This window comes from Chiloscyllium plagiosum, unplaced genomic scaffold, assembly GCF_037043375.1.
Source record: "Chiloscyllium plagiosum isolate Xiang-an unplaced genomic scaffold, Cpla_swu_hap1 HiC_scaffold_28, whole genome shotgun sequence".
In the NCBI taxonomy this organism is placed as follows: Eukaryota; Metazoa; Chordata; class Chondrichthyes; order Orectolobiformes; family Hemiscylliidae; genus Chiloscyllium; species Chiloscyllium plagiosum.
This window is the reverse complement of record NW_028270166.1, coordinates 1,612,236-1,756,414: the sequence shown is the minus strand read 5'-3', so window position 1 is coordinate 1,756,414 and position 144,179 is coordinate 1,612,236. Positions and strand designations below refer to the sequence as shown.

Below are 144,179 nucleotides of genomic sequence, written 5' to 3'. Positions count from 1 at the left end.
CTCCTCCCTACCTTTTATCTTCTCCTGCTGAACACTCTCTGCTCATTCCTGAAGAAGGGCCTGTGCCCGAAACGTCGAATCTCCTGTTCCCTGGATGCTGCCTGACCTGCTGTGCTGTTCCAGCAATAAAGTTTCAACATAGAGCCCGATGTCCCTGAGATACTGCCCGATGTCCCTGAGTCACTGCCTGATGACCCTGAGACACTGCCCGATGACGCTGAGACACTGCCTGATGCCCCAGTGACACAGTCCGATACCCCAGAGGCACTTCCTGATCACCTGAGATACAGCCCGATGACCCTGAGACACCGCCCGATGACCCTGTGATACTGCCCGATGCCCCAGAAATACTGCCCGATGTCCCTGAGTCACTGCCCGATTCCCATGAGACACTGCCCGATGCCCCTGCGACACTGCCCGATTCCCCTGAGACACTGCCTGATGTCCCTGTGATACTGCCCGATGCCCCTGAGTCACTGCCTGATGTCCCTGAGTCACTGCCCGATTCCCCTGAGACACTGCTCGATGTCCCTGACACACTGCCCAATGTCCCTGAGACACTGCCCGATGCCCCATAAATACTGCACGATGTCGCTGAGTCACTGCCCGATGCTCCTGAGACACTGCCCGATGTTCCTGAGACACTGCCCGATGTCCCTGAGTCACTGCCCGATGCCCCTGAGACACTACCCGATGTCCCTGAGACACTGCCCGATGACCCTGCGACACTGCCTGATGCCCCTGAGACACTGCCCAATGTCCCTGAGACACTGCCCAATGTCCCTGAGACACTGCCTGATGTCCGAGTCACTGCCTGATGACCCTGAGATACTGCCCGATGTTCCTGAGACACTGCCCGATGTCCTTCAGATACTGCCCGGTGTCCTGGAGACACTGCCTGTTATCCCTGAGACACTGCCCGATGACGCTGAGACACTGCCTGATGCCCCAGTGACACAGTCCGATACCCCAGAGACACTTCCTGATCACCTGAGATACAGCCCGATGACCCTGAGACACCGCCCGATGTCCCTGTGATACTGCCCGATGCTCCAGAAATACTGCCCGATGTCCCTAAGTCACTGCCCGATTCCCATGAGACACTGCCCGATGCCCCTGCGACACTGCCCGATTCCCCTGAGACACTGCCTGATGTCCCTGTGATACTGCCCGATGCCCCTGAGATACTGCCTGATGTCCCTGAGTCACTGCCCGATTCCCCTGAGACACTGCTCGATGTCCCTGACACACTGCCCAATGTCCCTGAGACACTGCCCGATGCCCCATAAATACTGCACGATGTCCCTGAGTCACTGCCCGATGCTCCTGAGACACTGCCCGATTCCCCTGAGACACTGCCCGATGTCCCTGAGACACTGTCTGGTGACCCTGAGACACTGCCCGATGTCCCAGAGTCACTGCCCGATGTCCCTGAGACACTGCCTGATGACCCTGAGACACTGCCCGATGTCCCAGAGTCACTGCCCGATGTCCCTGAGACACTGCCTGATGTCCCTGAGACACTGCCCAATGTCCCTGAGTTACTGCCCGATGTCCCTGAGATACTGCCCAATGTCCGAGAGACACTGCCTGATGTCCCTGAGACACTGCCTGATGTCCGAGTCACTGCCTGTTGACCTTGAGATACTGCCTGATGACCCTGAGACACTGCCCGATGTCCCTGAGTCACTGCACGATATCCCTGAGTCACTGCCTGATGACCCTGAGACACTGCCCGATGACGCTGAGACACTGCCCGATGCCCCAGTGACACAGTCTGATACCCCAGAGACACTTCCTGATGCACCTGAGATACAGCCCGATGACCCTGAGACACCGCCCGATGTCCCTTTGATACTGCCCGATGCCCCAGAAATACTGCCCGATGTCCCTGAGTCACTGCCTGATTCCCCTGAGACACCGCCCGATGTCCCTGTGATACTGCCCGATGCCCCTGAAACACAGCCCGATGTCCCTGAGTCACTGCCTGATTCCCCTGAGACACTGCCCGATTCCCCTGAGACACCGCCTGATGCCCCTCAGACACTGCCTGATTCCCCTGAGACACTGCCCGATGCCCCTGAGACACTGCCCGGTATGCCTGAGTCACTGCCCGATTCCCCTGAGACACTGCCCGATGACCCTGAGATACAGCCCAATGACCCTGAGACACCGCCCGATGTCCCAGAGACACTCCCCGTGTCCCTGTGATACTGCCCGATGCCCCAGAAATACTGCCCGATGTCCCAAAGTCACTGCACGATATCCCTGAGTCACTGCCCCATAACCCTGTGATACTGCCTGATGACCCTGCGATACTGCCCGATGCTCCAGAGGCATTGCCCGATGTCCCTGAGGCACTGCCCAATGTCTCAGAGTCACTGCACGATGTCATTGAGACACAGCCTGATGACCATGAGATAGAGCCCGATGTCCCTGAGATACTGCCCGATGTCCCTGAGTCACTGCCTGATGACCCTGAGACACTGCCCGATGACGCTGAGACACTGCCTGATGCCCCAGTGACACAGTCCGATACCCCAGAGACACTTCCTGATCACCTGAGATACAGCCCGATGACCCTGAGACACCACCCGATGTCCCTGTGATACTGCCCGATGCCCCAGAAATACTGTCCGATGTCCCTGAGTCACTGCCCGATTCCCATGAGACACTGCCCGATGCCCCTGCGACACTGCCCGATTCCCCTGAGACACTGCCTGATGTCCCTGTGATGCTGCCCGATGCCCCTGAGATACTGCCTGATGTCCCTGAGTCACTGCCCGATTCCCCTGAGACACTGCTCGATGTCCCTGACACACTGCCCAATGTCCCTGAGACACTGCCCGATGTTCCTGAGACACTGCCCGATGTTCCTGAGACACTGCCCGATGCCCCTGAGACACTACCCGATGTCCCTGAGACACTGCCCGATGACCCTGCGACACTGCCTGATGCCCCTGAGACACTGCCCAATGTCCCTGAGACACTGCCCGATGTCCCTGAGGCACTGCCCAATGTCTCAGAGTCACTGCCCGATGTCATTGAGACACAGCCCGATGACCATGAGATAGAGCCCGATGTCCCTGAGATACTGCCCGATGTCCCTGAGTCACTGCCCGATGCCCCTGAGACACTACCCGATGTCCCTGAGACACTGCCCGATGACCCTGCGACACTGCCTGATGCCCCTGAGACACTGCCCAATGTCCCTGAGACACTGCCCGATGTCCCTGAGGCACTGCCCAATGTCTCAGAGTCACTGCCCGATGTCATTGAGACACAGCCCGATGACCATGAGATAGAGCCCGATGTGAAAAGGAGAAAGTGAGGTCTGCAGATGCTGGAGATCAAAGTTGAAACTTTATTGCTGGAACAGCACAGCAGGTCAGGCAGCATCCAGGGAACAGGAGATTCGACGTTTCGGGCACAGGCCCTTCTTCAGGAATGAGCAGAGAGTGTTCAGCAGGAGAAGATAAAAGGTAGGGAGGAGGGACTTGGAGGAGGGGCGTTGGAAATGTGATAGGTGGAAAGAGGTCAAGGTGAGGGTGATAGGTCGGAGTAGGGTGGAGGCGGAGAGGTCAAGAAGAAGACTGCAGGTCAGGAAGGCGGTGCCGGGCTGGAAGGATCCGGCTGAGACAAGGTGGGGGGAGGGGGGATGAAGAAACTGGTGAAGTCCAAGTTCATCCCCTGCGGTTGGAGGGTTCCCAGTCGGAAGATAAGACGCTCCTCCTCCGACCGTCGGGCTCCTCCTCCTCCTCCACCCACATCATCTACTGCATCCGCTGCAGCCGGTGTGGCCTCCTCTATATTGGGGAGACAGGCCGCCTACTTGCGGAGCGACTCAGAGAGCACCTCTGGGCCAGCGGGACGAACCAACCCAACCAACCTGTAGCACAGCATTTCAACTCCCCCTCCCACTCCACCGAGGATATGCAGGTCATTGGACTCATCCACCGCCAAACCACAACAACCCGACGGTCGGAGGAGGAGCGTCTTATCTTCCGACTGGGAACCCTCCAACCGCAGGGGATGAACTTGGACTTCACCAGTTTCTTCATCCCCCCTCCCCCCACCTTGTCTCAGCCGGATCCTTCCAGCCCGGCACCGCCTTCCTGACCTGCAGTCTTCTTCTTGACCTCTCCGCCTCCATCCTACTCCGACCTATCACCCTCACCTTGACCTCTTTCCACCTATCACATTTCCAACGCCCCTCCTCCAAGTCCCTCCTCCCTACCTTTTATCTTCTCCTGCTGAACACTCTCTGCTCATTCCTGAAGAAGGGCCTGTGCCCGAAACGTCGAATCTCCTGTTCCCTGGATGCTGCCTGACCTGCTGTGCTGTTCCAGCAATAAAGTTTCAACATAGAGCCCGATGTCCCTGAGATACTGCCCGATGTCCCTGAGTCACTGCCTGATGACCCTGAGACACTGCCCGATGACGCTGAGACACTGCCTGATGCCCCAGTGACACAGTCCGATACCCCAGAGGCACTTCCTGATCACCTGTGATACAGCCCGATGACCCTGAGACACCGCCCGATGACCCTGTGATACTGCCCGATGCCCCAGAAATACTGCCCGATGTCCCTGAGTCACTGCCCGATTCCCATGAGACACTGCCCGATGCCCCTGCGACACTGCCCGATTCCCCTGAGACACTGCCTGATGTCCCTGTGATACTGCCCGATGCCCCTGAGTCACTGCCTGATGTCCCTGAGTCACTGCCCGATTCCCCTGAGACACTGCTCGATGTCCCTGACACACTGCCCAATGTCCCTGAGACACTGCCCGATGCCCCATAAATACTGCACGATGTCGCTGAGTCACTGCCCGATGCTCCTGAGACACTGCCCGATGTTCCTGAGACACTGCCCGATGTCCCTGAGTCACTGCCCGATGACCCTGCGACACTGCCTGATGCCCCTGAGACACTGCCCAATGTCCCTGAGACACTGCCTGATGTCCGAGTCACTGCCTGATGACCCTGAGATACTGCCCGATGTTCCTGAGACACTGCCCGATGTCCTTCAGATACTGCCCGGTGTCCTGGAGACACTGCCTGTTATCCCTGAGACACTGCCCGATGACGCTGAGACACTGCCTGATGCCCCAGTGACACAGTCCGATACCCCAGAGACACTTCCTGATCACCTGAGATACAGCCCGATGACCCTGAGACACCGCCCGATGTCCCTGTGATACTGCCCGATGCTCCAGAAATACTGCCCGATGTCCCTAAGTCACTGCCCGATTCCCATGAGACACTGCCCGATGCCCCTGCGACACTGCCCGATTCCCCTGAGACACTGCCTGATGTCCCTGTGATACTGCCCGATGCCCCTGAGATACTGCCTGATGTCCCTGAGTCACTGCCCGATTCCCCTGAGACACTGCTCGATGTCCCTGACACACTGCCCAATGTCCCTGAGACACTGCCCGATGCCCCATAAATACTGCACGATGTCCCTGAGTCACTGCCCGATGCTCCTGAGACACTGCCCGATTCCCCTGAGACACTGCCCGATGTCCCTGAGACACTGTCTGGTGACCCTGAGACACTGCCCGATGTCCCAGAGTCACTGCCCGATGTCCCTGAGACACTGCCTGATGACCCTGAGACACTGCCCGATGTCCCAGAGTCACTGCCCGATGTCCCTGAGACACTGCCTGATGTCCCTGAGACACTGCCCAATGTCCCTGAGTTACTGCCCGATGTCCCTGAGATACTGCCCAATGTCCGAGAGACACTGCCTGATGTCCCTGAGACACTGCCTGATGTCCGAGTCACTGCCTGTTGACCTTGAGATACTGCCTGATGACCCTGAGACACTGCCCGATGTCCCTGAGTCACTGCACGATATCCCTGAGTCACTGCCTGATGACCCTGAGACACTGCCCGATGACGCTGAGACACTGCCTGATGCCCCAGTGACACAGTCTGATACCCCAGAGACACTTCCTGATGCACCTGAGATACAGCCCGATGACCCTGAGACACTGCCCGATGTCCCTGAGACACTGCCCGATGTCCCTGAGTCACTGCCTGATGACCCTGAGACACCGCCCGATGTCCCTGAGTCACTGCCCGATGACCCTGAGACACTGCCTGATTCCCCTGAGACACTGCCCGATGTCCCTGAGATACTGCCCGATGTTCCTGTGTCACTGCCCGATGTCCCTGAGACACTGCCTGATGTCCCTGAGACACTTCCCAATGTCCCTGAGTCAAAGCCCGATGTCCCTGAGACACTTCCCGATGACCCTGAGATACAGCCCAATGATCCTGAGACACCGCCCGATTCCCCTGAGACACTGCCTGATGCCCCTGAGATACTGCCCAATGTCCCTGAGACACTGCCCAATGTTCCTGAGACACTGCCTGATGACCCTGAGTTACTGCCCGATGTCCCTGCGATACTGCCCGATGCTCCAGAGGCATTGCCCGATGTCCCAGAGTCACTGCACGATGCCCATGATTCACTGCCCAATGTCCCTGAGACGCTGCCCGATGACCCTGAGATACAGCCCGATGATGCTGAGACACTGCCCGATGCCCCAGAGACACGGCCCGATACCCCAGAGACACTGCCTGATGCACCTGAGATACACCCCGATGACCCTGAGACACTGCCCGATGAACCAGAAACACTGCCCGATGTCCCTGTGATACTGCCCGATGCCCCAGAAATACTGCCCGATGTCCCTGAGTCACTGCCCGATTCCCCTGAGACACTGCCCGATGCCCCTGAGACACTGCCTGATTCCCCTGAGACACTGCCCGATGCCCCTGAGACACTGCCCGGTATGCCTGAGTCACTGCCCGATTCCCCTGAGACACTGCACGATGTTCCTGAGTCACTGCCCGATGTCCCTGAGACACTGCCCGATGACCCTGAGACACTGCCCGATATCCCTGAGATACTGCCCGATGTTCCTGAGTCACTGGCGGATGTCCCTGAGACACTGCCTGATGTCCCTGAGACACTGCCCAATGTTCCTGAGTCACTGCCCGATGACCCTGAGTCACTGCCCGATGTCCCTGTGATACTGCCCGATGCCCCAGAAATACTGCCCGATGTCCCTGAGTCACTGCCCGATTCCCCTGAGACACTGCCCGATGCCCCTGCGACACTGCCCGATTCCCCTGAGACACTGCCTGATGTCCCTGAGACACTGCCCGATTCCCCTGAGATACTGCCTGATGTCCCTGAGTCACTGCCCGATTCCCCTGAGACACTGCCCGATGTCCCTGAGACACTGCTCAATGTCCCTGAGACACTGCCCGATTCCCCTGAGTCACTGCCCGATTCCCCTGAGACACTGCCCGATGTCCCTGAGACACTGCCCAATGTCCCTGAGACACTGCCCGATGTCCCTGAGACACTGCCCGATGACCCTGAGACACTGCCTGATGCCCCTGAGACACTGCCCGATGTTCCTGAGACACTGCCAGATGTCCTTCAGATACTGCCCGGTGTCCTGGAGACACTGCCCGATGTCCTTGAGACACTGCCCGATGTCCTTCAGATACTGCCCGGTGTCCTGGAGACACTGACGGATGTCCCTGAGACACTGCCCGATGTCCCTGAGACACTGCCTGATGACCCTGCGATACTGCCCGATGTCCCTGCGATACTACCCGTTGCTCCAGGGGCTTTGCCCGATATCCCAGAGTCACTGCACGATGTCCCTGAGTCACTGCCCGATGTCGCTGAGACACTGTCCAATGACCCTGAGATACAGCCCAATGTCCCTGAGATACTGCCCGATGTCCCTGAGACACTGCCCGATGACGATGAGACACTGCTTAATGCCCCAGAGACACGGCCCGATACCCCAGAGACACTGCCTGATGCACCTGAGATACTGCACGATGACCCTGAGACACTGCCCGATGTCCCTGAGTCACTGCACGATATCCCTAGTCACTGCCTGATGACCCTGAGACACTGCCCGATGACGCTGAGACACTGCCTGATGCCCCAGTGACACAGTCCGATACCCCAGAGACACTTCCTGATGCACCTGAGACACCGCGCGATGTCCCTGAGACACTGCCCGATGTCCCTGAGTCACTGCCTGATGACCCTGAGACACCGCCCGATGTCCCTGAGTCACTGCCCGATGACCCTGAGACACTGCCTGATTCCCCTGAGACACTGCCCGATGTCCCTGAGATACTGCCCGATGTTCCTGTGTCACAGCCCGATGTCCCTGAGACACTGCCTGATGTCCCTGAGACACTGCCCAATGTCCCTGAGTCACTGCCCGATGTCCCTGAGACACTTCCCGATGACCCTGAGATACAGCCCAATGACCCTGAGACACCGACTGATTCCCCTGAGACACTGCCTGATGCCCCAGAGACACGGCTCGATACCCCAGAGACACTGCCTGATGCACCTGAGATACTGCACGATGACCCTGAGACACTGCCCGATGTCCCTGTGATACTGTCCGATGCCCCAGAAATACTGCCCGACGTCCCTGCGATACTGCCCGATGTCCCTGCGATACTGCCCGATGTTCCTGTGTCACTGCCCGATGTCCCTGAGACACTGCCTGATGTCCCTGAGACACTGCCCAATGTCCCTGAGTCACTGCCCGATGTCCCTGAGACACTTCCCGATGACCCTGAGATACAGCCCAATGACCCTGAGACACCGACTGATTCCCCTGAGACACTGCCTGATGCTCCTGAGATACTGCCCAATGTCCCTGAGACACTGCCCAATGTTCCTGAGACACTGCCTGATGACCCTGAGTTACTGCCCGATGTCCCTGCGATACTGCCCGATGCTCCAGAGGCATTGCCCGATGTCCCAGAGTCACTGCACGATGCCCATGATTCACTGCCCGATGTCGCTGAGACACTGCCCGATGACCCTGAGATACAGCCCGATGATGCTGAGACACTGCCTGATGCCCCAGAGACACGGCCCGATACCCCAGAGACACTGCCTGATGCACCTGAGATACACCCCGATGACCCTGAGACACTGCCCGATGTCCCAGAAACACTGCCCGATGTCCCTGTGATACTGCCCGATGCCCCAGAAATACTGCCCGATGTCCCTGAGTCACTGCCCGATTCCCCTGAGACACTGCCCGATGCCCCTGAGACACTGCCTGATTCCCCTGAGTCACTGCCCGATGCCCCTGAGACACTGCACGATGTTCCTGAGTCACTGCCCAATGTCCCTGAGACACTGCCCGATGACCCTGAGACACTGCCCGATATCCCTGAGATACTGCCCGATGTTCCTGAGTCACTGGCGGATGTCCCTGAGACACTGCTTGATGTTCCTGAGTCACTGCCCGATGACCCTGAGACACTGCCCGATGTCCCTGTGATACTGCCCGATGCCCCAGAAATACTGCCCGATGTCCCTGAGTCACTGCCCGATTCCCCTGAGACACTGCCCGATGCCCCTGCGACACTGCCCGATTCCCCTGAGACACTGCCCGATGTCCCTGAGACACTGCCCGATTCCCCTGAGATACTGCCTGATGTCCCTGAGTCACTGCCCGATTCCCCTGAGACACTGCCCGATGTCCCTGAGACACTGCTCAATGTCCCTGAGACACTGCCCGATTCCCCTGAGACACTGCCCGATGTCCCTGAGACACTGCCCAATGTCCCTGAGACACTGCCCGAAGACCCTGAGACACTGCCTGATGCCCCTGAGATACTGCCCGATGTTCCTGAGACACTGCCAGATGTCCTTCAGATACTGCCCGGTGTCCTGGAGACACTGCCCGATGTCCTTCAGATACTGCCCGGTGTCCTGGAGACACTGACGGATGTCCCTGAGACACTGCCCGATGACCCTGAGACACTGCCTGATGCCCCTGAGATACTGCCCGATGTTCCTGAGACACTGCCAGATGTCCTTCAGATACTGCCCGGTGTCCTGGAGACACTGCCCGATGTCCCTGAGACACTGCCCGATGTCCCTGAGACACTGCCTGATGACCCTGCGATACTGCCCGATGTCCCTGCGATACTACCCGTTGCTCCAGGGGCATTGCCCGATATCCCAGAGTCACTGCACGATGTCCCTGAGTCACTGCCCGATGTCGCTGAGACACTGTCCAATGACCCTGAGATACAGCCCAATGTCCCTGAGATACTGCCCGATGTCCCTGAGACACTGCCCGATGACGATGAGACACTGCCTGATGCCCCAGAGACACGGCCCGATACCCCAGAGACACTGCCCGATGTCCCTGTGATACTGTCCGATGCCCCAGAAATACTGCCCGATGTCCCTGCGATACTGCCCGATGTCCCTGCGATACTGCCCGATGTCCCAGAGTCACTGCACGATGCCCGTGATTCACTGCCCGATGCCCCTGAGACACTGCCCGGTATGCCTGAGTCACTGCCCGATGTCCCTGAGACACTTCCCGATGACCCTGAGATACAGCCCGATGACCCTGAGACACTGCCCAATGTCCCTGAGACACTGCCCGATGACCCTGAGACACTGCCTGATGCTCCTGAGATACTGCCCAATGTCCCAGAGACACTGCCCAATGTTCCTGAGACACTGCCTGATGACCCTGAGTTACTGCCCGATGTCCCTGCGATACTGCCCGATGCTCCAGAGGCATTGCCCGATGTCCCAGAGTCACTGCACGATGCCCATGATTCACTGCCCGATGTCGCTGAGACACTGCCCGATGACCCTGAGATACAGCCCGATGATGCTGAGACACTGCCTGATGCCCCAGAGACACGGCCCGATACCCCAGGGACACTGCCTGATGCACCTGAGATACACCCCGATGACCCTGAGACACTGCCCGATGTCCCAGAAATACTGCCCGATGTCCCTGAGTCACTGCCCGATTCCCCTGAGACACTGCCCGATGCCCCTGAGACACTGCCTGATTCCCCTGAGACACTGCCCGATGCCCCTGAGACACTGCCCGGTATGCCTGAGTCACTGCCCGATTCCCCTGAGACACTGCACGATGTTCCTGAGTCACTGCCCGATGTCCCTGAGACACTGCCCGATGACCCTGAGACACTGCCCGATATCCCTGAGATACTGCCCGATGTTCCTGAGTCACTGGCGGATGTCCCTGAGACACTGCTTGATGTTCCTGAGTCACTGCCCGATGACCCTGAGACACTGCCCGATGTCCCTGTGATACTGCCCGATGCCCCAGAAATACTGCCCGATGTCCCTGAGTCACTGCCCGATTCCCCTGAGACACTGCCCGATGCCCCTGCGACACTGCCCGATTCCCCTGAGACACTGCCCGATGTCCCTGAGACACTGCCCGATTCCCCTGAGATACTGCCTGATGTCCCTGAGTCACTGCCCGATTCCCCTGAGACACTGCCCGATGTCCCTGAGACACTGCTCAATGTCCCTGAGACACTGCCCGATTCCCCTGAGACACTGCCTGATGTCCCTGTGATACTGCCCGATGCCCCAGAGATACTGCCTGATGTCCCTGTGATACTGCCCGATGCCCCAGAGATACTGCCTGATGTCCCTGAGTCACTGCCCGATTCCCCTGAGACACTGCCCGATGTCCCTGAGACACTGCCCGATGTCCCTGAGACACTGCCCGATGACCCTGAGACACTGCCTGATGCCCCTGAGATACTGCCCGATGTTCCTGAGACACTGCCAGATGTCCTTCAGATACTGCCCGGTGTCCTGGAGACACTGCCCGATGTCCTTCAGATACTGCCCGGTGTCCTGGAGACACTGACGGATTTCCCTGAGACACTGCCCGATGACCCTGAGACACTGCCTGATGCCCCTGAGATACTGCCCGATGTTCCTGAGACACTGCCAGATGTCCTTCAGATACTGCCCGGTGTCCTGGAGACACTGCCCGATGTCCCTGAGACACTGCCCGATGTCCCTGAGACACTGCCTGATGACCCTGCGATACTGCCCGATGTCCCTGCGATACTACCCGTTGCTCCAGGGGCATTGCCCGATATCCCAGAGTCACTGCACGATGTCCCTGAGTCACTGCCCGATGTCGCTGAGACACTGTCCAATGACCCTGAGATACAGCCCAATGTCCCTGAGATACTGCCCGATGTCCCTGAGACACTGCCCGATGACGATGAGACACTGCCTGATGCCCCAGAGACACGGCCCGATACCCCAGAGACACTGCCTGATGCACCTGAGATACTGCACGATGACCCTGAGACACTGCCCGATGTCCCTGTGATACTGTCCGATGCCCCAGAAATACTGCCCGATGTCCCTGCGATACTGCCCGATGTCCCTGCGATACTGCCCGATGTCCCAGAGTCACTGTACGATGCCCGTGATTCACTGCCCGATGCCCCTGAGACACTGCCCGGTATGCCTGAGTCACTGCCCGATGTCCCTGAGACACTTCCCGATGACCCTGAGATACAGCCCGATGACCCTAAGACACTGCCCAATGTCCCTGAGACACTGCCCGATGACCCTGAGACACTGCCTGATGACCCTGAGATACTGCCCAATGTCCCAGAGACACTGCCCGATTACCCTGAGACACTGCCTGATGCCCCTGAGATACTGCCCAATGTCCCTGAGACACCGCGCGATGTCCCTGAGACACTGCCCGATGTCCCTGAGTCACTGCCTGATGACCCTGAGACACCGCCCGATATCCCTGAGTCACTGCCCGATGACCCTGAGACACTGCCTGATTCCCCTGAGACACTGCCCGATGTCCCTGAGATACTGCCTGATTCCCCTGAGACACTGCCTGATGCCCCAGAGACACGGCCCGATACCCCAGAGACACTGCCTGATGCACCTGAGATACTGCACGATGACCCTGAGACACTGCCCGATGTCCCTGTGATACTGTCCGATGCCCCAGAAATACTGCCCGATGTACCTGCGATACTGCCCGATGTCCCTGCGATACTGCCCGATGTTCCTGTGTCACTTCCGATGTCCCTGAGACACTGCCTGATGTCCCTGAGACACTGCCCAATGTCCCTGAGTCACTGCCCGATGTCCCTGAGACACTTCCCGATGACCCTGAGATACAGCCCAATGACCCTGAGACACCGACTGATTCCCCTGAGACACTGCCTGATGCTCCTGAGATACAGCCCAATGTTCCTGAGACACTGCCTGATGACCCTGAGTTACTGCCCGATGTCCCTGCGATACTGCCCGATGCTCCAGAGGCATTGCCCGATGTCCCAGAGTCACTGCACGATGCCCATGATTCACTGCCCGATGTCGCTGAGACACTGCCCGATGACCCTGAGATACAGCCCAATGTCCCTGAGACGCTGCCCGATGACCCTGAGATACAGCCCGATGATGCTGAGACACTGCCTGATGCCCCAGAGACACGGCCCGATACCCCAGAGACACTGCCTGATGCACCTGAGATACACCCCGATGACCCTGAGACACTGCCCGATGTCCCAGAAACACTGCCCGATGTCCCTGTGATATTGCCCGATGCCCCAGAAATACTGCCCGATGTCCCTGAGTCACTGCCCGATTCCCCTGAGACACTGCCCGATGCCCCTGAGACACTGCCTGATTCCCCTGAGACACTGCCCGATGCCCCTGAGACACTGCCCGGTATGCCTGAGTCACTGCCCGATTCCCCTGAGACACTGCACGATGTTCCTGAGTCACTGCCCAATGTCCCTGAGACACTGCCCGATGACCCTGAGACACTGCCCGATATCCCTGAGATACTGCCCGATGTTCCTGAGTCACTGGCGGATGTCCCTGAGACACTGCTTGATGTTCCTGAGTCACTGCCCGATGACCCTGAGACACTGCCCGATGTCCCTGTGATACTGCCCGATGCACCAGAAATACTGCCCGATGTCCCTGAGTCACTGCCCGATTCCCCTGAGACACTGCCCGATGCCCCTGCGACACTGCCCGATTCCCCTGAGACACTGCCCGATGTCCCTGAGACACTGCCCGATTCCCCTGAGATACTGCCTGATGTCCCTGAGTCACTGCCCGATTCCCCTGAGACACTGCCCGATTCCCCTGAGACACTGCCTGATGTCCCTGTGATACTGCCCGATGCCCCAGAGATACTGCCTGATGTCCCTGTGATACTGCCCGATGCCCCAGAGATACTGCCAGATGTCCCTGAGTCACTGCCCGATTCCCCTGAGACACTGCCAGATGTCCCTGAGACACTGCCCAATGTCCCTGAGACACTGCCCGATGTCCCTGAGACACTGCCCGATGACCCTGAGACACTGCCAGATGCCCCTGAGATACTGCCTGATGTTCCTGAGACACTGCCAGATGTCCTTCAGATACTGCCCGGTGTCCTGGAGACACTGCCCGATGTCCCTGAGACACTGCCCGATGTCCCTGAGACACTGCCTGATGACCCTGAGATACTGCCCGATGTTCCTCAGACACTGCCAGATGTCCTTCAGATACTGCCCGGTGTCCTGGAGTCACTGACGGATGTCCCTGAGACACTGCCCGATGACCCTGAGACACTGCCTGATGCCCCTGAGATACTGCCCGATGTTCCTGAGACACTGCCAGATGTCCTTCAGATACTGCCCGGTGTCCTGGAGACACTGCCCGATGTCCCTGAGACACTGCCCGATTACCCTGAGACACTGCCTGATGACCCTGCGATACTGCCCGATGTCCCTGCGATACTACCCGTTGCTCCAGGGGCATTGCCCGATATCCCAGAGTCACTGCACGATGTCCCTGAGTCACTGCCCGATGTCGCTGAGACACTGTCCAATGACCCTGAGATACAGCCCAATGTCCCTGAGATACTGCCCGATGTCCCTGAGACACTGCCCGATGACGATGAGACACTGCCTGATGCCCCAGAGACACGGCCCGATACCCCAGAGTCACTGCCTGATGCACCTGTGATACTGTCCGATGCCCCAGAAATACTGCCCGATGTCCCTGAGACACTGCCCGATGACCCTGAGACACTGCCTGATGCCCCTGAGATACTGCCCGATGTTCCTGAGACACTGCCAGATGTCCTTCAGATACTGCCCGGTGTCCTGGAGACACTGCCCGATGTCCTTCAGATACTGCCCGGTGTCCTGGAGACACTGCCCGATGTCCCTGAGACACTGCCCGATGTCCCTGAGACACTGCCTGATGACCCTGCGATACTGCCCGATGTCCCTGCGATACTACCCGTTGCTCCAGGGGCATTGCCCGATATCCCAGAGTCACTGCACGATGTCCCTGAGTCACTGCCCGATGTCGCTGAGACACTGTCCAATGACCCTGAGATACAGCCGAATGTCCCTGAGATACTACCCGATGTCCCTGAGACACTGCCCGATGACGATGAGACACTGCCTGATGCCCCAGAGACACGGCCCGATACCCCAGAGACACTGCCTGATGCACCTGAGATACTGCACGATGACCCTGAGACACTGCCCGATGTCCCTGTGATACTGTCCGATGCCCCAGAAATACTGCCCGATGTCCCTGCGATACTGCCCGATGTCCCTGCGACACTGCCCGATGTCCCAGAGTCACTGCACGATGCCCGTGATTCACTGCCCGATGCCCCTGAGACACTGCCCGGTATGCCTGAGTCACTGCCTGATGTCCCTGAGACACTTCCCGATGACCCTGAGATACAGCCCGATGACCCTGAGACACTGCCCAATGTCCCTGAGACACTGCCCGATGACCCTGAGACACTGCCTGATGACCCTGAGATACTGCCCAATGTCCCAGAGACACTGCCCGATTACCCTGAGACACTGCCTGATGCCCCTGAGATACTGCCCAATGTCCCTGAGACACTGCCCGATGTCCCTGAGACACTGCCCGATGTCCCTGAGACACTGCCTGATGACCCTGCGATACTGCCCGATGTCCCAGAGTCACTGCCCGATGTCCCTGAGACACTGCCTGATGTCCCAGAGTCACTGCCCGATGTCCCTGAGATACTGCCCAATGTCCGAGAGACACTGCCTGATGTCCCTGAGACACTGCCTGATGACCGAGTCACTGCCTGTTGACCTTGAGATACTGCCTGATGACCCTGAGACACTGCCCGATGTCCCAGAGTCACTGCACGATATCCCTAAGTCACTGCCTGATGACCCTGAGACACTGCCCGATGACGCTGAGACACTGCCTGATGCCCCAGTGACACAGTCCGATACCCCAGAGACACTTCCTGATGCACCTGAGATACAGCCCGATGACCCTGAGACACCGCCCGATGTCCCTGAGACACTGCCCGATGACCCTGAGACACTGCCTGATGCCCCTGAGATACTGCCCAATGTCCCTGAGACACTGCCCGATGTTCCTGAGACACTGCCTGATTACCCTGAGATACTGCCTGATGACCCTGAGACACTGCCCGATGTCCCTGTGATACTGCCCGATGCCCCAGAAATACTGCCCGATGTCCCTGCGATACTGCCCGATGCTCCAGAGGCATTGCCCGATGTCCAGAGTCACTGCACGATGCCCGTGATTCACTGCCCGATGTCGCTGAGACACTGCCCGATGACCCTGAGATACAGCCCGATGATGCTGAGACACTGCCCGATGCCCCAGAGACACGGCCCGATACCCCAGAGACACTGCCTGGAGCACCTGAGATACAGCCCGATGCCCCTGAGACACCGCCCGATGTCCCAGAGACACTGCCCGATGTCCCTGACATACTGCCCGATGCCCCAGAAATACTGCCCGATGTCCCTGAGTCACTGCCCGATTCCCCTGAGACACTGCCCGATGCCCCTGAGACACTGCCTGATTCCCCTGAAATACTGCCCGATGTCCCTGAGACACTGCCCGGTATGCCAGAGTCACTGCCAGATTCCCCTGAGACACTGCCCGATGTCCCTGAGACACTGCCCGATTCACCTGAGACACTGCCCGATTCCCCTGAGACACTGCCCGATGTCCCTGAGACACTGCCAGATGTCCCTGTGATACTGCCCGATGCCCCAGAAATACTGCCCGATGCCCCTGAGACACTGCCCGGTATGCCTAAGTCACTGCCCGATACCCCAGAGATACTGCCCGATGACCCTGAGATACAGCCCGATGACCCTGAGACACTGCCCGATATCCCTGAGACACTGCCCAATGTCCCTGTGATACTGCCCGAAGCCCCAGAAATACTGCCCGATGTCCCTGAGACACTGCCTGATGACCCTGAGACACTGCCCGATGTCCCAGAGTTACTGCCCGATGTCCCTGAGACACTGCCTGATGTCCCTGAGACACTGCCCAATGTCCCTGAGTTACTGCCCGAGGTCCCTGAGATACTGTCCAATGTCCGAGAGACACTGCCTGATGTCCCTGAGACACTGCCTGATGTCCGAGTCACTGCCTGTTGACCTTGAGATACTGCCTGATGACCCTGAGACACTGCCCGATGTCCCAGAGTCACTGCACGATATCCCTGAGTCACTGCCTGATGACCTTGAGACACTGCCCGATGACGCTGAGACACTGCCTGATGCCCCAGTGACACAGTCCGATACCCCAGAGACACTTCCTGATGCACCTGTGATACAGCCCGATGACCCTGAGACACCGCTCGATGTCCCTGAGACACTGCCCGATGTCCCTGAGTCACTGCCTGATGACCCTGAGACACCGCCTGATGTCCCTGAGTCACTGCCCGATGACCCTGAGACATTGCCTGATTCCCCTGAGACACTGCCCGATGTCCCTGAGATACTGCCCGATGTTCCTGTGTCACTGCCCGATGTCTCTGAGACACTGCCTGATGTCCCTGAGACACTGCCCAATGTCCCTGAGTCACTGCCCGATGTCCCTGAGACACTTTCCGATGACCCTGAGATACAGCCCAATGACCCTGAGACACCGCCCGATTCCCCTGAGACACTGCCTGATGCCCCTGAGATACTGCCCAATGTCCCTGAGACACTGCCCAATGTTCCTGAGACACTGCCTGATGACCCTGAGTTACTGCCCGATGTACCTGCGATACTGCCCGATGCTCCAGAGGCATTGCCCGATGTCCCAGAGTCACTGCACGATGCCCATGATTCACTGCCCGATGTCGCTGAGACACTGCCCGATGACCCTGAGATACAGCCCAATGTCCCTGAGACGCTGCCCGATGACCCTGAGATACAGCCCGATGATGCTGAGACACTGCCCGATGCCCCAGAGACACGGCCCGATACCCCAGAGACACTGCCTGATGCACCTGAGATACACCCCGATGACCCTGAGACACTGCCCGATGTCCCAGAAACACTGCCCGATGTCCCTGTGATACTGCCCGATGCCCCAGAAATACTGCCCGATGTTCCTGAGTCACTGCCCGATTCCCCTGAGACACTGCCCGATGCCCCTGAGACACTGCCTGATTCCCCTGAGACACTGCCCGATGCCCCTGAGACACTGTCCGGTATGCCTGAGTCACTGCCCGATTCCCCTGAGACACTGCCCGATGTCCCTGAGTCACTGCCCGATTCCCGTGAGACACTGCCCGATTCCCCTGAGACACTGCCCGATGTCCCTGAGACACTGCCCGATGTCCCAGAAATACTGCCCGATGCCCCAGAAATACTGCCCGGTGTCCCTGAGTCACTGCCCAATGCCCCTGAGATACAGCCCGATTCCCCTGAGACACTGCCCGATAACCCTGTGATACTGCCTGATGCCCCGAGGTACTGCCTGATGTCCCTCAGACACTGCCCGATGCCCCTGACTCACTGCCCGATGACCCTGAGACACTGCTCGGTGTCCCTGAGTCACTGCCTGATGTCCCTGAGACACTGAGCGATGTTCCTGAGACACTGCCCGATGACCCTGAGACACTGCTCGGTGACCCTGAGTCACTGCCTGATGTCCCTGAGACACTGCCCGATGCCCCTGACTCACTGCCCGATGACCCTGAGACACTGCTCGGTGTCCCTGAGTCACTGCCTGATGTCCCTGAGACACTGAGCGATGTTCCTGAGACACCGCCCGATGTCCCTGCGACACCGCCCGATATCCCTGTGATACTGCCCGATGCCCCAGAAATACTGCCCGGTGTCCCTGAGTCACTGCCCAATGCCCCTGAGACACTGCCCGATTCCCCTGAGACACTGCCCGATAACCCTGTGATACTGCCTGATGCCCCGAGGTACTGCCTGATGTCCCTCAGACACTGCCCGATGCCCCTGACTCACTGCCCGATGACCCTGAGACACTGCTCGGTGACCCTGAGTCACTGCCTGATGTCCCTGAGACACTGCCCGATGCCCCTGACTCACTGCCCGATGACCCTGAGACACTGCTCGGTGTCCCTGAGTCACTGCCTGATGTCCCTGAGTCACTGCCTGATGACCCTGAGACACTGCCCAATGTCGCTGAATTACAGCCCGATGTCTTTGAGACACTGCCCCATGTCCTGAGATACTGCCTGATGTCCCTGAGTCACTGTCCGATGACCCTGAGACACTGCCCGATGCCCCTGACTCACTGCCCGATGACCCTGATACACTGCTCGGAGTCCCTGAGTCACTGCCCGATATCCCTGAGACACTGCCCCACGTCCCTGAGATACTGTCTGATGTCCCTGAGTCACTGCCCGATGACCCTGATATACTACCCGATGTCCCTGAGTCACTGCCCGATTCCCCTGAGACGCTGCCCGATGCCCCTGAAACACTGCCCGATTCCCCTGAGACACTGCCCGATGCCCCTGAGGCACTGCCCTATTCCCCAGAGACACTGCCCAATGACCCTGAGACACCGCCCGATGTCCCTGAGTCACTGCCCGATTCTTCAGAGACACTGCCCGATTCCCCTGAGACACTGCCCGATTCCCATGAGACACTGCCCGATGTCCCTGTGATACTGCCCGATGCCCCAGAGATACTGCATGATGTCCCTGAGTTACTGCCCGATTGCCCTGAGACACTGCCCAATGTCCCTGAGACACTGCCCGATGCCCCTGAGACACTGCCTGATGTCCGAGTCACTGCCTGATGACCCTGAGATACTGCCCGATGTTCCTAAGACACTGCCTGATGTCCGAGTCACTGCCTGATGACCCTGAGATACTGCCCGATGTTCCTGAGACACTGCCCGATGTCCTGGAGACACTGCCCGATATCCCTGTGACACTGCCTGATGACCCTGCGATACTGCCCGATGCTCCAGAGGCATTGCCCGATGTCCCTGAGGCACTGCCCGATGTCCCAGAGTCACTGCACAATGCCCGTGAGTAACTGCACGATGTCGCTGAGACACTGCCTGATGACCCTGAGATACAGCCCAATGTCCCTGAGATACTGCCTGATGTCCCTCAGTCACTGTCGGATGACCCTGAGACACTGCCCGATGTCCCTGAGTCACTGTCCGATGACCCTGAGACACTGCCCGATGTCCCTGAGACACTGCCCGATGCCCCTGACTCACTGCCCGATGACCCTGATACACTGCTTGGTGTCCCTGAGTCACTGCCCGATGTCCTTGAGACACTGCCCCACGTCCCTGAGATACTGCCTGATGTCCCTGAGTCACTGCCCAATGACCCTGATATACTGCCCGATGTCCCTGAGACACTGCTCGGTGTCCCTGAGTCACTGCCTGATGTCCCTGAGTCACTGCCTGATGACCCTGAGACACTGCCCAATGTCGCTGAATTACAGCCCGATGTTCTTGAGACACTGCCCCATGTCCTGAGATACTGCCTGATGTCCCTGTGTCACTGTCCGATGACCCTGAGACACTGCCCGATGCCCCTGACTCACTGCCCGATGACCCTGATACACTGCTCGGTGTCCCTGAGTCACTGCCCGATATCCCTGAGACACTGCCCCACGTCCCTGAGATACTGTCTGATGTCCCTGAGTCACTGCCCGATGACCCTGATATACTGCCCGATGTCCCTGAGTCACTGCCCGATTCCCCTGAGACGCTGCCCGATGCCCCTGAAACACTGCCCGATTCCCCTGAGACACTGCCCGATGCCCCTGAGGCACTGCCCTATTCCCCAGAGACACTGCCCAATGACCCTGAGACACCGCCCGATGTCCCTGAGTCACTGCCCGATTCTTCTGAGACACTGCCCGATGCCCCTGAGACACTGCCCGATTCCCATGAGACACTGCCCGATGTCCCTGTGATACTGCCCGATGCCCCAGAGATACTGCCTGATGTCCCTGAGTTACTGCCCGATTCCCCTGAGACACTGCCCAATGTCCCTGAGACACTGCCCGATGCCCCTGAGACACTGCCTGATGTCCGAGTCACTGCCTGATGACCCTGAGATACGGCCCGATGTTCCTGAGACACTGCCCGATGTCCTGGAGACACTGCCCGATATCCCTGTGACACTGCCTGATGACCCTGCGATACTGCCCGATGTCCCTGAGACACTGCTCGGTGTCCCTGAGATACTGCCCGATGTCCCTGAGTCGCTGCCCGATGACCTAGAATCACAGCCCGATGACCCTGAGACACTGCCTAATGTCCCTGAGTCACTGCCCGATGACCCTGAGACACTGCCCGATGTCCCTGAGTCACTGCCCGATGTCCCTGATATACTGCCCAATGCCCGAGTCACTGCTTGCTCTCCTTGCGACACTGCCCGATGACCCTGAGACACTGCCCGATGTCCCTGAGACACTGCTCGGTGTCCATGAGATACTGCCCAATGTCCCTGAAACACTGCCTGATGTCCCTGAGACACTGCCCCATGTCCTGAGATACTGCCTGATGTCGCTGAGTCACTGTCCGATGTCCCTGAGACACTGCCCCATGACCCTGAAACACTGCCCAATGTCCCTGATATATTGCCCGATGCCCGAGTCCCTGCCTGATGTCCTTGAGTCACTGCCCCATGTCCCTGAGACACTGCCCCATGTCCTGGAGTCACTGCCCGGTGCACCTGAGACACTGCCCAATGTCCCTGAGACACTGCCCGATGCCCCTGAGACACTGCCTGATGTCCGAGTCACTGCCTGATGACCCTGAGATACTGCCCGATGTTCCTGAGACACTGCCCGATGTCCTGGAGACACTGCCCGATATCCCTGTGACACTGCCTGATGACCCTGCGATACTGCCCGATGCTCCAGAGGCATTGCCCGATGTCCCTGAGGCACTGCCCGATGTCCCAGAGTCACTGCACAATGCCCGTGAGTAACTGCACGATGTCGCTGAGACACTGCCTGATGACCCTGAGATACAGCCCAATGTCCCTGAGATACTGCCTGATGTCCCTCAGTCACTGTCGGATGACCCTGAGACACTGCCCGATGTCCCTGAGTCACTGTCCGATGACCCTGAGACACTGCCCGATGTCCCTGAGACACTGCCCGATGTCCCTGAGACACTGCTCGGTGTCCATGAGATACTGCCCAATGTCCCTGAAACACTGCCTGATGTCCCTGAGACACTGCCCCATGGCCTGAGATACTGCCTGATGTCGCTGAGTCACTGTCCGATGTCCCTGAGACACTGCCCCATGACCCTGAAACACTGCCCAATGTCCCTGATATATTGCCCGATGCCCGAGTCCCTGCCTGATGTCCTTGAGTCACTGCCCCATGTCCCTGAGACACTGCCCCATGTCCTGGAGTCACTGCCCGGTGCACCTGAGACACTGCCCCATGTCCCTTAGTCACTGCCCGATGTCCCTGAGTCGCTGCCCGATGTCCCTGAGACACTGCCCGATGACCCTGAGACACTGCCCGATGTCACTGAGTCACTGCCCAATGGCCCGGAGATACTGCCTGATGTCGATGAAACAATGCCCGATGACCCTGAGATACTGCCTGATGCCGATGAGACAATGCCCGATGACCCTGAGGCACTGCCCAATGTCCCTGATATACTGCCCGATGACCCTGAGATACTGCCCGATGACCCTGAGACACTGCTCGATATCGCTGAATTACTGCCCAATGTCCCTGAGACACTGCCTCATGTCCCTGAGACACTGCCCGATCACCCAGAGACATTGCCCGATGACCCTGAATTACTGCCCGATGTCCCTGAGACACTGCCCGATGCCCGAGTCACTGCCTGATGTCCTTGAGACACTGCCCGATGCCCGAGTCACTGCCTGATGTCCTTGAGACACTGTCCGATGACCCTGAAACACTGCCCGATGTCCCTGAGTCACTGCCCGATGTCCCTGAGACACTTCCCGATGACCCTGAGATACAGCCCAATGACCCTGAGACACCGCCCGATTCCCCTGAGACACTGCCTGATGCCCCTGAAATACTGCCCAATGTCCCTGAGACACTGCCCGATTCCCCTGAGACACTGCCCGATTTCCCTGTGATACTGCCCGATGTCCCTGTGATACTGCCCGATGCTCCAGAGGCATTGCCCGATGTCCCAGAGTCACTGCCCGATACCCCAGAGACACTGCCCGATGACCCTGAGATACAGCCCGATGACCATGAGACACCGCCCGATGTCCCTGAGACACTGCCCGATATCCCTGTGATACTGCCCGATGCCCCAGAAATACTGCCCGGTGTCCCTGAGTCACTGCCCAATGCCCCTGAGACACAGCCCGATTCCCCTGAGACACTGCCCGATAACCTTGTGATACTGCCTGATGCCCCGAGGTACTGCCTGATGTCCCTCAGACACTGCCCGATGCCCCTGACTCACTGCCCGATGACCCTGAGACACTGCTCGGTGACCCTGAGTCACTGCCTGATGTCCCTGAGTCACTGCCCGATGCCCCTGACTCACTGCCCGATGACCCTGAGACACTGCTCGGTGTCCCTGAGTCACTGCCTGATGTCCCTGAGACACTGCCCGATGCCCCTGACTCACTGCCCGATGACCCTGAGACACTGCTCGGTGTCCCTGAGTCACCGCCCCATGTCCTGAGATACTGCCCGATGCCCCTGACTCACTGCCCGATGACCCTGATACACTGCTCGGTGTCCCTGAGTCACTGCCGATATCCCTGAGACACTGCCCCACGTCCCTGAGATACTGCCTGATGTCCCTGAGTCACTGCCCGATTCCCCTGAGACGCTGCCCGATGCCCCTGAAACACTGCCCGATTCCCCTGAGATACTGCCCGATGCCCCTGAGGCACTGCCCTATTCCCCAGAGACACTGCCCAATGACCCTGAGACACCGCCCGATGTCCCTGAGTCACTGCCCGATTCTTCTGAGACACTGCCCGATGCCCCTGAGACACTGCCCGATTCCCATGAGACACTGCCCGATGTCCCTGTGATACTGCCCGATGCCCCTGAGACACTGCCTGATGCCCCTGAAATACTGCCCAATGTCCCTGAGACACTGCCCGATGTTCCTGAGACATTGCCTGATGACCCTGAGATACTGCCCGATGTCCCTGTGATACTGCCCGATGCTCCAGAGGCATTGCCCGAAGTCCCAGAGTCACTGCACGATGCCCGTGATTCACTGCCCGATGTCGCTGAGACACTGCCCGATGACCCTGAGATACAGCCCAATGTCCCTGAGACACTGCCCGATGACCCTGAGATACAGCCCGATGATGCTGAGACACTGCCCGATGCCCAAGAGACACGGCCCGATACCCCAGAGACACTGCCTGATGCACCTGAGATACACCCCGATGACCCTGAGACACTGCCCGATGTCCCTGTGATACTGCCCGATGCCCCAGAAATACTGCCCGATGTCCCTGAGTCACTGCCCGATTGCCCTGAGACACTGCCCGATGCCCCTGAGACACTGCCCGATATCCCTGTGATACTGCCCGATGCCCCAGAAATACTGCCCGGTGTCCCTGAGTCACTGCCCAATGCCCCTGAGACACAGCCCGATTCCCCTGAGACACTGCCCGATAACCTTGTGATACTGCCTGATGCCCCGAGGTACTGCCTGATGTCCCTCAGACACTGCCCGATGCCCCTGACTCACTGCCCGATGACCCTGAGACACTGCTCGGTGACCCTGAGTCACTGCCTGATGTGCCTGAGTCACTGCCCGATGACCCTGAGATACAGCCCGATGCCCCTGAGACACCGCCCGATGTCCCAGAGACACTGCCCGATGTCCCTGTAATACTCCCCGATGCCCCAGAAATACTGCCCGATGTCCCTGAGTCACTGCCCGATTCCCCTGAGACACTGCCCGATGCCCCTGAGACACTGCCTGATTCCCCTGAAATACTGCCCGATGCCCCTGAGACACTGCCCGGTATGCCAGAGTCACTGCCAGATTCCCCTGAGACACTGCCCGATGTCCCTGAGACACTGCCCGATTCACCTGAGACACTGCCCGATTCCCCTGAGACACTGCCCGATGTCCCTGAGACACTGCCAGATGTCCCTGTGATACTGCCCGATGCCCCAGAAATACTGCCCGATGCCCCTGAGACACTGCCCGGTATGCCTAAGTCACTGCCCGATACCCCAGAGATACTGCCCGATGACCCTGAGATACAGCCCGATGACCCTGAGACACTGCCCGATGTCCCTGAGACACTGCCCAATGTCCCTGTGATACTGCCCGAAGCCCCAGAAATACTGCCCGATGTCCCTGAGTCACTGCCCAATGCCCCTGAGACACTGCCCGATTCCCCTGAGACACTGCCCGATGTCCCTGAGACACTGTCTGATGACCCTGAGACACTGCCCGATGTCCCAGAGTCACTGCCCGATGTCCCTGAGACACTGCCTGATGACCCTGAGACACTGCCCGATGTCCCAGAGTTACTGCCCGATGTCCCTGAGACACTGCCTGATGTCCCTGAGACACTGCCCAATGTCCCTGAGTTACTGCCCGAGGTCCCTGAGATACTGTCCAATGTCCGAGAGACACTGCCTGATGTCCCTGAGACACTGCCTGATGTCCGAGTCACTGCCTGTTGACCTTGAGATACTGCCTGATGACCCTGAGACACTGCCCGATGTCCCAGAGTCACTGCACGATATCCCCGAGTCACTGCCTGATGACCTTGAGACACTGCCCGATGACGCTGAGACACTGCCTGATGCCCCAGTGACACAGTCCGATACCCCAGAGACACTTCCTGATGCACCTGAGATACAGCCCGATGACCCTGAGACACCGCTCGATGTCCCTGAGACACTGCCCGATGTCCCTGAGTCACTGCCTGATGACCCTGAGACACTGCCCGATGTCCCAGAAACACTGCCCGATGTCCCTGTGATACTGCCCGATGCCCCAGAAATACTGCCCGATGTCCCTGAGTCACTGCCCGATTCCCCTGAGACACTGCCCGATGCCCCTGAGACACTGCCTGATTCCCCTGAGACACTGCCCAATGTCCCTGAGTCACTGCCCGATTCCCCTGAGACACTGCCCGATTCCCCTGAGACACTGCCCGATTTCCCTGTGATACTGCCCGATGCCCCAGAAATACTGCCCGATGCCCCTGAGACACTGCCCGATATGCCTGAGTCACTGCCCGATACCCCAGAGACACTGCCCGATGACCCTGAGATACAGCCCGATGACCCTGAGACACTGCCCAATGCCCCTGAGACACTGCCCGATTCCCCTGAGACACTGCCCGATAACCCTGTGATACTGCCTGATGCCCCGAGGTACTGCCTGATGTCCCTCAGACACTGCCCGATGCCCCTGACTCACTGCCCGATGACCCTGAGACACTGCTCGGTGACCCTGAGTCACTGCCTGATGTCCCTGAGTCACTGCCCGATGCCCCTGACTCACTGCCCGATGACCCTGAGACACTGCTCGGTGTCCCTGAGTCACTGCCTGATGTCCCTGAGTCACTGCCTGATGACCCTGAGACACTGCCCAATGTCGCTGAATTACAGCCCGATGTCCTTGAGACACTGCCCCATGTCCTGAGATACTGCCTGATGTCCATGAGTCACTGTCCGATGACCCTGAGACACTGCCCGATGACCCTGATACACTGCTCGGTGTCCCTGAGTCACTGCCCGATATCCCTGAGACACTGCCCCATGTCCCTGAGATACTGTCTGATGTCCCTGAGTCACTGCCCGATGACCCTGATATACTACCCGATGTCCCTGAGTCACTGCCCGATTCCCCTGAGACGCTGCCCGATGCCCCTGAAACACTGCCCGATTCCCCTGAGACACTGCCCGATGCCCCTGAGGCACTGCCCTATTCCCCAGAGACACTGCCCAATGACCCTGAGACACCGCCCAATGTCCCTGAGTCACTGCCCGATTCTTCTGAGACACTGCCCGATGCCCCTGAGACACTGCCCGATTCCCATGAGACACTGCCCGATGTCCCTGTGATACTGCCCGATGCCCCAGAGATACTGCCTGATGTCCCTAAGTTACTGCCCGATTCCCCTGAGACACTGCCCAATGTCCCTGAGACACTGCCCGATGCCCCTGAGACACTGCCTGATGTCCGAGTCACTGCCTGATGACCCTGAGATACTGCCCGATGTTCCTGAGACACTGCCCGATGTCCTGGAGGCACTGCCCGATATCCCTGTGACACTGCCTGATGACCCTGCGATACTGCCCGATGCTCCAGAGGCATTGCCCGATGTCCCTGAGGCACTGCCCGATGTCCCAGAGTCACTGCACAATGCCCGTGAGTGACTGCACGATGTCGCTGAGACACAGCCTGATGACCCTGAGATACAGACCAATGTCCCTGAGATACTGCCTGATGTCCCTCAGTCACTGTCGGATGACCCTGAGACACTGCCCGATGTCCCTGAGTCACTGTCCGATGACCCTGAGACACTGCCCGATGTCCCTGAGACACTGCCCGATGCCCCTGACTCACTGTCCGATGACCCTGATACACTGCCGATGTCCCAGAGTCACTGCACAATGCCCGTGAGTAACTGCACGATGTCGCTGAGAAACTGCCTGATGACCCTGAGATACCGCCCAATGTCCCTGAGATACTGCCTGATGTCCTTGAGACACTGCCCCACGTCCCTGAGATACTGCCTGATGTCCCTGAGTCACTGCCCAATGACCCTGATATACTGCCCGATGTCCCTGAGACACTGTCGGATGACCCTGAGACACTGCCCGATGTCCCTGAGTCACTGTCCGATGACCCTGAGACACTGCCTAATGTCCCTGAGTCACTGCCCGATGACCCTGAGACACTGCTCGATGACCCAGAGACATTGCCCAATGACCCTGAATTACTGCCCGATGTCCCTGAGACACTGCCCGATGCCCGAGTCACTGCCTGATGTCCTTGAGACACTGACCGATGACCCTGAAACACTGCCCGATGTCCCTGAGATACTGCGCGATGCCCGAGTCACTGCCTGATGTCCCTGAGACACTGCCCCATGTCCCTGAGACATTGCCCGATGTCCCTGAGTCACTGCCCGATGCACCTGAGACACTCCCCCATGTCCCTAAGTCACTGCCCGATGTCCCTGAGTCGTTGCCCGATGACCCTAAGACACTGCCTGATGACCCTGAGACACTGCCCGATGTCCCTGAGTCACTGCCCGATGTCCCTGAGATACTGCCCGATGTCCCTGAGACACTGCCTGATGTCCTTGAGACACTGCCCGATGACCCTGAGTTGATGCCCGATGTCCCTGAGTCACTGCCCGATGTCCCTGAGACACTGCTCGGTGTCCCTGAGATATTGCCTGATGTCCATGTGACACTGCCTGATGACCCTGCGATACTGCCCGATGCTCCAGAGGCATTGCCCGATGTCCCTGAGGCACTGCCCGATGTCCCAGAGTCACTGCACAATGCCCGTGAGTAACTGCACGATGTCGCTGAGACACTGCCTGATGACCCTGAGATACAGCCCAATGTCCCTGAGATACTGCCTGATGTCCCTCAGTCACTGTCGGATGACCCTGAGACACTGCCCGATGTCCCTGAGTCACTGTCCGATGACCCTGAGACACTGCCCGATGTCCCTGAGACACTGCCCGATGTCCCTGAGACACTGCTCGGTGTCCATGAGATACTGCCCAATGTCCCTGAAACACTGCCTGATGTCCCTGAGACACTGCCCCATGGCCTGAGATACTGCCTGATGTCGCTGAGTCACTGTCCGATGTCCCTGAGACACTGCCCCATGACCCTGAAACACTGCCCAATGTCCCTGATATATTGCCCGATGCCCGAGTCCCTGCCTGATGTCCTTGAGTCACTGCCCCATGTCCCTGAGACACTGCCCCATGTCCTGGAGTCACTGCCCGGTGCACCTGAGACACTGCCCCATGTCCCTTAGTCACTGCCCGATGTCCCTGAGTCGCTGCCCGATGTCCCTGAGACACTGCCCGATGACCCTGAGACACTGCCCGATGTCACTGAGTCACTGCCCAATGGCCCGGAGATACTGCCTGATGTCGATGAAACAATGCCCGATGACCCTGAGATACTGCCTGATGCCGATGAGACAATGCCCGATGACCCTGAGGCACTGCCCAATGTCCCTGATATACTGCCCGATGACCCTGAGATACTGCCCGATGACCCTGAGACACTGCTCGATATCGCTGAATTACTGCCCAATGTCCCTGAGACACTGCCTCATGTCCCTGAGACACTGCCCGATCACCCAGAGACATTGCCCGATGACCCTGAATTACTGCCCGATGTCCCTGAGACACTGCCCGATGCCCGAGTCACTGCCTGATGTCCTTGAGACACTGCCCGATGCCCGAGTCACTGCCTGATGTCCTTGAGACACTGTCCGATGACCCTGAAACACTGCCCGATGTCCCTGAGTCACTGTCCGATGACCCTGAGACACTGCCTAATGTCCCTGAGTCACTGCCCGATGACCCTGAGACACTGCTCGATGACCCAGAGACATTGCCCAATGACCCTGAATTACTGCCCGATGTCCCTGAGACACTGCCCGATGCCCGAGTCACTGCCTGATGTCCTTGAGACACTGACCGATGACCCTGAAACACTGCCCGATGTCCCTGAGATACTGCGCGATGCCCGAGTCACTGCCTGATGTCCCTGAGACACTGCCCCATGTCCCTGAGACATTGCCCGATGTCCCTGAGTCACTGCCCGATGCACCTGAGACACTCCCCCATGTCCCTAAGTCACTGCCCGATGTCCCTGAGTCGTTGCCCGATGACCCTAAGACACTGCCTGATGACCCTGAGACACTGCCCGATGTCCCTGAGTCACTGCCCGATGTCCCTGAGATACTGCCCGATGTCCCTGAGACACTGCCTGATGTCCTTGAGACACTGCCCGATGACCCTGAGTTGATGCCCGATGTCCCTGAGTCACTGCCCGATGTCCCTGAGACACTGCTCGGTGTCCCTGAGATATTGCCTGATGTCCATGTGACACTGCCTGATGACCCTGCGATACTGCCCGATGCTCCAGAGGCATTGCCCGATGTCCCTGAGGCACTGCCCGATGTCCCAGAGTCACTGCACAATGCCTGTGAGTAACTGCACGATGTCGCTGAGACACTGCCCGATGACCCTGAGATACAGCCCAATGTCCCTGAGATACTGCCTGATGTCCCTCAGTCACTGTCCGATGACCCTGAGACACTGCCCGATGTCCCTGAGTCACTGTCCGATGTCCCTGAGACACTGCCCCATTTCTCTGAGACACTGCCCGATGACCCAGAGACATTGCCCGATGACCCTGAATTACTGCCCGATGTCCCTGAGACACTGCCCGATGCCCGAGTCACTGCCTGATGTCCTTGAGACACTGCCCGATGACCCTGAAACACTGCCCAATGTTCCTGAGATACTGCCCGATGCCCAAGTCACTGCCTGATGTCCCTGAGACACTGCCCCATATCCCTGAGACACTGCCCGATGTCCCTGAGTCACTGTCCGATGTCCCTGAGACACTGCCCCATTTCTCTGAGACACTGCCCGATGACCCAGAGACATTGCCCGATGACCCTGAATTACTGCCCGATGTCCCTGAGACACTGCCCGATGCCCGAGTCACTGCCTGATGTCCTTGAGACACTGCCCGATGACCCTGAAACACTGCCCAATGTTCCTGAGATACTGCCCGATGCCCGAGTCACTGCCTGATGTCCCTGAGACACTGCCCCATATCCCTGAGACATTGCCCAATGTCCCTGAGTCACTGCCCGATGCACCTGAGACACTTCCCCATGTCCCTGAGTCATTGCCCGATGTCCCTGAGTCACTGCCCGATGTCCCTGATTCACTGCCCGATGTCCCTGAGGCACTGCCCGATGTCCCAGAGTCACTGCACAATGCCTGTGAGTAACTGCACGATGTTGCTGAGACACTGCCCGATGACCCTGAGATACAGCCCAATGTCCCTGAGATACTGCCTGATGTCCCTGAATCACTGTCCGATGACCCTGAGACACTGCCCGATGTCCCTGAGTCACTGTCCGATGTCCCTGAGACACTGCCCCATTTCTCTGAGACACTGCCCGATGACCCAGAGACATTGCCCGATGACCCTGAATTACTGCCCGATGTCCCTGAGACACTGTCCGATGCCCGAGTCACTGCCTGATGTCCTTGAGACACTGCCCGATGACCCTGAAACACTGCCCAATGTTCCTGAGATACTGCCCGATGCCCGAGTCACTGCCTGATGTCCCTGAGACACTGCCCCATGTCCCTGAGACATTGCCCAATGTCCCTGAGTCACTGCCCGATGCACCTGAGACACTTCCCCATGTCCCTGAGTCACTGCCCGATGTCCCTGAGTCGCTGCCCGATGACCCTAAGACAATGCCTGATGTCCCTGAGACACTGCCCGATGTCCCTGAGATACTGACTGATGTCCCTGAGTCACTGCCCGATGACCCTGAGTCACTGCCCGATGTCTCTGAGACACTGCTCGGTGTCCCTGAGATACTGCCTGATGTCCCTGAGACACTGGGAGGAGAAAGTGAGGTCTGCAGATGCTGGAGATCAAAGTTGAAACTTTATTGCTGGAACAGCACAGCAGGTCAGGCAGCATCCAGGGAACAGGAGATTCGACGTTTCGGGCACAGGCCCTTCTTCAGGAATGAGCAGAGAGTGTTCAGCAGGAGAAGATAAAAGGTAGGGAGGAGGGACTTGGAGGAGGGGCGTTGGAAATGTGATAGGTGGAAAGAGGTCAAGGTGAGGGTGATAGGTCGGAGTAGGATGGAGGCGGAGAGGTCAAGAAGAAGACTGCAGGTCAGGAAGGCGGTGCCGGGCTGGAAGGATCCGGCTGAGACAAGGTGGGGGGAGGGGGGATGAAGAAACTGGTGAAGTCCAAGTTCATCCCCTGCGGTTGGAGGGTTCCCAGTCGGAAGATAAGACGCTCCTCCTCCGACCGTCGCGTTGTTGTGGTTTGGCGGTGGATGAGTCCAATGACCTGCATATCCTCGGTGGAGTGGGAGGGGGAGTTGAAATGCTGTGCCACAGGTTGGTTGGGTTGGTTCGTCCGGGTGGCCCAGAGGTGCTCTCTGAATCGCTCCGCAAGTAGGCGGCCTGTCTCCCCAATATAGAGGAGGCCACACTGGCTGCAGCGGATGCAGTAGATGATGTGGGTGGAGGTGCAGGTGAATCTGTGGCGGATATGGAAGTTTCCTTTGGGGCCTTGGAGGGAGGTGAGGGGGGAGGTGTGGGCGCAAGTGTTGCACCTCCTGCGGTTGCAAGGGAAGGTGCCGGGAGTGGAGGTTGGGTCGGTGGGGGGTATGGATCTGACAAGGGAGTCGCGGAGGGAGTGGTCTCTACGGAAAGCTGATAGGGGAGGGGAGGGAAATATATCCTTGGTGGTGGGGTCCGTTTGGAGGTGGCGGAAGTGACGGCGGATGATGCGCTGTACATGGAGATTGGTGGGGTGGTAGGTGAGGACCAGTGGGGTTCTGTCCTGGTGGCGGTTGGAGGGGCGGGGCTCAAGGGCGGAGGAGCGGGAAGTGGAGGAGATGCGGTGGAGGGCACCGTCGACTACGTCGGGGGGGAAATTGCGGTCCTTGAAGAAGGAGGCCATCTGTGTTGTACGTATTTTGAACTGGTCCTCCTGGGAGCAGATGCGGCGGAGACGAAGGAATTGGGAGAATGGGATGGCGTTTTTACAGGGGGCAGGATGGGAGGAGGTGTAGTCCAGGTAGCTGTGGGAGTCGGTTGGTTTGTAGTAGATGTCCGTGTTGATTCGGTCGCCTGAGATAGAAACAGAAAGGTCTAGGAAGGGGAGGGAGGAGTCCGAGACTGTCCAGGTGAATTTGAGGTCGGGGTGGAAGGTGTTAGTGTAGTGGATGAACTGTTCAACCTCCTCGTGGGAGCACGAGGTAATGCCGATACAGTCATCAATGTAGTGGAGGAAAAGATGGGGGATGGGGCCAGTGTAGTTGCGGAAGATGGATTGTTCCACATACCCTACGAAGAGGCAGGCATAGCTGGGGCCCATGCGGGTGCCCATGGCTACTCCTTTTGTTTGGAGAAAGTGGGAGGATTGGAAAGAAAAGTTGTTCAGGGTGAGGACCAGTTCGGTCAGTCGAAGGAGGGTGTCGGTGGAAGGGTACTGGGTGGTACGGCGGGAAAGGAAGAAGCGGAGTGCTTTGAGTCCTTCGTGATGGGGGATGGAGGTGTACAGGGACTGGATGTCCATGGTGAAGATGAGGCATTGGGGACCGGGGAAGCGGAAATCCTGGAGGAGGTGGAGGGCGTGGGTGGTGTCACGAACGTAGGTGGGGAGTTCTTGGACTAATGGGGACAGGACCGTGTCGAGGTATGCCTGATGTCCCTGCGACACCGCCCGATATCCCTGTGATACTGCCCGATGCCCCAGAAATACTGCCCGGTGTCCCTGAGTCACTGCCCAATGCCCCTGAGACACTGCCCGATGTCCCTGAGACACTGAGCGATGTTCCTGAGACACCGCCCGATGTCCCTGCGACACTGCCCGATATCCCTGAGACACTGCCCGATTCCGCTGAGACACTGCCCGATTTCCCTGTGATACTGCCCGATGCCCCAGAAATACTGCCTGATGTCCCTGAGTTACTGCCCGATTCCCCTGAGACACTGCCCAATGTCCCTGAGACACTGCCCGATGCCCCTGAGACACTGCCTGATGTCCGAGTCACTGCCTGATGACCCTGAGATACTGCCCGATGTTCCTGAGACACTGCCCGATATCCTGGAGGCACTGCCCGATATCCCTGTGACACTGCCTGATGACCCTGCGATACTGCCCGATGCTCCAGAGGCATTGCCCGATGTCCCTGAGGCACTGCCCGATGTCCCAGAGTCACTGCACAATGCCCGTGAGTAACTGCACGATGTCGCTGAGACACTGCCTGATGACCCTGAGATACAGCCCAATGTCCCTGAGATACTGCCTGATGTCCCTCAGTCACTGTCGGATGACCCTGAGACACTGCCCGATGTCCCTGAGTCACTGTCCGATGACCCTGAGACACTGCCCGATGTCCCTGAGACACTGCCCGATGCCCCTGACTCACTGTCCGATGACCCTGATACACTGCCCGATGTCCCAGAGTCACTGCACAATGCCCGTGAGTAACTGCACGATGTCGCTGAGAAACTGCCTGATGACCCTGAGATACCGCCCAATGTCCCTGAGATACTGCCTGATGTCCTTGAGACACTGCCCCACGTCCCTGAGATACTGCCTGATGTCCCTGAGTCACTGCCCAATGACCCTGATATACTGCCCGATGTCCCTGAGACACTGTCGGATGACCCTGAGACACTGCCCGATGTCCCTGAGTCACTGTCCGATGACCCTGAGACACTGCCTAATGTCCCTGAGTCACTGCCCGATGACCCTGAGACACTGCTCGATGACCCAGAGACATTGCCCAATGACCCTGAATTACTGCCCGATGTCCCTGAGACACTGCCCGATGCCCGAGTCACTGCCTGATGTCCTTGAGACACTGACCGATGACCCTGAAACACTGCCCGATGTCCCTGAGATACTGCCCGATGCCCGAGTCACTGCCTGATGTCCCTGAGACACTGCCCCATGTCCCTGAGACATTGCCCGATGTCCCTGAGTCACTGCCCGATGCACCTGAGACACTCCCCCATGTCCCTGAGTCACTGCCCGATGTCCCTGAGTCGTTGCCCGATGACCCTAAGACACTGCCTGATGACCCTGAGACACTGCCCGATGTCCCTGAGTCACTGCCCGATGTCCCTGAGATACTGCCCGATGTCCCTGAGACACTGCCCGATGTCCCTGAGACACTGCCCGATGTCCCTGAAACACTGCCCGATGTCCCTGAGACACTGCTCGGTGTCCCTGAGATACTGCCTGATGTCCCTGTGACACTGCCTGATGACCCTGCGATACTGCCCGATGCTCCAGAGGCATTGCCCGATATCCCTGAGGCACTGCCCGATGTCCCAGAGTCACTGCACAATGCCTGTGAGTAACTGCACGATGTCGCTGAGACACTGCCCGATGACCCTGAGATACAGCCAATGTCCCTGAGATACTGCCTGATGTCCCTCAGTCACTGTCCGATGACCCTGAGACACTGCCCGATGTCCCTGAGTCACTGTCCGATGTCCCTGAGACACTGCCCCATTTCTCTGAGACACTGCCCGATGACCCAGAGACATTGCCCGATGACCCTGAATTACTGCCCGATGTCCCTGAGACACTGCCCGATGCCCGAGTCACTGCCTGATGTCCTTGGGACACTGCCCGATGACCCTGAAACACTGCCCAATGTTCCTGAGATACTGCCCGATGCCCGAGTCACTGCCTGATGTCCCTGAGACACTGCCCCATGTCCCTGAGACATTGCCCAACGTCCCTGAGTCACTGCCCGATGCACCTGAGACACTTCCCCATGTCCCTGAGTCACTGCCCGATGTCCCTGAGTCGCTGCCCGATGACCCTAAGACAATGCCTGATGTCCCTGATTCACTGCCCGATGTCCCTGAGACACTGACTGATGTCCCTGAGTCACTGCCCGATGTCTCTGAGACACTGCTCGGTGTCCCTGAGATACTGCCTGATGTCCCTGAGACACTGGGAGGAGAAAGTGAGGTCTGCAGATGCTGGAGATCAAAGTTGAAACTTTATTGCTGGAACAGCACAGCAGGTCAGGCAGCATCCAGGGAACAGGAGATTCGACGTTTCGGGCACAGGCCCTTCTTCAGGAATGAGCAGAGAGTGTTCAGCAGGAGAAGATAAAAGGTAGGGAGGAGGGACTTGGAGGAGGGGCGTTGGAAATGTGATAGGTGGAAAGAGGTCAAGGTGAGGGTGATAGGTCGGAGTAGGATGGAGGCGGAGAGGTCAAGAAGAAGACTGCAGGTCAGGAAGGCGGTGCCGGGCTGGAGGGATCCGGCTGAGACAAGGTGGGGGGAGGGGGGATGAAGAAACTGGTGAAGTCCAAGTTCATCCCCTGCGGTTGGAGGGTTCCCAGTCGGAAGATAAGACGCTCCTCCTCCGACCGTCGCGTTGTTGTGGTTTGGCGGTGGATGAGTCCAATGACCTGCATATCCTCGGTGGAGTGGGAGGGGGAGTTGAAATGCTGTGCTACAGGTTGGTTGGGTTGGTTCGTCCGGGTGGCCCAGAGGTGCTCTCTGAATCGCTCCGCAAGTAGGCGGCCTGTCTCCCCAATATAGAGGAGGCCACACCGGCTGCAGCGGATGCAGTAGATGATGTGGGTGGAGGTGCAGGTGAATCTGTGGCGGATATGGAAGTTTCCTTTGGGGCCTTGGAGAGAAGTGAGGGGGGAGGTGTGGGCGCAAGTGTTGCACCTCCTGCGGTTGCAAGGGAAGGTGCCGGGAGTGGAGGTTGGGTTGGTGGGGGGTATGGATCTGACAAGGGAGTCGCGGAGGGAGTGGTCTCTACGGAAAGCTGATAGAGGAGGGGAGGGAAATATATCCTTGGTGGTGGGGTCCGTTTGGAGGTGGCGGAAGTGACGGCGGATGATGCGCTGTACATGGAGATTGGTGGGGTGGTAGGTGAGGACCAGTGGGGTTCTGTCCTGGTGGCGGTTGGAGGGGCGGGGCTCAAGGGCGGAGGAGCGGGAAGTGGAGGAGATGCGGTGGAGGGCACCGTCGACCACGTCGGGGGGGAAATTGCGGTCCTTGAAGAAGGAGGCCATCTGTGTTGTACGTATTTTGAACTGGTCCTCCTGGGAGCAGATGCGGCGGAGACGAAGGAATTGGGAGAATGGGATGGCGTTTTTACAGGGGGCAGGATGGGAGGAGGTGTAGTCCAGGTAGCTGTGGGAGTCGGTTGGTTTGTAGTAGATGTCCGTGTTGATTCGGTCGCCTGAGATAGAAACAGAAAGGTCTAGGAAGGGGAGGGAGGAGTCCGAGACTGTCCAGGTGAATTTGAGGTCGGGGTGGAAGGTGTTAGTGTAGTGGATGAACTGTTCAACCTCCTCGTGGGAGCACGAGGTAATGCCGATACAGTCATCAATGTCGTGGAGGAAAAGATGGGGGGTGGGGCCAGTGTAGTTGCGGAAGATGGATTGTTCCACATACCCTACGAAGAGGCAGGCATAGCTGGGGCCCATGCGGGTGCCCATGGCTACTCCTTTTGTTTGGAGAAAGTGGGAGGATTGGAAAGAAAAGTTGTTCAGGGTGAGGACCAGTTCGGTCAGTCGAAGGAGGGTGTCGGTGGAAGGGTACTGGGTGGTACGGCGGGAAAGGAAGAAGCGGAGTGCTTTGAGTCCTTCGTGATGGGGGATGGAGGTGTACAGGGACTGGATGTCCATGGTGAAGATGAGGCATTGGGGACCGGGGAAGCGGAAATCCTGGAGGAGGTGGAGGGCGTGGGTGGTGTCACGAACGTAGGTGGGGAGTTCTTGGACTAATGGGGACAGGACCGTGTCGAGGTATGCCGAGATGAGTTCGGTTGGGCAGGAGCAGGCTGAGACGATGGGTCGTCCGGGGCAGTCAGGTTTGTGGATTTTGGGCAGGAGGTAGAAACGGGCGGTGCGGGGTTGTGGGACTATGAGGTTGGAGGCGGTGGATGGGAGGTCCCCTGAGGTGATGCCCGATGTCCCTGATATACTGCCCAATGCCCGAGTAACTGCCTGATGTCCTTGAGACACTGCCCGATGACCCGGAGACACTGCCCGATGTCCCTGAGTCACTGCCCGATGACCCGGAGACACTGCCCGATGTGCCTGAGACTCTGCCCGATGACCCTGAAACACTCCCCGATGTTCCTGAGACACTGCCCGATGTCCGAGTCACTGCCTGATGCCCTTGAGACACTGCCTCATGTCCCTGAGACACTGCCCGATGTCCCTGAGACACTGCCCGATGCAGCTGAGACACTCCCCCATGTCCCTGAGTCACTGCCCGATGTCCCTGAGTCGCTGCCCGACGACCCTAAGACACTGCCTGATGACCCAGATACACTGCCCGATGTCCCTGAGACACTGCCCGGTGTCCCTAAGTCACTGCCCGATATCCCTGAGATACTGCCCGATGACCCTGAGACACAGCCCGATGTCACTGAGACACTGCCCAATGTCCCGGAGATACTGCCTGATGCCGATGAGACAATGCCCGATGTCCCTGAGGCACTGCCCAATGTCCCTGAGTCACGGCCCAATGTCCATGAGTCACTGCCCGATGTCCCTAATATACTGCCCGATGACCCTGAGATACTGCCCAATGACCCTGAGACACTGCCCGATGTCCCTAAGACACTGCCCAATGACTCTGAGACACTGCCCGATGACCCTGAGATACCGCCCAACGTCCCTGAGATACTGCCTGATGCCACTGAGACACTGCCCGATATCCCTGTGATACTGCCCGATGTCCCTGATATATTGCCCGATGTCCCTGAGACACTGCCCCATGTCCCTGAGATACTGCCCCATGTCCTTGAGATACCACCCGATGCCCCGAGTCACTGTCCAAAGTCCCTGAGACACTGCCCAATGACCCTGAGATACTGCCCGATGACGCTGAGACACTGCCCGATGTTCCTGAGACACTGCCCGATGACCCTGAGACACTGCCCGATGACCCCGAGGCACTGCCCAATGACCCTGAGGTACTGCCTGATGCCGATGAGACAATGCCCGATGACCCCGAGGCACTGCCCAATGTCCCTGAGTCACTGCCCGATGACCAGACATACTGCCCGATGTCCCTGAGACACTGCCCGATGCGCCAGAGACACTGCCTGATGCACCTGAGATACTGCACGATGACCCTGAGACATTGCCTGATGTCCCTGAGTCACTGCCCGATGCCCCTGAGACACTGCCCGATGTCCCTGAGTCACTGCACGATGCCCCTGAGACACTGCCCGATGTCCCTGAGTCACTGCCCGATGCCCCTGAGACACTGCCCGATGACTCTGAGACACTGCCCGATGACCCTGAGATACCGCCCAACGTCCCTGAGATACTGCCTGATGCCACTGAGACACTGCCCGATATCCCTGTGATACTGCCCGATGTCCCTGATATATTGCCCGATGTCCCTGAGACACTGCCCCATGTCCCTGAGATACTGCCCCATGTCCTTGAGATACCACCCGATGCCCCGAGTCACTGTCCAAAGTCCCTGAGACACTGCCCAATGACCCTGAGATACTGCCCGATGACGCTGAGACACTGCCCGATGTTCCTGAGACACTGCCCGATGACCCTGAGACACTGCCCGATGACCCCGAGGCACTGCCCAATGACCCTGAGGTACTGCCTGATGCCGATGAGACAATGCCCGATGACCCCGAGGCACTGCCCAATGTCCCTGAGTCACTGCCCGATGACCAGACATACTGCCCGATGTCCCTGAGACACTGCCCGATGCGCCAGAGACACTGCCTGATGCACCTGAGATACTGCACGATGACCCTGAGACATTGCCTGATGTCCCTGAGTCACTGCCCGATGCCCCTGAGACACTGCCCGATGTCCCTGAGTCACTGCACGATGCCCCTGAGACACTGCCCGATGTCCCTGAGTCACTGCCCGATGCCCCTGAGACACTGCCCGATGCCCCAGAGATACTGCCCGATGTCCCTGAGTCACTGCCTGATTCCCCTGAGACACTGCCCGATGTCCCTGAGACACTGCCCAATGTCCCTGAGACACTGCCCGATGTCCCTGAGACACTGCCCGATGACCCTGAGACACTGCCTAATGCCCCTGAGATACTGCCCGATGTTCCTGAGACACTGCCAGATGTCCCTGAGTCACTGCACGATGCCCCTGAGACACTGCCCGATGTCCCTGAGTCACTGCCCGATGCCCCTGAGACACTGCCCGATGACCCTGAGAAACTGCCCGATGTCCCTGAGTCACTGCCTGATTCCCCTGAGACACTGCCCGATGTCCCTGAGACACTGCCCAATGTCCCTGAGACACTGCCCGATGCGCCAGAGACACTGCCTGATGCACCTGAGATACTGCACGATGACCCTGAGACATTGCCTGATGTCCCTGAGTCACTGCCCGATGTCCCTGAGTCACTGCCTGATTCCCCTGAGACACTGCCCGATGTCCCTGAGACACTGCCCAATGTCCCTGAGACACTGCCCGATGACCCCGAGGCACTGCCCAATGACCCTGAGGTACTGCCTGATGCCGATGAGACAATGCCCGATGACCCCGAGGCACTGCCCAATGTCCCTGAGTCACTGCCCGATGACCAGACATACTGCCCGATGTCCCTGAGACACTGCCCGATGCGCCAGAGACACTGCCTGATGCACCTGAGATACTGCACGATGACCCTGAGACATTGCCTGATGTCCCTGAGTCACTGCCCGATGCCCCTGAGACACTGCCCGATGTCCCTGAGTCACTGCACGATGCCCCTGAGACACTGCCCGATGTCCCTGAGTCACTGCCCGATGCCCCTGAGACACTGCCCGATGCCCCAGAGATACTGCCCGATGTCCCTGAGTCACTGCCTGATTCCCCTGAGACACTGCCCGATGCCCCTGAGATACTGCCTGGTGTCCCTGAGACACTGCCTGATGTCGCTGAGACACTGCCCAATGTCCCTGAGACACTGTCCGATGACCCTGAGACACTGCCCGATGTCCCTGAGTCACTGCCCAATGTCCCTGATATACTGCCCGATGACCCTGAGATACTGCCCGATGACCCTGAGACACTGCCCGATGACCCTGCGATACCGCCCAATGTCCCTGATATACTGCCCGATGACCCTGAGACACTGCCCGATGACCCTGCGATACCGCCCAACGTCCCTGAGATACTGCCTGATGCCACTGAGACACTGCCCAATGTCCCTGAGTCAATGCCCGATAACCCTGAGACACTGTCCGGTGTCCCTGAGTCACTGCCCAATGTCCCTGAATTACAGCCCGATGTCCCTGATATACTGCCCAATGCCCGAGTCACTGCCTGATGTCCCTGAGACACTGCCCGATGTAAGTGAGACTAACTTCATGTTGTCCACATTATTCCATGTTTCACCTTGTTGCTCAGTGTCTGAACGTGTCGATATTTCTTTGCAGCCTATGGGAATTCTCCTCCTCCTTTCTGCCTAGCACTCTATCAAAAGTAAACTTTGATGCATCACTTTGTGCCTTTTTTACACCATTAATCTTGATTATTAAATATGTTTGGCTCCAGCACCGATCCCCGTTGCTCTCCACTCCTACCAGGCTGCCAACTTGAAAATGCCCCGTTTCTGTCCTCTCCTTTAACCAATCCTGTATCTGAGACACAATTTGGCAAACCTTCCTGCATGTTCCCTGTGAAGCTGAGAGATTTATAACCAGCAGTAACAGTGTTGTTGCAGGGGCTCAGTTACTCGTGGGGCTGGAATCACTCAAACCCCGAGGCTGTGGCAGCTGGTGAATATGTTTGTGGAGGGAGTCTGAGCGGGACAAGATGTGAATTATAAGCCAGTTTGACAGAGGTTGAAAGCCCCGTTTCTTTCAGGAATCCTGGTAAAACAGGATAAGCTGTGTCCAGGAAGTTCCTCCTCTCCCCCAGACAAGAATAGACAATCCAATTGTTTGCAGCATATTCTTCATGAGGTCAATGAGAATGAAGACCAGGATTAGGTGAAAAGTAGGAACAGTTTTAATGTTGCTTGGGTCATAATATTATCCAAAGTGAAAATTACTGCCAGTGCTCCCTTAGGTCAAACTCTTTGCAATAGATACTTGACGGTGGTTAAGAAAAGTTAAAATTAATATGTGAGTCACTCAAAGCTGAATGGGGAAATGAGAAGCTGGCTATGGAATGGTTTTGTTTTAAAAGTGAACACAAGACTAAACAAAACTCAAATCCTGACTCTTTGGTTCGTTACTTTCCACCAGCATGAGTCTCCAGATTATAAACATTTTGTGTGCAAGAGGCAAGATAATTTCCTGGCCCCCTAATAAGCCTGTGATGTTGATTTCCTGTCGGTCAAATCGCCGAGCTGTGTTTACGTCAGGTTTCCTCTGTTACAGAGCGTACAAAGCCACTAGACAGCCAGATCATCCTGAGAGTCCAAAAGCTCCACACCCATGGCCAAAGCATCGTACCAAAACCTTGTTCTACTTGCACTGTTAGTCTTACCCACAGCACTCAGCCAATCGGAACAAGGTAAGATTCACATTTTATCTTATTAACAGAGTGAAGATGGGTTTTGCAAAAGTGTGTTTCAAGTTCTCTGAGCAGATCGATAACCGTGGTATGGTGCTTTGGAATTTCCAAGAGGCAGCTGTATTAAAGGGTAATATGTGAGATCCATGCTCCTGCTGTTGTTGGTGTTGTATTCACACAGATAATGGACAGGCTAATAGGCAAGAAGCAGAGAGTCAGGATAAATGGGCCCTTTCCAGACGTACACTGTGCCTTGTGGAGTGCTATGGGGATCACAGCCTAGGACTTGGCTAGTTCTCAATATTGCTACATGGTTAGTGAACTGTGACTGTATTTGCTGATCAATGCGAAGGAGAGCAAATGGTGATGATGCGAAGAGTCCGCAAAGGGATAAAAATAAGTGACCACATGAAGGTTTTACAGATGGAATGCAAACAGTGAGTGTATTTACTTTGGGAACAAGAATAAAAGAAGCAATATTAACGGAAGGAAATGTAGTAGAGTCAGATTCGATCAAAGTTTTCAAAAGATCATAGAGTCACAGAACCATAGAGATATCCAGCATGGAAACAAACCCTTCGGTCCAACTCATCCATGCTGACCAGATATCCCAACCAAGTGTTTAGATTAGAGTGGTGCTGGAAAAGCACAGCAGGTCAGGCAGCATCCGAGGAGCAGGAAAATCAATGTTTCGGGCAAAAGCCCTTCATCAGGAATAGAGGCAGAGAGCTTGAAGGGTGGAGAGATAAATGAGAGGGGGTGGGTGGGGATAAAGTAGCATAGAGTACAATAGGTGAATGGGGGTGGGGATGGAGGTGATAGATGGAGGAGGGTGGAGTGGATAGGTGGAAAGGAAGATAGGCAGGTAGGACAGGTCATGGGGACGGCGCTGAGCTGGAAGTTTGGAACTGGGGTGAGGTGGGGGAAGGGGAAATGAGGAAACTGGTGAAGTCCACATTGATGCCCTGGGGTTGAAGTGTTCCGAAGTGGAAGATGAGGCGTTCTTCCTCCAGGCGTCGGGTGGTGAGGGAGCGGTGGTGGAGGAGGCCCAGGACCTCCATGTCCTCGGCAGAGTGGGAGGGGGAGTTGAAATGTTGGGCCACAGGGCGGTGTGGTTGATTGGTGCGGGTGTCCCAGAGATGTTCCCTAAAGCGCTCTGCGAGGAGGCGCCCAGTCTCCCCAATGTAGAGGAGACCACATTGGGAGCAACGGACACAATAAATGATATTGGTGGATGTGCAGGTAAAACTTTGATGGATGTGGAAGGCTCCTTTGGGGCCTTGGATAGAGGTGAGGGAGGAGGTGTGGGTGCAGGTTTTGCAAATCCTGCGGTGACAGGGGAAGGTGCCAGGATGGGAGGGTGGGTCGTAGGGGGGCGTGGACCTGACCAGGTAGTCACAAAGGGAATGGCCTTTGCGGAAGGCGGAAAGGGGTGGGGAGAGAAATATCTCCCTGGTGGTGAGGTCCGTTTGGAGGTGGTGAAAATGTCGGCGGATGATTTGGTTTATGTGAAGGTTGGTAGGGTGGAAGGTGAGCACCAGGGGGGTTCTGTCCTTGTTACGGTTGGAGGGGTGGGGAAAAGACTTTGTCTATTTATCCTATCCATGCCCCTCATGATTTTATAAACCTCAATAAAGTCACCCCTCATCCCCCGACGCTCAGGGGAAAACAGCTCCAGCCTGTTCAGCCTCTCCCCATAGCTCAAATCCTCCAACCCTGGCAACATCCTTGTAAATCTTTTCTATACCCTTTCATATTTCACAACATCTTTCTGATCAGAAGGAGACCAGAATTGCACACAATATTCAAAAAATGGTCTAACCAATGTCCTGTACAACCTCAACATGACCTCCCAACTCCTGTACTTAATACTCTGACCAAGTCATTGAGTAATGACTTGGATTGAAACGATGTGAAGGGTTATGGTCTCCTTTTGAAATATAAAAGTACTGTGATTCTATAATAGAGACAAAAAATAACTGCAGATCCTGGAATCCAGGGGAGACAAACAGGAGGCTGGAGGAACACAGCCAGCCAGGCAGCATCAGGAGGTGGAGAAGTCAATGTTTTGGGTGTAACCCTTCTTCCAGACTGGGGGGTGGGTGTGTGGGAGCTGCAGGTAAAGGGGGTGGTGAGGGGCAGGGTGATGAGGTGGGGATAGGTGGAGACAGTAGAGGGTACAACCTGATTGGTCAATGGGAGAAATGAATCCAGTTGGTGGCAAGGAGGAGTGAAAGGGGACAAGGAGGGGCTGGGAACAGAGTCCGAATGGGGAGGGAGGTTATCTGAAATTAGAGAATGCAATGTTGAGTCTTTTCAGACTGTAGGCTGCCCAAGTGGAAAATGAGATGTCCCTCCAATTTGCGGTCTGGTTCGCTGTGGCAATGGTCATGTTGAAAAGAGTGGGATGGGGAAGTGAAATGGGCGGTGACTGGGAGGTCCAGTCAGCCCCCTGCAGGCCTGGCTACGAAGCTCAGCGAACTGTTCCCTAAGTTTACATTAGGTCTCCCCGATGTAGAGAAGACCACATCGGGAGCACCTGATGCAGTAAACTAGACCGGAAGCGAGGCAAGTGAACCTCTGCCTCACTTGGAAGGACTGTTTGGGGCCCCAGATTGAGGTGAGGGGGACGGCATACCGGCAGATCTTGCATCTTTGCCGATTGCGGGGAAGGTACCTGGGGTTTTGGGGGGTGTTGGTGGGGAGACCATGGATAGATGAAGGGAACAGTCCTTGTGGAAGACAGAGAGAAGTGGGGAGGGGAAGATGTCCTGACAGTGGGGTCTAATTGGAGTTGGCGGGAGTGTTTAAGGATGATCTATTGGATGCAAGATCTGGTGGGGTGGTAGGTGAGGACAATGGGACCTCTGTCTTTATTGCGTTTGGAGGGAGGTTTAGAGCAGTGGAACAGGGAATGGAGGCGGTGCGGTGGAGGACTATCTGGATGACAGAGCAGGGAAAAGCATGTTGTTCGAAATAAGTAGGCATCCAGTATGTTTGGGAGTGGAATGTCTTCTCGTCTGAGCAGATGGGGCGGAGGTGGAGGATTTAGGAGAATGGGATGGAGTTCTTGCAGGATACTTGGTGGGAGGAGGTGTAGTCCAGGTTGGTGTGAGAGTCTGTGGGTTTATAGTAAACAGCTGTCTGGAGATTGCAATTCTGTAATAGCTGGTTACTTGGTGACTGGATTGATACCTGGAATGATTATCTAATGAGGAACTGTTGGACACACTGGGCTGGAGTTTGGAAAAGTGAGGGGGACCTGATTAAAGATCCAGAATAATGTTGACAAGGTGGACATGGGGTCTTGTCCCTTGTGTGGGTCTGCCCATAACCAGGGGGTGCTGTTTTAAAATTAGGGCTAACCCTTTTCAAACAGAGACCAGGACAATTGTGTGACTTTGGAACAGTTTGCCTAAGAAAGGGAATGGAGATGAGGGACTTTCAATATTTTTAAGGTGGAGGTGGATGGATTCTTGGCTGGGAGTGAAAGTTATCAGGGGAATGCAGAATTCAAAACACCAAGAGATCAGTCATCTCTGAGGAGGCCAAATGGCTCTTTCTGCTTCGGAGTTGTGTGTTTGTGTGTTGAGGAATAGTGATAAGACTGAGGAATGCTTGATACAGATAGATCTAGGTGTCCTTGTGTCTAAATCACAAAATGTTACATTTTTTATTTATTCATGGGGCATGGGGGTCACCAGCTGGTCCAGCATTTATTACCCATCCCTAATTGTCCTTTGAGAAGGTGGTAGTGAGCTGCCAATCTAAATCACTGCTGTCCATCTGCTGTAGGTACAATAAACATGCAGGAACAACAAGCAATTGGGAAGGCAAATGGAATGTTGGCCTTTAGGAATGGAATATAAAATAAAGGAAGGCTTGGTATGCTTGTACACGGTGTTGGTGAGTCAAAATGTTTGGTGCTGGAAAAGCACAGCAGGTCAGGTAACATCCGAAGAGCAGGAGAGTCAACGTTTCAGGCTTAAGCCTCATTCCTGATGAAGTGCTTTACCTGAAACTGGGATTTTCCTGGTCCTCAGATGCTGCCTGGCTTGCTGTGCTTTTCCAGCACCACTCTTTCGACTCTGATCTCCAGCATCTGCAGTCCTCACTTTCTCCTAGATGGTGTTGATCAGACCACACCTAGAGTATGGAATGACCTGCCAGAGGAAGTGGTGGAGGCTGGTATAATTGCAACATTTAAGAGGCATCTGGATGGGTATATGAATAGGAAGGATTTGGAGGGATATGGGCCGGGTTCTGGCAGGTGGGACTAGATTGGGTTGGGATATCTGGTCGACATGGACGGGTTGGACCGAAGGGTCTGTTTCCATGCTGTACATCTCTATGACTCTATGAGGTGAGTTACATGTACATTGTAAGAAGCTCCAAGAAGTTTTCACTTTACTGATCCTTGGGATGAAGGTGTTTGGTAGATGAGGAAAGATTAAGTCTGTATTCCTTGGAGTTGAGAAGAATGAGAGGTGATCTTATTGAAACATAGGATTCTGATGAGGCTTGCCAGAGGAGATGTAGAGAGGATATTTCCACATGAGGGATTTGGGAACTAGGAACACAGTTTAAAATATGGAATTTCTCATCTAATATCCTCTGAGAGGGTCATGAATTTGTGGAATTCACTTCTCCAGAAAGCAATGGAAGCTCATTGGCTCAATATGTTCTGGTTCTCGTGGGCTGGCTTTTGATGAACAAAGGAGTGGAGGGATAAGGGGCGGAGGAGGGGGCAGATACAAAGGTGCAGCTCCGACCCCACCCTCTCTTTGGGTGGTGTGGAAATCCTGCACAGATCGGTTGCAGTTCTTTGTTCTGGATGTTTGGTCAGAAGCCACACTGGCTTTCAGGGATGGGAGAAATCTCCTACTGACGATTCAGGTGTTGATCTTGTCAGTGACGGAGAGTAGGAAGACTCCTCGGTAGTTCCCACAATCCACATTGCCTCCTTTCTTGAAGACAGTAATGATGGCAGCAACTCTGGGATCAGCGGGAATTTCTATTTGATCCCAGATTTTCAGGAACACTTGGTGGTGATGATGGGTAGGCTCTGCTCATCCAAGTTTGAAAATCTCCATTGGAATCCTATCTATTCCTGCAGCTTTACAATTCCTCAAGTGTCTAATGTCATAGAATCATAGAGACCCTTAGGTCCAACCCGTCCATGCCGACCAGATATCTCAATCCAATCCAGTCCCACCTGCCAGGGCCCATATCCCTCCAAAACCTTCCTATTCATATACCCATCCAGATGCCTCTTAAATGTTGCAATTGTACCAGCCTCCACCACTTCCTCTGGCAGCTCATTCCATACACGTACCACCCTCTGAGTGAAAATGTTGCCCCTTAGGTCTCTTTTATATCTTTCCCCTCTCACCCTAAACCTATGCCCTCTAGTTCTGGACTCCCCGACCCCAGGGAAAAGACTTTGTCTATTTATCCTATCCATGCCCCTCATAATTTTGTAAACCTCTGTAATGTGACCCCTCAGCCTCCGAAACTCCAGGGAAAACAGCCCCAGCCTGTTCAGCCTCTCCCTGTAGCTCAAACCCTCCAACCCTGGCAACATCCTCGTAAATCTTTTCATGTTTCACAACATCTTTCCAGTAGGAAGTGCACACAATATTCCAACAGTGGCCTAACCAATGTCCTGTACAGCCGCAACATGACCTCCCAACACCTGTACTCAATACTCTGACCAATAAAGGAAAGCATACCAAATGCCTTCTTCACTATCCTATCTACCTGCGACTCCACTTTCAAGGAGCTATGAACCTGCACTCCAAGGTCTCTTTGTTCAGCAACACTCCCTAGGACCTTACCATTAAGTGTATAAGTCCTGCTAAGATTTGCGTTCCCAAAATGCAGCACCTCGCATTTATCTGATTTAAACTCCATCTGCCACTTCTCAGCCCATTGGCCCATCTTGTCCAGATCCTGTTGTAATCTGAGGTAACCCTCTTCGCTGTCCAATACATCTGCAAACTTACTAACTGTACCTCTTATACTCGCATCCAAATCATTTATGAAAATGACAAAAAGTAGAGGACCCAGCACCGATCCTTGTGGCACTCCACTGGTCACAGGCCTCCAGTCTGAAAAACAACTCTCCACCACCATCCTCTGTCTTCTACCTTTGAGCCAGTTCTGTATCCAAATGGCTAGTTCTCCCTGTATTCCATGAGATCTAACCTTGCTAATCAGATACAAATATCTCAGCAAGAGACCCAGCAATCACTTCTCTAGCTTCCCACAGAGTTCTCAGATACATCTGATCAGGTCCTGGGGATTTATCCACCTTTATGTGTTTCAAGACATCCAGCACTTCCTCCTCTGTAATCTGGACATTTTGCAAGATGTCACTATTTATTTCCCTATATCTTCCATATCCTTTTCCACAGTAAATACTGATGCAAAATATTCATTTAGTATCTCCCTCATTTTCAGTGGCGCCACACAAAGGCCGCCTTGCTGATCTTTGAGGGGTCCTATTCTCTCCCTAGTTACCCTTTTGTCCTTAATATATTTGTAAAAACCCTTTGGATTCTCCTTAATCAGCCTCAACTTCTGCCATTTTCAGTGGGGTCCATTGTTAAATCATAAGACCACAAGACATAGAAGTAGAAATTAGGGCATTCAGCCCATCGAGTCTGCTCCGCAACAAAAATGTTGACATCCCCAGCCTCCTGATACTGCCTGCCTTGCTGTGTCCCTCTCCCTCCTGATGCTGCCTGCCTTGCTGTGTTCCTCTCCCTCCTGAACCTGCCTGCCTTGCTGTGTCCCTCTCCCTCCTGATACTGCCTGCCTTGCTGTGTTCCTCTCCCTCCTGAACCTGCCTGCCTTGCTGTGTCCCTCTCCCTCCTGTTGACCCAGACCACCCAGACTTACCCAGACTCACTCAGACCCACCCAGACCAACCAGACCACCCAGACCCACACAGACCACCCAGACCACCCAGACCCACCCAGACCATCCAGACCCACCCAGACCACCCAGACACACACAGACCACCCAGACCCACCCAGACCACCCAGACCACTCAGACCACACAGACCATCCAGACCACCCAGAGCACCTAGACCACCCAGATAACCCAGACCCACCCAGACCACCCAGACCCACCCAGACCATCCAGACCCACCCAGACCACCCAGACCCCCCAAACCACCCAGACTCACCCAGACCCACCCAGACCCACTCAGATCACCCAGATCCACCCAGACTACACAGACCACCCAGAACAACCCAGCCCCACTTAGAACATTCAGACCACCCAGACCACCCAGACCACCCAGACCACCCAGACCCACCCAGACCCAACCAGACCACCCAGACCACCCAGATCCACCCACCCACTCAGACCACCCAGACCACCCAGACCCACCCAGACCAGCCAGACCCACCCAGACCACCCAGACCCACCCAGACCCACTCAGACCACCCAGACCCCCCAGACCACCCAGACCACCTAGACCCACCCAGACCCACCCAGACCACTCAGACCACCCAGACCCACCCAGACCACCCAGACCCACCCAGACCTACCCAGACCCACCTAGACCAACCAGACCACCCAGACCCACCCAGACCACCCAGACAAACCCAGACCATCCAGACCCACCCAGACCACCCAGACCCACCCAGACTCACCCAGACTCACCCAGACCCACCCAGACCATCCAGAGCCATCCAGACCACCCAGACCCACCCAGACCACCCAGAACAACCCAGCCCCACCTAGAACATTCAGACCACCCAGACCACCCAGACCACAAAGACTCACCCAGACCCACCCAGACCAACCCGACCACCCAGACCCACCCAGACCACCCAGACCACTCAGAACAACCCAGCCCCACCTAGAACACTCAGACCACACAGACCACCCAGACCACCCAGACCACCCAGACCACCCAGACCCACCCAGACCCACTCAGACCACCCAGACCACCCAGACCACCCAGACCACCCAGACCCACCAAGACCACCCAGACCCACCCAGACCGCCCAGACCACCCAGACCCACCCAGACCCACTCAGACCACCCAGACCATCCAGACCACCCAGACCCACCCAGACCACCCAGATCCACCCAGACTACACAGACCACCCAGAACAACCCAGCCCCACCTAGAACACTCAGACCACGCAGACCACCCAGACCACCCAGACGAACCAAACCACCCAGACCCACCCAGACCATCCAGACCTCCCCAGACCACCCAGACCACAAAGACTCACCCAGACCCACCCAGACCACCCAGACCAACCAGACCACCCAGACCCACCCAGACCACCCAGACCACCCAGACCCACCCAGAACATCCAGACCCACCCAGACCATCCAGACCCACCCAGACCACCCAAACCCACAAAGACTCAACCAGAACAACCCAGCCCCACCTAGAACACTCAGACCACGCAGACCACCCAGACCACCCAGACCCACCCAGACCACCCAGAACAACCCAGCCCAACCCAGAACACTCAGACCACCCAGACCACTCAGACCACACAGACCATCCAGACCACCCAGAGCACCTAGACCACCCAGACCACCCAGACCCACCCAGACCATCCAGACCCACTCAGACCACCCAGACGCCCCAACCACCAAGACTCACCCAGACCCACCCAGACCACCCAGACCACCCAGAACAGCCCAGCCGCACCTAGAACACTCAGACCACCCAGACCCACCCAGACCCACCCAGACCACCCAGACCACTCAGACCCACCCAGACCCACTCAGACCACGCAGACCACCCAGACCTCCCAGACCCACCAAGACCACCCAGACCCACCCAGACCACCCAGACCACCCAGACCACCCAGACCCACCCAGACCACCCAGACCCACCCAGACTACACAGACCACCCAGAACAACCCAGCCCCACCTAGAACACTCAGACCACCCAGACCTACCCAGACTCACCCAGACCACCCAGACCAACCAGACCACCCAGACCTACCCAGACCACCCAGACCACCCAGACCCACCCAGACCACCCAGACCAACCAGACCACCCAGACCCACCCAGACCACCCGGACCACCCAGACCCACCCAGACCACCCAGATCAACCAGACCACCCAGACCCACCCAGACCACCCAGATCCACCCAGACCACCCAGACCCACCCAGACCATCCAGACCCACCCAGACCACCCAGACCCACCCAGACCACGCATAACAACCCAGCCCCACCTAGAACACTCAGACCACCCAGACCACTCAGACCACATAGACCATCCAGACCCACCCAGACCATCCAGACCCAACCAGACCACCCAGACCCACCCAGACCATCCAGACCGACCCAGACCACCCAGACCCCCCAAACCACCCAGACTCACCCAGACCCACCCAGACCACCCAGACCACTCCAAACCACCCAGACCCACCCAGACCCACCCAGACCACCCAGAACAACCCAGCCCCACATAGAACACTCAGACCACCCAGATCATCCAGACCCACCCAGACCACCCAGACCACCCAGACCCACCCAGACCACCCAGACCCACCCAGACCATCCAGACCACTCAGACCCACCCAGACCCACTCAGACCACCCAGACCACCCAGACCACCCAGACCCACCCAGACCACCCAGATCCACCCAGACTAAACAGACCACCCAGAACAACCCAGCCCCACCTAGAACACTCAGATCACCCAGACCACCCAGACCCACCCAGACCACCCAGACACAACCAGACTCACCCAGACCCACTCAGACCACCCAGACCACCCAGACTCACCCAGAGCCACCCAGAAAACCCAGACCAACCAGGCCACCCAGACCCACCCAGACCACCCAGGCCATCCAGACCCACCCAGAACACCCAGACCCACACAGACCACCCAGAATAACCCAGCCCCACCTAGAACACTCAGACCACCCAGACCACCCAGACCATCCAGACCACCCAGACCACCCAGAACAACCCAGCCCCACCTACAACACTCAGACCACCCAGACCACTCAGACCACACAGACCATCCAGACCACCCAGAGAACCTAGACCACCTAGACCACCCAGACCCACCCAGATCATCCAGACCCACCCAGACCACCCAGACCCACCCAGACCATCCAGACCCACCCAGACCACCCAGACGCCCCAAACCACCAAGACTCACCCAGACCCACTCAGACCACCCAGAACAACGCAGCCCCACCTAGAACACTCAGACCACCCAGACCCACCCAGACCCACCCAGACCACCCAGACCACCCAGACCCACCCAGACCCACTCAGACCACGCAGACCACCCAGACCATCCAGACCACCCAGACCCACCCAGAACAACCCAGCCCCACCTACAACACTCAGACCACCCAGACCACTCAGACCACCCAGACCACCCAGACCATCCAGACCCACCCAGATCATTCAGACCCACCCAGACCACCCAGACCCACCCAGACCATCCAGACCCACCCAGACCACCCAGACCCCCCAAACCACCAAGACCACCCAGACCACCCAGAACAACCCAGCCCCACCTAGAACACTCAGACCACCCAGACCCACCCAGACCACCCAGACCACCCAGACACAACCAGACTCACCCAGACCCACTCAGACCACCCAGACCACCCAGACTCACCCAGAGCCACCCAGACCACCCAGACCAACCAGGCCACCCAGACCCACCCAGGCCACCCAGGCCATCCAGACCCACCCAGAACACCCAGACCCACACAGACCACCCAGAACAACCCAGCCCCACCTAGAACACTCAGACCACCCAGACCACCCAGACCATCCAGACCACCCAGACCCACCCAGACCACCCAGAACAACCCAGCCCCACCTACAACACTCAGACCACCCAGACCACTCAGACCACACAGACCATCCAGACCACCCAGAGAACCTAGACCACCCAGACCACCCAGACCCACCCAGATCAAGCAGACCCACCCAGACCACCCAGACCCACCCAGACCATCCAGACCCACCCAGACCACCCAGACGCCCCAAACCACCAAGACTCACCCAGACCCACCCAGACCACCCAGAACAACCCAGCCCCACCTAGAACACTCAGACCACCCAGACCCACCCAGACCCACCCAGACCACCCAGACCACCCAGACCCACCCAGACCCACTCAGACCACGCAGACCACCCAGACCATCCAGACCACCCAGACCCACCCAGAACAACCCAGCCCCACCTACAACACTCAGACCACCCAGACCACTCAGACCACCCAGACCACCCAGACCATCCAGACCCACCCAGATCATTCAGACCCACCCAGACCACCCAGACCCACCCAGACCATCCAGACCCACCCAGACCACCCAGACCCCCCAAACCACCAAGACTCACCCAGACCACCCAGAACAACCCAGCCCCACCTAGAACACTCAGACCACCCAGACCCACCCAGACCCACCTAGACCACCCAGACCACCCAGACCCACCCAGACCCACTCAGACCACGCAGACCACCCAGACCTCCCAGTCCCACCAAGACCACCCAGACCCACCCAGACCGCCCAGACCACCCAGACCCACCCAGACCCACTCAGACCACCCAGACCACCAAGACCACCCAGACCCACTCAGACCACCCAGAACAACCCAGCCCCACCTAGAACACTCAGACCACCCAGACCACCCAGACTCACCCAGACCACCCAGACCCACCCAGACTCAACCAGACTCACCCAGACCCACCCAGACCACCCTGACGAACCAGACCACCCAGACCCACCCAGACCACCCAGACCACCCAGACCCACCCAGACCATCCAGACCAACCCAGACCAGCCAGACCCACCCAGACCACCCAGAACAACCCAACCCCACCTAGAACACTCAGACCACCCAGACCACTCAGACCACACAGACCATCCAGACCACCCAGATCACCCAGACCACCCAGATCATTCAGAACAACCCAGCCCCACCTAGAACACTCAGACCACACAGACCACCCAGACCCACCCAGACCACCCAGACCCACCCAGACCCACTCAGACCACCCAGACCACCCAGACCACCCAGACCACCCAGACCCACCCAGACCACCTAGACCCACCCAGACCGCCCAGACCACCCAGACCCACCCAGACCCACTCAGACCACCCAGAGCATCCAGACCATCCAGACCCACCCAGACCACCCAGATCCACCCAGACTACACAGACCACCCAGAACAACCCAGCCCCACCTAGAACACTCAGACCACCCAGACCAACCAGACCACTCAGACCCACCCAGACCACCCAGACCAACCAAACCACCCAGACCCACCCAGACCATCCAGACCTACCCAGACCACCCAGACCACAAAGACTCACCCAGACCCACCCAGACCACCCAGACCACCCAGGCCACCCAGACCCACCCAGACCACCCAGACCACCCAGACCCCCCAGACCACCAAGACTCACTCAGACCCACCCAGACCACCCAGGCCACCCAGAACAGCCCAGCCCCACCTAGAACACTCAGACCACCCAGACCCACCCGGACCCACCCGGACCACCCAGGCCACTCAGACCCACCCAGACCCACTCAGACCACGCAGACCACCCAGACCTCCCAGACCCACCAAGACCACCCAGACCTACCCAGACCACCCAGACCACCCAGACCCACCCAGACCCACTCAAACCACCCAGACCACCCAGACCACCCAGACCCACCCAGACGACACAGACCACCCAGAACAACCCAGCCCCACCTAGAACACTCAGACCACCCAGACCTACCCAGACTCACCCAGACCACCCAGACCACCCAGACTCACCCAGACCCAACCTGACCACCCAGACCAACCAGACCACCCAGACCCACCCAGACCACCCAGACCACCCAGACCCACCCAGACCACCCAGACCAACCAGACCACCCAGACCCACCCAGACCACCCAGACCACCCAGACCCACCCAGACCACCCAGATCAACCAGACCACCCAGACCCACCCAGACCACCCAGACCACCCAGACCCACCCAGACCACCCAGCCCCACCCAGACCATCCAGACCCACCCAGACCACCCAGACCCACCCAGACCACGCATAACAACCCAGCCCCACCTAGAACACTCAGACCACCCAGACCCACCCAGACCACCCAGACCCACCCAGACCCACCCAGACCCACCCAGACCACCCAGACCCACCCAGACCCACTCAGACCCACCCAGACCACCCAGACCACCCAGACCCACCCAGACCCACTCAGACCACGCAGACCACCCAGACCTCCCAGACCCACCAAGACCACCCAGACCCACCCAGACCACCCAGACCACCCAGAACCACCCAGACCCACTCAGACCTCCCAGACCACCAAGACCACCCAGACCCACCGAGACTACACAGACCACCCAGAACAACCCAGCCCCACCTAGAACACTCAGACCACCCAGACCACCCAGACCCACCCAGACCACCCAGACCCACCCAGACTAACCAGACCACCCAGACCCACCCAGACCACCCAGACCAACCAGACCCACCCAGACCACCCAGACCACCCAGACCCACCCAGACCACCCAGACCATCCAGACCACCCAGACCCACCCAGACCACCCGGAACAACCCAGCCCCACCTAGAACACTCAGACCACCCAGACCACTCAGACCACACAGACCATCCAGACCACCCAGAACACCCAGACCACCCAGACCCACCCAGACCCACTCAGACCACCCAGACCACCCAGACCACCCAGACCCACCCAGACCACCCAGATCCACCCAGACTACACAGACCACCCAGAACAACCCAGCCCCACCTAGAACACTCAGACCACCCAGACCAACCAGACCACTCAGACCCACCCAGACCACCCAGACCAACCAAACCACCCAGACCCACCCAGACCATCCAGACCTACCCAGACCACCCAGACCACAAAGACTCACCCAGACCCACCCAGACCACCCAGACCACCCAGGCCACCCAGACCCACCCAGACCACCCAGACCACCCAGACCCCCCAGACCACCAAGACTCACTCAGACCCACCCAGACCACCCAGGCCACCCAGAACAGCCCAGCCCCACCTAGAACACTCAGACCACCCAGACCCACCCGGACCCACCCGGACCACCCAGGCCACTCAGACCCACCCAGACCCACGCAGACCACGCAGACCACCCAGACCTCCTAGACCCACCAAGACCACCCAGACCTACCCAGACCACCCAGACCACCCAGACCCACCCAGACCCACTCAAACCACCCAGACCACCCAGACCACCCAGACCCACCCAGACGACACAGACCACCCAGAACAACCCAGCCCCACCTAGAACACTCAGACCACCCAGACCTACCCAGACTCACCCAGACCACCCAGACCACCCAGACTCACCCAGACCCAACCTGACCACCCAGACCAACCAGACCACCCAGACCCACCCAGACCACCCAGACCACCCAGACCCACCCAGACCACCCAGACCAACCAGACCACCCAGACCCACCCAGACCACCCAGACCACCCAGACCCACCCAGACCACCCAGATCAACCAGACCACCCAGACCCACCCAGACCACCCAGACCACCCAGACCCACCCAGACCACCCAGCCCCACCCAGACCATCCAGACCCACCCAGACCACCCAGACCCACCCAGACCACGCATAACAACCCAGCCCCACCTAGAACACTCAGACCACCCAGACCCACCCAGACCACCCAGACCCACCCAGACCCACCCAGACCCACCCAGACCACCCAGACCCACCCAGACCCACTCAGACCCACCCAGACCACCCAGACCACCCAGACCCACCCAGACCCACTCAGACCACGCAGACCACCCAGACCTCCCAGACCCACCAAGACCACCCAGACCCACCCAGACCACCCAGACCACCCAGAACCACCCAGACCCACTCAGACCTCCCAGACCACCAAGACCACCCAGACCCACCGAGACTACACAGACCACCCAGAACAACCCAGCCCCACCTAGAACACTCAGACCACCCAGACCACCCAGACCCACCCAGACCACCCAGACCCACCCAGACTAACCAGACCACCCAGACCCACACAGACCACCCAGACCAACCAGACCCACCCAGACCACCCAGACCACCCAGACCCACCCAGACCATCCAGACCCACCCAGACCACCCAGACCCACCCAGACCACCCGGAACAACCCAGCCCCACCTAGAACACTCAGACCACCCAGACCACTCAGACCACACAGACCATCCAGACCACCCAGAACACCCAGACCACCCAGACCCACCCAGACCCACTCAGACCACCCAGACCACCCAGACCACCCAGACCCACCCAGACCACCCAGATCCACACAGACTACACAGACCACCCAGAACAACCCAGCCCCACCTAGAACACTCAGACCACCCAGACCACTCAGACCACACAGACCATCCAGACCACCCAGATCACCCAGACCACCCACATCACCCAGAACAACCCAGCCCCACCTAGAACACTCAGACCACACAGACCACCCAGACCACCCAGAACACCCAGACCCACCCAGACCACCCAGACCCACCCAGACCGCCCAGACCACCCAGACCCACCCAGACCCACTCAGACCACCCAGACCAACCAGACCATCCAGACCACCCAGACCCACCCAGACCCACCCAGACCATCCAGACCTACCCAGACCACCCAGACCACAAAGACTCACCCAGACCCACCCAGACCACCCAGACCAACCAGACCACCCAGACCCACCCAGACCACCCAAACCCACACAGACTCAACCAGAACAACCCAGCCCAACCTAGAACACTCAGACCACCCAGACCACCCAGACCATCCAGACCACCCAGACCCACCCAGACCACCCAGAACAACCCAGCCCAACCCAGACCACTCAGACCACCCAGACCACTCAGACCACACAGACCATCCAGACCACCCAGAGCACCTAGACCACCCAAACCACCCAGACCCACCCAGACCATCCAGACCCACCCAGACCACCCAGACCAACCAGACCACCCAGACCCACCCAGACCATCCAGACCTACCCAGACCACCCAGACCACAAAGACTCACCCAGACCCACCCAGACCAACCAGACCAACCAGACAATCCAGACCCACCCAGACCACCCAAACCCACACAGACTCAACCAGAACAGCCCAGCCCCACCTAGAATACTCAGACCCACCCAGACCCACTCAGACCACCCAGACCCACCCAGACCACCCAGAACAACCCAGCCCAACCCAGAACACTCAGACCACCCAGACCACTCAGACCACACAGACCATCCAGACCACCCAGAGCACCTAGACCACCCAGACCACCCGGACCCACCCAGACCATCCAGACCCACTCAGACCACCTAGACCCCCCAAACCACCAAGACTCACCCAGACCCACCCAGACCACCCAGAACAGCCCAGCCCCACCTAGAACACTCAGAGCACCCAGACCCACCCAGACCCACCCAGACCACCCAGACCACTCAGACCCACCCAGACCCACTCAGACCACGCAGACCACCCAGACCTCCCAGACCCACCAAGACCACCCAGACCTACCCAGACCACCCAGACCACAAAGACTCACCCAGACCCACCCAGACCACCCAGACCAACCAGACCACCCAGACCCACCCAGACCACCCAAACCCACACAGACTCAACCAGAACAACCCAGCCCAACCTAGAACACTCAGACCACCCAGACCACCCAGACCACCCAGACCATCCAGACCACCCAGACCCACCCAGACCACCCGGAACAACCCAGCCCCACCTAGAACACTCAGACCACCCAGACCACTCAGACCACACAGACCATCCAGACCACCCAGAACACCCAGACCACCCAGACCCACCCAGACCCACTCAGACCACCCAGACCACCCAGACCACCCAGACCCACCCAGACCACCCAGATCCACCCAGACTACACAGACCACCCAGAACAACCCAGCCCCACCTAGAACACTCAGACCACCCAGACCACTCAGACCACACAGACCATCCAGACCACCCAGATCACCCAGACCACCCACATCACCCAGAACAACCCAGCCCCACCTAGAACACTCAGACCACACAGACCACCCAGACCACCCAGAACACCCAGACCCACCCAGACCACCCAGACCCACCCAGACCGCCCAGACCACCCAGACCCACCCAGACCCACTCAGACCACCCAGACCAACCAGACCATCCAGACCACCCAGACCCAACCAGACCCACCCAGACCATCCAGACCTACCCAGACCACCCAGACCACAAAGACTCACCCAGACCCACCCAGACCACCCAGACCAACCAGACCACCCAGACCCACCCAGACCACCCAAACCCACACAGACTCAACCAGAACAACCCAGCCCAACCTAGAACACTCAGACCACCCAGACCACCCAGACCATCCAGACCACCCAGACCCACCCAGACCACCCAGAACAACCCAGCCCAACCCAGACCACTCAGACCACCCAGACCACTCAGACCACACAGACCATCCAGACCACCCAGAGCACCTAGACCACCCAAACCACCCAGACCCACCCAGACCATCCAGACCCACCCAGACCACCCAGACCAACCAGACCACCCAGACCCACCCAGACCATCCAGACCTACCCAGACCACCCAGACCACAAAGACTCACCCAGACCCACCCAGACCAACCAGACCAACCAGACAATCCAGACCCACCCAGACCACCCAAACCCACACAGACCTAACCAGAACAGCCCAGCCCCACCTAGAATACTCAGACCCACCCAGACCCACTCAGACCACCCAGACCCACCCAGACCACCCAGAACAACCCAGCCCAACCCAGAACACTCAGACCACCCAGACCACTCAGACCACACAGACCATCCAGACCACCCAGAGCACCTAGACCACCCAGACCACCCGGACCCACCCAGACCATCCAGACCCACTCAGACCACCTAGACCCCCCAAACCACCAAGACTCACCCAGACCCACCCAGACCACCCAGAACAGCCCAGCCCCACCTAGAACACTCATAGCACCCAGACCCACCCAGACCCACCCAGACCACCCAGACCACTCAGACCCACCCAGACCCACTCAGACCACGCAGACCACCCAGACCTCCCAGACCCACCAAGACCACCCAGACCTACCCAGACCACCCAGACCACAAAGACTCACCCAGACCCACCCAGACCACCCAGACCAACCAGACCACCCAGACCCACCCAGACCACCCAAACCCACACAGACTCAACCAGAACAACCCAGCCCAACCTAGAACACTCAGACCACCCAGACCACCCAGACCACCCAGACCATCCAGACCACCCAGACCCACCCAGACCACCCAGAACAACCCAGCCCAACCCAGACCACTCAGACCACCCAGACCACTCAGACCACACAGACCATCCAGACCACCCAGAGCACCTAGACCACCCAGACCACCCAGACCCACCCAGACCATCCAGACCCACCCAGACCACCCAGACCAACCAGACCACCCAGACCCACCCAGACCATCCAGACCTACCCAGACCACCCAGACCACAAAGACTCACCCAGACCCACCCAGACCACCCAGACCACCCAGACCACCCAGACCCACCCAGACCACCCAGACCACCCAGACCCACCCAGACCATCCAGACCACCCAGACAATCCAGACCCACCCAGACCACCCAAACCCACACAGACTCAACCAGAACAACCCAGCCCCACCTAGAATACTCAGACCACCCAGACCTTCCAGACCACCCAGACCCACCCAGACCACCCAGAACAACCCAGCCCAACCCAGAACACTCAGACCACCCAGACCACTCAGATCACACAGACCATCCAGACCACCCAGAGCACCTAGACCACCCAGACCACCCGGACCCACCCAGACCATCCAGACCCACTCAGACCACCTAGACCCCCCAAACCACCAAGACTCACCCAGACCCACCCAGACCACCCAGAACAGCACAGCCCCACCTAGAACACTCAGAGCACCCAGACCTCCCAGACCCACCAAGACCACCCAGACCCACCCAGACCACCCAGACCACTCAGACCCACCCAGACCCACTCAGACCACGCAGACCACCCAGACCTCCCAGACCCACCAAGACCACCCAGACCTACCCAGACCACCCAGACCACCCAGACCCACCCAGACCCACTCAAACCACACAGACCACCCAGACCACCCAGACCCACCCAGACCACCCAGACCCACCCAGACGACACAGACCACCCAGAACAACCCAGCCCCACCTAGAACACTCAGACCACCCAGATCTACCCAGACTCACCCAGACCACCCAGACCACCCAGACTCACCCAGACCCAACCTGACCACCCAGACCAACCAGACCACCCAGACCCACCCAGACCACCCAGACCACCCAGACCCACCCAGACCACCCAGACCAACCAGACCACCCAGACACACCCAGACCACCCAGACCACCCAGACCCATCCAGACCACCCAGATCAACCAGACCACCCAGACCCACCCAGACCACCTAGACCACCCAGACCCACCCAGACCACACAGCCCCACCCAGACCATCCAGACCCACCCAGACCACCCAGACCCACCCAGACCACGCATAACAACCCAGCCCACCTAGAACACTCAGACCACCCAGACCCACCCAGACCCACCCAGACCACCCAGACCCACCCAGACCCACTCAGACCACCCAGACCACCCAGACCACCCAGACCCACCCAGACCACCCAGATCCACCCAGACTACACAGACCACCCAGAACAACCCAGCCCCACCTAAAACACTCAGACCACCCAGACCACTCAGACCACACAGCCCATCCAGACCACCCAGATCACCCAGACCACCCACATCACCCAGAACAACCCAGCCCCACCTAGAACACTCAGACCACACAGACCACCCAGACCACCCAGAACACCCAGACCCACCCAGACCACCCAGACCCACCCAGACCGCCCAGACCACCCAGACCCACCCAGAGCCACTCAGACCACCCAGACCAACCAGACCATCCAGACCACCCAGACCCACCCAGACCCACCCAGACCATCCAGACCTACCCAGACCACCCAGACCACAAAGACTCACCCAGACCCACCCAGACCACCCAGACCAACCAGACCACCCAGACCCACCCAGACCACCCAAACCCACACAGACTCAACCAGAACAACCCAGCCCAACCTAGAACACCCAGACCACCCAGACCACCCAAACCCACACAGACTCAACCAGAACAACCCAGCCCCACCTAGAATACTCAGACCACCCAGACCATCCAGACCACCCAGACCCACCCAGACCACCCAGAACAACCCAGCCCAACCCAGAACACTCAGACCACCCAGACCACTCAGACCACACAGACCATCCAGACCACCCAGAGCACCTAGACCACCCAGACCACCCGGACCCACCCAGATCATCCAGACCCACTCAGACCACCTAGACCCCCCAAACCACCAAGACTCACCCAGACCCACCCAGACCACCCAGAACAGCCCAGCCCCACCTAGAATACTCAGAGCACCCAGACCCACCCAGACCCACCCAGACCACCCAGACCACTCAGACCCACCCAGACCCACTCAGACCACGCAGACCACCCAGACCTCCCAGACCCACCAAGACCACCCAGACCTACCCAGACCACCCAGACCACAAAGACTCACCCAGACCCACCCAGACCACCCAGACCAACCAGACCACCCAGACCCACCCAGACCACCCAAACCCACACAGACTCAACCAGAACAACCCAGCCCAACCTAGAACACTCAGACCACCCAGACCACCCAGACCACCCAGACCACCCAGACCATCCAGACCACCCAGACCCACCCAGACCACCCAGAACAACCCAGCCCAACCCAGACCACTCAGACCACCCAGACCACTCAGACCACACAGACCATCCAGACCACCCAGAGCACCTAGACCACCCAGACCACCCAGACCCACCCAGACCATCCAGACCCACCCAGACCACCCAGACCAACCAGACCACCCAGACCCACCCAGACCATCCAGACCTACCCAGACCACCCAGACCACAAAGACTCACCCAGACCCACCCAGACCACCCAGACCAACCAGACCACCCAGACCACCCAGACCACCCAGACCCACCTTGACCATCCAGACCCACCCAGACAATCCAGACCCACCCAGACCACCCAAACCCACACAGACTCAGCCAGAACAACCCAGCCCCACCTAGAATACTCAGACCACCCAGACCTTCCAGACCACCCAGACCCACCCAGATCACCCAGAACAACCCAGCCAACCCAGAACACTCAGACCACCCAGACCACTCAGATCACACAGACCGTCCAGACCACCCGGAGCACCTAGACCACCCAGACCACCCGGACCCACCCAGACCATCCAGACCCACTCAGACCACCTAGACCCCCCAAACCACCAAGACTCACCCAGACCCACCCAGACCACCCAGAACAACCCAGCCCAACCCAGACCACTCAGACCACCCAGACCACTCAGACCACACAGACCATCCAGACCACCCAGAGCACCTAGACCACCCAAACCACCCAGACCCACCCAGACCATCCAGACCCACCCAGACCACCCAGACCAACCAGACCACAAAGACCCACCCAGACCATCCAGACCTACCCAGACCACCCAGACCACAAAGACTCACCAAGACCCACCCAGACCAACCAGACCAACCAGACAATCCAGACCCACCCAGACCACCCAAACCCACACAGACTCAACCAGAACAACCCAGCCCCACCTAGAATACTCAGACCACCCAGACCATCCAGACCACCCAGACCCACCCAGACCACCCAGAACAACCCAGCCCAACCCAGAACACTCAGACCACACAGACCATCCAGACCACCCAGAGCACCTAGACCACCCAGACCACCCGGACCCACCCAGACCATCCAGACCCACTCAGACCACCTAGACCCCCCAAACCACCAAGACTCACCCAGACCCACCCAGACCACCCAGAACAGCCCAGCCCCACCTAGAACACTCAGAGCACCCAGACCCACCCAGACCCACCCAGACCACCCAGACCACTCAGACCCACCCAGACCCACTCAGACCACGCAGACCACCCAGACCTCCCAGACCCACCAAGACCACCCAGACCTACCCAGACCACCCAGACGACAAAGACTCACCCAGACCCACCCAGACCACCCAGACCAACCAGACCACCCAGACCCACCCAGACCACCCAAACCCACACAGACTCAACCAGAACAACCCAGCCCAACCTAGAACACTCAGACCACCCAGACCACCCAGACCACCCAGACCATCCAGACCACCCAGACCCACCCAGACCACCCAGAACAACCCAGCCCAACCCAGACCACTCAGACCACCCAGACCACTCAGACCACACAGACCATCCAGACCACCCAAAGCACCTAGACCACCCAGACCACCCAGACCCACCCAGACCATCCAGACCCACCCAGACCACCCAGACCAACCAGACCACCCAGACCCACCCAGACCATCCAGACCTACCCAGACCACCCAGACCACAAAGACTCACCCAGACCCACCCAGACCACCCAGACCAACCAGACCACCCAGACCCACCCAGACCACCCAGACCACCCAGACCCACCCAGACCATCCAGACCCACCCAGACAATCCAGACCCACCCAGACCACCCAAACCCACACAGACTCAACCAGAACAACCCAGCCCCACCTAGAATACTCAGACCACCCAGACCTTCCAGACCACCCAGACCCACCCAGACCACCCAGAACAACCCAGCCCAACCCAGAACACTCAGACCACCCAGACCACTCAGATCACACAGACCATCCAGACCACCCAGAGCACCTAGACCACCCAGACCACCCGGACCCACCCAGACCATCCAGACCCACTCAGACCACCCAGACCCCCCAAACCACCAAGACTCACCCAGACCCACCCAGACCACCCAGAACAGCCCAGCCCCACCTAGAACACTCAGAGCACCCAGACCCACCCAGACCCACCCAGACCACCCAGACCACCCAGACCCACCCAGACCCACTCAGACCACCCAGACCACCCAGACCACCCAGACCCACCCAGACCACCCAGACCCACCCAGACTACACAGACCACCCAGAACAACCCAGCCCCACCTAGAACACTCAGACCACCCAGACCTACCCAGATCCACCCAGACCACCCAGACCACCCAGACTCAACCAGACTCACCCAGACCCACCCAGACCACCCAGACCCACCCAGACCACCCAGACCACCAAGACCCACCCAGGACACCCAGACCAACCAGACCACCCAGACCCACCCAGACCACCCAGACCACCCAGACCCACCCAGACCACCCAGACCCACCCAGACCATCCAGACCCACCCAGACCACCCAGACCCACCCAGACCATGCATAACAACCCAGCCCCACCTAGAACACTCAGACCACCCAGATCACTCAGACCACACAGACCATCCAGACCCACCCAGACCATCCAGACCCACACAGACCACCCAGACCCACCCAGACCATCCAGACCGATCCAGACCACCCAGAACCCCCAAACCACCCAGACTCACCCAGACCCACCTAGACCATCCAGAACAACCCAGCCCCACCTAGAACACTCAGACCACCCAGACCCACCCAGACCAGCCAGACCACCCAGACCCACCCAGACCCATCCAGACCCACCCAGACCCACCCAGACCACCCAGACCACCCAGACCCACCCAGACGCACTCAGACCCACCCAGACCACCCAGACCACCCAGATCCACCCAGACCACCCAGACCACCCAGACCCACTCAGATCCATCCAGACCATACAGACCACCCAGAACAACTCAGCCCCACCTAGAATACTCAGACCACCCAGGCCACCCAGACCCACCCAGACCACCCAGACCACCCAGACCCCCCAAACCACCAAGACTCACCCAGACCGACGCAGACCACCCAGGCCACCCAGAACAGCCCAGCCCCACCTAGAACACTCAGACCACCCAGACCCACCCGGACCCACCCGGACCACCCAGGCCACTCAGACCCACCCAGACCCACTCATACCACGCAGACCTCCCAGACCCACCAAGACCACCCAGACCTACCCAGACCACCCAGACCACCCAGACCCACCCAGACCCACTCAGACCACCCAGACCACCCAGACCCACCCAGACCACCCAGACCAACCAAACTTCACAGGCCACCCAGAACAACCCAGCCCCACCTAGAACACTCAGACCACCCAGACCTACCCAGACCCACCCAGACCACCCAGACCACCCAGACTCAACCAGACTCACCCAGACCCACCCAGACCCACCCAGACCACCCAGTCCAACCAGACCACCCAGACCCACCCAAACCACCCAGACCCACCCAGACCACCCAGACCCACCCAGACCATCCAGACCCACCCAGACCACCCAGACCCACCTAGACCACGCATAACAACCCAGCCCCACCTAGAACACTCAGACCACCCAGACCACTCAGACCACACAGACCATCCAGACCCACCCAGACCATCCAGACCCACCCAGACCACCCAGACCCACCCAGACCATCCAGACCGACCCAGACCACCCAGACCCCCCAAACCACCCAGACTCACCCAGACCCACCCAGACCAACCAGAACAACCCAGCCCCATCTAGAACACTCAGACCACCCAGACCACCCAGACCCACCCAGACCAGCCAGACCACCCAGACCCACCCAGACCCACTCAGACCACCCAGACCACCCAGACCCACCCAGACCCACCCAGACCACCCAGACCACCCAGACCCACTCAGACCCACCCAGACCACCCAGACCACCCAGACCCACCCAGACCACCCAGACCACCCAGACCCACCCAGACCCACTCAGACCACCCAGACCACCCAGACCACCCAGACCCACCCAGATCCATCCAGACCACACAGACCACCCAGAACAACTCAGCCCCACCTAGAACACTCAGACCACCCAGGCCACCCAGACCCACCCAGACCACCCAGACCACCCAGACCATCCAGACCCACCCAGACCACTCAGGCCACCCAGACCACCCAGACCCACCCAGACCACCTATACCACTCAGACCCACCCAGACGCACCCAGACCCACCTAGACAACCCAGACCACCCAGACCATCCAGACCCACCCAGACCACTCAGGCCACCCAGACCACCCAGACCGCCAAGACCACTCAAATCACCCAGACCACCAAGACCCACCCAGACCACCCAGACCCACCCAGACCAACCCAGACCCTCCTAGACCACCCCGACCCACCAAGAACACCTATACCACTCAGACCCACCCAGATGCACCCAGACCCACCTAGACAACCCAGACCACCTAGACCACTCAGACCCACCCAGACCCACCTAGACCACCCAGACCCACCTAGACCACCCAGACCACCCAGACCACCGAGACCCACCCAGACCCACCTAGACCACCCAGACCACCCAGACCCACCCAGACCCACTTAGACCACCCAGACTCACCCAGACCCACCCAGAAACCACCTAGACCATCCAGACCCACACAGACCCACCTAGACCACCCAGACCACTCAGACCACCCATACCACCCAGACCCACCCAGACCACCCAGACCCATCCTGACCCACACAGACCACCCAGATCCACCCAGACCTACCTAGACCACCCAGACAACCCAGACCCACCCAGGCCACCCCAACCATCCAGACCCACCCAGACCCACCTAGACCACCCAGACAACCCAGACCCACCTAGACCACCCAGACAACCCAGACCCACCTGGACCACCCGGACCTACCCAGACCACCTAGACCACCCAGACAACCCAGACCACCCTGACCCACCCAGACCAGCCAGACCACCCAGACCCACCCAGACCCACTCAGACCACCCAGACCACCCAGACCCACACAGATTACCCACACCACTATCACAGTCCCACAGCTGCACCAACCTTCTCATGTCACTGGCCAAAGTTGTTCCACTATTGGAGAACTTTATAGGATATTGTATCAAAGTCCTGCATTTTTATGAATGAAAAGTATCTGACTGATTTAAGAGTTCTGTAAAGTTTCCTCACATTGAGTTTAGATGATTAAAGGGTGATCTTGACAGGATTGATTTGGAGGAGCCGGTGTTGGGGTGGACAAAACTAAAAATCACACAAGACCAGGTTATAATCCAACTGGTTTATTTGGAAGCACTAGGTTTTGGAGCATCGTTCCTTCATCAGGTGGTTGTGGAGCAGGACCAGAAGACACAGAATTTATAGCATAAGGGTTACAGTGTTACCGAGTTGTAATAACATATTAAACAAATTTAGATTAAGTCTTGCATCTTTTAGAATGGGATATGCTGGTTTATGCCCTTTAATATGTAAATTTGAGAACTCCTTTTGATCAAGACCTTTGGCCTTGATATTTGAGTCGTCATTGTCTACAGGTTTAGCGCCAGAGGACTGGAGGGTTGCAAATGTGCCCTTGCTCAAGAAGGGCATAGAGATGACCCAGGTAATTATAGACCAATGAGCCTTACTTCTGTTGTAGGAAAGGTTTTGGAAAGGATTATAAGAGATAGGATTTACAATCATCTAGCAAGCAACAATTTGATTTCAGACAGTCAACATGGTTTCATCAAGGGCAGGTTGAGTCTCACAAACCTCATTGAGGTTTTTGAGAAGGTGACCAAGCATGTAGATGAGGGTGGGTCAGTTGACGTGGTATTTATGGACTTCAGTAAAGCGTTTGATAAGGTTCCACATGGTAGGCTGTTGGAGAAAATGCAGAGATTTGGAATTAAGGGTGATTTAGCAGTTTGGATTAGAAACTGGCTTTCTGAAAGAAGGCAGCGAGTGGTGGTTGATGGAAAATATTCAGCCTGGAGTCCGGTTACTACAAGGATCTGTTTTGGGACCACTGCTGTTTGTCATTTTTATAAATGACTTAGACACAGGCATAGGTGGATAGATTAGTAAATTTTCAGATGACACTAAAGTCGGTGGAGTAGTGGACAGTTTGGAAGAATGTTATAGGTTGCAGGGGGACTTGGATAAACTGCAGAATTGGGCTGAGAGGTGGCAAATGGAGTTCAATGCAGCTAAATGTGAGGTGATGCACTTTGGGAAGAATAACAGGATGGGAGAGTACTGGGTCAATGGAAAGATTCTTGGTAGTGTGGATGTGCAGAGGGATCTTGGTGTCCATGTACATAGATCCCTGAAAGTTGCCACCCAGGTGGATAGTGCTGTTGAGAAGGCATATGGTGTGTTATTGGCAGAGGGATTGAGTTCCGGAGCCGCAATATCACGCTGCAACTATACAAAACGCTAGTGCAGCCGCACTTGGAATCTTGTGTACAGTTCTGGTTGTCATATTTCGGGAAGCATTGGAAAAGGTGCAGAGGAGATTTACCAGGATGTTGCCTGGTCTGGAGGGAAGGTCTTATGAGGAAAGGCTGAGAGACTTGGGTCTGTTCCTATTGGAGAGAAGAAGACTAAGGGGGGATTTGATAGGGACATACAAGATGATCAGAGAATTAGATAGGGTAGACAGTGAAAGTCTTTCTCCTAGGATGATGACGTCAGCTTGTACGAGGGGACATAACTACAAATTGAAGGGTGATAGATTTAAGACAGATGTCAGAGGCAGGTTCTTTGCGCAGAGAGTGGTAAGGGCGTGGAATGCCCTACCTGCCAATGTAGTCAACTCAGCCACATTAGGGAGATTTAAACAATCCTTGGATAAGCACATGGATGATGATGGGATAGTGTAGGGGGATGGGCTGAGAATAGTTCACAGGTCGGCGTAACATCGAGGTCCGAAGGGCCTGTTCTGCGCTGTATTGTTCTATGTTCTAAGTTTGTTTAATATATAATTACAACTTGATAACACTGTAAACCTTTTGCTATAAATTCTGTGTCTTCTGGTCCTGCTCCACAACCATCTGATGCTAATGCTTCCAAATAAACCTCAAGATTAGAGTGGTGCTGGGAAAGCACAGCAGGTCAGGCAGCATCTGAGGAGCAGGAAAAAGACCAAAGGTCCTTTCAATTAAACCTGTTGGACTATAACCTGGTGTTGTGTGGTTTTTAACTTTGTCCACCCCAGTTCTACACCGGCACCTCGACAGCATTCCTGGTGATTGCCAGGAGGTAACCTTCACACCAAGATCAATGTCTGAAGCTGAAACAATCAACGTCAGGAAAATGTAGCCTCAAAGCTGCTGGATTCTAAATGAAATGGTTGAACAGGAGTGAGGGATTGAATGGTCTCCTCCTGTCCCAAACTAAACAAGATAAAGATCATAGAAGCAGGTCATTCAGCCCATCAAGTCCACACTGACCCACTGAAGAGCATTCCACCCAGACCCACCCCATCACCCTGACTTTCCCACGGCTAACCCATCTAGCCTGCATACAACAGAGCAATTTAGCCACTGCACCTAAACCACACATCTTTGTGCTGTGAGAGAAGAGCCATGCAGACACAGGGAGAATGTGCAAACTGCTGAAGGTGTCATTGAGCCCAGGTCCCTGGCACTGTCAGGCAGAGTGTTAACCACTGAGCCACTGACCAGCTCCCTCTCCATTCACACGATATGGGAACAGAGGATCATGGGTACACCATTTCAGTTAAATTCAGACTGGCCTCTATCTGGTCTCCACCTTTTTTTCAAATCTCTTGGAAATAGTTTACTCAATTAAATCTCAGTCTCGAAAATTCCCAATTGATCCCCAATATTCAGAGCTTTAGGCAGGGAAATTCCACACTCTTGGAATTTTTACAAATAACTAAATGCTAACATTAAAAATGTCATTTTGTGTTCAGATGTCCATCAGGCTCGTGGGAGAAGTTTTCATTTACCTGACACCGGTTCTGACAGTAGCCTGTGGAAATCTCTGGAAGACCATCTAACTAGTTCCATTACCACGGTGATAATTCCTGCAGTTTACAGCGTTATACTGAGCATCGGGCTCCCAGCCAATGGGATGGCTCTTTTAGTCTTGGTCAAAAGGATCCAGCGATTACCGTCCACCATCTTCCTGATGAACCTGGCTGTAGCTGACCTACTCCTGTGCCTCGTGCTGCCGTTCAAAATTCACTATCACTTCCTGGGCAACCACTGGCTCTTTGGTGAGGCTCTGTGTCGGACAATGACCGCCTTCTTCTACGGGAACATGTACTGCTCCATCCTGCTGCTCACCTTCATCAGTGTGGACAGATACTTCGCTCTGGTCCACCCGTTTCTCTCCAAGCGATTCCGGGACAATGGCTTCACTGTCAGGAGCTGTTGTGTGATTTGGCTGCTTGTTGTCGTTGCCATGTTACCGTTTCTCCTCCGCAGACAGACCTATCCAATCCAGAACCTCAACATCACCACCTGCCATGATGCTTTACCAACATCATTGGTCACTGATTATTTTTTTTACTACTTTTTGTGTTTGGTTGTGTTTGGGTTTTTTATTCCGTCTCTTATTACTATATTCTGTTACCTGTCTATCGTCAGATCATTGATATTGGAAGAAAGCAAGTATTCTAAAGCTATAATGACCATGGTGTTGGTACTGACTGTGTTTTTGATATGTTTCACTCCCAGTAATATAACTCTGTTGGTACATCACTCACCGATCCACCTCACTAACAGCAATGACCTGTATTTACTCTATCTGATCTGCCTTCTGCTCAGCACCTTCAATAGCTGCCTTGACCCTTTCATCTATTATTACATTTCTGAGGAATTTCAGAATGAAGTCACAAACATGATTCTTTGCAAAGCAGAGAAGCGTGAAGATTCTGGAAAAAGATCTGAGCAGTTTGTTCTGACTAGCTCCTCTTTGAATTGAATTGAATTTATTGTCACATGTACCGAGGCACAGTGAAAAGCTTTGTCTTGCGAGCAACACAGGCTGATCACAGAGTTAAGTAGCATAGATAGTAAATAATAGGTAAACAGCGGCAAAACAAAACCACAGATACAGGTGAATGTTAAGAGCTTGTGAGTCCATTCAGTATTCTAACAACAGTAGGGTAGAAACTGTTTCGAAACCGGCTGGTACATGTGTTCAGGCTTCTGTACCTTCTCCCCGATGGTAGGGGTTGTAGAAAAACATTGCCAGGGTGGGATGGATCTTTGAGAATGCTGGCGGCCTTTCCTTGACAGCGGGACTGGTAAATGGATTCTATAGATGGGAGGTTGGCCTTTGTGATTGTCCGGGCCGAGTTCCCCACTCTCTCTAACCGTCTCCAATCTTGAATGGTACAGTTGCCATATCAGGTAGTGATACATCCAGACAGAACGCTCTCGATGGCACACCTATAAAATTTGGCATGGGTATTCGCCATCATGCCAAATTTTCTCAGCTGCCTGAGGAAGAAAATACATTGTTGGGTCTTTGTAACCAGTGCGTCCACATGAAGTGTCCAAGAAAGCTTGTTGTAGAAGACCACTCCCAGGAGCTTGACGGTCTCCACTCGTTCCACCTCTGTGCTGTTAATGTGTAGGGGGGGCATGAGTAACATACCGCCGAAAGTCTATAATGATATCAAAGAACAAAGAACAAAGAAAATTTACAGCCCAGGAACAGGCCCTTCGGCCCTCCAAGCCTGAGCTGATCCAAATGTACTGTCTAAACCTGAAGCCCAATTCCTAAGCATCTGTATTCCTCTGCTCATCACCTACTCATGCATCTGTCCAGATGCATCTTAAATGAATCTACTGTGCCTGTCTCTACCACCTCTGCTGGCAATGCGTTCCAAATGCCCACCACCCTCCGTGTATCCCCCTTAAATTTTCCACCTCTCACCTTGAAAGCGTAACCTCTCGTTATTGTATCTCTCACCCTGGGAAAAACCTTATCTCTATTGACCCTGCCTATAACCTTCATGATTTTGTAAACCTCAATCAGGTCCCCCCTCAATCTCCTTTTTTCTAGTGAAAACAATCCTAACCTACTCAACCTCTCTTCATAGCTAGCACCTTCCATACCAGACAACATCCTCGTAAACCTTCTCTGCACCCTCTCCAAACCGTCCACATCCTTTTAGTAATGTGGCGACCAGAACTGTACACAGTATTCTAAATGCGGCCGAACCAATGTCTTGTACAATTTTAACATGACTTGCCAGCTCTTATACTCAATACCCCGTCCAATGAAGTCAAGCATACCATATGCCTTCTTGACCACTCTATCCACCTGTGCAGCAACCTTCAGGGTACAATGGACCTGCACTCCCAGATCTCTCTGCCCATCAACTTTCCCCAAGGCTCTTCCGTTTACTGTATAATTCGCTCTAGAATTAGACTTCCCTAAATGCATCACCTCACATTTGCCTGGATTGAAAGCCATCTACCACTTTTCCACCCAACTCTCCAGTCTATCTATATCCTCCTGTATTCTCTGACAGTCCCTTATGCTTTCTGCTACTCCACCAATTTTCATGTCATTTGCAAACTTGCTGATCATACTAACAGTGCCCTCTTCCAGATCATTTATGGATATTACAAACAACAGTGGCCCCAATACTGACCCCTGTGGAACACCACTGGTCACCTTTCTCCATTTCGAGAAACTCCCTTCAACTACTACTCTCTGTCTCCTGTTGCTCAACCAGTTCTTTATCCACCTGCTAGAACACTCTGCACACCATGTGACTTCACTTTCTCCAAGTTCCTTGGTTTTGCCAGCATTGAGAGCTAGGTTGGTCTCAGTGTACCATTTTTCCAGGTCTTCCACCTCCCGTCTGTAGTCTGTTTCATTGCCATCTGAGATTCAACCGAACGTGGTGGTATCATCAACGAACTTGTAAATGGCATCAGTCTGGTATTTGGCAACGCAGTCATGGATATAGAGCAGGCAGTCATGTGGATTGTGGAGAGTAACCACATCATTCTCTCCCATTTGTGAATCGCACACTCTCTGACCAGTCCATTGCTCTTTCTGAGCCAATCAGAGACTCGGACCAGCTTTATGACTATGACACATCACTGAAGATATGGGTAGTCAAACTTGTCCCATTTTCAAATTTGTTATTTTTCTCAGTGATTGCATCTTTCACTATTGGTTAATGTCAGATTATATCTCGGATCACTAGTGCCTGTTGAAACTGAGAAGCCCCAGACAGAGAAGGCTACACATAACTCAGATTGAGTTATCAAATATAATCTGCTGACTCAAACTAAAAATGGGTGAGTGCTTTGTCGATGTCCGTGAGGAGAGTGAGTGAGCAGCTCGAGGGATTGATGCCTGTTATGGATGTGGGAGTGGGCTGTGTAAATAGAGTGATTTCAGGACAGAAGGCCATTCAGTCCATTCTTGACAGTGAGATCCAAGTGCATCTGCTTCTCCCGCTACGGCTGGTTGAGCTGCCGAGAATGTGGGAGGAATATCGAGTTTGGCAAGTATTAGGGTAGGACAGCTGATGATGACAGGTTCGAGACAACTTTGCTCTGGGACTGGGAGGTACACTGTCATCACTTCAACCTTGAATTGATTGTGTTCCTTGAGTAATCCCCTCACCATGGCTGCACCTTGTTCCCCACAGAATGATGCCTCCAGACATATCCTATCAAACAGATGACTCTGAAATTCTCACTTGTTTTTCACTCTGGAGTAATGAGAAACGCAGGCAATTTCTTCATTCTTTCACTGACTAGGCCAACATTTACTGCCCATCCCTAATTACTCAGGGGTCCGTTCAGAGTGAACATTGCTGTGGGTCTGGAGTCACATGTAGTCCAATCCAGGTAAGGACAACACATTTCCTTCCCTAAAGGATGTTACTGAAGCAATTGATAGCGATTGTCGATTGCTGTCCTGATCTGTGTAAAAAGGCAATGTTTTAATTCAGATTTATTAATTGAATGTGTGTTTCATCAGCTGCTGTGATAGGATTTGAACCCCAATCCTAGAATATTACCGCAGACCCTCTGATATATTCGTCGAGTGCCATTCCCATTACATTGAATACAAAGTGAATATGTGCCACCCGCATCATTCTGACTGGATTTTCAAATTGAGTGACACAAGCCTTTTGGGAGAGAGATATTGTCTCTGGTCAAACAGGGAGCAATAGTCCCGGTGAACCACTGTCACCCACGGTCTGACACATTGACCAATGATGCCAGGAACCTCCTTGGGACTGTCCCCGTCTGAAACATGTGCTCAGGTCATTCCCAGATTTCATCAAACTCCCAGCTGGGGTCACACAGCCACCCAGGAAATCCCTGGCTTCTCTCTGAATGTTCTGGAAGCTGCTTTTTCTATAAGTACCTCAGCAGATGCTTGTCTGAAAATCCAGTCCCTGACAAATTATCTGGACAGGTGATCATTTCTAAGATATAAACACTGAACCCAGCTCACTCTGTTCCACTTTTAGTTTGCATCAAAACATCTCTCTCTGTTTTGGAACAAAGTAAACTAACCGAGGTGGAGATTTAAGTTACTGAACCAGTTTACTCAACAATTAAGGGATAGGCCTCCAGAAGATGTGGGTGGCTCAGTTGCTGTTAAAAAGGTGATTAAAGTTGGATTATTAAAACACGATTATGTCTCATGTTCCAAAGGGCAGTTTCTTCATATAATCAAACACTCTCAACATCAGGTGGAGGGTTATAGTTTAGATAGAATTATATTGAGTGAGTGTTGATCAAAAAAAGTTCAATTCTCTCCTCCGGTTAACAACTTCAGGCAAAGCCCTGTGTGATTGGTGCTGATAGAGGGAAAGGAAGTGATGATAGTGATACAGTAAAACGCTGCTGTAAGAATGGGAACCATTTTCAGTAACTAGCTGTCGTTACAATGTGTAATATGGAATGCTATCATTTGTATTGCTAGCTTAATAAATCCATTCATCAAACTGTTAAGACTCATTGATTTTTAAAAAGTAAGTTTGAACTCAGAGGCCCAGTGGGACACAGCCCCTTGGGAACTGTCTCCTGTACTCACTGTGGTCCCCTCTAATCGGAAGTTGCAACAAATGGAATTCCAGGTTCGGATTTGCTGGGAATGCTGACTCATGGAGCAAATCAGCAGGAATAACTCATGGAGGGTTACAGCTTCAGCTTTCAACCTGATGGACAGATGGGGCTGGGAGGCGTGGGGGTGCTGAGTATTGGGAGGGGGGGGGACTGGGTGGGGGTGAGGATGTGATCAGGAGATGGTGAGATGTTGGGGGAAGAGGTTACAGCCTCAGTTCCCCCTCTCCGACGCCACACTCCAGGTGAATTTGGGGTGAATTCCGGGTGAATTCAGGGAGAGTGAATCAGCAAAGACAGATTCTGCCTGAACTCTCTCCAAAAGCTGCGATGGGCAAATCATTGAGAAGCAGCAATACCCCACAGGGCAGGAATGTTACCCCCTCACCCCCACCCCATATCCCATACCTACATCCTCACTGGCCCACGGAGGCTCAGGAAACTGAAGACTTAGCAGCTGAATGTGAAGTAAAAGGCCTTTGGCATTGTTGAGGAGCTGGGGCAGAATGGAGCAGTTGGTCAGTGCTGTCTTACTGAGAGGACAGCATTAAGGAAGCCTGCTCTCTCAGGTTCTGCACTTGATCCTCTGCAACACTGAGACACTGTTTCCAAGGTGACTGGGGCGTATATGTTCTTCCTATCACAATCAAACTTAACAATACACACCCATTCTGCAAACATATTCATATGGTCTAGTATTTTATCACAAGCCTTTGTATTTACATCTACCACACCCTAATCTGCTGTTTTAGACGAATTCTGTCTCTGACTAGAGAGTGCAGTTCTGGCAGAAGCAGGGTCCCTGCATTGATCCTATAAAAACTCTTCCTCCTAATTACCAATCTCAGCCCTTAATCAGAAACTCAACTGGACTCCCGACATAAACACAGTGGCTACAAGCATATATCAGGTATATACAGCAGAGATCGAATGATTCTTAGAAGAGTATAAAGGCAGTAGGAATATATGTAAAAGAGAAATCACAAGGACAAAAGGGAACATGAGATAGCTTTGGCAAGTAGGGTTAAGGAGAATTCAGAGGACAAAAGGGTAACGAAGGAGAGAAAATGGCCCTTCAAAGATCAGCAAGGCAGCCATTGTGTGGAGCTGCAAGAGATGGGGGAGATACTAAATGTGTATTTCACATCAATGTTTACCTTAGAGAAGGTCATAGAAGATATAGAATGTGGGGTAATTGATGGTGACATCTTGAAACATGTCCATATTACAGAGGAGGACGTGCTGGATGTCTTAAAACACATAAAAGTGGATAAATCTCCAGGACCTGAGAACTCTGTGCACCCGAGAACTCTGTGGGAAGCTAGAGAAGTGATTGCTGGGCCTCTTGCCGAGATATTTGTATCATCGATAGTCACAGGTGAGGTGCCGGAAATCTGGAGGTTGGCAAACGTGGTGCCACTGTTTAAGAAGGCTGATAAAGACAAGCCAGGGAACTATAGACCGGTGAGCCTGACCTCAGTGGTGGGCAAGTTGTTCAAGGGAATCCTGAGGGACAGGATTTATATGTATTAGTCAACATGGCTTTGTGCGTGGGAAATCATGTCTCACAAACTTGATTGAGTTTTTTCGAAGAAGTAACAAAGAGGATTGATGAGGGCAGAGCAGTAGATGTGATCTGTATGGACTTCAGTAAGGCGTTTGACAAGGTTCCCCATGGGAGACTGATTAGCAAGGTTAGATCTCATGGAGTACAGGGAGAACTAGCCATTTGGATACAGATCTGGCTCAACGGTAGAAGACAGAGGGTGGTGGTGGAGGATTGTTTTTCAGACTGGAGGCCTGTGACCAGTGGAGTGCCACAAGGATCGGTGCTGGGTCCTCTACTTTTTGTCATTTACATAAATGATTTGGATGCGAGCATAAGAGGTACAGTTAGTAAGTTTGCAGATGACACCAAAATTGGAGGTGTAGTGGACAGGGAAGAGGGTTACCTCAGACTACAACAGGATCTGGACCAGATGGGCCAATGGGCTGAGAAGTGGCAGATGGAGTTTACTTTAGATAAATGTGAGGTGCTGCATTTTGGGAAAGCAAATCTTAGCAGGACTCATACACTTAATGGTAAGGTCCTAGGGAGTGTTGCTGAACAAAGAGACCTTGGAGTGCAGGTTCATAGCTCCTTGAAAGTGGAGTCGCAGGTAGATAGGATAGTGAAGAAGGCATTTGGTATGCTTTCCTTTATTGGTCAGAGTGTTGAGTACAGGAGTTGGGAGGTCATGTTGCGGCTGTACAGGACATTGGTTAGGCCACTGTTGGAATATTGTGTGCAATTCTGGTCTCCTTCCTATCAGAAAGATGTTGTGAAACTTGAAAGGGTTCAGAAAAAATTTACAAGGATGTTGCCAGGGTTGGAGGATCTGAGCTACAGGGAGAGGCTGAACAGGCTGGGGCTGTTTTCCCTGGAGCATCGGAGGCTAAGGGTTGACCTTATAGAGGTTTACAAAATCATAAGGGGCATGGATAGAGTAAATAGGCAAAGTCTTTTCCCTGGGGTCGGGGAGTCCAGAACTAGAGGGCATAGGTTAAGGTGAGAAGGGAAAGATATAAAAGAGATCTAAGGGGCAACTTTTTCACGCAGAGGTTGGTACCTGTATGGAATGAGCTGCCAGAGGAAGTGATGGAGGCTGGTATAATTGCAGCAGTTAAAAAGCATCTGGATGGGTACATGAATAGGAAGGGTTTATTGGAATGCGGGGGCCAGGTGATGACAAATGGGAGAAGATTAGTTTAGGATATCTAGTCTGCATGGACAAGTCAGAACGAAGGGTCTGTTTCCATGCTGTCCATCTCTATGACTCTATGATGCTAAGAGCAGGTTGGAGATTAGAAATACTACAGCGAGTAACTCCCCTCCTGACTCCCCAAAGCCTGTTCTCCAACTATAAGGCACAAGTCAGGAGTGTGATGGAATACTCCCCACTTGCCTGGATGGGTGCAGCTCCAACAACACACAAGAAACTTGACACCATCCAGAACAAATCAGTCACTTGATTGGCACCACATCCCCAAATATCCACTCCTCCACCACCGACACACAGTAGCAGCCGTGTGTACCATCTACAAGATACCCTGCAGCAACTCTCCCAGGCTCCATTGACTGCACCTTCTAAACCTAACATGCCTGTGTATGTCCTTACACCGCACACAGCCCAACTATTCAACAAAACAGTTCATCATCAGCCTCTCCAGGGCAATTAGGGACATGCTATAAAGACTGGCCCAGTCAGTGATACTGTTTCTGTTTCATAGCCACTTTATTGCCACCAGTCAGTACCATCCATCCACATCCAATCACATTGGCTCTTAAATGGAACTTTGTTTAGCTGCTCACTCTTGAAGGAGTGGGGAATGTGAGGGGTGGGAAAGGGGGATAAGGGGGGGGGGGGGGTGCAGGGCAGAAGCGGGGGAGGGATGGGGGGAAGAAGGCAGCTGAAAGTTTTGAGCCTGCATTGTGAGTGTAATGTGTTTGGCCTCACATCCTGTTGTGTTGGCTTCTTACTTGAAATGAATTTGCAGACTCTCGGCGTTGGACCTCACGAGTTAGTCAGGCCAGATTTGTCTCTCCTGGAGTTTTGAAGGGTGAGGGGTGACCGGATTGATCCTGAATGGTCTGCACAAAGTGGATGTGGGAAAGATGGTTCCTCTTGTGGGTCTGTCCAGAAACAGGGGGCCACTGTTTTCAAATTAGGGATCACTGTTTTAGGGCAGAGACAGGGAGTATTTGGAACTCACTGTCCCAGGAGGTGGGTGGAGATGGCGGTCAATGGAAATTAAGACAGAGGTAAAGAGATCCTTGTTAGGCAGAGTATCATGGGTTATTGGGGGTGTGTGGGTGGGAATGCTGAATTCAAAACAGAAACAGAAACAGATCAGTCATGATCTTATTGGAATGGGGTTGCAGGCTTGAGGGGCCAATGGCCTGCTCCTGCTTCTAATATATTTGTTTGTATAAATACCCAATTATATCAAATTTCTGTGGAATTGCAAAACTCCATTCATGTTTGAGTCAATGATTCATGAGGAGTGGTCAGCTACCAGTTCATGGTTGTTTCAAAATGGCATTCACCAGCTGCCTCTTTACAGTTGTCTCTATGCTCAGGAGGCAATAGACTGGCAACAATGAGTCAGTGATGAGAGGGAGTGGGATAGAAGTGGAGGAGGGAAGGGCCTGGTATCCTGAATATTGATGAGGTGTAGGGACAACGTGTCTGTAAAGGAGGGCTGTAGATAGTGACTGTCCAAATATGTCTCCACTACAAGGGGTTGCCTGGACGAGCACTGAAACAGCTTTGAGGTCATCATCAATTACATTTCCATTAGGTGCTGAGGGTTCTCTGACAAAGTCCCTCACAACACCTTGAAGGGAGGGCCAGCTGAGCAATGTGTCATAGAGCAGTGAGTACAACCACAGGCACTAACACAAACATTCAACAAAGGAACCTGACATTGTTCTTTCCCCAGTAACAGAGGTGCTCCTAAAGCTTCCTGTCACCAGCAAGGAGCAGCCGGCAGAAGGTGAGTCAGGACCTGGAGTCCTCTGATATAAAAGTAACACCCATGTGACCCAAATCAAACTGATCTCATGAGAAATATTTGCAAGCAAAACTTTAATTTGAATGACACCTGTGTCCCTCCTTTGTGCTCTCAATAAATGCTTTGCATTTTAATTTGTTTTGAGGAATTATGAGCCAGCATTTACTGTCCCATCCTCTGAACTGATGAGCTTCACATGTTTCAGAGAGCAGGAGAAAGTGAGGGCTGCAGATGCTGAGAGTTAGAGTCAAAATATATAGTGCTGGAAAAGCACAGCAGGTCAGGCAGCATCTGAGGAGCAGGACAGTCGACCTTTCAGGCCAGGATCCTTCATCAGGAAGGGCTTATGCCTGAAACATTGACTCTCCTGCTCCTCAGATGCTGCCTGACCTGCTGTGCTTTTCCAACGCCACACGTTTTGACTCGGCATGTTTCAGAGTCAACCTCAATGTTGGGGTCACATGTGACATGTGGGTCAGACCCGTTGAGGACAGTTGTTCCCTTCTCTACAGGATTTCAGTGAACCAGCTCAGGTTTTACGACAATCCACATTTAATGATTTGAGTTTCTAGTTCTAGATTTTTTTGAATTTTATTCAAATTTCACTAGTTGGGGTGATGGGATTCAGGTCTTTGTTACCAATGCTCTAAATGACTGTATCTGTGGTGTTCCCATGACACTACACACTCAGCTGGGCGGGAAGGCTGTGCTCATGATGAGGAAATCCATTTTTGTCCAGATTTGGAGGAGCCAGTGTTGGACTGGAGTGTACAAAGTTACAAATCACACAAGGAGAAAGTGAGGACTGCAGATGCTGGAGATCAGAGCTGAAAATGTGTTGCTGGAAAAGCGCAGCAGGTCAGGCAACATCCAAGGAGCATTCCTGAAGAAGGGCTCATGCCCGAAACGTCGATTCTCCTGCTCCTTGGATGCTGCCTGACCTGCTGCGCTTTTCCAGCAACACATTTTCAGTACAAATCACACAACACCAGGCTATAGTCCAACAGGTTTGATTGGAAGCACTAGCTTTCAGAGCGATGCTCCTTCATCAGATGGTTGTGAAGGATGACAGAGCAGTGCTCCGAAAGCTAGTGCTTCCACATAAACCTGTTGGGACTATAATCTGGTGTTGTGTGATTTGTAACTTTTTTGTCCAGGACATTCTTTTCCTGCTCAGCTCAGACCTGTTTCATTCTGATGTGAAGATGATGTTCAATAATCCCAACCTTCCCTCACCCTCATCTTCCTGGGTGTTGCTGGAAAGTTTGAATTGAAATCACATGGAAACCAGCAAAAAGCTAAGGCAGAAATGACACCTACTGCCCTTCTGATGTTGTGTTAACAATGGTCTGTGATAGTTAAAATTCCAGCCCAGCTACAATATTGCCTCAGATGAAGAGCTGTTACCCAGTGCCTCTATGCAAAATAATACAGTGAGTGCTGACCCAGACAGAACAGGCAGCTTCCCATTATTTCCCTCAGAAAGACCAGGGGGTAACTCAGAAACCAAGCAGATACAAACCTAGTCTAGTGGTTGCTCAGTCCATCAGAATTTAACCTGGTACTATGGTGTCAAATTTCTCAAATTTTTGGTTTTTCACCATTACATTTCTGTTCATGCAACATATGCCAAGCGTGAAATATTTTATAAATTGAACTGTGAGAATCAGGAATATTATGAAGAAACTTCCGTTGCCCTGCAACTGGCAGATTAGAATGAGAGGAACCTGGGCTGAGACGTTGTTGTCAGTTGTTTGATAAAGTGCAGTGTGATCTCCAGAAAATGACGCAAACTCCTAATCTCACTGTGACAACTGGTCAACTCTCCTGCAGCGTCATTATAAACTCTCAAAATAAAAGGAGACTCGCTGATAGAGACATTCTGATGGGATAGTCCACAGCAAACCTGTTCCGCAAAGACAGACTGAGATGTCATGGAGCAATTTGGCTTCATTCCCATGGTCTCAGCTCTCCTACTGTCAATGACAGACCACGCTCAGACACAGGAAGGTAAGGTTTGTGCACCATACTTTCAGAGAGCAATGTAAGTTTCTGCATTCAAACCAGTTTAGAAAAGTAATCTCTCACCTTCATTGCCCTGTGCCTTCCTGCTCAGAGTTCATAAGAACTCAAACATTGTCTGTGAGCAAGCCAGAGCTCAGCTCAGGAAAGCTCCACTATTCCATATTACATTTGTCCTGCACCAAACCGTTGCTGAACCTGAACTGCATTCAACCACATTGACCTCAAAGTATTTCTTGAAACAAGATAGAGGGAGCTTTACTCTGTATATGATCCTATGCTGTCCCTGTCCTGGGAGGGTTTGATGGGGGGACAGTGTAGAGGGAGCTTTACTCTGTATATGACCCCATGCTGTCCCTGTCCTGGGAGGGTTTGATGGGGGGACAGTGTAGAGAGAGCTTTACTCTGCATATGACCCCATGCTGTCCCTGTCCTGGGAGGGTTTGATAGGGGGACAGTGTAGAGGGAGCTTTACTCTGTATATGACCCCATGCTGTCCCTGTCCTGGGAGGGTTTGATGGGAACAGTGTGGAGGGTGACCTGGGTCAATGTATGGTTCTGACTTTCGCCTCATGTTACAGTCTAAGTGAAAGTTGAATATTTTGTTGAATTCAGTGTTTAATTCAGACCTTGCCATGTAGCAATCTCAGTTCCATTTCTTGGACATTGTTGTTTTTTGTGTGTCCTGTGGCTGCAGCTCTCTCTTGATCCCAGCACCTTTTGTGGGGATGTTCCTCACTCAGTCCCTCTGCCCCAGCTGAAACAGTTTTTTTCTCTTTTCTGTCTTTATTCTTTTTGAGATGGTTCTCAATCTCTTCTCAATCTCAATAGAAGAGAAAACACCTGGCCCCACCTCATCCCAGATCCAACCCTCCAACTCAGCACTGCCCTCATGACCTGTTCTGCCTGTCCATCTTCCTCCCCACTTATTCGCTCCACCCTCCTCTCCGACCTATCACCATCATGCCTCCCACCTTCACTCATTTATCACCTTCCCAGCTACCCTGCCCCAGCCCCACCTCTCACTCCTATTTAGCTCTCAGCCCCATTCCCCACCTCCCACCCCACATTCCTGATGAAGAACTTATGCCCGAAACATCAACTCTCCTGCTCCTCGGATGCTGCCTGACCTGCTGTGCTTTTCAGTACCACATTCTTGACTCTGATCTCCCACATCTGCAGACCTCACTGTCTCCAGGATGGATACCTGGCTAAGTCACAGAAGGAGAAAGTGAGGACTGCAGATGCTGGAGATCAGAGCTGAAAATGTGTTGCTGGAAAAGCGCAGCAGGTCAGGCAGCATCCAAGGAGCAGCAGAATCGACGTTTCGGTCATAAGCCCTTCTTCAGGATTCCTGAAGAAGGGCTCATACCCGAAACGTCGATTGTTCTGCTCCTTGGATGCTGCCTGACCTGCTGCGCTTTTCCAGCAACACATTTTCAGAGCTAAGTCACAGAAGACAGAGTCGCAGTGGGAGTGTGTTTTTCTGACTGGAGATCTGAGACAGTGGTGACCATAGATCTTCGAATCCTCACTGTGTGGAAACAGGCCATTTGGTCCAACAAGTCCACACTGACCTTCTGAAAAGAATCCCACCCAGACCCATCCACCTACTCTATTACTCTACATTTCCCATGACTAATGTAACTAACCTACACATCTCTGAACACTATGGGCAATTTAACATAGGCAATTCACCCTAACCTGCATACCTTTGTACTGTGGAAGGAAATCCACACAGACACAGGGAGAATGTGCAAACTCCACATAACAATGGCCCAAGGGTGGAATCGAACCCAGGTCCCTGGCGCTGTGAGGCAGCAGTGTTAACCACCGAGCACCATGCCGCCCAGTAGTGTTCTGCAAGGATCAGTGCTGGGACCCCTGTTGAGTGTAACGTTTATAACTGATTGGAAGGAGAATGTAGGTGGCCTGATTAGTAAATTTGTGGATGATAGAAAAATTGGGGGGGGGGGGGGGGGGGCTGCAGATAGTGAGGAGGATTGCCAGAGGACACAGCACGATATGGATAGGTCGGAGACTTGGGTGGAGAAATGGCAGATGGAGTTTAATCCAGAGAAATGCGAAGTGATGCATTTTGGGAGATCTAATGCAGGAGGGAAGTATACAGTAAAAGGCAGATCCCATAGTAGCATCAACGTACAGAGGGATCGAGGTGTACATCCTTCTAAACTCCATCGAGTATAGACCCAGAGTCCTCAAACATTCCTCATATGATAAGCTTTTCATTCCTGGCACCATTCTTGTGAACCTCCGCTGAACACACTCCAGGGCCAGTATGTCCTTCTTGAGATATGGGGCCCAAAACTGTCCACAATATTCCAAATGTGGTTTGACCAGAGCTTTATAGGGACGCAGAAGTACATTCAAGTCCTCTCAAAATAAATGTCATCATTGCATTTGCCTTCCTAACCACTGACTCAACCTGTAAGTTTACCTGGAGAGAATCCTGGACTAAAGCTCCCAAGTCTCTTTGCACTTCAGAGATATGAATGATTAGATTCCCTACAATGTGGAAACAGGCCCTTCGGCCCAACAAGTCCACACTAACCCCCCGAAGAGTAACCTACCCCCCCTCTGACTAATGCACCTAACACTATGAACAATTTAGCATGGCCAATTCACCTAACCTGCACATCTTTGGATTGTGGGAGGAAACCGGAGCACCTGGAGGAAGCCCACGCAGACACGGGGAGAATGTGCAAACTCCACACAGACAGTCGCTCGAGGCGGGAATTGAACCTGGGACCCTGGTGCTGTGAGGCATCAGTGCTAACCACTGAGCCACCATGCCGCCGTAAAATGTTCTCCCTATTTGGAAAGTAGTCCATGCCTCTATTCTTCCTACCAAAGTGAATGACCTCACAGTTTCCCACATTGTACTCCATCTGCCATTTCTTTACCCGTTCTCCTAACCTGTCCAAGTCCTTCTGCAGCTCCCCCACTAGGGTACCCCAAAGTGCAGCATTGAAGGGTAGCTCTGGACAGTACATGGATGAGAGATGTGCCATAAGAGTACAGCTGTGTTGGTATTTGTCAGGTGTCAATGTCCATGGATATGGGGTGTTCATGGTCACTGCCCATTGAGTGTACCCTGAGATATTGGTACCAGGTGTCCCAGATGGCAGCTGGGAGGAGCCTGTGGAGAGCTGGGGTCGTCAGGTTCCCACTCGGACTCTTGTGTTGGGAATGCTTAGCATCTCGTTCCTATCCGGAGAGTGGGAGAACAGGATCCTGTACATCATGGTATTCCAAGATGGAGGGAATCTTGGAAAAAATTGTGGCTGTAGGAGTTGCTCCTTTTTTGAGGTATTTTAGGTTTGGAGGTGATTTCCTCAAATTCAGGAGCAGTATATTTACTGTTTTATAAACTGTTGTATTGTTTTGGAACTTTGGGGGATAAACGATCAAAACAACGGCACTTTAGAGGAAGGAGAAAGAGAGACAAAGGTAGAGACCACATGGTCAGTGAGAGTGAGAGAAAGAGAGAGCGAGAGAGAGAGAGAGAGAGAAAGAAACCTACACTGCTGTCTGATACAGCAGTGATTCTGCACAGCTACTGCTTTTGCTGTTTGAGTTCAAGTATATCTAGACATCAGAATACATTGAAGAAAAATTAACAAACAGCGAAGATCACAGCTGACCTTGGAGGAACCTGGGTAGGAGAGCTCCTAGCACAGGAACAAATAAGTGCATTGTTTTTAAATATAATGTTGCTGCCTTTTTTAATAGTGACTAGAGTGGATTCTTTTTTGGTTATATGTTATATCGAGATCTGTCTGTTTTTTAAAATTTAACAATATAAAACATAGATGCTGTTAGCCTGGAGCAGTGTGTTTTTAGAGCAGTAAGACTGTGCTGTTTTCTGTAGATTGTTAAGGTGCAGAGATGGCCTTTAGTAGAGTGACGTGCTCTTCCTGTTGGATGTGGGAGTGTAGGGAGAGTTTCCATGTTACTGATGATTATGGCTGTAGTAAGTGCGTTTGGTTGCAAATCCTATCAGATCGCATGGATCAGTTGGAGTGACAGTCAGAGGCAATGAGGAATTTACAGGAGCTGGGGGATGTGATAGGTGCAGTTATACGAAGGGAGAAAAGTATCAGATACTGTCAGGTAGATGGGTTAACTCCAGGAAAGGTAGGAGTGGGAGGTAGGTTGTGCAGGAGTCTCCTGTGTCTATCCCATCTCAAACAAGTATGCTGTTTTGGAAAATGTAGGGGGTGATGAATACAATGCCATGGTGAAACTACGTCAGGAGTACTGTCTTGATGTGGCTAATAGTCAAGAAAGGATACATTGTTATAGGATACATTGCTATAGGACCTGTTCAGAGCAGGTTCACTCGACAGCCTCCTGGGATAAAAGGACTAGCTTTCGGAGCGCTGCTCCATCATCAAGTGGTTGTAAAGAATAAGATCATAAGGCACAGAATTGATAGCTATAAATTCTGTGTCTTATTCTCCACAACCACCCGATGAAGGAGCAGCGCTCCGAAAGCTAGTGCTTCCAAATAAACCTGTTGGACTATAACCTGGTGCTGTGTGATTTTGTATCCTCACGTGTCGCAAACTCCTCAATTACCTTGTACACCAACTCTACAGCAGGCACACCACAACCTTGAAATTAAGATGGAGTCCACACTCTCAGCATGCGCTCAGGATACAGCAGTATGTATACAGAACATTGGCAAAGAGGCAAGGTGACAAAACTACACTCCATACATGCATACCAAGAACAAGAAACTGGAGAAACTTGGCATCACCACCAGCAGTAGCCAAGTCCTCCCTGCACCACAGTGGGAAACGTTATCACCGCAGGGAAGTTGATCGTCCACTTATCGGACCACACCATTCAACAGGAAGAGATTGAAGTTCTCGCAGGGATCTCAATTTCTGCCCCACCACCAAAATGGACCTCATTGGTTTTGAACAGACACAGAGGAATTCATCAGACAAATGAGACTCTGGGAATTCTTTCAAGACACCAGCAGTAGTCCTAATGAGCCCAACGAGGAACCGGAACTGTCATCACACGGATCTGTAGAAGGATGACCAAAGAAGGAGTCAACTTGGATCTCACCAGAGGGCCGCTGCCCTGGGCTTGACATGTATGCTCAAACTGTCAGGAGATATATAAATGTCAGATTCATCAACCGCACCCACTGGCTATAAATTGTGTCTTATGATCTTATACTTTGCAACTATCTGATGAAGAAACAGCACTCCGAAAGCTAGTGCTTCCAAATAAACCTGTTGGATTTTTAACTTTGGTGTTACGTGATTTTTAACTTTGTCCACCCCAGTCCAACACCAGCTCCTCCTCCTCATCATGGGATAAAAGAGCTTGTTTTATGGGGAAAGGATTAACAGGCTGTGCCTGTGAGAGGTGATCTTATTGAAACAGGTGAGGGGGCTTCATACGTACCATGATGAAAGAATCCCTTGTAGGTGGATGTGTAACAAATGCTTAAAAATAAGGAATTGCCAGTTTAAGAGTGAGATAAGAAGAGTGTTTCTTTTTCTCTCAGAGAGCTGTGAGTCTGTGGAACCCTCTGTTTCAGAGATCAGTGGACCCAGAGACTTTGAACAGCTTTATAGACTCTTGACTAATACTAGTCAGAATCGTCCTGGGCCAGGAATAACATGATGAGAAATTTAACCGAATTGTATGAGTCAATGGTTATCGGGGCCTTAGTGCAAATATAGAGCCAGGACCACAATCAGAACAGTCATCATTTTGGTGAATGTTACAGCAGGTTCAAGGGGCTGAATGGCCTCCTCATGCGCCTAATTCTACTTCAGGCAGGTGAGGAGAAGTGATCTTTTCAACAACATTTTAGTTAATCACAACAAATATTTTTAAATTCCTTTTTAACATGTGTCTATCACACTTTCATTAAAACCTAGTTCACCAGATGAAAAGTAAAGCCAATGCCCAGATTTTCTTGAGTGAAAAAGTGGAGATTTATTCTCTATTAAACTTAAGAAAAAGGAAAAATTTGACATCAAACATGTGCACTGACATAGGTAATAAACTTACAAAGACAGTGGGGAGAGATGTCCATACAGACAGGAAGGCAAAGGCAAGTTCAGTTTAAAGTTCTGTTGAGCTGTTTCCATTTCTTCAGTAATATCCTTGGTTCTTGGTGAATTCCTGTTGCTTCAAGATGAGTTGTCATCAATCACTGACTTTTGAACTTAATGAGAAAGAGAGACAACCAGAATATCTTCCAGTTTTTGCTTACAAACCTATTTTCCCTTGTCTCTGTTCTGCTGCTCGCTATCAGCTATTGATAAAGTTATATTGGCATATTCCTGAATTTGTTGATTGCTTTCCTGAGCTGAATACTCTGCAGACAATCTTTCATTTCAGTTTGTAACTTCCAGAAATCTCTGGCAGATCTCAAACTCAGCTACAGTGTCCTTTTACAGGAATGCTAATTTCAGCTGAGATTGACCTGAGTTTGTTCATGGTCCCATGAGCCTCAGTGTCACTGGGTCAAAAACCTGGAACTCCCTCCCTAAGAGCATTGTGTGTGTCAGCATCACCTCCATTCTGTGAGTGAATAAAAAAACGAGTTCTGAAAAAGGGTCACCCAGCCTGAAACGTAAACTCTGCTGTCTCTCCACAAATGCTGCCAGACTTGCTGAGTTTTTCCAGCAATTTCTGTTTTTGTTTGTGAATTTAAAAAGACTTCAGCTTTCTCTGTGTTTTGTTACCTCAGTAATGTCAGTATCTGTCCCCGGGTACAATCAATGGGAAACAATAAAGTTCTCAGCAAAGGTACAGTGGCCAAATGGCTTTCTCTGTACTGTTTCATTGTTTGATTTTAAATATGGAGCAAGTCCCCCCCGCCTCTCCCCGGACCACATCCTGCTTTGTGGCATTGAGATTGAGGATTAGTCATCATCACATTGTACAGTACAGCAGGCTCAAAAGGCTGAATGGCCTACTCACAGCTTCCATGTTTGTGTTTGCCTGAAAGGTCCATGTGGGAGTGGTCCTCATTCTCCTCATCTTTTGAAGAAAATACTTAGCAAAGAAAACTAGACCTGAATGTAGCTTGAGACTATTACAAAACCAGAAACCCTACTGTCAACCTGAGAGTCTAATCTTTCAGTTTTCTCTTATCTGTGCAGAGTTCTCAGGAGATGATAATCGTGGAAGAGTTTTAGTTTTTGACGTTGATACATCAACAAAGTTACCAAATAATTCTAAGGCCATTTTAAATAAATCAGCGGAAGGTCTACTAACCAGCAGTTTCACCAGAATGGTGCTGCCCAGCTTTTATACCATTGTCTTTGTCATCGGGCTCCCAGCCAATGGGTTAGCCATGTACAATCTCATCACCAAGGCCCAGCGATTACCGTCCACCATCTTCCTGATGAACCTGGCTGTAGCTGACCTACTCCTGTGCCTCGTGCTGCCGTTCAAAATTCACTATCACTTCCTGGGCAACCACTGGCTCTTTGGTGAGGCTCTGTGTCGGACAATGACCGCCTTCTTCTACGGGAACATGTACTGCTCCATCCTGCTGCTCACCTTCATCAGTGTGGACAGATACTTCGCTCTGGTCCACCCGTTTCTCTCCAAGCGATTCCGGGACAATGGCTTCGCTGTCAGGAGCTGTTGTGTGATTTGGCTGCTTGTTGTCGTTGCCATGTTACCGTTTCTCCTCCGCAGACAGACCTATCCAATTCAGAACCTCAACATCACCACCTGCCATGATGCTTTACCAACATCATTGGTCACTGATTATTTTTTTTACTACTTTTTGTGTTTGGTTGTGTTTGGGTTTTTTATTCCGTCTCTTATTACTATATTCTGTTACCTGTCTATCGTCAGATCATTGATATTGGAAGAAAGCAAGTATTCTAAAGCTATAATGACCATGGTGTTGGTACTGACTGTGTTTTTGATATGTTTCACTCCCAGTAATATAACTCTGTTGGTACATCACTCACCGATCCACCTCACTAACAGCAATGACCTGTATTTACTCTATCTGATCTGCCTTCTGCTCAGCACCTTCAATAGCTGCCTTGACCCTTTCATCTATTATTATATTTCTGAGGAATTTCGGAATGAAGTCAGAAGAATAGTATTTAATAAAGTCAAGCAAGGTAAAGGATCTAGGAATGGCTTCATTCATACAGACAGCTCCTCAGCGTCCAGATCAGCAGCCACACTGAGATATGTTTAACTGGAATGGGATTGTCAAGGAGAAAGTGAATGGGTTCAATGGAAAATTTTCTGACAGTACAATTTCAGGATGGTAAACAATTAAAGAAGCAAACAGCATTTTTGGTTTTATAAATTAACACACTGGATGTGAAGGTGCAGGGGGTATCAGAAAGCAATTCTGTGCTAATCAAGTTACCAATCAAGAGCTGTGTGCAGTTTTGGGAACCCCATTAGGAGCTGCAAGGGCCTGAGAGTGAGCAGTAGAAATTTACTGGAATCAGACAGTCATTCCAAACAGAGAATAGATCAACACCATTGTGACAGGATTAGTGTCCTTGTGAAGGGTGGAACAGAGATTTGTAAACTATGAAACGCCTTTGCTCAGCTGCATCATAAAAAGGCATGTTCTCTAATTACAGCATCAGGAATTGAGGAAATAGTTTTAAATAATCAAAAACAAAGAGGAAAAGAATTAGGAGGAATTCCATTTTCACAGACAGCTGTTAACAGACAAATTCCTGTCACAGGAAGTGGTGGAGACACAGACTATTGCATCTGGAAATGAAGAATTAGATAAATATTAGGTCATGAGTACAAGTACTGTGGAGTGAGGCAGGTGGATTAGTTTAGGGATTGATACCGGGCAATGGGGAGAGAGTGCGGCAGTGGGGTTATTATGGAAATTAGAAGTTTGGGATTTTGGGAATTTATGGGCTAATTTTTCTATATTTTGCGACACTTTATAACTGTAACATCAATATTTTTAAATGTCTATATAACCCTGTCAACCTATAGATTCCAAGTCTGCTCACTGTGTCGCAGTGATCCCCTTAATGACTTGAACTGCTTTCAGGAATTCGGTTTGAGCTCACCTGAGCCAGTCTTCGGATATCTTGATACCTCATCTGCTGTTCTTCAGACAGACAATGTCAATGTGATCCCAGATCTTACATCTCGTCCCAGATCTGACCACCCTCTCAAATGCTGCAATACTTCCTGGCCTCAGTAGCTCACTACATTGACCATTCACCAGGCTCATCCACAGTGCTCCCCAAGGCCTGGATTAATCCCAGTATTAACACACACACTCGCCTCATTCCTGGGAAGTTTAGCAAGGTGAATTCCCATTGGGTGGGTATAGAGGGGTTTCCCACTGGTCCAGTGCAGATGGGGAAATATGTCCTTTGAGCTGAACACTCCAGGCTTGAAAGCTGTTTCTGGAAGCTCATCAATTCTGCCTGGTAACTGGGAGTGGCCACTCAATAATTAATACACATCCTGAGGACAAGGAAGGAGAACACAGACACTGCACCTATGGAGCTGAACAAGAGAGAATGTGCAGATAAGAAAAAGCCAGAAGGTGTGGGGGGAAGGAGAAAGTGAGAAATTAGAACACAAGGAATGTTCTGTGCTGATGACACAGAGGGGAATGTGAAGGTTCATATCCCCATCACTAACCACTGCTGACCCCAAACTCTCACACACTGATGCCCCCCAATACCTCCTGTCAGCCCCCCCCCCCCAGTCCCTCCAGTATCTCTGTCCCCCTCCCCCCCAGGCGTCCCTTCTGTATCACTGTCCCTCTCCCCCCCGGTCCCTCCTGGATCACAGTCCCTCCCCCCCTCACCCCAGTCTCTCCTGTATCACTGTCCCCCACCCCACCCCCTGTCCCTCCTGTATCACTGTTCCCCTCCCCCCCGGTCCCTCCTGCATCACTGTCCCCCACCCCACCCCCTGTCCCTCCTGTATCACTGTCCCCCTCCCCGCCCCCCAGTCCCTTCTGTATCACTGTCCCCCCCCCCCCCTGGTCCCTCCTGTACCACTGTTCCCCCCACCCCCCCAGTCCCTCCTGCATCACTGTCCCCCACCCCACCCCCTGTCCCTCCTGTATCACTGTCCCCCTCCCCGCCCCCCAGTCCCTCCTGTATCACTGTTCTCCCCCTCCCCGGTCCCTCCTGTACCACTGTCCCCCCCCCGCCCCCCCCCCGCCCCCCCCCCCCAGTCCCTCCTATATCACTGTCCCCCCAGTCTCTCCTGTATCACTGTCCCTCACCCCCAGTCCCTCCTGTATCACTGTCCCCCACCCCCAGTCCCTCCTGTACCACTGTCCACCCCCAGTCCCTCATATATCACTGTCCCCCCCCCAGTCCCTCCTGTATCACTGTCCCTCACCCCCAGTCCCTCCTGTATCACTGTCCCCCACCCCCAGTCCCTCCTGTATCACTGTCCCCCCCCCCAGTCCCTCCTATATCACTGTCCCCCCAGTCCCTCCTGTATCACTGTCCCCCCCCAGTTCCTCCTGTATCACTGTCCCCCCCAGTCCCTCCTGTATCACTGTCCCCCCAGTCCCTCCTATATCACTGTCCCCCCAGTCCCTCCTGTATCACTGTCCCCTCCCAGTCCCTCCTATATCACTGTCCCCCCCAGTCCCTCCTGTATCACTGTCCCCCACCCCCAGTCCCTCCTGTATCACTGTCGCCCCCCAGTCCCTCCTGTATCACTGTCCCCCACCCCCAGTCCCTCCTGTATCACTCTCCCCCACCCCCAGTCCCTTCTGTATCACTGTCCCCCGCCCCCCAGTCCCTCCTGTATCACTGTCCCCCCCAGTCCCTCCTATATCACTGTCCCCCCAGTCCCTCCTATATCACTGTCCCCCCCCAGTCCCTCCTGTATCACTGTCCCTCACACCCAGTCCCTCCTGTATCACTGTCCCCCACCCCCAGTCCCTCCTGTATCACTGTCCCCCCCAGTCCCTCCTGTATCACTGTCCCCCCCAGTCCCTTCTGTATCACTGTCCCCCCCCCAGTCCCTCCTATATCACTGTCCCCCCCAGTCCCTCCTATATCACTGTCCCCCCAGTCCCTCCTATATCACTGTCCCCCCCCAGTCCCTCCTGTATCACTGTCCCTCACCCCCAGTCCCTCCTGTATCACTGTCCCCCACCCCCAGTCCCTCCTGTATCACTGTCCCCCCCCCAGTCCCTCCTATATCACTGTCCCCCCCCCAGTCCCTCCTATATCACTGTCCCCCCAGTCCCTCCTATATCACTGTCCCCCCCCAGTCCCTCCTGTATCACTGTCCCCCACCCCCAGTCCCTCCTGTATCACTGTCCCCCCCAGTCCCTTCTGTATCACTGTCCCCCCCAGTCCCTCCTATATCACTGTCCCCCCAGTCCCTCCTATATCACTGTCCCCCCCCAGTCCCTCCTATATCACTGTCCCCCCAGTCCCTCCTATATCACTGTCCCCCCCCAGTCCCTCCTGTATCACTGTCCCCCCCAGTCCCTCCTATATCACTGTCCCCCCCCAGTCCCTCCTGTATCACTGTCCCCCCAGTCCCTCCTATATCACTGTCCCCCCAGTCCCTCCTATATCACTGTCCCCCCAGTCCCTCCTATATCACTGTCCCCCCCCAGTCCCTCCTGTATCACTGTCCCCCCCCAGTCCCTCCTGTATCACTGTCCCCCACCCCCAGTCCCTCCTGTATCACTGTCCCCCACCCCCAGTCCCTCCTGTATCACTGTCCCCCCCAGTCCCTTCTGTATCACTGTCCCCCCCAGTCCCTCCTGTATCACTGTCCCCCACCCCCAGTCCCTCCTGTATCACTGTCGCCCCCCAGTCCCTCCTGTATCACTGTCCCCCCCCAGTCCCTCCTGTATCACTGTCCCCCACCCCCAGTCCCTCCTGTATCACTGTCCCCCACCCCCAGTCCCTCCTGTATCACTGTCCCCCCCAGTCCCTTCTGTATCACTGTCCCCCCCAGTCCCTCCTATATCACTGTCCCCCCCAGTCCCTCCTATATCACTGTCCCCCCAGTCCCTCCTATATCACTGTCCCCCCCCCAGTCCCTCCTATATCACTGTCCCCCCAGTCCCTCCTATATCACTGTCCCCCCCCAGTCCCTCCTGTATCACTGTCCCCCCAGTCCCTCCTATATCACTGTCCCCCCCAGTCCCTCCTGTATCACTGTCCCCCACCCCCAGTCCCTCCTGTATCACTGTCCCCCCCAGTCCCTCCTGTATCACTGTCCCCCCCAGTCCCTCCTATATCACTGTCCCCCCCAGTCCCTCCTGTATCACTGTCCCCCACCCCCAGTCCCTCCTGTATCACTGTCCCCCCCAGTCCCTCCTGTATCACTGTCCCCCCCAGTCCCTTCTGTATCACTGTCCCCCCCCCCCCAGTCCCTTCTGTATCACTGTCCCCCCCCCCCCAGTCCCTCCTATATCACTGTCCCCCCCCAGTCCCTCCTGTATCACTGTCCCCCCCCAGTCCCTCCTATATCACTGTCCCCCCAGTCCCTCCTATATCACTGTCCCCCCCCAGTCCCTCCTATATCACTGTCCCCCCCAGTCCCTCCTATATCACTGTCCCCCCAGTCCCTCCTATATCACTGTCCCCCACCCCCAGTCCCTCCTGTATCACTGTCCCCCACCCCCAGTCCCTCCTGTATCACTGTCCCCCACCCCCAGTCCCTCCTGTATCACTGTCCCCCCCCAGTCCCTCCTGTATCATTGTCCCCCCCCCCGCAGTCCCTCCTGTATCACTGTCCCCCCCCCAGTCCCTCCTGTATCACTGTCCCCCACCCCCAGTCCCTCCTGTATCACTGTCCCCCCCCCAGTCCCTCCTGTATCACTGTCCCCCCCCCAGTCCCTCCTGTATCACTGTCCCCCCCCCAGTCCCTCCTGTGTCATTGTCCACCCCCCCAGTCCCTCCTGTATCACTGTCCCCCCTCCCAGTCCCTCCTGTATCACTGTCCCCCCCCCCAGTCCCTCCTGTATCACTGTCCCCCACCCCTAGTCCCTCCTGTATCACTGTCCCCCACCCCCAGTCCCTCCTGTATCACTGTCCCCCACCCCCAGTCCCTCCTGTATCACTGTCCCCCACCCACAGTCCCTCCTGTATCACTGTCCCCCACCCGCAGTCCCTCCTGTATCAGTGTCCCCCACCCGCAGTCCCTCCTGTATCACTGTCCCCCACCCACAGTCCCTCCTGTATCAGTGTCCCCCACCCACAGTCCCTCCTATATCACTGTCCCCCCGTCCCTCCTGTATCACTGTCCCCCACCCGCAGTCCCTCCTTTATCACTGTCCCCCCCGTCCCTCCTGTATCACTTATCCCTGGCCTGTTCAAGTCTGAAATGACGATAGTGAAGATCCCGGAATCCGGATTGTGTGAGTGGGAGGGAAACCTGGCTTCTGGTCAGTTGTTCCTGCGCGTTGATTATCCACGTGGTTACAATGATTTCTTCAACAATATCCTATCATTGTTATATTTTCCAAAGTGTATTTTGCTGTGAAGGTGACAGTTTGTGTGTAATATGTTAAAATAAATATTCTCATCTTTACTCCTGCTCCTTGTAACTTTTTAAAGTTAACTCTTCAATCCTTCCTTAGAGTCATAGAGATGTACAGCACGGAAACAGACCCTTCGGTCCAACCCGTCCATGCCGACCAGATATCCCAACCCAATCTAGTCCCACCTGACAGCACCCGGCACATATCCCTCCACACCCTTCCTATTCATATACTCATCCAAATGCCTCTTAAATGTTGCAATTGTACCAGCCTCCACCACATCCTCTGGCAGCTCATTCCATACACGTACCACCCTCTGAGTGAAAAGATTGCCCCTCAGGTCCCTTTTGTATCTTTCCCCTCTCACCCTAAACCTATGCCCTCTAGTTCTGGACTTCCCCACCCCACCCCGGGAAAAAGACCTTGTCTATTTATCCTATCCATGCTCCTCATGATTTTATAATCCTTTATACAGTCACCCCTCAGCCTCAGATGCTCCAGGGAAAAAAGCCCCAGCCTGTTCAGCCTCTCCCTGTAGCTCAAATCCTCCAACCCTGGCAACATCCTTGTAAATCTTTTCTGAACCTTTTCAAGTTTCACAACATCCTTCCTATAGCAGGGAGACCAGAATTACACACAATATTCCAAAAGTGGCCTAACCAATGTCCTGTACAGCCGCAACATGATCTCCCAACTCCTGTACTCAATACTTTGATCAATAAAGGAAAGCATACCAAATGCCTTCTTCACTATCCGATCTACTTGTGACTCCACTTTCAAGGAGCTATGAACCTGCACTCCAAGGTCTCTTTGTTCAGCAACTCTCCCTAGGACCTTACCATTAAGTGTATAAGTCCTGCTAAGATTTGCTTTCCCAAAATGCAGCATCTCGCATTTATCTGAATTAAACTACATCTGCCACTTCTCAGCCCATTGGCCCATCTGGTCCAGATCCTGCTGTAATCTGAGGTAACCCTCTTCACTGTCCATTACACCTCCAATTTTGGTGTCATCTGCAAACTTACTAACAGTACCTCTTATGCTCGCATCCAAATCATTTATGTAAATGACAAAAAGCAGAGGACCCAGCACCGATCCTTGTGGCATTCCACTGGTCACAGGCCTCCAGTCTGAAAAACAACCCTCCACCACCACCACCCTCTGTCTTCTACTTTTAAGCCAGTTCTGTATTTGAAATATTTTGTTTCATTACTACGAAGCTGAGAATAATGTCATTGTTGAGGTTCTGCTTGAGTCCAACTCTGTTCAAACCTTTGAGCTGGGTTTTGAGTGATTGCGTTTGTGTTGTGTGGGTGACCGGGCTCCCTCTCTGCAGGGCAGTTGTTTGAATCATTCCTCAGTTGTTGAGAATTATCTGTAGCTGACATTTTTTGAGGAGCTCTCGGGTCAAAAGAAAATGAACGATCAAAGCTGGTGGTTACAGAAGAAAGTGAGGACTGCAGACGCAAGAGACCAGAGTCAAGAGTGTGGCGCTGGAAAAGCACAGTAGGTCAGGCAGCACATGAGGAGCAGGAGAATCGATGTTTCGGGCAAAAGCCCTTCATCAGGAATGTGGCTGAGAGTTAAATAGGAAGGGGGTGGAGCTAGGGGGAAGGTATCTGGGAAGGTGATAGGTCGGAGAGGAAAGTGGAGTGGATAGATGGAAAGGAAGATGGACAGTTTGAGGGGGCAGTGCTGAGTTGGAAGGTTGAATCTTGAATAAGGTGGGGGGAGGGGAAATGAGGAAACTGGTAAAATCTGCATTGATCCCATATGGTTGAAGGGTCCCAAGGCAGAAGATGAGGTGTTCTTCCTCCAGGTGTCGGGTGGTGAGGGAGCAGCGATGGAGGAGATGCAGGACCTGCATGTCCCTGGCAAAGTGGGAGGGGGAGTTGAAGTGTTCAGCCATGGGGCGGTGGGGTTGTTTGGTGAGGGAGTCCTGGAGATGTTCCCTGAAACATTCCGCAAGTTGGTGTCTTGTCTCCCTGATGTAGAGGAGACCACATCGAGAGCAACGGACACAGTAGATGAAGTGGTTGGATGTGCAGGGAACTCTCTGCTGGATGTGGAAGGATCCTTTGGGGCCTTGCATGGAGGTGTGAGCACAGGTTTTACACCTCTTGCAGTGGCAAGGGAAGGCTCTGGGAGTGGAGGATGGATTGGTGGGGGGCGTGGAAACAAGGGAGTCATGGGGGAATGGTCTCTGCGGAATGCTAAAAGGGATGGAGAGGGAAATACATCTCTGGCAATGAGGTCTGACTCTCGGTGGCAGAATTGGTGGAGGATGATGTGTTGTTGGTGGAAATGGCCAACATCCAAAGCCTCAAAGGATCCTTCCACATCCGACAGAGAGTTTTGGGCACATTCAAACACAGAGTCAAAACACTCTCAAATGAGAAAGAGTCATGAGAACATTTGGACTTGAGCACGAAGGAGATAGTTGAGAAACATATGTGGATGGGATATGTTTAAACAAAGTTTCACATGCCTCTATTCATGAAAGGAAATCCAGGAAACTATGGACCAATGAGTCTCACATTGATGGTTGGAACGCTATTGGGGATGCACATTTGGAAAAGCACAGCCTAATTAGGGGCAGTTAGCAAGGCCTGGTGCCGGGAAGGCTATGCTGCACTAAGTTGATTGAATCTTTCAAGAAGGTGACAAAGGTAATTGATGTTGTTTACATGGATTTTACTAAAGGCTTTTGACAAGGTCCCTCATGATAGGCTCATCCAGAAGATCAAAATGCTTGGGATCCACAGTGATGTGACCACTTGGATGCAAAATTACCTTGCCCATAGAAGGCTGTGGGTGGTGGTGGAAGAGAGTTTTTCAGGTTGGAGGTCCATGACTAGTGGTGTTCCACAGGGCTCCATTCTGGGACCTCTGTTTGTGATATATATAAATGACTTGGATGAAAATGTAGAGAGGTGGGTCAGTAAGTTTGCAGATGACACAATGATCGTGGATCTTTGTGGATAATGTAGAAGGTTGCTAAAGGATATAGCAGGATATAGATCAGTTGGAGATATGGGCAGAGAAATGGCAGATGAAGTTTAATCTGGATAAGTGTAAGGTGCTGCACTTTGGAAGATCAAATATTAAAGAAAAGTATACAGTTACTGGCAAGACCCTGACCAGCATTGATATGTACAGAGGGATTATGGGTTCAAGTCCATAGCTCCCTGATGTGGCCATGCAAGTAGATAGGGTGGTAAAGAAGGCGTATGGCATGCTTGCCTTTATTGATTGGGGCATTGAGTGCAAGAGTCAGAATGTCATGTTGTAGCTTTTTAAGACTTTGGTTTGGCCACATATAGAGTATCGCGTTCAATTCTGGTCACCACACTACAGGAAGGATGTGGAGGCTTTGGAGAAGATGCAGAAGAGGTTTACCAGGTTGCTGCCTGAATTAGAGGGTATGGGCTATAAGGAGAGGCTCGAAAAACATGGTTGTTTTCTATGGAGCAGCAGAGGCTGAGGGGAGACTTAATCGAAATCGATAAAATTATGAGACACATAGATGGGGTTGATGGTCAGAATCATTTTCCCAGAGTTGAAATGTTTAATACCATGGCGCATACATTTAAGGTGAGGGGGGGAAAGTTCAAAGGAGATGTGAGGGACAAGTTTTTTACACAGGGAGTGGTAGGAGTCTGGAACAAGCTGCCAGGGGTGGGGGTGGAGGCAGGTGCAAAGGGGCATTTAAGAGACTTTTAGATAAGCACATGGATATACAACGGAGGAATATGGATCAAGGGCAGGCAGAAGGGATTAGTTTAATTTGGCGCATGTTCAGCACAACATGGTTTACCAAGGGCCTGTTCTCATGCTGTACTGTTTTATGTTCTCTGCTGCCTGATAACAAAAAAACAATAAACAAAATCCCTACTTTTCAAACTTGCATATTTTAAAATTTCTCATGAAGCAATATATTTCCAAGTCAGGATGGCTTATGGCTTGGAGGGGAACGTGCAGTGGTTGGTGTTCCCCTGTACCTGCTGGCTTTGTGGCTGTTGCCTGTTAGTTTGTGGGGCTGTTACTTGCCACTTGTCAGCCCAAACTTGGATTGTGCCCAGATCTTGCTACATTTGAACTCAGACTGCTTCCGTATCCGAGGAGTGGCGAATGGTGCTGAACATTGTGCGATCATCGGTGAACATCCCCACTCCTGACCTTATGATGGAGTGAAGGTCATTGATGAAGCTGCTGAAGATGGTTGGGCCTAGGTCACTCCCCTGAGGAACTCCTGCAGAGATGTCCTGGAGCTGAGATGACTGACAACCACAACCATCTTCCAGTGTACGAGACTCCACCCAGTGGAGGGTTTACCCCCGATACCCATTGATTCCAGTTTTGCCAGGGCTCCTTGATGCCAAGGGCTCACTCTCACCTCAGCACTGTAATTCAGCTGTTTTGTCCAGTTTGGACAAGATTCTTGTGATGTAGTCTATGTGATTGATATATATTTTAGTATCATTTATTTTTAAGTTTGGATGTTTGAAATTTGATTTTGTGCTATCTGGATTTTTCTGTGCATTTGAAGATTAAATTGTATTTCTGAAGCCATGGTGACTCCTTTATAAAGAAATTGAATCGAGTTTCAGAACAAGTGAGTTATTGTGATCATTGGGAGAGTTTCGGATTGAACTCGCGTAAATACGTTTGTATCAGCGTCTCTGTTGGAAATGTCTGAGTTTGATTCTTTTCTATGAAACACCCACATTTGTAAACAAAAGTGTTTTTGTTAGGTTTAGTTTGTCGCAGTTCTGCAGAAGCCCTTGGATGAAACTCAGTGTTTACGTCAACATTCCTGAGAAAGGGTGAGAATGGTAAACAAGAATACAGAAGAGCAAAGGACCAGCAATAGGCCATTCAGTCCATCAAGCCTGCTCTGCTAGTACGATTATGGCTGATCAAAATCTTCAATTCCACTCCATCTTCGTAACCTGGGACCTAGCCGCAGCACCACCCTTCCTCAGACCTCAGATAAACCTCTCCACCTCATTGGGAACCAATATGTCAAATCCACCGTGACTACCCTAAACACTCCATCAGTTACCTGGCTCCCATGCCACATTGCACTATGACCCTCTCTACCTTACCCATTGTGCAACCTACTCCCTTGACCTTTTACCTCATACCCACGTGGCACCCTACCCACCTGACGCCCAATCCCCTCCCATACCACCCCCCCCCACGGCACCCTCTCCTCACATTTATCATTTGACAGACGCTGTCAAAATGGCTGTCTCTGATGCTGGATCTTTAAGAACATGGCTGCTGGCTGCTGTGAAAATGGAGCATGGTTTGCATTTCCCTGACAGTTCTGCACTATGGGAGAAATGTCAGAATGGAACTTCGGCTCCTAATTTGTGAGGGAGCCCTGAGCTGAGGCTCTTGTCAGACATGTATAGGCTTGTCATTAAAATGGAGTGAAGTGGTATTCTACATGAAAAGTACACTCATTGTAAAATCTTTCTCAGTAGTACTGGAGAAACTCAGCAGGTCTAGTAGCAACTGTGGGTAGAGACTTAATTAACCCAGGTAGAGGTCACTGTGGACTCGAAATGTTAACTCAGGTTTTCTCTCCACAGATGCTGCCAGAGCTGCTGAGTTTCTCCAGCATTCTCTGTTTTTTATTTCGTATTTCCAGCATCCACAGTATTTTGCTTTTATTTGCTTGATGAAGTGGCAGTTGGATAAACAGCGATGACAGGACATTATTCATTTTATGGGAGGGTGCACAGGGCTTGAGTTCATTGTCTTATCGAAAAGATGCCACCCACAACAGTGCAGCACTCTGTCAGCTACTGCACAGGGAATATCCGCCTGGACCTAGTGCTCATGTCTTGGGCTAGATTTGGAAGCTGTAGGTTATAGTCCAGAGATGCTTGGAGTTTGAGACATTCGAGTACTAGATGCAGACAGGTGCCAATCATTAACATCTCTTATATATGCACACAACATGAGAAAAATCTTTTGTGGTGCAGTGGTATTGTCCCTACCTTTGAGCCAGGAGGCCCAGGTTCAAGCCCCACTTGCTCCAGAGGTGTATCAACATCTCTGAACAGATTGATTAAAAACTGAGCTTTCACTTGGGCCCCTGCCATATCTGTGCTCCTTATAAACATTCCTGGTCACCGTGATATGTGGGTCCACACCTGCTCCTTAGAAGCCACAACTTTCTGACTCAGAGAACATGACATTACCACTGGAGCATCACTGACATGGTGGAAACATACAGCATCCGGGAACACTATTTTAAAATTGTGAACTTATCTCAAAATGTCCATTTCTGTGAAGCTTTTGCCAGGATAAGCAAAAGGGAACAGGAAATCTGTTGAAAGTGATAACGTGTCTACCACAGGGATAGAGACACAAACAGTGTCACCCTTCCATCACACAAATTGCTACTTTCGGCTGCATTGGATACATTTGTTTTCTTAAATTTAATTAACGACAGTAATCATATGGTATATAATAATCAGTTTGATCCGTTATGTCTGGATTTTAGCCTCTGTGCTAACCATGATCCCACTGAACGACAGCAGAATTAATGGGCTTATCCTCATGGTATTATTGCTGGACAGTTAATACAGAAATTTAGCTAATGTTCTGTGGGAACGGGTTCCAATCCCACCACAGAATGGGGGAATTTGAATTCAATAAAAATATTTGGGATTAAGAATCTACTGATGACCATGAAACAATTGTTGATGGTCAGGAAAGGACCCATCTGGTGTCCCTAAGGAGAAGAAATCTGCAAACCTCACTTGGTTGGGTCTATGTGTGACTCCAGACCCACCGCAATGTGGTTGTCTATGACCTGCCCTCTCAAATGGCCTATTCAGTTCCATGGCAGCTCGAGATGGGTAATAAATGCTGGCCAGCCAGCAACACCCACATGCCATTTCTGCTCCACTGTCTAATGGTCAAACACTAGCCAAGCAGTTAGTTATAAATTGGTGAAAAATATTAAAAAGTGAAAAGAGATGCTGAGGTTCCAAAGCTCCACAAATACTGAGCCAAATTCATAGCTTTATTCCCTTAGCAATAGAGTCATCTAGTCATAGAATCATAGCCTCATAGAGTCATAGAGTATTGTATCAGAGTGTCATAGCCTCATAGAGTCACAGTCACAGAGACACAGACACGCAGAGTCACAGAGACACAGACACACAGAGTCACAGAGACACAGACACACAGAGTCACAGAGACACAGACACGCAGAGTCACAGAGACACAGACACACAGAGTCACAGAGACACGGAGTCACAGAGTCATAGAGAGATAGTGTCATAGAGTCTGTAACGTCATAGCCTCATAGAGTCTTGGAGTCACAGAGCTTACCCTGTTTACCTGGGTGAATGTAACTAATAGGCCAGTTTCCGAGATTGATTGTTTACATATCCAGAGAGAACAACACTGGAGAGTATATCCTGATGCAAATAAATTGATTGCAGATGGAATAGGAGAAGTAGAAAGAGGAATTCATGGAATAGCTGAAGGTGGTAAATATTTGAGTATTGCAAAAAAGGACACAATTTGTCGAACCTTTTTGCCTCATACTCATGAGGATAGTTCACAACTAGAGAAAACCAACATTAATAATTTATACGAGAGTGCTGATTTGTTGGCAAGTAGACAATGATTGACAGTGATGTTGCCATTGTAAATGAACCAGTTAAGGATGATTGACAGTTAACTGTCAGGCTTTGTTTAAATGTTAAATCCAACAGATTGATTCTGATTGGCTAAGACATGGCTCTGAAAAATGACGTTTGAATTGAAATGAATGAATTCTGCTGAATTGAAAATGTGTAGTGTGTATCCAATCAGAACTCTCCTCTCATCCACGCCAAATGTTGTTTTCCCCTTTAAACTGGTATTTCTTGCAAATTGTCCCGATGAGTGTAAGATGGAATGCTTTCACAAGATGAGGCCTTTTTTTCAGCAGTATCCAAGTTCTGTACTATTTCTATCAGAAAGTAAATATTTTGGGATCAGGAGTTACATTTAATGGATGGACTAGAACCCCTTCAGATAATCACTACTTAGTTTACAGAGTGGAGCATTAGACAATGATGTCATTGGGAACTGATGTGGTGATGTCAGTGGGGACTGATGTGGTGATGTCAGTAGGGACTGATGTGGTGATGTCATTGGGAACTGATGTGGTGATGTCAGTAGGGACTGATGTGGTGATGTCATTGGGGACTGATGTGGTGATATCATTGGGAACTAATGTGGTGGTGTCATTGGGAACTGATGTGGTGATGTCATTGGGAACTGATGCGGTGATGTCATTGGGAACTGATGTGGTGATGTCAGTGGGGACTGATGTGGTGATATCATTGGGAACTAATGTGGTGGTGTCATTGGGAACTGATGTGGTGATGTCATTGGGAACTGATGTGGTGATGTCAGTAGGGACTGATGTGGTGATGTCAGTAGGGACTGATGTGGTGATGTCATTGGGAACTGATGTGGTGATGTCATTGGGAACTGATGTGGTGATGTCATTGGGGACTGATGTGGTGATGTCAGTGGGGACTGATGTGGTGATGTCATTGGGAACTGATGTGGTGATGTCATTGGGAACTGATGAGGTGATGTCATTGGGGACTGATGTGGTGATATCATTGGGGACTGATGTGGTGATGTCATTGGGAACTGATGAGGTGATATCATTGGAGACTGATGTGGTGAGGTCATTGGGAACTGATGTGGTGATGTCAGTGGGGACTGATGTGGTGATATCATTGGGAACTGATGTGGTGATGTCATTGGGAACTGGTGTGGTGATGTCATTGGGAACTGATGAGGTGATGTCATTGGGGACTGATGTGGTGATGTCAGTGGGGACTGATGTGGTGATGTCATTGGGGACTGATGTGGTGATGTCAGTGTGGACTGATGAGGTGATGTCATTGGGGACTGATGAGGTGATATCATTGGGGACTGATGTGGTGATGTCAGCGGGGACTGATGTGGTGGTATCATTGGGGACTGATGTGGTGATGTAATTGGGAACTGATGAGGTGATGTCATTGGGGACTGATTTGGTGATGTCAGTGGGGACAGATGTGGTGGTATCATTGGGGACTGATGTGGTGATGTGATTGGGAACTGATGTGGTGATGTCATTGGGGATTGATGTGGTGATGTCAGAGGGAACTGATGTGGTGATGTCATTGGGCACTGATGTGGTGATGTCATTGGGAACTGATGTGGTGATGTCAGTGGGAACTGATGTGGTGATGTCAGTGGGAACTGATGTGGTGATGTCATTGGGGACTTATGTGGTGACGTCCTTGGGAACTGATGTGGTGATGTCAGTAGGAACTGATTTGGTGATGTCATTGGGAACTGATGTGGTGATGTAATTGGGGGCTGATGCGTTGATATCATTGGGAACTGATGTAGTGATGTCATTGGGAACTGATGTGGTGATGTCAGTGGGGACTGATGTGGTGATGTCAGTGGGGACTGATGTGGTGATGTCAGTGGGGACTGATGTAGTGGTGTCATTGGGGACTGATGCGGTGATGTCATTGGGGACTGATATGGTGATGTCATTGGGAACTGATGTGGTGATGTCATTGGGAACTGATGCGGTGATGTCATTGGGGACTGATGCGGTGATGTCATTGGGGACTGATGCGGTGATGTCATTGGGAACTGATGTGGTGATGTCATTGGGGACTGATGTGGTGATGTCATTGGGGACTGATGCGGTGATGTCATTGGGGACTGATGTGGTGATGTCATTGGGGACTGATGTGGTGATGTCATTGGGGACTGATGTGGTGATGTCATTGGGGACTGATGTGGTGATGTCATTGGGGACTGATGTGGTGATGTCGTGAGAGCTGCCACACTGAGGAGTTGGATGACTCCCTGTTGTGAATTTCACAGCGGGGGAATCTGAGACCGGTGAACATCATCATTTTTCATCATTATATTTTTAAACCATTTTTCCCCCTTTTCAGCTCATTCTCTCGAAGCCAATTGTTTCTCATTCTTTCATTAGTTAAACTGAAATGATGGGAATTCCTGTTCATGTGTCAGCTCTTTCCAATATTCAGCTGCAGGTTTTCTGAGCAGTCCTCACAAATTCCCTCAGTTGGGAATATAATTGGGGTTCTACCAATTTCCTCCTTGTCTTTCCCTTCAGACATTCCTGTAGGATTTGGGACTTGCAGGAAATGGAAAAGCACAGCAGGTCAGGCAGCATCTGAGGAGCAGGAAGGTCGACATTTCGAGCATAAACCCTTCATCAGGAATGGAATTGGGAGGTTGGGGGTGAGGAATGAATGAAGCGGAGAAATAAATAGGAGGGTGGAGTGGAATTCCTCTCCAGCGACAGATTCAACACAGACATCTATTTTAAAACCACCGACTCCAACAGCTACCTGCACTGCACCTCCTCCCATCCCCCCTCTTGTAAAACACTATCCCTTGCTCCCAATTCCTCTGCATCCACCATATCTGCTCCCAGGAGGAGCAAATACACTCCAGAACATCCCAGATAGCCCCCAACTTCAAGGATTGCAATTTCCCCTCCCACGGTGGTCAACAACGCCCTCCAACGCATCTCAACACATCTGCGCCTCTGCCTTTGAACCCCACCCCTCCAACCTCGACAAGGATAGACCCCCCTCCCCTGGTCCTCACCTTCCACCCCACCAATCTCTCATATACACCACATCATCCTCCACCATTTCCACCCCCTACAGTCAGACCCCACTACCAGAGATATATTTCCCTCCCCACTCCTATCAGCATTCTGCAGAGATCATTCCCTCCATGATTCCCTCGTTGGGTCCACATGCCCCCAAGGAATGTTTTAGGGAACATCTCTGGGACAAATGCACCAAATAACCCCACCACCCCATGGCCAAACACTTCAACTCCCCCTCCCACTCCACTAATGACATGCAAGTCCTGGGCCTCCTCTACCGCCAAATCCAAGCCACCCGACACCTGGAGGAAGAATCCCTCAGCTTCCGCCTCAGGACCCTCCACCCCCATGGCAACAATGTGGATTTCCCCAGTTTCCAAATTCCACCCCCCGGCACCTTATCCCAGATCCAACCCTCCAACTTGGCACTGCCTTCTTGAACTGTCCTACCTGTCCATCTTCCTTCCCACCTATCTGCTGTACCCTCCTCTCTGACCTATCACCATCACCCACCACCTGCATCTGCCTATTGCCTTCCTAGCTACCTTCCCCCCAGGCCCACCTCCACTCACACCCTCCTATTTATCTCTGAGCCCTATACCCGCACCCACCCCAAAACATCGATTCTCCTGCTCCTCGGCTGCTGCCTGACCGGCTGTGCTTTTCCAGCAACACACTTTTCAACTCTGACTCTCCAGTATCTGCAGTCCTCAGTTTCTCTCTGAGTTGTAGGAAATGCCTTGTTAATATTTATTACTCAAGTGTTGCAACATTCCTACTGCAAAGATAAACGGCAGGAGCAGGGAGAGCAGGAAAGAGGACGGATTAAATTCCTCCAATATTTCCCAACTTTTGGAAAGCAGGCTTACAGCTTTAGCCCCATCTCCTAATGATCCTTTAAATTCCGAAAATCCTTTCCAGAAGTCTGGATTCAATAGATAAAGGATATCAAGCTGTTGATGTTTATACAGCTTGAAGACATTGTTCAGTGAGCTGCTTCCTCCAGCGGGTCCACTCCTGAAAGCTGGGCATTCTCTACAGAGGCTGCTGTGTTGCTCAGAACCTGAAGTTGAAGCTGACTGAGATGAAGCGTACCTTGTTGCTGCTGACTCCGTTGTTAATCCTGCCTGCTGTACCAGCTTACAGCTCTATGGATTATGACGGTAAGAATTTTCTGCTTTGAGTCCTGCTGAGATGTAATAAGATCACATCAGCTGAGCAGCCACTGAGTTTGAGGAGTGTTTGCCAATGTTTTTTATATCCCACAAAATCAGGATCAGGAAATGCCTGAAATGAGCTTTCATTCAGAGTAACGTAAATGATCGGATGTGAACATAGGAGGTATGGTTAGTAAGCTTGCAGACGTCAGGTGTAGTGGACAGTGAAGAGGGTTACCTCAGAGTACAATGGGATCTGGACCAGATGGGCCAATGGGCCGAGGAGTGTCAGAGGGAATTTAAATTAGATAAATGTGAGGACCTGCATTTTGGAAAAACAAATCAGAGCAGGAATTATCCACTAAATGGTAAGGTCCTAGGGAGAGTTTCTGAACAAAGAGACCTTGGAGTGCAGGTTCATAGCTCCTTGAAAGTGGAGTCGCAGGTAGATAGGATAGTGAAGAAGGCGTTTGGTATGCTTTCCTTTATTGGTCAGAGTATTGAATACAGGAGTTGGGAGGTCATGTTGCGGCTGTACAGGACATTGGTTGGGCCACTGTTGGAATATTGTGTGCAATTCTGGTCTCCTCCCTATCGGAAGGATGTTGTGAAACTTGAAAGAGTTCAGAAAAGATTTACAAGGATGTTGCCAGGTTTGGAGGATTTGAGCTACAGGGAGAGGCTGAACAGGCTGGGGCTGTTTTCCCTGGAGCGTCGGAGGTGGAGGGGTGACCTTACAGAGGTTTATAAAATCATGAGGAGCATGGATAGGATAAATAGACAAGTTCTTTTCCCTGGGGTGGGGGAGTCCAGAACTAGAGGGCATAGGTTTAAGGTGAGAGGAGAAAGATATAAAAGAGACCTAAGAGGCAACATTTTCACACAGAGGGTGGTACGTATATGGAATGAGGTGCCAGAGGAAGTGGTGGAGGCTGGTACAATTGCAACATTTAAGAGGCATTTGGATGGGTATATGAATAGGAAGGGTTTGGAGGGATATGGGCCAGGTGCTGGCAGGTGGGACTAGATTGGGTTGGGATATCTGGTTGGCATGGACGGGTTGGACCGAAGGGTCTATTTTCATGCTGTACATCTCTATGATTCTATGATTCTAAAGGCTCTCACAGAACTGTGGTTAATAACAGGATAAAAAGGACTGCACCAAGCAGGAGAGAAAACTATCCAGCCAGCCAGAGAGAGGGAGGGAGAGCAGAGAGAGGACGGAGAGGAGGGAGAGCAGAGAGAGGAGGGAGGGGAAGGAGGGGAGGGAGAGGCGGGAGAGCAGGGAGAGGAGGGAGAGCAGAGAGAGGAGGGGGGAGGGAGGGGAGGGAGAGGAGGGACAGCAGGGAGAGGAGGGAGCGCAGAGAGAGGAGGGAGAGGAGGGAGGGGAGAGAGAGGAGAGAGAGGACGAGGCTGGTAACAAAACAGGTGAAGAGCTGGAAAAGTTTGGACTTTGGTATTGAGGTGATTTGGGCTGGATTGGGGGCAGGGGAGAGGGAAGGTTCCAGAAGTTCTGGTTTGTTCAACATCTCGAAGGGAAATGTCAGAAACACCACTGGCACTTGAGATTGGGAGTGGTGACTGTGGAGAGTCAGGCTCTGGGGACTCACCAAGAGAATGATAGCATCTCACAGTCAATGTTCCTGAAAGGAAGGAAGTGATGGGCTTCTGAAAGATAAACTGATAACAGGGCAGCCCTCTGGAGACAAGCTAATGATGGCAATGGAATGCAATTTGCAAAGTTTGAAAAATGTTTGCTCAGAGTGAACATGCAGAAATATTATACAATGAACAGAAGGACGGAGCAGGGAAGAAAGTGAGTGGAAGTTAGAACAGCAACTGAGCTGTGGGATAAACACAGCCTGTACGTGAGCTGGATCTGCAGCCTCATTCCCTCCAATAATGCCCCTGGTGTTAAAGCTAACTGTCATGCATCAGTCTGAAGATATTGTCTAATCCACCTGGTCAGAGGTGGTATGACATCCCTCTGAACCTGGGCATCCAGGCTCAGAGGTAAGGACACTATCACAGAGACACAAACGTCCTATACACCTGTCTGAATAAAACTGTTTATGGTTTGATTCACACGATGTAATGTGTTCCTGAGAATTGCTGGATGGTTTTATATACAATTTACAAATTAACAATCATTACATAGAGTGAGCAGATTGAAATGAGATTGTTTGATCCAGTTTACATGGAATAGTCATGCAGATAGGTTCTGTGTAAAACAGCTGCAGTTCTCTATCAGTATCTGTGAATGCACTTCAGCGTCAGGTCTTTCAATTTCCCTGGTAACTCTTTGTTACCCGATCTTGTTTGAGGGATAGTTTATTGCTCCCGCACACCAACCTTTCCTGCCTCTGGTAATAAAACCTGTTGATGGCACCGGATCATTACTAACCATGCCACAAACAACGTCTTCCTGCATTACAATAAATATTAAAAACATGAGAACATAAGGACTAGGAGTAGGAGGAGGCCACTCAGCCCCTCCAGCCTGCTCTGACATTCAGTCCAATCATGGCTGATCTCAACTCAGCCTCAACTCCACTTTCCTGCCCACTCTCCATAACCCTTCACCCATTATTCATTGTCTGCCTCCTCCTTACACTTACTCAATGTCCCAGCATCCACTGCACTCTGGGGGAGGGAATTCCACAGATTCACAACTCTTCGAGAGAAGTAATTTCTCCTCAACTCTATTTTAAATCGGCTGCCCCTTACCTTAAAACTATGACCTCTCATTCCAGATTGACCCACATGAGAAGACATCCTCTCGACATCTGCTCTGTCAATCCCCTTGGGCATTTACATCCCTCAGTTAGACCTCATCTCATTCTTATAAACTCCAGAAACTATCGGTTTAAATTTCTACATCTCTCCTCATAAGACAAACCGCTCATCTCTGGGATCAATGCAGTGATCTTCCTCCAAACTGCCTCAGATGCAACTCCATCCCTTTTCAAATGAGGGCAGCAAGGCGTACACTATACTCCGGGGGTGGTCTCACTAAAGCCTTTTACTGTCACAGCAACAACGTGTAATTACTCGTTTGCTAATACAATCAGGATTACATGATTTTAAGTATTTTTATATGTTAATTTTAGTTTTACTTGAATGTTTTTCTCAAAGTATGCTGTGAATTAACGAATCTTGATTTATTTGTGTCATTATCACAATTTGACACATCGCCTTGACAATTTATCAATAAAACAATTTAACAAAATTTGACACTTTCCTAAGAAGAAAAGGATTAAGAGGAAATGGTGGGCAGAAAATTGTACAAAAGACATGGATTAGTCATTTCATTGTTTTCTGCTGTTAAACACATGTCTTTCCTTAAGGCAATGTTTAATATCCAGCAGGATTCAGTATTTAATTATTGACAGATTTCACAACACTCTGAATGTGAGGAACCCAGAGCACAGCTTCCATAAAGCTTTTGGACAGATAAAGCAAGATGTAACTGTGCAGTTTGGGAGTTGGAATTTGGGGATTTTGTAATGAAACCCTGAAATGGTTAATGGAGTTGGCATTGTGTGAGTGAGAGTGAGACTGACTGAGCACAGTGGCTGTATGATGTCCATCTGCCTGGAGCTGGAAAGAATGTCAGATGCTGTCAGAGATGGGGATGTAGTGTCATAATAATGTCACCAGATTAAAAATTCAGGGGTCACAGGCTACTCCCCAGGGAACGTGAGTTCAAATCCCACAGTAGCAGCTGGGGTGGAATATAGATTCATTTCATAAATCTGGAAATTGAAGCAATGGTCAAATATCAGAAAACCCATCTGGTTCATTACTGTCCTTTAGGGATAGAAATCTGCCATCCTCACCTGGATTGGCCTACATGTGACTGCAAACTCGCAGCAATATCGTCACTCATAACTGCTCTCTGAAACAACCGAGTGATCGGCTCAGTTCAAGGACAATTAAAGATGAGTAATAAATGATGGTCTGGTCAGAATGCCAACATTTCCTGAATGATTAAAGGATATGGTAGATAACCCAGTCTTAATTCTGGTGCTTGGGGAACGGCGATTTTCAGTCTCAGATGCAATGACCCTGAAACTGCGAATATCCAGCAGAGTTTGGGTTGAAAACAACTTTATGAAATAAAATTCTGAAAGGAATAGGATTGTGAGAGAAATGGTTTAAGCTGAAATCATGGGGCCTGACAAGAGGACTGTGGCTGAGCGAGTGAGGTTACCGTGAAGGCCAGAGAAGCTATTCCTGCAGGAAATACAGGCTCTTCCCTTTCCTGTACAACAACTGGAAATCATCTTGCAGCCACATTGTAATGGGGTTTGTTTTTAAAATGTCAAAAAGGAAGTCGCTTTGCGCTTGTGCTAGAGTCATAGGAACGATAGACACACATTAAACTGGATATTATTGGAAAATTAACCAAAACAACTCAGATTTCCTGGAAATGACGACCAGTTTCCATGTGTTTATCAAGTTCAAAACATACCATCACCACAACAGAGATCCTACTTCTGATCCCTCACTGTCATTCCCAACAATTCAGTCTTCTTCGGGTATTCAACCGCTAGTGGCTGTCAATTTTTTTCGGCATCAGGCAGAACGTCCAGAGTAAAGCTCCCTCTACATTGTCCCCCCATCAAACCCTCCCAGCACAGGGACAGCACGGGATTAGATACAGAGTAAAGCTCCCTCTACACTGTCCCAATCAAACCCTCCCAGGACAGGGATAGCACAGGGTTAGATACAGAGCAAAGCTTCCTCTACACTGTCCTCCATCAAACCCTCCCAGGACAGGGACAGCACGGGGTTAGATACAGATTAAAGCTCCCTCTACACTGTCTCCATCAAACCCTCCCAGCACAGGGACAGCACAGGGTTAGATACAGAGTAAAGCTCCCTCTACACTGTCCCCATCAAGCCCTCCCAGGACAGGCACAGCACGGGGTTAGATACAGAGTAAAGCTCCTTCTACACTGTCCCCATCAAACCCTCCCAGGACAGGGACGGCTTGGGGTTAGATACAGAGTAAAGCTCCCTCCACACTGTCCTCCATCAAACACTCCCAGGACAGGTACAGCACGGGGTTAGCTACAGAGTAAAGCTCCCTCTACACTGTCCCCATCAAACACTCGCAGGACATGGACAGCACGTAGTTAGATACAGAGTAAAGCTCCCTCCACACTGTCCTCCATCAAACACTCCCAGGACAGGTACAGCACGGGGTTAGCTACAGAGTAAAGCTTCCTCTACACTGTCCCCATCAAACACTCGCAGGACATGGACAGCACGTAGTTAGATACAGAGTAAAGCTCCCTCCACACTGTCCTCCATCAAACACTCCCAGGACAGGGACAGCACGGGGTTAGATACAGAGTAAAGCTCCCTCTACACTGTCCCCCCATCAAACCCTCCCAGGACAGGGATAGCACAGGGTTAGATACAGAGTAAAGCTCGCTCTACACTGTCCCCATCAAACACTCCCAGGACAGGTACAGCACGGGGTTAGATACAGAGTAAAGCTCCCTCCACACTGTCCTCCATCAAACACTCCCAGGACAGGGACAGCATGGGGTTAGATACAGAGTAAAGCTCCCTCTACACTGTCCCCCATCAAACCCTCCCCAGGACAGGGACAGCATGGGGTTAGATACAGAGTAAAGCTCCCTCCACACTGTCCCCCATCAAACACTCCCAGGACAGGGACAGGGTCAGGGATAGGGACAGGGACAGGGACAGGGACAGGGACAGGGACAGGGTCAGGGTCAGAGTTAGGTAAAAGCTTCTTGTACTCTTTTAAAATGAACGTAAAGCTCTCTTTAATCTTTCCAACTAAAAGTGAAGCTTCCTTTGTGCTGACCCCATCAAAGACTCCCAGGACAGGTACAACATAGCATTAGATATACAGTAAAGTTCCTTCAAATCATTCAGTTTAACTATCCAAAATGTGTATAGTCAATATTTATTTGTGGGATGTGGGTGTTGCTGGCTGGGCCCAGCATTTATTGCCCATCCCTAGTTGCCCCTTGAGAAGGTGGGGTTGACTCACAATGCTCTTTGGGAGGGAATTCCAGGATTTTGACCCAGTGACGGTGAAGGAACAGTGATGTATTTCCAAGTCAGGATGGCGAGGGGAACTTGCAGGGGATGGTGTTCCTATGTCCTTCTGGATAGAAGTGGTTATGGGCTTACAAGATGGTGTCAAAGTAGTTTTGGTGAATATCCTGCAGACAAAACACACCGCTGCTTCTGAACGTTTGTGGATGAGGTGCCAATTATATGGGCTACTTTGTCCTGGATGTTGGGGAGTATTCCACCACATTCCTTGTGCCTTTTAGATGGTGCACAGGCTTTGGAGAGTCAGGCGGTGAGTTACTGCTGTGGTATTGCTTGGAGAAAGTGAGGACTGCAGATGCTGGAGATCAGAGTCTAGATTAGAGTGGAGCTGGAAAAGAACAGCGGGTCAGGCAGCATCCAAGGAGCAGGAGGATTGATGTTTCAGGCTCAAGCCGTTCAGAGGGGCTTAGGCCCAAAATGCCAATTCTCCTGCTCCTTGGATGCTGCCTGACCCGCTGTGCTTTTCCAGCACTACACTCTTCGACACAATATTCTCAGCCTCTGAGCTGCTCTTGCAGCCGTTGCGTTTATGTGGTGAGTCCAGTTGAGTTTCTGATCAATGGTAAGCCCCAGGATGTGATGGGATTCAATGATGATTACACCATTAAATATTAGGGGATGAAGATTAAACTCTCTCTTGCTGGTGATGGTCATTATCTGGCATGTGTGTGGCGTAAATGTTACTTGCCACTTGTCGGCCCAAGTCTGGAAATTGTCCAGGTCTTGCTCCAATTGAGCACGGAGTGCTTCAGTAACTGAGGAGTGGCGAATGCTGCTGAACATTGTACAATCATCAGGGAACATCCCCACTTCTGACCCTGTGATGGAGGGAAGCAGCTGAAGATAGTTGAGCCTAGGACACTCCCCTGAGGAACTCCTGCTGAGATGTCCTGGAGCTGAGATGACTGACCTCCAACAGACACAACCATCTTCCTCTGTGCCAGGTATGACTCCAACCAGTGGAGAGTTTTCCCCTGATTCCAGTCTGGTTAGGGCTCCTTGATACTATGACATGAGACTGATGGAGCAGTAATTGACCGGGTTGTATTTATCCTGCTCTTTTTGTACAGGACATACCTGGGCAATTTTCCACATTGTTGGGTACATTTATAACTGTACTGGAACAGCTTGGCGAGGGGAGGGACACATTCTGGAGCACAAGTCTTTAGTATTACTGTTGGAATATTGTCAGACCCTTTTGCAGTTACAAGTGTCTCAAACCGTTTCTTGATATCACGTGACTTGAATTGGCTGGAGACTGATCTCTGTGATGCTGGGAACCACTAGGGAAGGCTGAGGTGGATCATCTCCTCGGCACTTTTGGCTGAAGATTCCTGAGAAAGCTTCAGTCTTACCTTTTACACTGATGTGTTGGGCTCCTCCATCACTGAGGATAAGGATATTTGTGGAGCCTCCTCCTCCAGTTTGCATATCGACCAAATGGCTGAACAGATGATTCCATTTCCCCACCCTCCATCTCGGCCTCACCCACCTGGACATGGACACCTACATCAGATTACTATTCATAGACTTCAGTTGTGCATTCAACACCATCATTCCTCAGCACCTGATTGGAAAGCTGAGTCTGCTGGGCCTGAATACCTTTCTCTGTAACTGGATCTGGACTTCCTGACTGGGAGAGCTCAGTCAGTCTGGATTGGGAACTGACTCCAACACCATCACACTGAGCATTGGGGGCCCCCCCAGGGCTGTGTGCTCAGTCCACTGCTGTCCACCTGCTGACACACGACTGTGCAATGATGGACAACTCGAATCACAGCATCACGTTCACTGCTCACACACCAGCAGGTGGGTCTCAACAGCAGGAATGATGAGTCAGCATACAGGGAGGAGGTGCTGCGGCTAACGGACTGGTGCGGAGCCAACAACCTGTCTGACCATGGACGAGACGGAAGAGATGGCTGTTGACTGTAGGAGGGCACGGAGCGACCACTCTTCCCTGGACATCGACAGCTCCCCCGGGGAGATCGTGAACAGCACCAAATTTCTAGGTGTCCACCTGGTGGAGAATCGCACCTGGACCCTCCACACCAGCTCCACAGCCAAGAAAACCCAGCAGCATCTCTACTTTCTGCACAGGCTGAGGAAAGCCCATCTCCCACCCCCCCATTCTCATCACATTCCACAGAGGGTTCACTGAGACTACCCTGAGCTGTTCCATCACTGCCTGGTTTGGGAATTACACTGTCTCAGATTGTAAGACCCTACAACGGACAGTGAGGACAGCTGAGAGGATCATCAGGGTATCTCTCCCCCCCATTACAGACACTTATACCACACGCTGCATCCGAAAGGCTAAGAACATTGTGGAAGACCCCACACACCCCTCACTCAAACTCCTCTCCCTCCTGGAGGAGAAAGTGAGGTCTGCAGATGCTGGAGATCAGAGCTGGAAATGTGTTGCTGGAAAAGCGCAGCAGGTCAGGCAGCATCCAGGGAACAGGAGAATCGACGTTTCGGGCATAAGCCCTTCTTCAGGAGGGCATAAGCCCTTCTTCAGAAATCCTGAAGAAGGGCTTATGCCCGAAACGTCGATTCTCCTGTTCCCTGGATGCTGCCTGACCTGCTGCGCTTTTCCAGCAACACATTTCCAGCTCCTCTCCCTCTTGCCCTCTGGCAGAAGATACCGGAGCATTCGGTCTGTCACGGCCAGACTGTGCAACAGTTTCTTTCCCCCCCCGAGACATCAGGCTCCTTAACACGGTATGGCTGGACTCTTTCCCATCAGAAAGTCTTTGCACGACTTTGAATTGCTCTTGAACAATGCCTATTATTTATCATTCTTCCATTACACTGTAACTTGCGTGTTTTGTGCTTCTTATGCACCTTAGGCTGTGTACGAGTGTGTAGTTTGTGCTGTCCATGTAGCACCCTCGGGCCTGGTGGAACGCTGTCTCAGTTTTACTGTCTCAGTTGTATATGGGAGAAATGATAAATAAAAGCTACTTGACTCCAGTGAGATGTTTCATTGCCAACCACCATTCATGATGTGATGTGGAAGAACTGCAGAGCTTCACACTGATCCATTGGTTGTGGGATCGCTCAGCTCTGTCTATCACTTGCTGCTTCTGCCAGTAATCCTGTTTGGTAGTTTCACCAGGTTGACGCCTCAATTTCAGATATGCCTGGTAGGAGCTGCTCCTGAAATGCCCTCCCGCACTCTCCACTGAACCAGGATTGATGTCCTTGCTTGATGGTAATGGTTGACTGGGAGATATGCTGGGTCTTGAGATTGCAGATTGTGCTGGAGTACAGTTCAGCTGTTGTTGATGGACCACAGCACCTCATGGATGTCCTTCATGAGTTGCAAGATCCGTCTGAAATGTTGGCACACACACAATTGGCAGCTACTTGACCACGTCATTGTCCACGTGAGGAACCACAAGGATGTTTTCCAGCAGACCCTAGCAGGAGCTGACCACTGCTGGACTGGCCTTTGCTTCATTCAGGCATCTGTCACCATCAGCCTGGCCTGTAACCACCAACAGCAACAGAGAAACTGCGGCAGGCCATTAAAGGTCAATGGAGTGTGAAGACAGACAGACTCAGACAGCACCTCACAGACAACCCTGCGCTCCCCGGTCAGGATACACAAACAGTGTCCAACGCATCATCATTAGGAGATTGCTGTGAAGACCCTCAATGTTACCTGACGAGGAAAAACTGAAATTAGTTCGATGAGAAAAAACAGGAATCCTGGAGCTACAAAAATGCAAACTCAAGTTGTTGCTGAACTGCAGCCAACACTCCAGGGGAAAGAAGTGGATCTCGAGACAAATAAAAGCTTTGCTCCAACAGTTAAAAAAAGCCTATTATCTGAGCAAAGGATTGTGGGTGGGAAGTGGAGATGCAGCAACTCCATGACAGCAACTTCTTCCAGACCACTCAGAGCTCCGAGTTCAAAGACCAAACCCAAAAAGATCTGAGGACAGAGATACACATGATCCCCTCAATTGTAATGTTCTCAAGCACTCCCTCAGCACTGACCCTCCGACAGTGCCGCACTCCCCCAGCACTGACCCTCCAACAGTGCAGTGCTCCCCCAGCACTGACCCTCCGACAGTGCAGTGCTCCCCCAGCACTGACCCTCCGACAGTGCAGTGCTCCCCCAGCACTGACCCTCCGACAATGCTGCACTCCCTCAGCACTGACCCTCCGACAGTGCAGCACTCTGGCAGCACTGACTCTCCAGCAGTGCGGCACTCCCTCAGCACTGACCCTCCGACAGTGCGGCACTCCCTCAGCACTGACCCTCCGACAGTGCAGCACTCCCTCAGCACTGACCCTCCGACAGTGCAGCACTCTGGCAGCACTGACTCTCCAGCAGTGCGGCACTCCCTCAGCACTGACCCTCCGACAGTGCGGCACTCCTTCAGCACTGACCCTCCGACAATGCTGCACTCCTTCAGTACTGACCCTCCGACAGTGCAGCACTCCCTTAGTACTGACCCTCTGACAGTGCAGCGCTCCCTCAGCACTGACCCTCCGACAGTGCGGCACTCCCTCAGCACTGACCCTCCGACAGTGCGGCACTCCCTCAGCACTGACCCTCCGACAGTGCGACACTCCCTCAGCCCTGACCCTCCGACAGTGCGACACTCCCTCAGCATTGACCCTCCAACAGTGCGGCACTCCCTCAGCACTGACCCTCCGACAGTGCGGCACTCCCTCAGCACTGACCCTCCGACAGTGCGGCACTCCCTCAGCACTGACCCTCCGACAGTGCGGCACTCCCTCAGCACTGACCCTCCGACAGTGCGGCACTCCCTCAGCATTGACCCTCCAACAGTGCGGCACTCCCTCAGCACTGACCTTCCGACAGTGCGGCACTCCCTCAGCACTGACCCTCCAACAGTGCGGCACTCCCTCAGCATTGACCCTCCAACAGTGCGGCACTCCCTCAGCACTGACCCTCCAACAGTGCGGCACTCCCTCAGCATTGACCCTCCAACAGTGCGGCACTCCCTCAGCACTGACCTTCCGACAGTGCGGCACTCCCTCAGCACTGACCCTCCAACAGTGCGGCACTCCCTCAGCATTGACCCTCCAACAGTGCGGCACTCCCTCAGCACTGACCCTCCGACAGTGCGGCACTCCCTCAGCACTGACCCTCCAACAGTGCGGCACTCCCTCAGCACTGACCCTCCGACAGTGCGACACTCCCTCAGCATTGATCCTCCAACAGTGCGGCACTCCCTCAGCACTGACCCTCCGACAGTGCGGCACTCCCTCAGCATTGACCCTCCAACAGTGCGGCACTCCCTCAGCACTGACCCTCCGACAGTGCGGCACTCCCTCAGCACTGACCCTCCAACAGTGCGGCACTCCCTCAGCACTGACCCTCCGACAGTGCGGCACTCCCTCAGCATTGACCCTCCAACAGTGCGGCACTCCCTCAGCACTGACCCTCCGTCAGTGCGGCACTCCCTCAGCCCTGACCCTCCGACAGTGCGGCGCTCCCTCAGCACTGACCCTCCGACAGTGCGGCACTCCCTCAGCACTGACCCTCCGACAGTGCGGCACTCCCTCAGCATTGACCCTCCGACAGTGCGGCACTCCCTCAGCACTGACCCTCCGACATTGCGGCACTCCCTCAGCACTGACCCTCCGACAGTGCGACACTCCCTCAGCATTGACCCTCCCACAGTGCGGCACTCCCTCAGCACTGACCCTCCGACAGTGCGGCACTCCCTCAGCACTGACCCTCCGACAGTGCGGCACTCCCTCAGCACTGACCCTCCGACAGTGCGACACTCCCTCAGCATTGACCCTCCGACAGTGCGGCACTCCCTCAGCACTGACCCTCCGACAGTGCGGCACTCCCTCAGCACTGACCCTCCGACAGTGCGGCACTCCCTCAGCACTGACCCTCCGACAGTGCGGCACTCCCTCAGCACTGACCCTCCGACAGTGCGGCACTCCCTCAGCATTGACCCTCCGACAGTGCGGCACTCCCTCAGCACTGACCCTCCGACATTGCGGCACTCCCTCAGCACTGACCCTCCGACAGTGCGACACTCCCTCAGCATTGACCCTCCAACAGTGCGGCACTCCCTCAGCACTGACCCTCCGACAGTGCGGCACTCCCTCAGCACTGACCCTCCGACAGTGCGGCACTCCCTCAGCACTGACCCTCCGACAGTGCGACACTCCCTCAGCATTGACCCTCCGACAGTGCGGCACTCCCTCAGCACTGACCCTCCGACAGTGCGACACTCCCTCAGCACTGACCCTCCGACAGTGCGGCACTCCCTCAGCACTGACCCTCCGACAGTGCGGCACTCCCTCAGCACTGACCCTCCGACAGTGCGGCACTCCCTCAGCGCTGACCCTCCGACAGTGCGGCACTCCCTCAGCACTGACCCTCCGACAGTGCGACACTCCCTCAGCATTGACCCTCCAACAGTGCGGCACTCCCTCAGCACTGACCCTCCGACAGTGCGACACTCCCTCAGCACTGACCCTCCGACAGTGCGGCACTCCCTCAGCACTGACCCTCCGACAGTGCGGCACTCCCTCAGCACTGACCCTCCGACAGTGCGACACTCCCTCAGCATTGACCCTCCAACAGTGCGGCACTCCCTCAGCACTGACCCTCCGACAGTGCGGCACTCCCTCAGCACTGACCCTCCGACAGTGCGGCACTCCCTCAGCACTGACCCTCCGACAGTGCGGCACTCCCTCAGCACTGACCCTCCGACAGTGCGGCACTCCCTCAGCATTGACCCTCCAACAGTGCGGCACTCCCTCAGCACTGACCTTCCGACAGTGCGGCACTCCCTCAGCACTGACCCTCCAACAGTGCGGCACTCCCTCAGCATTGACCCTCCAACAGTGCGGCACTCCCTCAGCACTGACCCTCCGACAGTGCGGCACTCCCTCAGCACTGACCCTCCAACAGTGCGGCACTCCCTCAGCACTGACCCTCCGACAGTGCGACACTCCCTCAGCATTGACCCTCCAACAGTGCGGCACTCCCTCAGCATTGACCCTCCGACAGTGCGGCACTCCCTCAGCATTGACCCTCCAACAGTGCGGCACTCCCTCAGCACTGACCCTCCGACAGTGCGGCACTCCCTCAGCACTGACCCTCCAACAGTGCGGCACTCCCTCAGCACTGACCCTCCGACAGTGCGGCACTCCCTCAGCATTGACCCTCCAACAGTGCGGCACTCCCTCAGCACTGACCCTCCGTCAGTGCGGCACTCCCTCAGCCCTGACCCTCCGACAGTGCGGCGCTCCCTCAGCACTGACCCTCCGACAGTGCGGCACTCCCTCAGCACTGACCCTCCGACAGTGCGGCACTCCCTCAGCATTGACCCTCCGACAGTGCGGCACTCCCTCAGCACTGACCCTCCGACAGTGCGGCACTCCCTCAGCACTGACCCTCCGACAGTGCGACACTCCCTCAGCATTGACCCTCCGACAGTGCGGCACTCCCTCAGCACTGACCCTCCGACAGTGCGGCACTCCCTCAGCACTGACCTCCGACAGTGCGACACTCCCTCAGCATTGACCCTCCGACAGTGCGGCACTCCCTCAGCACTGACCCTCCGACAGTGCGGCACTCCCTCAGCATTGACCCTCCAACAGTGCGGCACTCCCTCAGCATTGACCCTCCAACAGTGCGGCACTCCCTCAGCATTGACCCTCCGACAGTGCGGCACTCCCTCAGCACTGACCCTCCGACAGTGCGGCACTCCCTCAGCACTGACCCTCCGACAGTGCGGCACTCCCTCAGCGCTGACCCTCCGACAGTGCGGCACTCCCTCAGCACTGACCCTCCGACAGTGCGGCACTCCCTCAGCGCTGACCCTCCGACAGTGCAGCGCTCCCTCAGCATTGACCCTCCATCAGTGCGGCACTCCCTCAGCACTGACCCTCTGACAGTGCGGCACTCCCTCAGCACTGACCCTCCGACAGTGCGGCACTCCCTCAGCCCTGACCCTCCGACAGTGCGGCACTCCCTCAGCACTGACCCTCCAACAGTGCGGCACTCCCTCAGCACTGACCCTCCGACAGTGCGGCACTCCCTCAGCACTGACCCTCCGACAGTGCGGCACTCCCTCAGCGCTGACGGTGCACACATCTTTTCCTGATTGTTGCTTTACAAGATACTCACTGGGTCTGCTTTTCTGGGCCACGATGGGACACAGTCTGGAGGTTCATAAATCTGTTTTACCCAAATCACCTGTCATTAATTGCATGTTTGATTTTTTACAGTGAGACCAAAAGTGACATTTATGATAATGTTTGGGCTCAGCTTTGAAACATAAAAATTAAAATGGCAGTGGCTGAAGTATTGATTCTTTAAAGGGTGTTCGGTGATGCTCAGGACAATAGGATGGATTGGATACTGCTTTAAGGGAACTATCTTTGGCGCTGTGGGCCGAATGGTCTCCTTTGGTATTTTAATACATTAATTTTGTCATTAATGTGATAATAATATGTTAATATTTTTTGTCTTTTCTGTTACTCTGTTTAGAGTATGATGATTACTCCAATAATGACCCACCAGCTTCCCCAGTGAAGGGTTCAATCCCGAGCACAGCTGAAATCATGAGGACGTTTGCCGCTGAGCGTAGAACTCTGAATGGTTCCAATTACACGGTGTGGGTGGTGCGTGAAAGAGCCTCACAGTTACTTACTGGACCCCTCACCACTGCCACCATCCCAGTTCTCTACACTCTGGTCTTTGTCATCGGCCTCCCATCAAATGGCCTGGGGCTTTGGGTCTTGGCAACCAGAGTCCGCAAATTACCGTCCACCATCTTCCTGATGAACCTGGCTGTAGCTGACCTACTCCTGTGCCTCGTGCTGCCGTTCAAAATTCACTATCACTTCCTGGGCAACCACTGGCTCTTTGGTGAGGCTCTGTGTCGGACAATGACCGCCTTCTTCTACGGGAACATGTACTGCTCCATCCTGCTGCTCACCTTCATCAGTGTGGACAGATACTTCGCTCTGGTCCACCCGTTTCTCTCCAAGCGATTCCGGGACAATGGCTTCGCTGTCAGGAGCTGTTGTGTGATTTGGCTGCTTGTTGTCGTTGCCATGTTACCGTTTCTCCTCCGCAGACAGACCTATCCAATCCAGAACCTCAACATCACCACCTGCCATGATGCTTTACCCCTGGAAAGTCTAAATGACTATTTCTTCTATTATTTTGTGTGTCTGGTTGGCTTGGGCTTTGTTGTTCCTTGCTGTGTGACAGTGTTTTGCTATGGCTCTGTCATCTGGACCCTGATCCAGACAGAGAGACGCTATGTCCATGCTGCAGTGCTCACAGGGCTGATCCTGTTGGTGTTTGTGGTCTGCTTTGCCCCTAGTAATTGCATTTTGCTCATTCACCACTCAGAGTACCTGCAGCACCAAAGCAGTAAGCTGTATATTTATTACATGGTGGGTCTGGTCCTCAGTAGCTGCAGCAGCTCCATCAACCCCTTCATTTATTATTATGTTTCCGATGAGTTTCGAGCCAAAGTGAAACGTGTCATTTACTGTCGGAAAGTCAAAGACAGGACCTTCTCAGGTAAAACGTCTCAGGAGCTTCTGTCTACGAGCACCTACTCACCATCCACACAGACCACAAGCTCCACAAGGGACAGTTCCAAAAACTGAACAAACCCAAACTCTGCCCACAGTACCTCGCAGGCCCAGACACATCACCAGATGGAAAATAATCCCAATCAGTCAATCCAAACAGATTCTGAATCCCCCAATGTCATCATTTTGGAATTTAGAAAATAGAAGTGTTTGGTGTGGGGGGTGGGTGAAGGGGATCAGGTTAGATTCCAAGCCCCTGAAGCAGTCCAGCTGAGCTGCTGTCAGCTTCCTCTCCATGGGATCAGCCTGTCCCCGGTTAGTCAATGTTCTTTCAGTCTGACTCGTACAGGGATACACCACCTGCAGCAGCTGCAGCATGAGCCTGTACCTCCTAATCCAGACATAGGGACACTACCGCTGTGCCATAAAGTATCTGTCCAGATTTGAACTGGGATCAAAGGGCTCCCCCTTCCCAACCTCTGTCCCACTCCCCTCTCCCCACTCATCCTCCCTTCCATCTCCCACTGTCCCCCCTCCCCGCTGTTCCCCCTCCCTCACGGTCCCTCCCCCTCCATCCCCCAGTGTCCCTCCCTTCCATCCCCTACTATCACCCCTCCCCCACGGTCCCTCCCCCACTGTCCCTCCCCCTCCCTCCCCTACTGTCCGTCCCTCTCCCTCCCCCACTGTCCCATCCCCTCCCTCCCCCACTGTCCTCCCTCCCCCACTGTCCCACCCCCTTCCCATGGTCCCTCCCCCTCCCTCCCCACTGTCCTCCCTCCCCCACTGTTCCCCCTTCCCCACTGTCCCACCCCCCTCCCTCCTCCACTGTCCCTCCCCCACGGTCCCTCCCCTCCCTCCCCCATGGTCCCTCCCCCACTGTCCCTCCCTCTCCCTCCCCCACTGTCCTCCCTCCCCAACTGTCCCTCCCTCTACCTCCCCCACTGTCCCTCCTCCCCCACTGTCTCCCTCCCCCACAGTCCCTCCCCCTCCTTCCCCCAATGTCCCCCTCCTTCCCCATTCCCCCCCCGCTCCACTGTGCCTGCATCCCACACCCCCTTCCCAGTCAAGCAGATTGACTCAGATTTCAATCCCTCGAAACATGTTGAGGGGGCTGGCTGGAAATGTGGGGCAAATTAAACCCCTAGTCTGTGCTCCCCCCACCCCACTGCCTGGGGGTGGACTGGGAGATTGTAAAATTGAGTACCTGCTACAACTTACTTTTCAATTATTGGGCAGGAATTTAGAAGGATATGTAATTCACCCTGTGACTGTTATTATTCTCTATAATATACTTGTATCTCACAGTATTGCATTAGAACTTGTATAAACTCAGCTTCACACAGTCTCTGTGTTTGTTTCATTCACTGTTGGGTGGAATGATCATGCAGTCAATGTTGATCTCTCACTGTCATCAAATCTCTACAATGTGGAAACAGTCTACACTGACCCTCCAAGGAGCATCCCACCCAGACCCACCCCACACCTGTTACCCTGCACTTTCCATGGCCAATCCACCCTAACCGGCACAATTTGGACTGTGGGAGGAAACCGGAGCACCTGGAGGAAACCCACGCAGACACAGGGAGAATGTACAAACTCCACACAGTCAGTCACCCGAGTCTGGAATCGAACCTGGGTCCTTGGCGCTGTGAGGCAGCAGTGCTAACCACTGAGCCACCCTGACACTGGCCCAGCTGGGGCTTTGCATATGATACCAAGTTTGAATCTTGAGGCAGTCCTCCAGAGAAACCACTGAAACCCAAGAAAAATGGAGTTAGCCCCCACAATATCAGCCGAGCAGAGTTGTAACCCCAGGCCATTCCGAGTATTACCAGTATAAAGCAGCTCCCTTTCACAGACAGAATCCCAAGTCCCTGTTCTGAGGAAGGGTCACCGGACCCTGAACATTAACTCGGATTTCTCTGCACAGATGCCACTAGGTCCTGTTGACCTTTTCCAGCAACTTTGGAGTTTGATCCCAAGTCTGTGTTGCTTTTCACTACTTTCTCAGAGTAGACGGTGAAGATGGTTAAAATTGTTCAATGCAAGTTTCCCAGACATTACTCACTAACCATAGACTCCAAATCCCTCGAAGCCCGGACTCACATGGGCCTGTATATTTTCGGAAACATTCCTTTAAAAGCTTTTCGGAAAATCATCTGTGGCACACCCTGGCTGATGGCCAGGAAATCCCAAAGCCGTGAATGTCATTGCCAATAAAATTCAAGGCATCAGTGGGAGGCAGAGGGGTAAAAGGAGGAAAAGGATAGACCAGATCTAAAAGTTGAAGTTCTAAATTGGAGAAAGGCCAATTTTGACGGTATTAGGCGAGAAAATGGGGGAGAAACTAAATAAGTATTTTGCATCAGTATTTACTGTGGAAAAGGACATGGAAGGTATAGAATGTAGGGAAATAGATGGTGACATTTTGAAAAATGTCCAAATTACAGAGGAGGAAGTGCTGGATGTCTTGAAACACATAAAGGTGGATAAACCCCCAGGACCTGATCGGATGTATCCGAGAACTCTGTGGGAAGCTAGGGAAATGATTGCTGGGCCTCTTGCTGAGATATTTGTATCATCGATAGTCACAGGTGAGGTGCTGGAAGACTGGAGGTTGGCAAACGTGGTGCCACTGTTTAAGAAGGGCAGTAAAGACAAGCCAGGGAACTATAGACCGGTGAACCTATAGATCGGTGGTGGGCAAGTTGTTGGAGGGAATCCTGAGGGACAGGATGTACGTGTATTTGGAAAGGCAAGGACTGATTAGGGATAGTCAACATGGCTTTGTGCGTGGGAAATCATGTCTCACAAACTTGATTGAGTTTTTTGAAGAAGTAACAAAGAGGATTGATGAGGGCAGACCAGTAGGTGTCATCTATATGGACTTCAGGAAGGCGTTCAACAAGGTTCCCCATGGGAGACTGATTAGCAAGGTTAGATCTCCTGGAATACAGGGAGAACTAGCCATTTAGATACAGAACTGGCTCAACGGTAGAAGACAGAGGGTGGTGGTGGAGGGTTGTTTTTCAGACTGGAGGCCTGTGACCAGTGAAGTGCCACAAGGATCGGTGCTGGGTCCTCTACTTTTTGTCATTTACATAAATGATTTGGATGCGAGCATAAAAGGTACAGTTAGTAAGTTTGCAGATGACACCAAAATTGGAGGTGTAGTGGACAGGGAAGAGGGTTACCTCAGATTACAGCAGGATCTGGACCAGATGGGCCAATGGGCTGAGAAGTGGCAGATGGAGTTTAATTCAGATAAATGCGAGGTGCTGCATTTTGGGAAAGCAAATCTTAGCACGACGTATACACTTAATGGTAAGGTCCTAGGGAGTGTTGCTGAACAAAGAGACCTTGGAGTGCAGGTTCATAGCTCCTTGAAAGTGGAGTCGCAGGTAGATAGGATAGTGAAGGAGGCATTTGGTATGCTTTCCTTTATTGGTCAGAGTATTGAGTACAGGAGTTGGGAGGTCATGTTGCAGCTGTACAGTTAGGCCAGTGTTGGAGTATTGCATGCAATTCTGGTCTCCTTCCTTTTGGAAAAATAGAACATAGAAAAGTACAGCACAGAACAGGCCCTTAGGCCCACGATGTTGTGCTGAGGTTTAATCCTAATGTTAAATAAAGTAACTTAACCTACCCACCCCTCAACTCACTGCTATCCATGTGCATGTCCAGCAGTCGCTTAAATGTCCCCAATGCCTCTGCTTCCACCACCACCACTGGCAATGCATTCCATACATTCACAACTCTCTGTGTAAAGAACCTTCCTCTGATGTCTCCTTTATACCTTCCTCCTAATATCTTCAAGCTATGACTCATCGTACCGGTCAATCCTGCCCTGGGGAAAAGTCTCTGGCTGTTGACTCTATCTATTCCTCACATTATCTTGTACACCTCGATCAGGTCACCTCTCTTCCTCCTTCTCTCCAGAGAGACAAGTCCGAGCCTATTCAACTTCTCTTCATAAGGCTAGCCCTCCAGTCCAGGCAGCATCCTGGTAAACCTTCTTTGCACCCTCTCCAAAGCCTCTGTATCTTTCCTATAGTAGGGCAATCAGAACTGGACACAATATTCCAAGTGTGGTCTCACCAGGATCTTGTAGAGCTGCAGCAAAACCTCGCGGCTCTTAAACTCGAACCCCCTGTTAATGAAAGCCAACACACCATATGCTTTCTTAACAACCCTATCCACTTGGGTGGCAACTTTGAGGGATCTATGTACTTGCACACCCAGATCCTGCTGTTCCTCCACACTGCCAAGAATCCTGTCTTTAATCATATATTCAGCATTCAAGGAGAAAGTGAGGTCTGCAGATGCTGGAGATCAAAGTTGAAACTTTATTGCTGGAACAGCACAGCAGGTCAGGCAGCATCCAGGGAACAGGAGATTCGACGTTTCGGGCACAGGCCCTTCTTCAGGAAAGAAGGGCCTGAAGAAGGGCCTGTGCCCGAAACGTCGAATCTCCTGTTCCCTGGATGCTGCCTGACCTGCTGTGCTGTTCCAGCAATAAAGATTCAGCATTCAAGTTCGACCTTCCAAAATGCATCACTTCGCATTTATCCAGGTTGAACTCCATCTGCCATTTCTCAGCCCAGCTCTGCATCCTGTCTATGTCGCGCTGCAGCCTGCAGTAGCCCTCTATACTATCGACGACACCTCCAACCTCTGTGTCATCTGTAAATTTACAAACCCACCCCTCAACCTCCTCATCCAAGTCATTTATAAAACTACAAAGAGCAGAGGCCCAAGAACAGAGCCCTGTGGGACTCCACTCAATACTGACGTCCACTGACCTCCAGAATACTTTCCATCTGCAACCACTCTCAGGCTTCTGTCAGCCAAACAATTCTGAATCCAGATAACCAAATATTCCTGTATCCCATACTTCCCGACTTTATGAATGAGCCGACCATGGGGATCCCTATCAAATGCCTTGCTGAAATCCATATACACCACATCCACTGCTCGACCTTTGTGGACCTGTCTTGTCACCTCCTGAAAGAACTCAATAAGATTTGTGAGGTATGACCTGCCCCTCACAAAGCCATGCTGACTGCCTTTAATCACACTATGCTTTGCCAAATAATCATAGATCCTATCCCTTAGAATTCTTTCCAAAACTTTGCTGACCACAGACATAAGACTGACTGGTCTGTAATTGCCAGGGATTTCCCTATTACCCTTCTTGAAAAGAGGAACAACATTTGCCTCCTTCCAATCCTCCGGTATCACTCCCGTGGAGAGTGAGGAAGCAAAGATCCTCGCCAGCGACTTAGCAACCTCCTTTCTCTCTTCCCAGAGCAGCCTGGGATAAATCTGGTCTGGTCCTGAGGATTTATTAATCTTAATGTTTTCCAAAACTTCCAGCACATCAACTTCATCAATCTTGACCTGGTCAAGATTGTATCCCAGCTCCTCTAAGTTTTCATTTACAACAAGTTCCCTTTCCTTGGTGAAAACCAAAGCAAAAAACCCAATTAGGCCTTCCCCTATCTGCTCAGACTCCACGCACAAGTTCCCTCGCTACCCCTGATCAGCCCTACCTTCTCCCTGATCATTCTCTTATTCCTCACGTATCAGTAAAATGCCTTTGGGTTCTCCCTAATCCTTTCTGCCAGGCCTTTCTCGTGCTCCCTCCTGGCTCTCCTCAGTCCATTTCTGAGCTCCTTTCTAGCAAGCCTGTAATCCTCTGAAGCTGTGCTAGATCCTTGCTTCCTCCATCTTACGTAAGCTGCCTTCTTTCTTTTGACAAGAAGCTCCTCTGTTCTCATCATCCAAGGTTCCTTAATCTTACCCCTTCTTACCTGTCTCAGAGCAACAAAGTCATGCATCACTCACAACAACTGCTCCTTAAACAGTCTCCATACGTCTGTTGTGCCCTTTCTGTGGAACAATTGCTCCCAGTCTGTACTTCCCAACTCCTGTCTGATAGTGTCATAATTTCCTTTTCCCAATTAAATATCTTCCCTTGGTAACTGCTCCTTTCCCTCTCCAAGACTATGGTAAATGTGAGGCAGTTGTGATCACTGTCACCAAAGTGTTCTCCCGTCATGAGATCTGACACCTGTCCTGGCTCGTTGCCAAGCACCAAATCCAAAATAGCCTCTCCCCTCGTCAATCTGTCTACATACTGAGTAAGGAAACCCTCCTGAACACACCTGACAAAAACGGCTCCATCCAAACCATCTGCACTAAGGAGGTTCCAGTCAATATTGGGAAAGTTGAAGTCACCCATAACAACCACCCTGCTACATCTGCATTTTTCCAAAATCTGCCGGCCTATGAGATCTTCAATCTCCCTACTGCTATTAGGGGGTCTGTAGCAAACCCCCAATGAGGTGGCTGTTCCCTTGCTGTTCCTAGCTTCCACCCACACTGACTCAGTAGACAAACCTTCCTCAACAACCTTAGTTTCTGCAGCTGTGATGCACTCTCTGATTAGCAATGCTACACCCCCCTCCTCTTTTTCCACCCTCCCTGTTCTTTTTAAACATTCTAAACCCTGGAGCATCTAGCAACCATTCCTGCCCCTGTGAAACCCACGTCTCTGTTATGGCCACAACATCATAGTTCTAAGTACTGATCCATGCTCTAAGTTCCTCACTCTTATTTCTGATGCTCCTTGCATTAAAGCAGACACACTTTAACTGATCCCTTTGTTCCATCACATGAATAACCTTCCCGATAGATTCACTACATCCTGTCACTGCCCCATATGTAACTACCCCCCTCACAGATATGTGGCTCTGATTCCCACCTCCCTGCCAATCTAGTTTAAACCCTCCCGAACCACACAAACAAATCTCCCACCCAGGACATTTGTGCCCCTCCAGGTCAGGTGCAACCCGTCCTTCATGTACAGGTCCCACCTTCCCCAGAAGGTCTCCCAATGGTCTAGGTATCTGAAGCCCTCCCTCCTGCACCAGCCTCGCAGCCACGTGTTAAACTACACTCGCTGACTGTTCCTCACCTCACTATCTCGTGGCGCCAGTAGCAAACCTGAGATCACTACTCTACTCATCCTGCTCTTCACCTTCCAACCTAACTCTCTGTAGTCACTTTTCAGATCATCAATCCCTTTCCTGGCTGTATCATTGGTGTCAATATGTACCACGATTTCTGGCTGCTCACCCTCCCCCTTCACAATCTTGTAAACCCGATTAGCGACATCCCGGACCCTGGCACGAGGGAGGCAACGTACCTCCCAGGAGTCCCGTTCCTGACCACAAAATCTCCTGTCAATCCGTCTAACTATTGAGTCCCCTACCACTAGCGCTTTTCTATTTCCCACCCTTCCCTTCTGAGCCACAGTGCCAGGCTCAGTGCCAGAGACCTGATAACTATGGCTTTCCCCTGGCAGGCCGTCCCCACCAGCAGTATCCAAAACGGTATATTTATTGCTGAGGGGAACGGCCACAGGGGATCCCTGCTCTATCTGTCAGTTCCCTTTCCTCCCCCTGACTGTAACCCAGCTGTCCTTATCCTGTGTCTGGGGAGTGACCACCTTCCTGTACATCCTCTCAATTTCTCCCTCAGCCTCCCGCATGATCCGAAGTTCACCAGCTCCAGCTCCAGTTCCCCAACTCGGATTTCGAGGAGCTGGAGTTGGATGCACTTCCCTCAGATGTAGTCAACAGAGACGTGTGAAGTGTCTCTCACCTGCCACATTCTGCAGGATGAACATACAACTGCTCTAACATTCATATCCCGCTACGCTGATAGCCCACACAGAACTAAACAAGGGAAGAGAAGAAAAAAGAGCAAATCTTAGCAAGACTTATACACAGATGTTGTGAAACTTGAAAGGGTTCAGAAAAGATTTACAAGGATGTTGCCAGGTTTGGGGTATTTGAGCTACAGGGAGAGGCTGAACAGGCTGGGGCTGTTTTCCCTGGAGCGTCGGAGGCTGAGGGGTGACCTTATAGAGGTTTACAAAATTATGAGGGGCATGGATAGGGTCAATAGGCAAAGTCTTTTCCCTGGGGTGGGGGAGTCCAAAACTAGAGGGCATAGGTTTAGGGTGAGAGGGGAAAGATATAAAAAAACCTACGGTGCAACTTGTTCACACAGAGGGTGGTACGTGAATGGAATGAGCTGCCAGAGAAAGTGGTGGAGGCTGGTACAATTGCAACAATTAAGAGGCATTTGGGTGAATAGGAAGGGTTTGGAGGGATATGGGCCGGGTGCTGGCAGGTGGGACTAGATTGGATTGGGATATCTGGTCGGCATGGACGGGTTGGACCGAAGGGTCTGTTTCCGTGCTGTACATCTCTATGACTCTAAGACTCTATGTTTGAAAACTGACTGCTCCAGGACTAATCTCACCCTCACTTCCTCTGAATGCCCCTTCAATGGCATTACCATCACTGAAACCCCCCCTGACCAACATCCTGAGATTAACCATTGACACGAAGCTGAACTAACTTGCCATATAAATACTGTGGCTGCAGGAGCTGGTCAGAGGCTGGGAATACTGCAGCGAGTAACTCACCTGCTGACTCTCCAAAGCCTGTCCACCATCTGCAAAGCATGAGGGTGATGGAATACTCCCCAGATGCCTGGTTGGGAGCAGCTCCAATAACACTCAAGAAGCTCAACACCATCCAGGACAAAGAAGGTGCTAAATTAGAATCACATCCACAAGCATCCACTCCCTCCACCACTGACACACAGTAGCAGCAGTGTGTACTATCTACAAGATGCCCTGCAGAAATTCCCCAAAGATCCTCAGATAGCACCTTCCAAACCCCCAATCGCTTCCATTTGGAAGGACAAGGGCAGGAGATACATGGGAACTCCACCCTCTGCAAGTTCCCCTCCGAGCCACTCACCATCCTGACTTGGAAATATACCACCGTTCCTTCAGTGTCACTGGGTCACAGTCCTGGAATCCCCTCCCTAAGGGCATTGTGGGTCTACCCACAGCACACGGACTGCAGTGGTTCAAGAAGGCAGCTCCTCTCACCTTCTCAAGAGGGCAACTAGGGATGGGCAATAAATGCTGGGCCCAACCAGAGGTGCCCATATGGCTTGAATCAATAGAGAGAACTGAATATCTCTTGCTATCTGCAAAGGTCGGTGAGTGTATTACAATCTGAACAATGAGTTTTGTTTTTGGGAGTCTGTAGATTGGAGTGTGAATCCCAGTGTGGGTTTGAGTTGCTATTGGAACATAGAACATAGAATGTTCCAACGCAGTACAGGCCCTTCAGCCCTCGCTGTTGCACTGACCTGTGGAACCAATCTGAAGCCCATCTATCCTACACTATTCCATTCTCTTCCATATGTTTATCCAATGACCATTTCAATGCCCTTAAAGTTGGCGAGTCTACTACTGTTGCAGGTAGGGCGTTCCACGCCCTTACCAATCTCTGAGTAAAGAAACTACCTCTGATATCTGTCCTATATCTATCATCCCCCAATTTAAAGCTATATTCTCTTGAGCTAGCCAACACCATCAGAAGAAAAAGGCTCACACTGTCCACGCTATCTAACCCTCTGATTATCTTATATGTCTCAATTAAGTCACCTTTCAACCTTCTTCTCTCTAATGAAAACAGTCACAAGTCCTTGTAAAACCTTCCCTTCATACCGAACAACATCCTGGTAAATCCTAGTAAATCTCCTCTGAACCCTTTCCAAAGCTTCCACATCCTTCCTATAATGTACGCAATACTCCAAGTGCAACCGCACCAGAGTTTTGTACAGCTGCAGCATGATGTCATGGTTCCGAAACTCAATCCCTCTACCCATAAAAGCTAACACACCGTCTGCCTTCTTAACAACCCTATCAACCTGGGTGGCGACTTTCAAGGATCTATGTTCATGGACACCAACATCCCTCTACTCATTGACACTACCAAGAATTTTACCATTAGCCCAGTACTCTGCATTCCTGTTGCTTCTTCTAATCACCTCACACTTTTCCACATTAAACTCCATTTGCCACCTCTTAGCCCATTTCTTCAGCTTATCCATGTCCCTCTGTAACCTGCAACATCCTTCAGCACTATCCACCACTTCACTGACCTTAGTGTCATCCGCAAATTTACTAACCCACCCTTCTACACCCTCATCCAGGTCATTTATATAAATGACCAACAGCAGTGATCCCAAAACAGATCCTTGCGGTACACCACTAGTAACCGAACTTCAGGATGAACATTTCCCATCAACCACCACCCTCTGTCTTCTTTCAGTTAGCCAATTTCTGATTCCAACCGCTAAATTACCCTCAATCCCATGCCTTCCATATTTTCTGCAATAGCCTACCGTGGGGAACCATATCAAACACTTTACTGAAATCCATATCCACCACATCAACCACTTTACCCTCATCCACCTGTTTGGTCACTTTCTCAAAGAACTCAATAAGGTTACTGAGGCACGACCTACCCTTCACAAAACCGTGTTGACTATCCCTAATCAACTTATTCCTCTCTAGATGATTATAAATCCTATCTCTTATAACCTTTTCTAACACTTTACCCACAACTGAAGTAAAGCTCACTGGTCTATAATTTCCAGGGTTGTCTCTACTCCCCTTCTTGAACAAGGGGACAACATTTGCTACCCTCCAGTCTCCTGGCACTATTCCTGTAGACAATGATGACATAAAGATCAAAGCCAAAAGCTTGGCAATCTCCTTCCTGGCTTCCCAGAGAATCCAAGGATAAATCCCATTCCGGGGATTTATCTATGTTCACACTTTCCAGAATTGCTAACACCTCCTCCTGGTGTACCTCAATCCCAACTCGTCTAGTAGCCTCTACCTCAGCATTCTCCTCGACAAATACAAATTTTCTGGGAGGTCACTCTATTAACAATGTATTTCCAAGTCAGGATGGGGAGTGGTTTGTCAGGACGGGGAGTGGTTTGGAGGGGAATTTCTAGGGAGTGGTGTTGCCATGGTACAGCAAGTTGTGATCTGCACTGTCTGAAATTAAGCTCAAGGCAAGAGCTAAAACACTCAAGCTGTGAAAGAGTGAACATAGAAACCTTGCTCCATGTTTCTTAAAAACAGATATTAAAAAACAAGTTTTCGAGAAGACAAACTAAAATGGCTTTTAACCATCAGTAAAAACAGAGTTGGTGTGAGAGGGTGAATAAAACCCTTTATTCCCTGTAAGACCACCTGAGACTCAGGTTTCCATTGTTTAAACATTTATTCATACCCGCGTGTGAACTGTACATAGCACAAAAAAGGCATACAACTCAAACCTTCACAAAAAAAACAAAGATTTTGGGCTATTTTTAGGGGTAAAAAACAACTCTCTATTTTCTGGGACAGGGTCTCTCCAGGATCTGTAGATGTGATATTAATGTAGTCAGATATCTTTGTGTGTATCAGGGAAGTGGCCACACAGCATGATCCTGCAGTCAGTGACTTTATTCAAAGTTAAAAACCACACAACAGCAGGTTATAATCCAACAGGTTTATTTGGTTAAAGGTCAGACAACAGCAGGTTATAATCCGACAGGTTTATTTGGTTAAAGGTCAGACAACACCAGGTTATAATCCAATAGGTTTATTTGGAAGCAAGAGCTTTTGGAGTGCTGCTCCTACATCTGTGTGAATTTTATGTTTGTCCACCCCAGTCCAACACCAGCATCACCAAATCAGGACTTTATTCAAAGACAACAAAGGGAAGAATTAAACTCTACAGCTTTAACTTTAACAATTTTATGACTGACTGCACGATTCTGAATATTTCCCAGAAACTCACAGCTTTCGCTCCTTCACTGAAATTCTTTGGTCCACTCCTTCCTGTCTTTCCCTCCTTCCTTCAGTCTCTCTCTCTCTGTCTGTCTCTTTCTTGATGGGTTGTTCTCTCTCTCTGTCCAGCAGGCTGAATCCTGGCTGTAACTCTGCTGGCAAGTGGGATTTCCCCCGAGACCTGCTCATTATACCTTCTTGTCCACCTTCTCAAATTCTCCAAGAACTTGACCAATTGGGGGCATCGTGTTAATGAACTTTATCAATTTGAAATGCTGTGAATGGCTTTTAGTGGTTTGCTAACAGTGAACCCTTTGAGCTATCTGCTTTGGGGAACTGGGTATCTGGTTTTGGGTTCAGAACAATCCTGTGGTCTCTTGTTTTACTGAGCCCCGTCTGCCCCATGTAAGTAGTGGGGATCTGTCTGTCAGGAAATGTCAAACTGCCCCTCTACACTTGATCATGTGTTCTGGCTCCTCTCTGGTGTTTAATTGTCTGGGCTTGAATCTTGCAAAAACTTATCTCCAAGCAGAATTGTATCTGTGCCTCTGCATTTTTGTGTGTGTGTGTCTCTGTGTGTCTGTGTCTCTGTGTGTCTGCGTTTCTGAGTCTTGGCTGAGATATTCCCAGCATACCTTGCTGTACGGCCAATTTCTGTGCCTGTTTATTTCAGTTGCTGTGTTTGCATTTCCGCCTTCTATTTTTAATTATTTTTATTTTTACTTGAGTGTGGTGGGCTGCTACATCATTCTGCAGATAATAATGTCTAGTCAAAAGGTTGCACACGTGCTTGACCCTATCTCTACCTGACAGTGCTCACACAGTCTACTTTGCAGGCTAGGATACATAACTATATTATCCAATCATATTCAAGCCTTAAAGGTGATTGTAGGAACCAAATACATACTCACAGCTTTGAGCTAGAGAATAGTTTCTAACGAGAGGTAGGTACTTGTGATTAGCAGAAACTGACACAGTCTATTTTCCCCTTCAGTCCTTCTGGCAGCAAACCTGAAGCTGGTGTTGCTGCTGGTCTCTTGGTCCTAATATAACACTCAATCTACGGTGTAAGTCCAACCCAGTTTAATAATTGCACTGACAAGATTTTATTAACTGGCACGTGTGGGACCAAGGGTATGCTGGTTGATCAAGAGATCCACGTTATCAATATAAAAACTAAGCAACAGAAAACACTAAATAACAAACTTAAAAATCCCCCAACACCAGCTTATAGTCCAACTGGTTTATTTGGAAGCACTAGTTTTCAGAGCGCTGCTCCTTCATCAGGTGGTTGTAACATCATGGAGATCGCGATAATACGGTAAATGTAATGTTTTATCGGGTATGCACAATTTGCCGGTTAATCATACGGTGCTGGTTAAAACAAATTAGCTATACTTTTCTTTTAATTTAGCAGCTTGACTTTCAAAGAGCACAGAATCTTTGAGGAGAGACAATGATTGCCTCACAAACTTCAGGAGATCTTTGTGGGAATATGAACAGTATTCTGGTGAAACATCAAGTACAATGCTGCCAGGTATAGAACACCGCAAACAGTATTAATTCATTGAGGGTATAGCAATCATCCTGGAATAAATAAACTGAAATACCTACTCAAACCAAAGCCAGTTTGGAAGGATTCCATCATTATCCTTTCCCGGTTTGTTCCGGAGATACTGACTCTCTGGTACCTGTCTCTGTGCGGAGTAGTGTCTGTCCTAGTGTAAATACAGATTGATTGGTGATGGGATAAAGACCTCTGTGGAGTTATTTCAAGTTCTTTTTCGAAAATATTGAGATTATATTATGTTATTGGATAACTCAACAAATCAAGAAGATAAGTTAGAAAATTAGATCAAATGATAGTTTATTTTATCACCATGAAATATTAAAACTCACTCTGATGGGTTATATACATCTCCACGCTTTGTAAGAAAAAATCACCACAACATACAGGTTACATTGTTGACTGTTATTCCTGTTTTCACAGGTATTTCAATCAAGGCCAGCATAGTCTCTCTGATAGGGCATCTTTGGCAGAATTGGAGAGGGTGGGAATAGGAACTGACTTATTTCATCAGAATTGAGACCTCCACCTGCCCCATCCCTGATTGGAGTAATTTCTGAAACAGGACACTTAGTACGAGGAACAGCATCAACATCATCCGTGTCATGACCAGTTAGTTCTGGGTGGGAAAGGCTGCCTGGACGGTTTCTCAGGGTGATTGCACCATCCTTCTCTGCCATCTCCTATCTTTCTGGACAAGCCAGTTCAGTAGGCCAGGTTCAGGAGAGAGGGTCAGACTGTGATCTGTGACCAGCCGGTGTCTCTGGAACAAGGTATGAGAAAAGTACACTGCCTTTATAATGGGGGGATGAGGAGGGGGAGGGGGAGACAGACATTATCTCAACATTGCCTGGATTAGGAGTGGAAAGGACAGAGAGGGATGGGTTCAGGAGAATTCTCTAGATTGCCGTGGCCTGAATTTTCACCAAGGTGATGGCATTTCCATTTTCGGACACCCCACCCCCACAGGCCCCTGCTCACGCCCGGTTGGGGAGGGGTTAGGTGGGTGAGGTTCGGTTGTATATTATGTTTCGGGGTAGGAGAAGCTTCACAGCTTTGGTCAAACTCAATGTTTTCCCTCCAACAATACCCAACTGTGAGGTTTGGCTGTTGCAGGGAAGAAAGCTGAACATTCTCGTAGCTCCAAGGTTACCCTTTAGGAAGAGGTTGGTCCCTTTTGGGATTGTTAAAGGTAGGCAAGAATGTGTTTAAAATGCGAATAAATTCATCACAGCTGCTCAATTGTAAAGTTTCATTCAAATATATAATTTAGGATGTTTTGTTAATTGTAATTAACATTCTCAAGATCTTGCAGCAGCCAAATACAAAACTAAACCAGATTCACTTTGAATTTACTGAGAAAGATCACTGAACCATTAAAACTGAATAACGATTTGGAGCTAATACTGAGTGCAGAAGAAGTTAAAAAATCACACAACGCCAGGTTATAGTCCAACAAGTTCATTTGGAAGCACTAGCTTTAGGAATGCTGCTCCTTCATCAGGAAACTAGTGGGGCAGGATCATTAGACACAAGATCATGGGACACGGGATCATAGGACACGGGATCATAGGACACGGGAATACTAGACACGAGATCATAGGACACGGGATCATAGGACACGGGATCATAGGACACGGGATCATAGGAGCACCTCCTCAGTTTAGAGGTGAACTGTGTCTGTAATGAGAGGAATCAGGGGGCCCTCTTGTGGTGAAATGGTAATGTGCCTGAGCTGAGAATTATCGAATCAGACTGATACAGCGCAGAATCAGACCCTCTGGTCCAACCTGTCCATGCTGACCATAGTCCCAAACCAAACTAGTCCCACCTGCCTACTTTTAGCACATAGCCCTCTGAATATTGCTTATTCGTGTACTTAGTTAAATGTCTTTTAAACATTGTAACTGTACATTCTCCACTCCTTCCTCTGCAAGTTCATTCCACACAGGCCCCACTGTGTCTAAAAATGTTGCCCCTCATATCCTAGTTAAATCTTTCACCTCATGTCTTTAAAAAATGCCTCCAAGTCTTGAAACCCCCAACTCCAAGGGAAAGATACCTGCCATTCACTTTATCTATATCCCTTGCTAGTTCATAAACCTCGATCAGGTCATCTCTCAACCTCCTACCCTCCAGTGAAAAAAGTTCCAGCCTCTCCTTATACTCAAACCAGGTTCCACTCCCACCTGCTCCCGAGGCGTGTAATAATATCTCTGAACAGATTGATTAGAAAAATAGGTTAAAATAAAAAAACGTGAAAAATCAATTTGTTGCTGAAGAATGAGATCCCAAATTAAGAAGCACCTCAATTTTAAAAAGACTACTAAGATCCTCCTCAAGACCCAGTCACACGAACACCACCATGAATCCTTTCTGTTAGTGAGAACACCACCATGAATCCTTTCTGTTAGTGAGAACAGCTAGTGCAATTCAGACAGATTATTGTCTATAGATTAAATCCTTTTAGACGATATCTGAGATTATCCTTTCCATTATATGAGAAGAGTAGATTGATTAGGGAATTGGTTTAGCTCAGTTGGCTGGATTGTTGGTTGATACAGCAGTGTGATGCCAACAGCGTGGGTTCAATTCCCATCACCGGTTTGAGGGTACCACAGAGGACTCTCCTTCCCAACCCCTTCCCTTGCCTGAGGACTGGGGGCTCTCAGGTTAAATCAGTTACTTCCAGTTGCTTCCCCCTCAAATGAGAGAGCTGGTAAACCAACGGAGACACAACAATAGCTTGATTAGTTTGGGGATCAATTCAGGACTATGGGGAGAGAGTGGGGCAATGAGATTAGTTAGAGGATTGACTTTGGGTAATTGGAGAGAGTGGGGCAGTGGGATTAGTTTGGGGATCAATTCAGGACTATGGGGAGAGAGCAGGCAATGAGATTAGTTAGGGGATTGACTCCGGGCTATGGAGAGAGTGGGGCAGTGGGATTAGTTTGGAGATTGATCCAGGGCTATGGAGTGACAGTGGGGAAGTGGGATTAGTTTGGAGATTAATTCAGGGCTATGGGGAGAGAGTGGTGCAGAGGGATTAGTTTGGGGATTGATGCAGTGCTTTGGAAAGGGACGGGCAGTGGGATAGTTTGGGGATTAATCCAGGACTATAGGGACAGTGGGATGAGTTTGGGGATTGATACAGGTCTATAAGGCAGAGTTGGACTGTAGTGCCTGGTCATATCAACATCCTTCCGTTAACAATTACCTGTTGCTTTAGAAAACTGATTTTTCTGTCTGCTGCTGTTTTCCCACCACCTCCTCTGGCAGTATTTCCTGGCACTTACCTCCCTGTGTAAAAAACCTGCCTCTCACATCTCAGAATAACTCTGACTGTCCATCCTTGTCATACTGTTGGAAGGCTCGATTAGGCTATTGCTCATCCCCTTTTGATGCTCTAGTGGAAACAGACCAAGTTGTCCAAATTCTCCTCACGGGTAATACCCTCCAAACCAGGCAACATCTGGTTAATTGTTTCTGTACCATCTCCAGAGCCTCCATCCTTCTAGAAATGTGGTGACCAAAACTGTATATAATATTCCAAACATTGCCAAACTAAAGTTCTATACAGTTCCAACATGACTTCCCAATTTTTATACTCTGTGCTCTCACTGATGAAAACAAGCATACCATGTGCCTCCTCATTATCTTATCCTCTTGTGTTGCCACTGTCAGGGCTCTGTGGACCAGTATGCCTCGATCCCTCTGTACGTTGATGCTACTATGGGATCTGCCTTTTACTGTATACTTCCCTCCTGCATTAGATCTCCCAAAATGCATCACTTCGCATTTCTCTGGATTAAACTCCATCTGCCATTTCTCCACCCAAGTCTCCGACCTATCCATATCGTGCTGTGTCCTCTGGTAATCCTCCTCACTATCTGCAGCCCCCCCCAATGTTTCTGTCATTCTCAAACTTGCTAATCAGGCCGCCTACATTCTTCTCCAAGCCATTTCTATCTATTACAGACGCTTGGGCTCCCAGCACTGGTCCCTGTGGAACCGGGCACTCAAACCACTGCCTGTGTCAGGGATCTGCAACCCCATGTCCCTAACTCTGCCCCTGTAATTCTGACAGGATTGATGACCGATTTGTGTTGAACAGGAATGGTTTGGTGACTCTATAAGAGGTTACTCCATGCCAGATGGAAAAACAGCACGATTTCGACAATTTCCAGGTTATTCTTTTTCATTCGAATATCTCCCCTTCCCACCCCCACCCCATTTAACTCATTAACGTGTTCACTGGAAACGGAAAAAAATCCTGTTTCAGTTGAAGATAACTGAGAGAATTTAAAGGGAATTTTGATTCTGTTACCTGATGTGTGCCGAGTCTGTGCAAGGATTGGGAATGAGAAAAAAACTGTCCCATAACAGACAACAGAAAACACAGCTCAATAAACAGAAAGGGCTGGAGAAACTCAGCAAGTCCAGAAGTATGTGTGGAGAGAGAAACAGTGTCCAATATGACTGTTTGATGGTGTCAGACCTGTCATCTCTGTGTTCCTTTCAGAGTCCCACCAATCTCCCTCTGTGAATGCATGGAGCTGGGCAGAGGGACCAGAGAGCGGTAAATGTTGATTCAATGTGAACTCAGTGCCAGGTACATCACTGACTGAGAGCTTCAAGCTGAAACATTCATCTTGTTTTCACCACAGAGACTGCCTGAATGTTGAATGATTTCAGGTTTTCTGCTTGTTTTCAATATGAACACACACCTAAAAGTGTAAATACCAGGATGCTGATAATGATGGCAACACCATTGAATGTCAAGGGGTCGACATTTAGATTCTCTCTGTTGGAGATGGCCACTGCCTGGTGTTTGTGTAGTAGTTGCTGATATCAGTCTTCATCTCACACCATTGGCTTATTCTTCTTTCTCTCTGTTGTATGTTTCTATAACCTCGATGAAATATATTAACACAATTCACCTCAACCTTTCCCTGTCACAATCTTCGCACCCTTTGGGTAAAAAGGTTTCTCCTGAATTCTCTGTTGGATTTATTAGCAGGTCTTTAATACTGATGACTTTAATTGTGAACTCCTCTACCAGACACAACATGATCCCTTTGTCCAGCCTATCACGATGCTGAAATAATCCCACAGAGGTCAGTATTCTGTCACCAAGTTACTCTTTATCTGCACATGCACAGCACTTGACACTTGTCCAGCTCCCTCAGAACCAGCTCTCAGAGGGAATCCTCAACACTCTGTTTATATCCGTCAGCTAAGGCTCCCTGATGGAACCAGATTAACAGCCCCAATCAGGGAATGCATATTCAATTAGCTGACCTCACTACAATTACATCAGATAGCACTGTGACCCTCTCAGTTGTATTCTATTTTGTACCTTTCCCCAATGTCTCTGTGTCTTTCTAACTGGGCCCACCATTGTTCATGGGGTTTCACCTGAGGCTGAGTTCAGTTTCTAGCGAATGGTGACCTCTAGGATGTCAAGATGTTATCAAACTAAATTTCTATAAACATTAATTTCTCTGCTTATGAATTGTATGCCTCTGGAAATGAACCCAATTTCTTTCCTTTTTGTCCTGGTCTCACTAACCTGTGTCACTCCTGCCCACCCATAGGGGCATAGTTGAAGGATTTGTTTTCCTCCCAATGTTTCACCACCTCACATGCCAGTTAACAGGTTCCTTTGCAAATAACTTGTTATAAGGTGATGACAATAATCCTGGCTTTAGTGATGGAACTATGAGACATCTCTCTTACTGGGATGAGACTGAACTAGTCATTGAAGCAATTCATGTTCCAGCATGTCTCTTATCTCTCTGAAAGTTCACAGACAGGTCAGTGCAGGGCTGCCTGAGCGATGATGGGGTGGTGAAGCAAGGAGGATTTGGCAGCTGTTCTTAATCCTATAAATTTCTATTTCTATAAATTTGGTAGCTTTACCAAAAAGGATGAATGGAGTGTTGGTGTGGGATCAATCAACCAACTCATCCTCAGAGCAATGTGATCACGTTGTACTAGAGACCATGCAGAGGAGATGTATTGCCTGGGCTAGCGAGTTTCAGTTCTGAAGAGAGATCGGACAGACTGGGGTTTGTTTGTCTTGGAGCAGAGGAGATAGAGAGGGACAGGATTGAATTGTATAAAACTATGAAAGGCATGGATAGGGTAGACAAGAAGGAGCTTTCGCCTTGGAGGCCCAGAGATTTACAGAAAGAAGCAGGAGGTTTACAGAAGAGGTGAGGAAAGTCTTTGTTACCCAGAGGAAGGTGAGAATGTGGAACTCGCTGCCAGTGGGGCTGGGAGAAGTAGATACCCTCATCACATTGAAGAAGGATTTCAATGTGCACTTATGATTTGGAGATGATGATGTTGGACTGGGGTGTACAAAGTTACAAATCAACAACACCAGGTTATAGTCCAACAGGTTCATTTGGAAGCACTAGCTTTCAGAGCGCTGCTCCTTCAGGTGATTGTGGAGGACACAATTGTAAGACACAGAATTTATAGCAAAAGTTTACAGTGTGATGTAACTGAAATTATACATTGAAAAATACCTTGATTGTTTGTTAAGTCTCTCATCTGTTAGAATGACCATGTTGGTTTCAGTTCTTTCATGTGTAAATCACAAAACCTTTTTTTAAAAGTTGCATTCTCAGGTTAACTGTAACAATTGGTGTTAGCCAGACAATATGTTGACGGTGTGAGCCCCCTGTGTTCCCTGTCTGTGCCATAATGTTTAGACTGATTCTAATCTAAAAAGTGAGATAACAGAGTCTTACATGGATTCATGCAGTTTTTGAGCAAAGTACAATGTAACTCGGCAGAACACATTCACCCCACAAACATATATGTATATATGTGCATGTGGGTTTGTGTATATGTCTGGGTTGGGGGTTTGTGAGTGTGAGAGACAGTGTATGTGTGTGTGTATGTGAGTG

The 144,179-nt window shown here is 52.6% G+C and overlaps 3 protein-coding genes across 4 annotated transcripts; all 3 read left to right on the top strand.

Annotated features, from left to right (window-relative positions):
* The first annotated feature begins 42,273 nt into the window (after nt 1–42,273).
* On the top strand, nt 42,274–76,262 carry LOC122565515 (proteinase-activated receptor 3-like). Its single transcript, XM_043721559.2, has 2 exons — nt 42,274–42,412; nt 71,232–76,262. Exons 1-2 carry the CDS (start codon nt 42,334–42,336, stop codon nt 72,245–72,247), a joined length of 1,095 nt encoding a protein of 364 aa, XP_043577494.2. The 5' UTR covers nt 42,274–42,333; the 3' UTR covers nt 72,248–76,262.
* A 6,548-nt stretch (nt 76,263–82,810) lies between these two features.
* Nucleotides 82,811–92,763, top strand: LOC122565514 (proteinase-activated receptor 3-like). Of its 2 annotated transcripts, none has more exons than XR_015751794.1 (2): nt 82,811–82,941; nt 87,576–88,238. XR_015751794.1 is itself a non-coding variant. In XM_043721558.2 (2 exons), exons 1-2 carry the CDS (start codon nt 82,866–82,868, stop codon nt 91,175–91,177), a joined length of 1,140 nt encoding a protein of 379 aa, XP_043577493.2. In that variant the 5' UTR covers nt 82,825–82,865; the 3' UTR covers nt 91,178–92,763. The 2 variants fall into 2 exon arrangements, 1 of the variants encoding a protein (XP_043577493.2); XM_043721558.2 differs by lacking the exon at nt 87,576–88,238 and adding an exon at nt 90,114–92,763 and having other exon boundaries at nt 82,825–82,941.
* A 15,206-nt stretch (nt 92,764–107,969) lies between these two features.
* LOC122565513 (proteinase-activated receptor 3-like) lies at nt 107,970–124,631 on the top strand. Its single transcript, XM_043721556.2, has 2 exons — nt 107,970–108,304; nt 122,907–124,631. Exons 1-2 carry the CDS (start codon nt 108,226–108,228, stop codon nt 124,040–124,042), a joined length of 1,215 nt encoding a protein of 404 aa, XP_043577491.1. The 5' UTR covers nt 107,970–108,225; the 3' UTR covers nt 124,043–124,631.
* Nucleotides 124,632–144,179: the final 19,548 nt, after the last annotated feature.

Coding starts and splice junctions, on each gene's coding strand:
- LOC122565514 (XM_043721558.2), top strand. CDS start 82,866: ATGGAGCAATTTGGCTTCATTCCCATGGTCTCAGCTCTCCTACTGTCA. Junction 82,942..90,113: donor CCACGCTCAGACACAGGAAG/GTAAGGTTTGTG, acceptor TTATCTGTGCAG/AGTTCTCAGGAGATGATAAT.
- LOC122565515 (XM_043721559.2), top strand. CDS start 42,334: ATGGCCAAAGCATCGTACCAAAACCTTGTTCTACTTGCACTGTTAGTC. Junction 42,413..71,231: donor ACTCAGCCAATCGGAACAAG/GTAAGATTCACA, acceptor TTTTGTGTTCAG/ATGTCCATCAGGCTCGTGGG.
- LOC122565513 (XM_043721556.2), top strand. CDS start 108,226: ATGAAGCGTACCTTGTTGCTGCTGACTCCGTTGTTAATCCTGCCTGCT. Junction 108,305..122,906: donor CAGCTCTATGGATTATGACG/GTAAGAATTTTC, acceptor TACTCTGTTTAG/AGTATGATGATTACTCCAAT.